The 144179-nt window shown below is 38.5% G+C and overlaps 1 protein-coding gene across 2 annotated transcripts; it reads left to right on the top strand.

The window, feature by feature from the left end:
• Window positions 1-25763: 25763 nt before the first annotated feature.
• Window positions 25764-139345, top strand: ANKRD28 (ankyrin repeat domain 28; the record flags this gene model as incomplete). Of its 2 annotated transcripts, none has more annotated exons than XM_081105930.1 (28): window positions 25764-25831; window positions 52586-52669; window positions 69095-69173; window positions 82884-82954; window positions 89333-89533; window positions 90834-90921; window positions 96047-96189; window positions 98793-99005; window positions 100484-100562; window positions 101642-101756; window positions 102684-102766; window positions 108487-108550; window positions 110172-110240; window positions 112370-112510; window positions 116279-116390; window positions 118763-118789; window positions 120110-120184; window positions 124133-124334; window positions 126385-126472; window positions 126712-126829; window positions 127283-127502; window positions 131560-131647; window positions 131734-131817; window positions 132437-132582; window positions 132870-132952; window positions 133379-133461; window positions 134371-134462; window positions 137207-139345. In XM_081105930.1, the coding sequence occupies 28 exons, from the start codon at window positions 25814-25816 to the stop codon at window positions 137491-137493; spliced, it is 3153 nt and encodes a 1050-aa protein (XP_080962056.1). In that variant the 3' UTR covers window positions 137494-139345. The 2 variants fall into 2 exon arrangements, with proteins under 2 accessions (XP_080962056.1, XP_080962055.1); XM_081105929.1 differs by lacking the exon at window positions 25764-25831 and adding an exon at window positions 51081-51197.
• Window positions 139346-144179: the final 4834 nt, after the last annotated feature.

Raw genomic sequence — 144179 nt, 5'->3', positions numbered from 1 at the left:
TATTTCTATTGGATATACTAGTATACTTAGAAATGGACTGCTTGGGTCATATAGTAATTCTGTATTTAGCCTTTTAAGGAACTGCCCATTCCTTTCCATAGCAGCCGCACCATTTTGCATTCCCACCAGCAATGTATGAGGATTCTAATTTCTCCGTATTCTCAGTAATACCTATTGTCATCATCTGTCTTTTTAAAACATTTTATTATAGTCATCCTAGTGTGTATGAAGTTACGGTTTTGATTTGCATTTCCCTGATGGCTAAGGATGTCGAATATCGATTATCTTTTTTCTCAGATCCTTTGTCCATTTTTTAATTGGGCTACTTGTCTTTTTATTATTGAGTTGTAGGAGTTCTTTATATATTTCAGGTACAAATCCCTTATCAGATAGGTGATTTACAAAGATTTCCTCCCATTCTATAGATTGTCTTTCTACTTTCTTGATGGTATTTTTTGAAGCACAAAGACTGGTAATTATCAGCGACTTCTAGGGTTGTAACTGTAGGGCCTAGGTGGGTAGGGCATGCAAGAAGGAGGAGCTGGTTTGAGGCTAAAATGAATTCAGTTCTGGCTATTTTAAGGTCCTAGTGGGACATTTAAGTGGAGAAATGTTATAGTAACCAGTTAAATGTGAGGCTGGACTCAGAGAAAAGTGTTTTTAGTGGTAATAGAAGTGAATGAGGTCACTCAAGGAATGAGAACAGCTCATAGTCAAGGAAGAGATAATGGAGAATATGAAATGAGTAGAGGAAAGGAAGCCTGGGAAGAAGCTATCAGAATTAGGAAGAGAGCCATGAGAGACTATCACAAGCCAAGGAGTGAAGAATTTCCCAAATTACACTTGTGTTTTCTTAGCTCAATTTTTTTCATCATCCTTTAGTTTTCTTTTTATCCAGTATATTGTTTTCAACTTTTCCATGGAAATATTCTTTTCTCTTTGCTCCAAGTTCTTTACTTCCTAAGTTCCTAACTTGGCATCAGAGTCACTTAGCTAACTTAAATACAAAATTTGGGAATCCTATTAGATTTGAATGAGGATCACTTGGGGTAATGATCCAGAATCTGTATTTTAAAACCTCTGGTAAAGACTGGCTTGCTCTTCACTAAACTTGTTCCCCTTTTTCTCAGATCCCAACTCATTTATACGTTTATTTACTAGCCTCTCTTGCATTTGGGGATGGTCATATGATTGAGGATGGTCATAGGAATGAAACAGAGAAGCGTGTTGAATGTTTCTTTAACCCCAACCAATACAAACTTTCCTTGAACAATGCTCTCTTTCCTTAACCTGCTGATTGGATTGTTTGCCAGAGCAACTTTGGAAATGATAGGTCCAAGAGAGCGTCTGTCAGCCTTGGGTCATCTCCAGTCTCCTCTTGCCCCCAGATGATCATAACATGGATTTTTGGTCTTTGTGTAAGCATGAAATAAGAAAAAAACTATTATGTTATTCCACAGTTTTGGTATTTATCTATTATAGCACCGTTTTTTGTTTGTTTGTTTTTTTTAAATATATTTTATTGATTTTTTACAGAGAGGAAGGGAGAGAGATAGAGAGTTAGAAACATCGATGAGAGAGAAACATCGATCAGCTGCCTCCCGCACATCTCCTACTGGGGATGTGCCCGCAACCCAGGTACATGCCCTTGACCGGAATCAAACCCGGGACCCCTCAGTCCGCAAGCCGACGCTCTATCCACTGAGCCAAACCGGTTTCGGCAGCACCGTTTCTTTAACCAAGATAATTACTTAGGTTGTTATTATTCAAATTCTGATTTGGGAATCATTGCCCTTGGTTTGTAGGTTAGTCTTCAGCTGTTGATTTTCTTTGTAATAATTTTCATGGAAATGATTATAGTTAACATCCTGCTTATCTTATTAAGTAACAAACATTTGTATGCTTACTACCTGCTGGTCCTTGATACTGGGATACATCCTATGTAATAAAAGCCCAATATACTAAGTGTCTGGTCGTCCAGTAGGCCGTTCAACCAATCAAAGCGTAATATGCTAGTGATATGCTGAAGCCACTCAACTGTTAGCTATGATGTGCACTGACCACCAGGGTAAAGACGCTCCAACCAGTAGGTGAGCTTGCTGCTGGCATACGGCCAATTGGGACCGAGCAAGATAGGCTGGACACACCCTGGAGTCCTCCTGCGGTCCCTTCACCACTGACCAACCTCTCAGGTCCCTCCCCAGTCCTGATCATGCACTGGTGGGGTCCCTCGGCCTGGCCTGTGCCCTCTTGCAATCTAGAACCCCTCGGGGGATGTCAGAGAGCTGGTTTCGGCCCGATCCTGCAGGCCAGGCCAAGGGACCCCACTGATGCACGAATTTATGCACTGTCTTGATATAAAACAGTCTCACACGGGTGGCATGGCTCAGTGATTGAGCATCGACCTATGAACCAGGAGGTCACAGTTCAGTTCCCAGTCAGGGCACATGCCCAGGTTGCCAGCTCCATCCCCAGTGGGGGGGTGTGCAGGAGGCAGCCGATCAATGATTCTCTCTCATCACTGATGTTTCTGTCTCTCTCTCCTCCCATCCTCTCTGAAATCAATACAAAAATATATTTAAAAACAACAACAGCAACAAAAAGTCTCTGCCTTCTAGTGTGAGATAAGGGCAATTATCTTACCTGTGCTTTGAGACCATCAAGGGAGAAAAGACAAATTGAACCCAATGGTAGAGTTGGGCCCTTATTTTAATGGGATTTTATTTATATTCTAACTGTAATATTGTTTTCTGTCCTCCTTAGTAGACAAAAGCTATAATCTGTATAAAATCCTTTTAGAGGAACAAACACTATATTTTTGGTAGATTTGTGTTACATGAGGGTATTTTAATTAAGCATATGTTTTTTTCTTAATCTCTACCATGAGGAAAAAATCAAGTACTTTATATAGGAGAACTGCAATTCTTAGTCTTTTAAAAATTTATTTATTTTTATTCATTTCAGAGAGGAAGGGAGAGGGAGAGAGAGATTGAAACATCAATAATGAGAGAGAATCATTGATTGGCTGCCTTCTGCACGACCCCCAGTGGGGATCGAGCCTGCAACCCAGGCATGTACCCCTGACTGGAATTGAACTCAGGACCCTTTAGTCTGCAGGTTAACGCTCTATCCACTGAGCTAAACCAGCCAGGGCGGCAATTCTTAGCCTTGATGCAAATTATATTATTAAACTTTTCCTGCAGTCAACTAAAGGGTGTTTTGTGTGTGTTTTTTAAAGGATATCTTATTGATTGCATTTTCTCCTCCCCCCCCCCCCCCTTTTTGAGGGAACTTTTAGATTAGCAATGGTGAAAGTAAGAAAGGACCTAACTCTACCTATACAGGGGTTGTCAAAAGTAGGTTTAGAGTTGGCTGTATGTAAAGCAGGTTATTCTTGTATTATATTTAGTAATATTTATTTGTATTGTAACTGTAAACCTACTTTTGCCCACCTCTGTATTATTCTTATTAGTATAATTAGGATAAAATCATATAATTCAAATAGGACTTTAAAAGAGTGTGTGTGTGTGTGTGTGTGTGTGTGTGTGTATAGATGGGCAAACAGAAAGCTTCCATACTGGATAGTTTTCTGAATGGTGGGAAATTTCCCCCACTCTTTGAAAGCTTACATCCTAGGCCAGGGGTGGGCAAACTTTTTGACTGGAGTGCCACAATGGGTTCTTAAACTGGACCGGAGGGCCGGAACAAAAGCATGGATGGAGTGTTTGTGTGAACTAATATAAATTCAAAGTAAACATCATTACATAAAAGGGTACGGTCTTTTTTTTTTTTTTAGTTTTATTCATTTCAAACGGGCCGGATTCGGCCGGCGGGCCGTAGTTTGCCCACAGCTGTCCTAGGCAGTGTGTATTTACAGAGTCAGACTGGGTCATGCCAAGAGGGAGAAGAGTGTCCCTGGGAGAACTATAAACAGCTAGGCAAGCAACAACCACATCCTGGAGAATTGAAGTTAGTTGATCTTGAAGGTTAACAACACCTGGCTTTTAAGGGATATAAAAGCAAACTTACAGCATCACACTGAATCTTTTTTAATGCAGTGTTTAATCCTTTCCTATTAAATGTTATTTTTTTAAAATTAAATCTTTTTTTTTTTTTTAAATATATTTTATTGATTTTTCACAGAGAGGAAGGGAGAGAGATAGAAAGCTAGAAACATCGATGAGAGAGAAACATCGATCAGCTGCCTCCTGCACATCTCCCACTGGGGATGTGCCCGCAACCCAGGTACATGCCCTTAACCGGAATCGAACCTGGGACCTTTCAGTCCGCAGGCCGACGCTCTATCCACTGAGCCAAACCGGTTTCGGCATAAAATTAAATCTTTATTGTTCAGATTATTACATTTGTTCCTCTTTTTTTCCCCCCCATAACTCCCCTCCACCCAGTTCTCACCCCACCCTCCGCCCTCACTCCCCACCCACTGTCCTCATCCATAGGTGCACGATTTTTGTTCAGTCTCTTCCCGCATCCCCCACACCCCTTTCCCACCCAAGAATAGTCAGTCCATTCCCTTTCTATGCCCCTGATTCCATTATAATCACCAGTTCATTCTGTTCATCAGATTATTTATTCACTTGATTTTTAGATTCACTTGTTGATAGATGTGTGTTTGTTGTTCATAATTTGTATCTTTACCTTTTTCTTCTTTTTCCTCTTCTTAAAGGTTACCTTTCAGCATTTCATATAATGCTGGTTTGGAGGTGATGAACTCCTTTAGCTTTTTCTTATCTGTGAAGCTCTTTATTTGCCCTTCAATTCTGAATGATAGCTTTGCTGGATAAAGTAATCTTGGTTGTAGGTTCTTGGTATTCATCACTTTGAATATTTCTTGCCACTCCCTTCTGGCCTGCAAAGTTTCTGTTGAGAAATCAGCTGACAGTCGTATGGGTACTCCCTTGTAGGTAACTGCCTTTCTCTTGCTGCTTTTAAGATTCTCTCTTTGTCTTTTGCTCTTGGCATTTTAATTATGATGTGTCTTGGTGTGGTCCTCTTTGGATTTCTTTTGTTTGGGGTTCTCTGCGCTTCCTGGAGTTGTAAGTCTATTTCTTTCACCAGGTGGGGGAAGTTTTCTGTCATTATTTCTTCAAATAGGTTTTCAATATCTTGCTCTCTTTCATCTTCTGGCATCCCTATAATTCGGATGTTGGTACGCTTGAAGCTGTCCCAGAGGCTCCTTACACTGTCTTCATATTTTTGGATTCTTTTTTCATTTTGCTTTTCCAGTTGGGTGTTTTTTGCTTCTTTGTATTTCAAATCGTTGACTTGATTCTTGCGATCCTCTAGTCTGCTGTTGGGAGTCTGTATAATATCCTCTATTTCAGTCAGTGTATGCTTAATTTCCAGTTGGTCCTTTATGATAACATTGAGGGTCTGACTAGATTTCTTGAGGATCTCACTACATTTATCGGCAGTCTCCCCAGTCTTTTCGAGGGCCTTACTAAATTTATCAGCAGCTTCTAGAAAGTTCTTGAAAAACCTTAAAAGTGTGGTTTTGAACTCTATATCCAGTAGTTTGCTTCCCTCCATTTCTGTAATTTGTGTCCTGTTTCTTTGTCTCTGCATTTTTTATGCTTCCCTGTGTTGATAAAGTGGTTTTCTGTGCTAAGTGTCCTCTAGGGCCCAGTGATTCAGCCTCCCCAGTTACCTAAGGAGGACACTTTTGGTGCACCCCCTTGTGGTCTTTGTGCACAGTCTTGTTGTAGTTAAGCCTTGATTGTTGTAGTTAACACAGGGAGGGAATGACCTCCAGGCCAATTGGCTGTGAGAATCAGCTGTGTCTTCTGCAGTGGGAGAACTTCTGTGCTGGAGACACCCCTCCCGGGCAAGACTTGCTTCAATGGGGCTTTGGTGCTCACTGGGTCTGCCCCCTGAGTGTGTCCTTTAAAGGTCCGAGGAGCTGCAAACTGGATGGTCCCACTCTGACCACTGGGGACACTCGCTCCTGGATCTCTAGGGAGGTGCTAATCTAGCCTTTGCCTGAGGCTACCCAACAAAAGCCTCCATGCAGGGCTTGGGCGGGGCGGGGCGGGTCCAATGGGATCCACAGGGCGGAGTGAGCAGTTATGGCTGCTCTTAGTCCTGCCCTCAGAGGCTCTGCTTCTCAGTGTCCGGGTAATCGCTGCAAGCACCTCTGAGAGAAAGCTGCCCTCAAGTTCCGACCGATGCCAGATAATCCCGCTTCTCCCGTATGAGTCTGGGTCCCCAAAGACTCGCCCGGAACTGGAGCTCAGAGCCTGAGACTCCCTCCCGATTGAAAAAGACAACCGCGCCCTCAGCCGCCAGCCCGCTCCGCATGCACCTCCGCACTTTAGTATTTTACTTCCACACTGAGCCTCCTGTGAGTCTCGGTATGCTTTTCTCTTTCCTACTAGTTGTAGAATTTCCACTCAGCTAGCCTTCCTTTGGTTCTGGATGATGTCTGTTCTGTCTTTTAGTTGTATTTTTTAAGTGGTTGTGCGAGGCAGCAAACTCCGGTGTTTACCTATGCCGCCATCTTGGTTTCTCCCTCCTAAATGTTATTTTTGAAAAGGTTGAATTTACATCTCCCATTTGCTATTTATTTTCTATTATACCTCATGTCTTTTTTGTTGTTCCTCTGTTACCTTTTGTATTTTCTTTTTGCAAATTTATTTTTTAAAATGATATTTTTCTTAGGGTTTGACCTTGGGATTACATATGCATTTGAATTTGTCACATTCTACTTCAGATTACTATTAATAATGCACCAGTATAGCTCCATTTCCTCCTCTTTCTTTTGTGCTTATTGTCATACTAGAGGCCCAGTGCATGAATTCGTGCATGGGTGGGGGGGGGTCCCTTGGCCTGGCCAGCAATTGGGGCCAATCAGGGAGGGGGGGAGTGCCTGGCTGGGGGGAAGGTTGGCCAGCCTGGGAGGAAGGACCATGGGAGGTTGGCCAGCTGAGGGGAGGGACTACGGGAGGTTGGCCAGTGGGGGGTAGGGGCAGCGAAAGGTTGGCTGGCCGGGGGGGAAGGACCACGGGAGGTTGGCCAGTGGGGGGGGAGGGGCAGCGAAAGGTTGGCTGGCCAACCAGGGGGAGGGGCCACGGGAGGTTGGGACTGTGGGAGGTTGTCTGGCCACAGGAGGTTAGCTGTGGGAGTGCACTGACCACCCAGGGGCAGCTCCTGTGTCAAGCATCTATCCCCTGATGGTCAGTGCACATCACAGCAACCAGTCGACCCGTCGTTTAGTCGTTTAGGCTTTTATATATATAGATATATTATGTTCATTTATGTAATAAGCCCAGCAATACAGTGTTTTAAGCAATATATGTCTCTTAAAGAGGAGAAGAAAGGAGAAAAATATAGTCTTTGATATTAGCCAACATATTTACAGTTTCTGATACTTTATTTCTTCTTGTGGCTTTTGGTTACGATCTGGTGTCATTTGCTTCCTCCTGTAGCTCTAGTCTCTCTCTTTTTTTGCTATTATCTACACTAATAAAAGAGAAACATGGTAATTGGCATACGACCGCTACCCTTTTCATTGGCTAATCAGCAAGATATGCAAATTAACTGTCAGCCAAGATGGCGGCCGGCAGCCAGGCAGCTTGAAACTAACATGAGGCTTGCTTGCCTCAGTGACGGAGGATCGTTGGAGGAAATCAACGTTCCCCGCCTGCGGCTGCAGACCTCTGAGCGGGCAGTTTAAGAAACATTGTAACAAATACCGCCGGACTTCAACCAGCAGATTCGTAACATTGTAAGCAAAGGCCAGAAACCTACTTTCAGCCGAGGCCTAAGAGCTGGAGCCAAGCCTCAAGGTAAAGCTGGCCCAGAATAAAAAATAAAAGAAAAAAAGGAGCAGTTGGGAACTTCAGTCACTCCCAGCCTGAAAACAGCCCTCAGCCCCTCACCCAGACTGGCCAGGCACCCCAGTGGGGACCCCCACCCTGATCCACGACACCCTTCAGGGCAAACCAGCCGGCCCCACCCATGCACCAGGCCTCTACCCTATATAGTAAAAGGGTAATATGCCTCCCGGCACCGGGATCAGCGTGACAGGGGGCATCGCCCAAACCCCCTGATCGCCCTGCGGCTCTGTGTGTGACAGGGGGCGGGGCTCCAACCCCCTGAGCAGCCCTGCTCTGTGCCTGATAGGGGGGAGCTCCCCAACCCTCCCCCCACGGGCCCTGCTCTGTGTGTGATGGGGTAGAGCCATAACCTCCCCATCGGCCCTGCCCTGAGTGTGAGAGTGGTGGCGCCCCAACCCCCTGATCGGCCCTGCTCTGTGGGTGATAGAGGGCGGTGCCCCAAACCCCTGATGGGCCCTGCTCTGTGTGTGACGGGGGCAGCGCCACAACCCCCTGATTGGCCCTGCTCTGTGGGTGACAGGGGGTGGCGCCACAACCTCCCCATCGAACCTGCCTTGAGTGTGACGGGACGGTGCCCCAACCCCCCAATTGGCCCTACCCTGAGCATGACTGAGGGTGGCATCACAACCTCCCAATCTTCCCTGCTCTGTGCATGACGGGGCGGCGCCCCAACTCCCCAATCGGCCCTGCTCTGAGCCCGACCAGGGGCTGCACCTAGGGATTGGGCCTGCCCTCTGCCACCCGGGAGCAGGCCTAAGCCAGCAGGTCGTTATCTCCCAAGGGGTCCCAGACTGTGAGAGGGCACAGCCCGGGCTGAGGGACCCCCCTCCCCTCCCCGAGTGCACAAATTTTTGTGCACTGGGCCTCTAGTCCTATATAATAAAGAGGTAATATGCAAATTGACCCTCACACCTTCGCACCATCACAAGATGGCCAACCCCATGCCACAAGATAGCCAGCAGGGGAGGGTAGTTGGGGGTGACCGGGCCTGCAGGGGAGGGCAGTTGGAGCGATATGGCTGGCAGGGGAGAGCAGTTGGGGGTGATTGGGCTGGCAGGGGAGGGTAGTTGGGAGCGATTGGGCTGGCAGGGGAGGGCAGTTGGGGTGATTGGGCCAGCAGGGGAGCAGTTAAATGTCAATCAGGCCAGCAGGGGAGCAGTTAGGGGGTGATTAGGCTGACCGGCAGTCGGATATCCCCCGAGGGATCCCAGATTGGAGAGGGTGCAGGCTGGGCTGAGGGACACTGCCCCTCTCCCCCCAATGCATGAATTTCGTGCATCGGGCCTCTAGTTGTTATATATAGCACCTTTATATGTTACATATGCCTAACAACTTTATAATTGTTTTAGGCAGTTACCTTTGAAATCAAGAGAAAAAAGTAAAAAATATGTGTATACTGTCTTTGATAATTTATTTTTTCTTTGCCTGTAATTACTTTTACCAATTTTCTTTATTTTTTAAGTAGATTCCAGTTATTATCTGATATCACTTTTTCATCCTAAAGAATTTCTTTTCATGTCTATCTCCTGAAGCGTACATGTTAGAGTTAGTGAGCCCCCTCCCATCTTCTCAATTGGGATTATATTCCTTATGATCTTATACAGAAGTGAGGATTGAGAAGGGAGAAGGATGCAGGAGATGAGGCTGGGGCAAAGTATGTAGGAGCCAATTCTTAGAGTATCTTGGGTTCTATGCTATGGGATTTGAACCTCATAGCTGTGGGGTGCGACCATTGGAACATTTTATGCAGAGTTCTGGTATCAGGTTTGAGCCTTGAGGAAAGGACTTTGAAAGACTGGATTCTGAAGGCTGTTTTAGAGTTGGCAGGTGAAGGTGAATTTGCCTTTTTTTTTTTTGAAATTCCTTCTTCTTTGTTCTTTTGGGCAATTAAAAGCGGTTTATATCCAAGTAGTAGCTACTCGATTGCAGGCATAAAATATTTACAGAATAGTAGATAGTTTGTAGAATGGGAACCATGGAGCTGTCTGAAGTTTGTGAAACAACAGTTTGAGAACCACTGTCATAGGATGAACAGACTGCTTACTGTTTGTGTATGTGGGATGCGATGTGTATTGAAACTTAGATAAACATCTTTTGGCAGCTGACCTTTTAAAAAACTTTTTAATTCTTAAAGGCTGGTTATACATATGCAGTACCTTTCAGTCATTTTGATATGACAGAGAAGTGTTTGGTCATTTTATTTGGTACTCACAACTTTTAAAAAATTATATATATATATGTATATGTATATGTATATGTATATGTATATGTATAGTTTTGTTTGCTTCTCAGGAAAAACTGAAGAGCATAAAACTTATTTATTCCAGGTTTTTGCTACCAGTTTTTTACATAAGTATAAAATGAAAGGAAAAAAGTTCCCTCCCCTCAGTCTTGCCAGATTCTGTTGTAAACAATCCTTGTGATTGTCAACTTGTCAATGGATGTTTTTTCCTGTGAGTAACTTCTGTAGAGGCTGACCTTGTTTCTTTACTATTCTCATTTGTTGCCTACAGTTGCCTTTAGGAGTGCAGGACTTTTTTTTTTCATTATTCATAAAAAAATCATTAAACTTACCATTTCCAAGAGTTTAACAGTGTTTCATTAAACTGATGGAAGTTAGAATTGAAACTGGGGGGGTGGGGGGGCATACCTATTTAGTCTTGAACTTAAAATTTTCTAGAGAGTAAGGGCTGCATTTTTGCCCAGCACCAAACAGGTAACAAGGAATTTAGGCATATAATTATGTCACATGTTTTCTAAGTACTAGAATAGAAAATAACATTTTTGACCCACCACACTCAATACTTTGATATCTTGGTAAACCAGCATTTTCCAAATGACTGATTATTTTATAAAATCACACATGGTGAAAGATACATTAGAAGTACTTGAATTTCAATGTGAAAAAGCATGAAAAGCTCATTGATTTAGTTTCACATTTCACATTGCAACCAACCTTTAAGAGAGACCACTTTGTCAAGTTTTGATGTAGTGTCAAAGAAGAATATCCATAATTATGTGAAAAGGCTTTTATAAATATGGTTCCATTTTCTGTAGTTAGGAGTTAAAGATTTTCTTCATATACTTGAAGCAGGAAAACTTATAGCATATTGAATACAGAAGTGGCTAAGTTACTCTAGCTATCTTCTGTTTAGCTAGACATTAAAGAGATTTGTACAAATGTAAAACACAGTGTCGGTCTTCTCACTAATTTTAAAAAATTATTTTCAAATATAGTAGACATAAAAATAAATAGCCGCCATAAACATAACTCTTTAGGATTTTCAATAATTTTAAAATGTGAAGGGATTTGAGACCAAAATTTTTTTGAACTAATAGCTTTCTGATATTGGTCCCTCAGATATTGTTGAACCTAAGTTTTTTGTCTCTTGCTGAGTTAGGCTACCATAGGCTAGAAGATTTAAATTCCTTGGGTTTTGATAGAAAGTGCTGTCTTTTATTTCAACCCAGGTATATTTTAAATATATAAGATATATAGTGGAATTTATGATTGTTAAATTTTGACTCCATATGGCTAAAACAGCATGAGTGGAGAATTACATCTGGAAGAATGTCAAACAAAATTGTAGGAAATGGTAAAAAAAAAAAAAAAAAAAAAAGTTAGTTTACAATAGGCAAATGATCAAAGAAAAGGCATTTTCTTATGAAAAAACATTGTGAGAGTCTTAGAGAAATAAAATGAGGCTTAGCAAACACCATAAATGTAAGAAATGTACATACCCATAAAACAAAAATATTATTATAGGAGCATGTTAATTATTGACACACACTATAGCTTTACCTAACCATGAAGAAATCATAGGTTTTCTGTTTCTATAAACACTGAAAATAAGGCTATGGATTTGAGTGAATTGTTGATTTGTTAGTATGGAAGTAATTTTAGGCAAAATCTAGAAGAACCTTATTGAAAGTGATTTAGAGGAAAAGAGATTTTCCAGAGATGTTTTCTTATCTATATAAAATTAATTTATTAAAAAATGTAATCAGGTTTACTTTGATTTAGAGTCCTGATCTTAGTTTACCCTTGGTAGCCCTAGCGGTAGGGCCTAGCGCTAGCCAGTTTGGCTTGGTAGATAGAATGTTTGCCATTGGACTGAAGGGTCCCAGGTTTGATTCCAGTCAAGGGCATGTACCTCGGTTGCAGGCTTGACCCCAGCCCTGGTTGGGTACGTGCTGGAGGCAACCAGTCAATGTGTGTCTTTCACATCAATGGTTCTCTCTCTTACTCTCCCCTTCCTTCCACTCTCTCTAAAAATCAATGGGAAAATATTCTTGGGTGAGGATTAGCAAAAAATATATGAGTGTTTTTTTTAAAAAGGTATACTTTTGATACATTTACACCAGATGGCTATTGTCTTGGCTGTTGTCACTTTTTTATTTACAGTCTAAGGGAAAAGAGGTCAGTGCCCTGACTAAATTACCAGGTATTGCAGGTTTTAAAAGTTCTTGTGGCATACCAGTTGGAAATAGCTGGTTTAGTGTATATGCACAAATATTTCAACAATATAGATCTTAAAGAAAATGACTCACAGGCATGTCAGGCTTACATAACTGTATGAAAATTCTCTAGTCCTATCTCTATCCCTCTCTCTTTATCTCCCCCTCCTTTCCCACTTTTATTTTGTTTGTTTGGTTTTGTTCAGAAATTTTAAATTGTAATGTAATCATACATACCAATCTTTTATGTTCTCTTTCTTGTGTAAGAAACCCATCAAGTTCCTAAAAATACTGTGTCTTCTCAAAATTTGCAGTATCTTTACACACTTAGTTTTTTTTTTTTACCTACCTGGAATTTTATTTTTGAATATGGTATGAAGTTCAATTTTTCCAGCTTGACTTTTTTTATTTTTTGATATTCTGTATACCTTTTTGACAATTTCAAATTGACATGAAACTGTTGAGCTTAACTGTTATTCCATTGAAATTGTGGATTTAATTTGGACAATTGACATTGTATTGTAAATCCACCTTTACCATTGTTGATAGACTCTTGAAACTGCAGCAAAATAACGTATAATGAAACCATTTTTTACCATAGACTAATTGATATAAACAGTTAAGTTCCTATGGCATCTCATCAGCATTATAACAAAGCAATGTTGAATGAAATGACATTGTTCGAGAATCTGCTGTACAATATTGAGTCTGGAAAAGCAGATGATTGTCATGCAGCAGCCACTTCAGACCTCATGCCTGTTGTCTTCCTGTATATTTACTTACAGTTGCTATCAGATAATAATAGTTCTTCTTTTCTTCATTAAATCTTGCATGAGTCCTTTGTTGGCTGGTACTACCCTTGAATCATTTGGGAAAAGGGGTTCTGGGAAATGTAGTTCCAGACTTCTGCCCTCTGATGCAGAAGAGACTATAGAGAATCAGGTATTGGTGAAGTAGGATTTACAATAGACAAGACAGGCATGTATAAATTTGTTCTTATTTTCCTCCCCGTATTAACACACAAGATAGCTTACTCGATTATTGTGTATTCCTCCCCTCATCCCCCCCAATGGATATATTTTGGAAATCTTTGAAAAAGATTGTACTACTAGTTAGTTGCCCTCCACATAGCTTATATTTCCACCTGTAGTGTATCTCTTTCTATTGTTTTGCATCCCTGCCAACTTTGCATCCTGTCCTCTTTATTACAAATGGTTTTTTGCCTTTTTTGTCCAACTCCTTGCTTAAAGACCGTCATCCTGGCAAAAGTGACATCTGACAACACACAGGCACACACACTCTCTCACACTCAGTTCATCCTACTACACTTGATTGGGTTAATTGAGCTTCTCTGGCTATATAATGTGTTTCATTAATTAGGTATTTATAAACATTTCCTTTATGCCTGTTTTTAAGCCTGGGCTTTCTTAGTTATCATTGTACTATATTCTTTTACCATAAACACATTGAGTGTGTGCTTGCCTCCTTTACTAAAACTATTAATCCTTTAGTATAATGCTATGCTATCACTTTATTGCACATAGTGGCAACTCAGTAACTATTGGAATGAATAACACATGCTTCTAAACAGAAGGTATATGCAGTTTTATAACCTTCTCATTTAGCAAAAAACATCGTGCTAGATGCTTTACCTGTTTTAACATGACCCCTCCTAATCACACCAGGCAGCTATATTATTACTTCATTAAAAATATGTTTCTCAAGGACACGTTATTAAAGACGGAGCTCCCATATCTAATATGGGTTCAGATAGCTTCATTTCATTCTGGTCATGCTTCACCTAGTTCCTACATAATCTTCCTAATTATAATTTTTAATGGTTGCATCACATTTCATAAAGTCGATTTATATTCTGCCCTTTAGATATTTAAGTAATCTGAATTTTATTTTTCAAAGTTGTAGATTACATTTCCAGTGTTACATTCAATGTTTTTTAAAGTGTACAATTCAGTGGCACTAAATACATTGACAGTGTTCTACACCTGTTAGCACTATCTAGTTCCACAGTGTTTTTATCACCTCCAAAAGAAACCCATTTTCATTAGGCAATTACTCACCCTCTCTCTGCCCTCAGTTTTTAGCAACCACTAAACTTCTTTCTGTCTATATGGATTTGTCTATTCTGGGTATTTCATATAAATCATCAAAAAAGACTAATTTGTTTAGCATGGTTGTATTTAAATGTAAGGAAATGTACATATTTACATTTAAAAAATATCTTTATCCAAATATTTGACACCTTGTGTAGTTGTGAGGAGTCATGTTAAGGTGGAGAAAAGATCTTGTCTGATTCTGGCTAGTTTCATGCTGCTTTATTCAAGTTGTTTTTAGCAGATTTTGAAGAATATACTATTAAGTTCCTTTAGCTTTTTATAGTAAGCTCACCATTCTAAGAACTCATCAGTTTAGATCAGGAATAGATTAGGTTTGGCAATATCTGAACATGTTTCTGGTTGTCACACTTGGAGGGGGGTATGCTACAGATATCTATGAGTAGAGGCCAGGGATGCTTCTAAACATCCTACAGTGAACAAGACAGGACTCCACAACAATATTTATTTTGCTTAAAATGTTAGTAGTGCTGACTTTGAGAAACTCTGATTTAGATTTACCACATCTCCTAGGTTCCTTAAATTGGCTGGTATATGTTTTCTGATAAAGTTTAGACCTAAGTTGGACCTAACCACTTTAACTCTTTAAATTTCTCTTGTTCAAATAGTGTTACATGTGAGTAGAATGACAAGACGATGTCAATCTAATATTGCATTCTCTCTTTTTTGAAAAAATATCACAATATAATTGATTTTCTGTACTTAAAAATGTTAATATAATTTAATTCTTAAACTTTATCACACAGAGAAGATATAAATGAACCCCTGTGAACTGATTATCCATTTACAACAATTATCAATATTTTTACCATTCCTAAATGTTTTTGGAGTGTTTTAAAGCATATTCGGTATGTTTCATCTTTTCACCTAATGTTTTCATTGGGGTTTGGCAGAAATGGTGATTGTTCTTAAATTATTTTCTCTGCAATACCATGTGACCAAATTAATGTTTCATTTATGAAGCAGTATATCTTGATTATTTGCTGTGTGCCTTTTAGGACAAGGAATACTTTTATTGTATTAACTCAGTTTGGCTAGTACAGTGCTTTGTACATAGTAACCATGCCCCAAAAATAATTCTACATCTTGGTTCTGAATTAGGATCACAATTTAAAAGTACAGATTTCTAGGCCCCATCTTCAGGAAATTGTAACTTAATTGGTCTGTCAACCTTTGAGTTGAAGGGAAAAAGGCTGGCAAAGTAAAGTGAATCTACAAACCCTTCAGTTATTTATTTATTTATTTATTTATTTTTCAGTGAGCCACTGTTCTAAGTAATTCTGACCTTTGGTATGCATCTGATTCATCTGTGTAGATTTTCAAATTTAATTTTAACAGGCAACCATGGTTCACAATTTAAAAGAAATATAAAGTGTATAATGTAAAAATTGTCCCTTCCACGTCTAGCCATCTCACCCCCAAGTCATCTGGTTTCCTTTAACTATAGCCGACCATTATTTTCTTATTCATCCCTAGAGATTTTTAATATACTAGACCACTGTTACGCATTTTATTTGCTCTCTCTACCTCCAGTATCTTGAGTTCATTTTACATTAGTATTTAAAGAGTACTGGCTGTTTAGTATTTTATTGTTATATACTCAGTTTCCTGTTGATATCTAAGTTGTACTTTTGCAAATACAAGTAACGCTGCAGTGAATTACCACCTACTATACTGCAGTTCTGTAGACTTCACAGGTCAAGGGCTTGGTCTTTCCCAAGCCTCCTCACTTTAGATATTACCTGCAGCTCCAGGGTTCCCAGGCCTCCCACAGTTCTCACTAACTGGCTATAAATTTTGGATTTCCCACTATCCCCTCAGGTTTGATAATTCACTAGAATGACTCCAGGAGCTCAGGAAAGTGATATACTTATGATTACAGTTTTATGAAAAGGACAGAGACTTGAACCACCAAAAGGGAGAGAGAGAGACAAGGTAAGGTCTGAGAGGGTTTCAGACTTGAAGTTTCCATGTCCTCTGGAAATTTCAGTGTCAAAATTATTTATTGGGGATTTGATTTATAGGTATTTTTTTATAGATGTATTGAATTATGGTCACAAGATTTAGCTCAATCTTTAGCCCCCCCCTCCCCGCCTAGTCAGGAGGTTAGGTGGTCAGGCTAACATCACATATCTCACAGCCCCAATCTGGAACAGTCTAGGTTCCTACAATGAGTAACCCCATTAGTAAAAACCCAGATATGGTTCTGGGAGCTCAACATGAATAACCAAGACTCCTGTCACTCAGGAAATTTCAAGGGTTTAGAAGCTCTCAGGTACCCCAGACAAAGACCAAATAAATTCTTTATCATATAACACCTACATATATCATGTGCAAATATATCAGGTTAAATTCCTTTTCCTCTCTCCCCCTTTTTCTTCCACCTTCACATGAAGTTATAATCAAAACCAGATAAAGCTATAATTGAGAAGTCTTTCTCCCACTTTGTGTCCCAGGATCAAATTTGTGCAACCCACTCCAGATTAGTACCCTTGTTTCCCTTGTATCCTTAGTGTTTCTATATGCAAATAAAAGCAAATACAAATGTCTTCTTTCTCTTTCTTATACAAAAGGTAGCATACAGTATACCAGAGGTCCTCAAACTTTTTAAACAGGGTGCCAGTTCACTGTCCCTCAGACATTCCACACATGTGCACTGCGGGCCTGGGACAAGCCTGCTGCTAAGCAGGACAGGCAGTGGCGGCAAAAACACCCGGCGGGCCAGATAAATGTTTTCAGCAGGCCGCATGTGGCCCGCGGGCCGTAGTTTGAGGACCCCTGGTATAGACCATTATATAACTTGTTTTTTACTACTTAAAAATATATCCTGGAAATGTATTTCCATATCAGTAGAATATGCATTCACAATTTTGCTAGACATTGACAAATTGCTCTCCCACAGAGATTGTATTAATATTTCATTCATTCTAGGACCTGCACAGTTTCAAACTTCTTGATTTTTGCAAGTTTAAGAGATGAACAATAGTATATCCATGTAATTTTAATTTGAATTTCTCATTAGGTTGAGCATCTCTTTATATATTTAAGAGAGACATTTGTGTTTCCTTTTTTATGAGTTATTTGTTTCTATATTTTTGCCTATTTTCCTAATGGATTGAGTTTTCCCTTTTCTTATGTTTGTCGTTTGTTTCACTTTGTGGTTTCATTTCTTTACTGTAGAAATTTAATATTTTTAAATGGTTAAATTTATGAAAATTTTTATGTCTTTTCAATTTTTGTCTTCCAAATTATGAAATTATGTTTTAAAAACTTTTGTGGCTTCTTCAAATATGTTTATAACTTTTCTCTTTGTATTAAGGCATTATTTATATATGTATTTATTTATTTATTTGGTTTTATTTTGTGTTTTTAAAAAAATACATTTTATTGATTTCAGAGAGGAAGGAAGAGGGAGAGAGAGACAAAAACATCAATGATAAGAGAGAATCATTGATCGGCTGCCTCCTGCATGCCCCACACTGGGGATTGAGCCCACAACCCAGGCATGTGCACTGACCGGGAATTGAACCGTGACCTCCTGATTCATAGGTCAACACTCAATTTGGCCTGTGATAATGACCACATATTGTTGGCTTTATAGCTTTCGTAGGTTTTCTTGAAGGGGTAGGAATTTTTGGAAAGGCTCCTTTCCTTTAACTCCCTTAAAGACATTTTTTCACCCCCATGGATGTCTTTAGTTACTGGAAGGACAACAGAGTGAGTGCAGAAGGACATTGGTTTATGGGGAAATGGCTGGGATGAAAGGGAAAAAAGTCTTTATGAGAAAAAGTATGGGTTGAGGTTGGAAGCTGCCAGGCAAGACCAGAATTCGTGCGGGGGGGGGAGGGGGGGGGTTGTCCCTCAGCCCAGCCTGCACCCTCTTCAGTCTGGGACCCCTTGAGGGATCTCCTCAGGGATTGGGCCTAAACGGGCAGTTGGACATCCCTTTCACAATCCAGGACTGCTGGCTCCCAACTGCTCGCCTGCCTGCCTATTTGATTGCCCCTAACCACTTCTGCCTGCCAGCCTGATCACTCCCTAACCACTCCCTGCCAGCCTGACCCACGCTTACTGTTCCCCTGCAGGCCTGGTCGTCCCCAACTGGCCGGCAAGGGAGGGCAGTTAGGGGCAACCAGGTCTGCAGGGGAGGGCAGTTGGGGGCGACTGGGCCTGCAGGGGAGGGCCATAGTGGGGGACCAGGCCTGCAAGGGAGGGCAGTTAGGGACGACTGGGCTGGCAGGGGAGGGCTCTCACAATGGAGGGACGACCAAACGGGGGTGGGGGGGGTGGGGGGGGGCTGGCGCTGCGAGGTCGTTAGCCTCTGGCCAGGGCTGGGCGGAGGCCTAACAATCTCGCCTCAATGTCCAGCAGGACCTGGGCCTTTCCCTCTGTGGACCAGAGGCCCTTTTTCTGATACCATGTTCCCAGGATCTCTCAAACCCGTTTGTGGAAGTCGGAAAACACTGTGTGTGGTCATCCCACCCTGGGGACTGGACTCCCAGGGCTTAAAGCTGGGAAGGGCCTTGGTGGAGTCCCCTCTGTTGTGGCATCCAAAGTCCCATTAGTGTTTCCTCGGGGTCTTCACCTTGACTCTGGCAGGACTTGGGCTGGTCCTCTGCATATCTAAGGTCCCATTCCCTGTACCAAAGCCCCCGAGTCTCTGAGAACCCGATATAGAAATCGCCTGTTGTAGATTCCCTCCTCCCCTGCACCCATCTCACCTCTCCACCACTCAGGAGGCTGAAGCCATGGAAGCGCATCCATCTACCTTGGAAGACCCCCTCTTGGATGCGGTGTGTGTGCCTGGCGTCCACCCTGCCCCTGGGCCTGAACCACGAACAGGCCTGGGCCTGGGCCATGGACAACTTCCCTGCACTGAGCCACCCCTCCTGTGACCCCCGCCTCTGGTTCCTGGAGTGGAGCTGTGGGGCCTGCGGGCGGTTGCGCCAGCCTGGCCCCTGGGACACGGAGGTTCCTGGCGCTGAGAGGGTCTAGGAATGGCCCAGACCCGCGCCACCAGGACCCGCAGTCACCTCAAGGGGAGGCCCAGGCTCCGGACCGCACAGCCCTGTGGCTCCTGAACCGGCCAGGAGGTGCCAGCCCCAGAGGGGATGGAGGGATGTGGGCTCCTGGTGCCACGCTGAGCCCAAGCCATCCGCACCAGCGCCGAGCACCCAGGCTGCACCCCTGGAAGCAGACAGAAGGCGGCCAACCTGCTCCAGGAGCTCGCACCCCTGGGGAGCCTGAGACTGCCCTGTAGGCAGCCCTGTTGCTTCTTTCTCTCCTGAGGGACGCACAGATTTTCCTGGGACAGATCCCTCCCCAAGTGCAGTCAATAACATGCTAAGGTACTGACTTGGCTTTTGCATCTACTTCTCATCTCTCTGTTCTCTTCTGGAACCTGTGGACCGTGATTAAACCACGGATCCCTTAAAAAAAGAAATAAGAAAAGAAATCACCTGTTGTCATCATCCTGCCCTGGATGGGATGATTCTGTTCTAGAGTCCAGGGTCCCACCCTCCTCCCTCATGTTCCTTACCTTGAGCCCTGGCAGTTCCTGGGATCCTCCCTCTGTTGACTCAAGGCCGGCCGGACTCCTCAGATCAAGGCCTTACTGTCCTGTGCCCTCTGCAGGACGTCAGTGTATCTCACATCCCGTACCAAGCCCAGCAATTCCAAAGCCTGATAGCAGGGGCTGAGATGGATTCCGTCGGGTCCTTTAGCCCTGCCTCTGATGCATACTTTGGAAGGGTGTGGGCCTCCTGTCCTCTATGAACCTGAGTCTACAATCCTCAGACCAAGGGTCTGATTACTCAGTTCCCTGAGGAAGTGGGGCGGGGGGAGGTACAGTTTTTAACATACAAACAGGAAGCCCAATTTCGGGAATTTAAATTCCTGCCTCATTCACCTTATACTGTTAAACCCCAAATCTAGATACTATACCTACTATGATCACCCCCAAGATTTTAAACAAAGCTAAGATAACCAGTTGAGCAACTCTATTCATTAAAGACAGCCTAAAGGTAATGATTTCAACGTTGAAAACAGAAAGCTGGGGAGAGCCACATGGACAGTGGAAAAAGGGGGGTGAGAGGGAAAATTTCTCTGGTAGTAGCCAAGAAGTGAATGGTTTTCAAGAGCAACCTGTACTAGGGAAGCAGGATGATTCACATCTCCACAGAGACAGTCACATTACCGTGAAAAGATTTTAGGTAAATCTTATGAAAACTAGGTAATGGTGAAGGATGAGAAAGAACAATGAACCACTGAAATGGTTGGCCTAGGGAAATGTTTAGAGGAAGCATCATCTCCCTACAATGTGTCCCATCAGAATTGAACATGGGGTCCATAAGTTTGAGAAAGCTTAGGAGTGCTAAAGAAATGCCCCCTTTATCTTACCAAAGCACCTCGGCCTCCTCACCCCTTCCCATGGAAGTGTCAGGATGGTGCTTTATGATGTCTAAGTTTCTCTCCCAGAGCTACTATTAGCTGGAGAAGAGGCTTCCTGATTAATTAAAGCCTAGGGCAGTGATGGCGAACCTTTTGAGCCCGGCATGTCAGCATTTTGAAAAACCCTAACTTAACTCTGGTGCCGTGTCACATATAGAAATTTTTTGAAATTTGCAACCATAGTAAAACAAAGTTTTATATTTTTTGATATTTATTTTATATATTTCAATGCCATTTAACAAAGAACTATCAACCAAAAAAATGAGTTCGCATGTCACCTCTGACACGCGTGTCATAGGTTCGCCATCACTACTGACCTAGGGGGTGTGGCCCCTCGTCCTAGAGCAGTGGTTCTCAACCTTCCTAATGCCGCGACCCTTCAATACAGTTCCTCATGTTGTGGTGACCCCCAACCATAAAATTATTTTTGTTGTTTCTTCATAACTAATTTTGCTACTGTTATGAATCGTAATGTAAATATCTGATATGCAGGATGTATTTTCATTGTTACAAATTGAACATAATTAAAGCATAGTGATTCATCACAAAAACAATATGTAATTATATATGTGTTTTCCGATAGTCTTAGGCGACCCCTGTGAAAGGGTCGTTCGACCCCCAGGTTGAGAACCGCTGTCCTAGAGAAAAGCATATGTTCAGGAGGCTTGGGGTAGGGCCCTGGGAAATTTTGACATGGTGAAGATAACCAGGAAACTACAAACTTCTAGCACAGTTATATAACAAACAACCAACCCCATTCACCAAAAGAAGGTAAAAGAGGACCCTAGCCGGTTTGGCTCAGTGAAGAGCATCGGCCTGTGAACTGAAGGGTCCCGGGTTTGATTCCGGTCAAGGGCATGTACCTTGGTTGCAGGCACATCCCCAGTAGGGGGTGTGCAGGAGGCAGCTGATTGATGTTTCTCTCTCATCGATGTTTCTAGCTCTCTATCCCTCTCCCTTCCTCTCTGCAAAAAATCAATAAAATATTTTTTTTTTTAAAAGAAAGAAGGTAAAAGAGGAAAAAGCCCTGTTAACCCAGGTCCAGTGTCCAGGATGAAAGGACCACACCCAAACTTCTCCTCCTCCTCTTTAGTGGCATATCCCCAAGACTCCCTGGTCTTGCCTGGCAGATTCCATCCTCAACCCATAGTTTTTCTGATGAAGACTTTTTTCCCTTTCATCCCAGCCATTTCCCCACAAACCAGTGTCCTTCTGCACTCACTCTGTTGTCCTTCCAGGTACTAAAGACATCCATGGGGGTGAAAAGATGTCTTTAAGGGAGTTAAAGGAAAGGAGCCTTTCCAAAAATTCCTACCCCTTCAAGAAAACGTAGAAAAGCTATAAAGCCAACAATATGTGGTCATTATCACAGGCCAAATGAAGAACTGAATAAAAATGATTCAGAAAAAGACCAAGACAATGTAGAAAAATTCCCCATCTCAAATGATAACTTGGGCAGCCAATAACTTCAGAGCAAAGCCAAAGACCTCAGAACTATCTATGAAGCCTCTGAAGTCTGGCCCCCAAGAAATGTTGACAGTGTGGAAGCCAAATTTTATACCTACAGGATACACCAATAGTGATGATTAAAAATAAAATTGATAAGTGGTTCATTTCCAGTGAAGCATAATTTGCAGACAATTTTTATTAAATTTATTGGGATAACATCTACATTATAAAACACCAGGGGCCATCACATCCTAAATGACCAGATGGATGACCAGTCACCAGGTGGAGGGGGGTTGCGGTGTGTGGGGGACGGGGGATGAGGTGGGTTCGATGAAGTTGTTAGCCTCTGGGTCAGGCCGGGCGGAGGCCTAACGACCTCGCCACTGCCTCTGTGGCTGCAGATCAGGCCCAGAGAGAGGCATGGCCTGATCAGCAGCCACTGTGGCTGCTGGCAAAGCCTGGAGACAGGGAGGGAGGGAGGGAGGGAGAGAAAGAGAGAGAGAGAGAGAGAGAGAGAAAGATGATGGGGCCTGATCACCTGCTGGGAAGGCCTGGAGAGAGAGAGAGAGGTGAGGGCTGATCAGCAGCTGCCACAGAGGCTGCGGATCAGGCCCAGAGAGAGGCCCGGAGGCAGAGGCAGGCTGAGGGGTTAGGGGCAATCAAGCAGGCAGGCAGAGGCAGTTAGGTGATCAGGCAGGCAAGCAGGTGAGCATTTAGGAGCCAGCGGTCCCAGATTGCGAGAAGGGTGTCCAACTGCCGGTTTAGGCCCGATACCTGTCATACATCCCCCAAGGGGTCCCCAATTGGAGAGGGTGCAGGCTGGGCTGAGAGAAACCCCCTCTATGCATGAATTTCGTGCACTGGGCCTCTAGTAATTAATAAGCAGAGCCATAGAACTGGATATACTGATGTAACTGGGATACATCCCCTTCCCACTGTGGAAAACTGGGTCTTTACACTATTCAAATGTGCTTAACTGTATGGTTAATCTGTCAATGTGTGCACAAATTTAGTTTCAATTTTAATTCACTCCTAATTCTAGCCCCTGCTTATTTTTTTTTTACACCTTGGACTATAAGACACTTTGGCAATGATTTCTATAAATAAGTTACTGAGACGTTTGACATACTTCGTTGTGTGATAATTCTGTGAAAAGATACTCTATGTACACTTTTCAGTTTGATGTAATTCAGTTATTTTAGTCACTTAATATTTTGGGGGGGTTAATAAACAGTAATAATAACCAATTGTTTTTTCTTTTGAAATAACTTGGTATTTCAAAAGAAGAGAAAGAAGACATTAAGGCAATCATACAAAAAATAAAAGTCTTGTCTTTTCTTCTCTAATCTTTTGTGTGGTTATTTTTTATTGTAAATTATATGTAGGGGGAAACTACATTTTTTGTATTATATATATTTATATAATATTTAGGTTTTTAAGCTGGTCTTTTACTACCCCATATTACAAGTATGATGCATACAGCTGGATAAGAGATGGGAAAAGGGATATATGAGAGATTTTGTGTGAGCTTCAGGAAGCTAGCAATTATTCCTCTTTACTGCTGTACTTAGCCCATAAGTAATTATTAGCAAATGATTATTGAATAAGTTATTCATGGGAGTGGGAAGCCAGGCCAGCTGGAGTTGGTTAGAGAAACAGTTTATTCTTGTCTTATTTATTTATTTATTTATTATTGTGTTATTATTATTATTAACCTACTTTTGCCCACCCCTCTGTGTGTGTGTGTGTGTGCAGCGGTACAAACAAAACTTTTGCAGTTACTTTTTTTCATAGACATCAAGATCACAGTTTTTGAGACAATTAAATTGTGAATGCTATAGTAACACAAGGTTATTATTTTCATTTAGTTAATTAGGACTTTGCTCGTGGTACTGTTTTGAATTTGACTATTAGCATAAGATTTAACTGTAACTATTAAAACCTATAAAGTTTCATTTTTCATTTGAAACTCTCATTTAAAATACACGACTCAGAAGACTAACTTTATATTGGTAATAATATAATAAATAGAAGTGCTTGGCAAATTTACTTTCTTTTGTATTTGCTGCCACCAAATGGCAAATTAATAAAATTACTAGTCTGGTACATTAACAGCGGTTCTCAACCTATGGGTCACGACCCCTTTGGCAGTCGAACGACCCTTTCACAGGGGTCGCTTAAGACTATCCTGCATATCAGATATTTACATTACGATTCATAACAGTAGCAACATTACAGTTATGAAGTAGCAACGAAAATAATTTTATGGTTGGGTCACCACTTGAGGAACTGTATTTAAAGGGCTAGAAGGTTGAGAACCTCTGCATTAATATATGGTAGTAATAAAAGTAATGGCCCATTAATATTTTTATGAGGTTAATTTGTTCATATAAAGTTTTGACAAGAGGAGAAGAACAAATTTAATATGTTTAGAATTGTAGCTACCCACCAGAGTGGACAGGATGGTTTCTATCTTCTAACATACCTGGAAAGGCATATTAGAACACAGCAATAATCACAATGACAAAGATAGTAAAAACTGGTGATTTTTTCAGACTAATAAGAAATGAGGTTGATGGCATGCTCTATACAGGGAATTTAATTCTGACATTTGTTCTTTCTAGGCCATTGCACCTGAGAATTATAGTTCCAAAATATTTTAGGCCTAATTTTATTTACTTGAAGGCAATCCATTTTACTAAAAATAACTGTTGGGATAAAGATTCTGGAAAAATTATTATATAAGAAAAAAATAGGAGCAACTCAAATGTTTAATCTTAGGAAATTGGTTAAATACAATAACATATTACTTTAAAATGTAATGTATATATAATCATTGAAAGTGTTTTGAGGGAAAGTCCACATTGTTAAGTAAGTGGAGGAAGATGGGGAGAACAAGTTACTAAACAGTAATTACTACTTTTTTTTTTTAAGTACAATATCTCTCTTTGGGAGATATTGTGATTTCTTTATATATTACTAAAATGAACATGTTTTAAATACTCAGACATTATATAGATTGAATATTTTATACTTTATAGATAGTTTCTTAGGTAAAGACACCCCCATGGAATTATTTGATTATTATAGTGAATATATTTGAATAGTTCTTTTTAAAAATATGAAAGTACTGTGTTGTTAGCAATTCTAAGACTCAAACCCCACTTTTGAGTCTCTTCTGAGAATACAGTAAGGATTGGTTCATATATAAAGAAAACTTTTTTGAAAACTCTGTCTTACTATACAGATTAATTTTTTTTTTCCTTGATAGGAGGGTAAGACCAAGTTCAGAATTAGTAAGATTTTTAATATTATCCAATAATTCAATGTTTAAAGGTTCTAGTTATTTTTATAATATAGCCCTTCGTTTCTAGTGTCAGCATATTCTTGCTTTTCATATCTGTTTTCTGCTACAGGCCTGAGAGTGGAATTGAAACAATACAACTACTGCTTCCACCAGAGGAAAATAGTATGGGGATTCCTATTATGGTAGGTTATTTTCCGGTGGTCTCTCTGCAGTAATATAGGCAGCTCTTGTGATTTATTAGTTTGTTGCTATTTATGCCTCCTCATAACTTAAACTTCGCTTTTATACATATATGTATGTGAAAATATTTAGTATAAGCTAAAATCCTTTGTTGTAGACATGTTGTTTGTAAGTGGTAGGCCATGTATTTCTGGAAAACTTAATGTAGCAACTTAATAAGATAGATTTTCATTGGAGGGTGCTTAAAATCTAATTTAAAATCTGTGTTGTAGCTTGGAAAGGAGAATATTAAATAGCTGAAAATAATGGTACTTCAAGTGGTTTTATTTTATCATGAAAAAAATAATAAATTACTAGATGTTTTCATTCATCTCTTATCCAGCTGTATGCATCATCTTGTTCATAGCTAATTCCCTTACATGGCATGTGTTTGTGGTACACACTTGTAAATATTATTAGCCATTCAATACTCACTGGGGAACCTCAGTTATATGAGTGACTCCTGTGTTTTAGTGCAAGTAGTTAGAAAAATCTCTTAAAATTTAGAGGCATTAGACTAAAGGCACTGGTGAAGATAATATAAGCTAGTTTGTTATCATTGGCATTGTTAGGCTTCTTTGAAATTCAAGTATATTGAAAGATTCTGTAGAAAGTAAGAAACTATAACCCAGGCTGCATCCTACTGTACTTTTTGTTAAATATTTTATTATCCAGATGGTAATGCCATTTGATATTAACTAGGCTTGATGCAAAGGTATTTCAAAACAAAAAATCACATTGGTTTTTTGTTGTTTGTTTTTAGTTAAATTAAACTTTTTTAAAGAAGAGGATGTGATAAGAAAGCTGTTGTGTTGAAAACTGAAAGATTTTATCCATCTGTATTTTGGGAGGAGGGGAGCTGATTATTGGGAAAACATTTACTAGGTTTTGTTCTTGAAACAGGTATAATTTCTGTCATTAAAGATTAATAGTCTCTTTAGAAATTCTGAATTATGTATGAATTAACAAACTGTGAATCTTTACCTGGCCTTTCAGGGTTGTCTTCTAAATTTAAGAAGAACAACAAAAACTCATATGATGCCTCTCATTTGTTGTTACCTTGAATGGCTTTTACCAACTAGAATTCCATTGGACATTCACCACCACACCTTTTTCCTCTTCTTTATAAACCGTTTTCCTAACCTCTGACTCAATTAAGGCTTTGAATGAATATTGAAATACTCCTATCCTAATTTAATTAAGCATTTGGGTAATGGGTGAGCAAGTCAGAAAAAGAAAAGTTGGACTTAAAATAGTAAGAATAACATTTGATTGGGAAAATGGTAATAAATAGCAGACACAGTCAACATCATATTTTGCCCATTAATTTTTTCTTTCCTGGAAATGTTTGTTGGAGACCAGAGTCATAAATTGAATTACTTTTGCTGTGATCACTGTATAAGTTGTAATTTTCATCTTTTACCACTGGATGGTGTATTTGTATTGGTTTCTGCAAATTTTCTAAATTTACATAAGGAATCATTTTAAAATCCATCACAAAGAATAGTGAAATTAACATAGTGGTATATAGATGGGCAAATTAAAACTAGTGACGCATAACTATCATTTGGATATAATATATAATAATTATTTTTAAAAAGATAAATCCTTGTATATGAAATGGTTAAGAGCTATATACCTGACTATGTTTCCTAATACAATCTTTAATCTACCACCCTGAAACAGTTTAGACTGCAGCGGTTCTCAACCTGTGGGTCGCGACCCCAATGGGGGTCGAATGACCCTTTCACAGGGGTCGCCTAAGACCATCGGAAAACACATATATAATTACATATTGTTTTTGTGATTAATCACTATGCTTTAATTATGTTCAATTTATAACAATGAAATTGGGGGTTACCACAACATGAGGAACCGTATTAACCCTTTTCAGTCCAACCTATAGGAGCAAGTCCAACGTCGAGCAATAAGAACATTAAAACGTTCAACATTCAATTCCGTCAATTAATTTGGACCAGACTGTTTGAATTCCAAAAATAACATTGGACTGCAAAGGGTTAAAGGGTCCCGGCATTAGGAAGGTTGAGAACCACTGGTTGAGAGGTTTTGATTATTTAGGTCAAGCATGTCAAACTCGCCATCCACAGGCCACATGCCTCGTTTATTTGGCTTGAGTTTGACATGTTTGATTTAGGTGGTGCTATAACTTAAATGACATCTAAATAAAACACAACTTCTTAATTGGTAGTGTTAGAAAAAATACAGATAGCTCGGGTTTTTAAAGTTGTCCTTGATGAACATTCTCTCTTTCTCCTAGCCAGTAGGAGAAACTCCTCTCATTGAAGCCTTTTATTTCACAGATATTATATTCAAATTCTTTTTTTGTTAGTTAACAAGTGACTTTAAAAAAATTATATATATATGTACACATATACATATATATATGTATATATATATATATATATCTATATATCTATTTTGTTACTGATTTCAAAGAGGAAGAGGGAAAGAAAGATAGAAATATCAAAGATGGGAGAGCATCATTGGTTGGCTACCTCCTGCATATCCCCTACTGGGGATTGAGCCTACAACCTGGAAATGTGCCCTGACCTGGAATCGAAACGTGACCTCTGGTTCATAGGTCAACACTCAACCACTGAGCCATGCCAGCTGGGCACCAAATGATTTTTTAAAAAATTAATTTATTTTTATTGTCTAAAGTTTTACATATGTCTCCTTTTTCCACGATTGACCCCCCCTCCCCCCTAGCTATTCCCACCGCCCCAGTGTCTATGTCTATTGGTTATGCTAATATGCATGCATACAAGTCCTTTGGTAGTTATCATGCTTGAATGAATTATTTTTTTAATAATGTGTGTGTGTGTGTGTGTGTGTGTTATTTATTTTAGAGAGGAAGGGAGAGAGAGATAGAAACATCGATGATGAGAGAGAGTCATTGACCAGCTGCCCTCCTGTACACCCCCCACTGGGGACCGAGCCCACAACCCAGGCATGTGCCCGTGACTGGAATTGAACTTAGGACCCTTCAGTGTACAGGCTGATGCTCTATCCACTGAGCCAAACCAGCTAGGGCAGTGCTTGAATGAATTAAATACTTAAGTCTGTAAATTTATTTGGGATCTTAACAAGGTTGTGGAGATCCCAATTCAAGGAAATAATAATTTGATGTAATAAATCATGCACTTATATTTTAAAGGGCAAATCAAGTATGGACCTGGAACATCAGTTTCTCCTAGCTTTTCTCTGAGGCCTTCTTTCTGCAATGTAGTGTCATTTCCTTTTCTGTTCTTTGAAGGATTATTTAGAGAAAAACAGAGTTATACAAACAAACATTTAAAATTGCACCTTTGTGCATTCTGCTCTTTACTAGCTATCTGATGGTTTTTGAGGTATGAATTTAGAGGCTGTTGTAACCTCGCAAGTTTAAATTCTCAACAGCCTTGTTCTGTTAAATACCCAATTATTCTAGGTTCTCTTGAGCTGTGAATTAAATGACAGGTTTGCCTCCTAACAGGGAGTCTTCATCTCTGAGTGTTCCAAGTTTTGGTCCTAACTCTTAGTAAGTATTGGAATGTGAACTTTTGTCATATAACCCCTCCAGGACTTATTTTTCTTACCTGTAAAGTAGTGATTAAGGTTAGTAAATTATGACTAAGGAGTGGTGTTGCTAAAAAAACAAACACAAATGTATAGACCTCTGAAGGATAGAACAAATTACTTATGATCCTGCCACTGATTTAAGTAATTTACTGTTGTTGCTGTTCAAGTACGTTTATGTATGAAATGAAGACAAGGCGGTGGTAGATGTCTTCAATAAAGTGTACTTTAATAAAATTTAGTTGACTAAATAAAAGCGAGCAAATAACATTTTATGTATGACTTATAAAAGTAATGGGTGGTATAGAGAATTGTTAATCAGGACTCTTGGTTACAAATGACAGATATCACAATTCAAAGTAGCTTAAATGCAAAAGGGAATTTATTGGTCAGGTGATAGGAATGGTCAGGCAGAGCTAGATCCAGAACTTGGTGATAGTGGATTCTCCATCACCCTCTTCCTCTTTTTAAACTTTTTCCTGTTTTTCCTCTTATGGGCAGGCAGTTTAGCTTACGTTGTTCTTACTTATAATCTCCAAAGAAAAGAGATTATCTTTTCCCGGTAGCCTAGGTAGGAAAGCAAGTCCTGAGGAAGGCTGTGAGTATGTGTTCTTACCTGAACTAGACGTGGGGCTAGGAGTAGGTAGGTGGTACTCTGGCCAGTCCTGGGCCTCTTGTATATGTCTGGATCAGATGTACTCCATAAAGAGATTATTGTGAAATAACCTATGGCTGCTACTAGGATGGATAGAAATAGAGAAAGGAGAGCCAAGAGTTGAGATGAGGTGGTTTTGTGATAACTCATGTGAAGACTGAAGTGAGTCTGAACTCGGTCACTATGAGGGAAGAGAGAGTTCAGGAAGAGTTTTGGTAAAATTCCTAGAACTTGGTGCCTAACTAGAAGTGGGAAATGAAGTAAGGTAAGGCTTTCAGATAATTATTTTTATGTTCTGAGTCCTGTATATTGGTGGTGCCATTACTAGTAGCCAGCCTAGGAATTTCAGAAAAAGAACACTTTGGGGAACTGGACTAGAGGTGATAAAGTGAATCCTGACATGCTGATTCTGAGATAATACGGAATATGCAGGTAAAATGGCCTATTGAGCATTTGGAAGTTGAGTCTGTAGGTTAGGACTGGAAATAAAGAGTTGGAAGTATCACATAGTTAATGGAAACTATGAAAATAGATGAGATTGTCTAGAAAGAGATTGTAGTACTGGCTTTCCTTTCAGTAAAAAATGAGCTGAAAGGAAAGCCAGTATTTACAGGTGACTGAAGAAAAGCCAAGTAAAAAGGGGCTAATATAGGTGGGGAAAAATAGGTGATATTTTTATGGAGGTAGCAAGAAGAGCGTTGGTATCCACTAGTGTAGAGTAGGTGAGAAAAATTAGGATTTTTCAGTAGGTAATCCTTGGTGATCTTAGAGCAGCTTCGGAATGGTGAGTATGGACGTCAGATTGCAGTAAGTGAAACAAGTAATAAATGGAGTGGTAGCTTGTTAGGGAGGAAGAGTAGTTTTCTGTAGGCCAGGAGGAAGGAACAGAGATAGCAGGAAGGGATAAATCAAAGTGATATAAGAAAAGAATCAGAATTGATAAATGTAAGGTCTGTAAGAAGATGGAAATATTTTTTAATAAACTTACTTTTTCCTCTGTGAATACAAGCTCTTCCTGTCAGACTGTGAAGTCATTAAGGTTTGTACCTGGCATGTTAAAACGTGCTTAGCCCAGGCTCACTTGATTGGAGCATTGTCCCATATACCAAAAGATTGTGGGTTTGGTTCCCAGTCAGGGCACATACGCAGGTTGCAGGTTTGAACCCCAGTGATGCTTCTCTATCACTGATGTTTCTCTCTCGCTTTTTCCCCCTTCCGCTCTCTGTAAAATCAATTTTAAAAACATACACATATCCTTGGATGAGAATTAAACAAATGAAGTGCTTAATAAATGATCACTGAATGAATGAAATATCAGAGGGGAAAAGGTGAAAATACAAACAAATATGTTTGGAAGTAAATCAAGGAAGTTGAAGCAATTCATCTTTATTGTCCTCTTTCTCTGTGAAGTAGAATGCCAAGAGATAATGCCTCCCAGCTTACTTACCTTAAAATATTTTTTATGGGACTAGATGTGAGAGCATTCTTAAAGTAGGAAATACTCCTATAAATGGAAGGAAATAATACTTTTCATTTCTGGCATCTTAATTTTGAAAGGGACGTCAAATCAGATGATATTCTGTTTTCGACAACTCGGAAATCCCATATGCTTCCTTAACAACTGCTAATTTAACTTCTCTTAGGTGTGTGTGATGTGTGGGAAGAGCCAGCTTTGGAGACAGATGGGCCTGGATTATAATCCAGTTTTCTCCATTTCTTAGCCATGTGATTTTTTTTCAATTTTTGACTTCTCCAGCCAGATTTTTATTTGTGAAATTTTGATTAAAAACTACTTTGCAGGCAAGTTGTTACAACTGACTACACAGGCATTTAAGTTGGCTGGGATGGATGTTCATCCCTGCCCCACATGAGCAGCCAACCTGTTCCATCTTCAGGTAAAATAATGCTAGATGAAAGTACTATCTTATATTGAACCAGATTTCATCTTTCTGCTTGTTATTTATTGTTCATTGATCTTTTTTAAAAAATTGATTTGAGAAAGAGAGAGAAACATAGATTTGTTGTTCTACTTATTTATGCATTCATTAGTTGCTGCTTGTATGTGCCCTGACTGGGGATGGAACCTGCAGCCTTGGCATATCAGGGCAACGCTCTAACTGAGTTACCCGGCCAGGGCCTTTTGATCCTAATTCTTAACTCCAGAACTATGCAATTTGGTATTGCTTCACAATGACAGCACTTCAAATATTTTAAAGCTGTCGTATTCCACCTGGCTTCTTTTCAGACAAAATACTTTCAGCTTCATTGACACTTAGGTCATGGTTTTTAGATCTACCCTCATCCTACCCTCTTTTAATGTGTTCTCATCTCAATTCTCTGGATGCAATCTGACCTATGTCTAGTCATTAGCCTTACTTTTCCTAGAAGAGAAAAGTGAGATTACTAGGAAACATTTTTGAGATAAAGTCTTTGTTTTAATTAAAGTGTAATTTCATTATTTATATTCTAAGGTATACTAATCTCTTTCGTTAGTGGCATTTATCAAATGATTGCCTTTAGTCTGTTTTAAGATAAATTACTGATGACTGATTTTTTTTTTCCCCTTTAAAAAAATAAATCTCAGGAGTCCTCAAAGTATTGTTCAGTACTTGTGTGTTGAGATTAATTCATAATGATGGGAAAATTAATCTATTGAAATAAAATGCCAAGGTTCAATTTTTCAGTGTAGTACAAACATGTCAAACTCAAAGTCTAACATAGGCCAAATAAATGAGGCATGCAGCCCATGGGCCATGAGTTTGACATGCTTGGTGTAGTACATATGTACTGTTGGTTGCCTGCTCACTGGCCATAACCTGCTTCCTTCCTTGCAGGCCCCAGTTTTGTTTGAATGCCCACCTCTATCCCACAGGACTTGGAGAAATCCCTGATAGTTTAAGTTAATTGTGGTAATCCTACTCTGCTTAGTAGTGATTTGTTTAGAAAGGGACATGTGCTAACTACAGTCACATGCCAGGGAAAGTCCCCATTCTACTGCACAATATGTGTCTGACATGATGCCTTGAAGTTTGTCAGGTATCATGTGACTATGAAGGGAATTGTCCTGAGGTTCATGCTGAATCTGATAGAGAAAAGCTGGAAGGAGCCTAGGTGTCCAAATGTGATATCATTGGATAACTGAATCAGCCATTTTAGAGCCACCTTATTTCACTTCCTGTCATTTATGATGATAAATCTACTGTTTAAATCAGTTGAGGGTAACATGCTATTTTAGTTTAGTTTAGGATAGCCCTAATAGTAAAGAACAAACATTTAATAGTCTATTATGCGGAAAAGTAGACACTTTGCAGAAGGCCCATCATCATGTAAAGATGAACCGTATAATTTTAAAAACACATTAGAATTATATTGGGGTCAAAAGTTTTATAGGTATTCTCCCAATACTGAATGTTCTGATTGTGAACAAAGCAGACAAAGAAGTTCTATAATATAAAATGAAATAGTAGGTTTAACTATGTAGTTAGTCAATAATGAGCTAGTTATTAATTCTGACAGCCACCCTTCTTTCCATTTAAGAAGTTAAAAATTGACTACAGCTAAAGGAGTAGACATTGTTTTATTTTGAAGTAACATTAAGTTATAAGCATAGCTTTTTCAAGTTTATCAAGAGCATTAAAATCTATTTTTTTTAAATATATTTTATTGATTTTTTACAGAGAGGAAAGGAGAGAGATAGTTAGAAACATCGATGAGAGAGAACCATCGATCAGCTGCCTCCTGCACATCTCCCACTGGAGATGCAACCCAGGTACATGCCCTTCACCGGAATCGAACCTGGGACCCTGCAGGCCGACGCTCTATTCACTGAGCCACACCGGTTTCGGCTAAAATCTATTTATGCAGACAAATTTCATACCCAAAATATGTTGGAAACACATTTTCTTTATTTCAACAATAGCAATTGACAAAATTTGATAATTTTAGATAGAATCTATACCAATGAAAGGGTAATATGCTAATTAGACTGCATGTCTTCCAGACATCCTCCGGACAAAGCTGTAGCAGCTGTGAGGGCCAAGGGCCGGCAGCACAGGAGAGGCAGGATGGCACCCGTGGGCCCAGGCCAGTCCTACTTTGGCCACATAGCCCCTCTGTCCTCAGAGGCGGGCGCTGGGAGAGGTGGGGTGGCCCACGGGTCCTGGAGCCTCCACAGAGGCTGGATGGGGTGCGACTGCAGTGCCTCAACCTCCCACAGCCGGCCTGGTCCCAGATCGTCCCCCACACACAAGTGGACGGGGGGCGGGGCCAGCACTAAGAAGCGAGGGCCAAGGGTCTGCAGCCCCAGCGACTGGCTTTGGGAGCGGCAGCAGCGGGGTGATGGGGGCAGCGCCTTCCCCTGATCCTCCCAGTGGCCTCCCACAGAGGGAGGCCAGACTGAGGGGATCCCCCACACACACAAACCGTGGACAAATTTTCATGCACCGGGCCTCTAGTTCTTTCATAAAGGGAGCAAAAATATGAAAAATGTTTAAACTATCTGAGTCATCACTTGGATTTTAAAATAGTTACGTTCAGTATTTTTGTCTCTACCCTTCTATGGTTTGAAATGAAAGATGTGTGACTCATTTTCTTTAGAATTTCCCAAACAATAACTACTTTGAAATGGATTTGGCGTATACAGTCACAATTTGTGTGTGAAATAACTAGTGTACACTTCAGCTACTGATCTTACTGCACTTGTGGGAATTCCTTGGGCATCTCCTCTAATTATTGCTTATAAAGATAAACATTGGGTGACCATAGCAACTTATTTTTAAGTTGAAAATTTTCTCCCTTTAGTCTTGATACTATATTTACTCCAGTGCCACCACACTAGAAATTAGAATGAATTGGAAATACCCTTCCTCAATCTTTTAAAAGGGAAGGCAGAAACTCATTCTGTTTAAAATAAAAATTTTACATTGTACTAATTTGTTAGTTTGAATTTTGCAATTAATAATGTAATTACGTTCAGAAGTGTGTTATCTTGGGCTTGGGTGTATAAGTCATATGGCCTAGAATCTCAGGGGTGGGCAAACTTTTTGACTCAAGGGCCACAATGGGTTCTTAAACTGGACCGGAGGGCCGGAACAAAAGCATGGATGCAGTGTTTGTGTGAACTAATATAAATTCAAAGTAAACATCATTACATAAAAGGGTACGGTCTTTTTTTTCAATAGTTTTATTCATTTCAAATGCGCTGGATCCGGCCCGCGGGCCGTAGTTTGCCCACGGCTGGCATAGATGCTGGTAGTTAACGTAAGTCCCAGTCAAAAATTATACTGATGAGAGACAGATCACATAGGATATTTGAAAGTAACACAACTTAAAAAAACCCTCCATTTCAGTCTGGCCTTCAGTCAAGTCTGAATGATGAGTACTTTTGCTTAATTTCTAACTACTTCTTGAGGCAATTAAAATTTTGAAGAAAGTAATCTAACTTTCAAAAATATTGCTTAAATACAATGCAATATACTTGACAACCAAGTAGTTCTCTCTCCACCTCCCCCCTTTTCTCCCCAGTTTTGGCATATTGGGTATATTTTAGAAAACTACCTGTATTGTTACATTTGGCTTATCATTTTTTGCTTGCATACTTTTGAAAGGAAAATTGTTTCAAGACTCAAATCTGGAAATTGTCATTTGAATATTGATTTAGTCCTTAAGTGCTCATATATAACTTGAATCTACACTCTTCCTAGAAAGCCATCTCCTGTGTTAACTGAACCATAGTTTTTATAAGTACATGCTTCTCCAGAAGTCTTCTCAACTGTTCCTTTACTCAGAGCCAAGTCTATCTTGGGAATGTCTCTCTCCCTCCCCCCCCCCCCCCACGCTCACTCACTCCCTATATGGGCTCGTGCTGTGGGTGTGTGTGTGTGTGTGTGTGTGTGTGTAGGAGGGAAGGGTGTGGAGTCAGCATTTTTCTCGTCCTCCATTTACTAGTCTACCTACCTATAAAAACCTTCCTTCTCTGGAGGCGCATATCATCTGTCTAGGTTAGCCTTCTATTCCTTGTTGCTATTGTCTGTCAAATTTCACTCCCCATTGCTACATCTGGATCAGAGTTATCTCAGCCATCTAGGTGATATCATTTCTTTGTAGATGACATTTTGAACATCATATTTTACAGTTTAACAACCTCCACAACATGAGCCTCTCCATTTGGTTCTAGCCACATAACTCTAATGACCACATCTTCCAACTTGTCTCATGTACTGAAACTGTCTTCACTTCTGAATTTTTGCTGTTTCATCCTAGGCCCCATAACCCATTACTTTCAATGCTAAACACTCCTTTTCCTTTTCAACTTTATCTGTTCTCTTCCACCAGCTAACTTATGTCAACACCTTGTTTTTCAGGACAAAGATCCTTTCTCTATGACTCAAGATAATTTTCCCATTTCTTTTCAAAATCCATGCCCACCCCCCCCCCACACACACTTTCTTTATCTGTGTGATCTTCCTTTATCCATTATTCTTTTTTCAGTTATCCCCCTGTCCTGTATCCCTCCCCCCCTTTTTTGGACAGTATTACATCTTCTGATCCATGAACAGAATATCTTTCCATGTATTTATATCATTTTTAATTTCTTTCATCTATGTTTTATAATTCTTAGTTTACAAGTCTTTTACCTCCTTAATTAAGTTTATTTTTAAGTATTTTATTGTTTATGATGCTATTGTAAATGAAATTTTATTTTCAGATAGTTCATTCTTCGAGTATAGAAACACAGCTAATTTTTGTTGCTTTTTTTTTTATCCTGCACCTTTGCTGAATTCATTAATTCATTCTAGTGTGTGTGTGTGTGTGTGTGTGTGTGTGTGTGTGTGTGTGAGAGAGAGAGAGAGAGAGAGAGAGAGAGAGAGAGAGAGAGAGATCGAGATCTTAAGGGTTTTTTGTGTAAGATCATGTCATCTGCAAAGAAAAATAATTTTATATCTTCCTTTCTGATTTAGATGCCTCTCCCTCCCCCCTCCTTCCTTCCCTCCCTCCCTCCTTCCTTCAAGTCCAGTACTGTGTTAAAAATAAATAGTGAGAATGAACATACTTGTCATGTTCATGATTTTAGAGGAAAGGCCTTCAGTCTTTCACCATTGATTTGTGGGCTTTTTATATATGACTTGTATTATGTTAAGGTCATTTCCTTATTTCCTTCTATTCGTAATAGTTACAAGTTTTTATCATGAAAGTGTTTTGAATTTTTCCAAATGTTTTTTCTGTATCTACTGAGATGAATGTGTGATTTTTTAAGTCCTTCATTCTATTAATGTCTTGTGTCACATTCCTTGATTTTTGTATGATGAATCATGATTATTCCATTTCAGTATTTAAGTCCCACTTGGTCATGGTGCATGATCCTTTTAATGTGCTACTGAATTTGGTTTGCTGGTATTGTGTTGAGGATTTTTGCATCTAAGTTCATCAGGAATATTGACTTGTAAATTTCTTGTAGTGTCTTTATCTGGTTTTGATAATGTTGGATATGCTGATTTCATAAATGAGTTTGGAAATGTTCCTTTCTCCTCAATTTTTTTTGGAAGAGTTTGAGAAGGATTGGCATTAATTCTTTAAATGTTTCGTAGAATTCACCAGTAAAGCCATCTGGTCCTGTGCTTTTCTTATTGGGAGGTTTTTAATTACTAATTTAATGTCCTTATAAATTACATGTCTGCTCAGATTTCTATTCATGATTCAGTCATGGTAAGTTTTATGTATCTGGAAATTTATCCATTCTAGGTTGAACAATTTGTTGGCATAGGTTTATGATCTCCTTTTCCCCTTTAGCATCAATTATAATGTCTCCTCTTTCATTTCTGATTTTATATGTGCATTCTCTTTTTATCACAGTTTAGCCAAAGATTTGTCAAATTATATTTTCATAAAAACAACTCTTTTAGTTTTGTTGATTTGTTTCCCTATTGTTTTTCTGCTCTCTGTTTCATTTATTTCTGCTCTAATCTATATATTTTTTTTCTTCTGCTAACTTTGAGCTTAGTTGTTTTTTTTCTAGTTCCTTGAGATGCTAGGTTATTTTAGATCTTTTTTAATGTAGGTGTTTATCATTATAAACTTCCTTCTTAATACAACAGCTTTTGGTATATGCTATAAATTTTGGTGTATTATTTTCTTTATTTGCCTCAAGGTATTTTCTAACTTCCCTTTTGATTTCTTCTTTGATCCATTGGTTGTTCAAGAGTGTGTTGTTTAATTTCTACATATTTACTAATATTCTAGTAATTTCTCTGCTATGGATTACTGTTTCATTCCATTGTGGCCAGAGAAGATATTTGCTATGATTTCAATCTTAAATTTGTTAAAATTTATCTTGGGACCTAAGATGCCATCTATCTTGCAGAATGTTCTACGTATTCTTGAGAAGAAAGTATATTCTGCTCCTGTTAGGTAGAATGTCTGTTAGGTCCATTTGATCTATAGTGTACAAGCTTACTGTTTCGTTGTTGATTTTCTGTCTGGCTGTTCTATTCATTATTGAAAGTGGGATATTGAAGTCAGCTGCTATCATTATATTACTATTTCTCCCTTCAGTTCTGTCACTGTTGGCTTTGTATGTTTATGTGCTCTGATGTTGGGTGCATTTATATAATTTTTATATTTTCCTGATAAATTGACCCTTTTGACATTTATATAATGTCTGTCTGTTTGGTTTTTTGTTTGTTTATTTATTTATTTATTGTCTCTTGTGACTGTTTTAAAGTCTGTTTTGTCTGATATAAGTTTAGCCATCCCTCCTCTCTTTTCATAACTGTTTTCATGGAATATCTTTTTACATTGCTTTACTTTCAGCTTGTGTATGTCCTTAAATCTAAAGTGACTTTCTTATAGACAGCATATGTTGAATCTTGTGTCTTTTAACCCATTCAGCCACTCTGACTTTTGACTGCTTAGTTTAATCCATTTATATTTCAAGTAATTGTTGATAGGGAAGAAATTACTATTGTCATTTTGTTTTGGTTTTGTTCCTGTATTGTACTGTGTGTGTGTGCTCCTTTTTTCATGTCTTGCTACCTTTCTTTCTCTTTCATTGACTTTTTTGTATTGGTAAGCTTTTATTCCTTTTCTTTTGTTCTATTAGCATTTTGTTTATGGTAATCACAGGGCTTATATAAAACATCTTATAAATATTCTATTTTAAGCTGATAAATTCGATCTCATACAAAAATTGTACACTTTCACTTCTAACCCCCTACACTTCATTATTGATGTCACAATTTACATTTTCTTATATTGTATATCCATTAACATATTTTTAGAGTTAAAAGTTATTTAGCCCTAGTTGGGTAGCTTATTTAGTTGGAAAGTAATCCTATGTACACCAAAAGGTTGCAGGTTCCACCCTAGTCTGGGTAGGTACAGGAGGCAGCCAATTGTGTCTCTCTTTCTCTCTCTCTCTCAAGAATCAATAAACATGTCTTTGGTGAGGATAAAAAAAAAATTATTTATGCACCGCCGTTACAGTATGACAGTACTTTTTATTTGTCTGTATTTTTATCTTTACCAGCAAGTTTTATACTTTCATATGTTTTTTTTTTAAAATATATTTTATTGATTTTTTACAGAGAGGAAGGGAGAGGGACAGAGAGTTAGAAACATCGATGAGAGAGAAACATCGATCAGCTGCCTCTTGCACATTCCCTGTTGGGGATGTGCCTGCAACCAAGGTACATGCCCTTGACCAGAATCAAACCTGGGACCCTTGAGTCTGCAGGCCGACGCTCTATCCACTGAGCCAAACCGGCTAGGGCATTTTCATATGTTTTCATGTTGATATTTACCATCCTTTCATTGCAATCTGAAGAAATAACTTTAGCATTTCTTGTTAAGCAGATCTAGTGATGAACTCAGCTCTGGTTGTCTGGGCAAGTTACTATCCTTCATTTTTGAAGGACAGTTTTGCAACGTATATATATTACTCTTGGTTGACAGCTTTTGTCTTTCAGCACTTTGAATATATCATCCCACTGGCTTCTGACCTGCAAAGTTTCCTCTGAGCTATCTCCTGCAGTTTTATGGGGGTTCCTTTCACATGAGAAGTCCCTTTTCTCTTTTCTGCTTCAAAATTCTCTCCATGTCTTTTTGACTTTGACAATTTGATTTTAATGTTGTCTTGGTGTGGATTTCTTTGAGTTTATGTTTTTAGGTGTCTGTTGGGCTTCATGGATCTGAATGTCCATTTCATTCCCTAAATTTGGGAAGTTTTGGGCTACTATTTCTTTGAATAAGCTTTCTGGACCTTCTCTTTATCTTATACTGCAACTCCACATGGGGTCCTGGAACCAATCCCCAGCAGATAATGAGAAAGGCCTGAAAGTTTTGAGGAGTCAGAGTTAACTCAGAGTTTTTTTAAAAAATATTTTATTGATATTTTACAGAGAGGAAGGGAGAGGGATAGAGAGCTAGAAACATCGATCAGCTGCCTCCTGCACACCCCCCACTGGGGATGTGCCTGCAACCAAGGTACATGCCCTTGACTGGAATCGAACCCAGGACCCTTGAGTCCGCAGGCCAACACTCCATCCACTGAGCCAAACCAGTCAGGGCAGATTTTTGACCGTTTTGAACAAACCCTAACCTCATGTTGTTCAAGCATCAACTGTATTTGATTACATAAACTATTGTTAAAATTAATGTTTACATTTTAAAAATGTGTTTTACCATTTTTAATGTATTTGCTAGAAAATTTTAAGTTACACATGTGGCTCACTTATTACTTCTAGTAGAGGCCCGATGCACAAAGTTCGTGCAAGGGCCTTGGCCCCGGCCCCCGCCTCCGCCTGCCACAGCCAGGGGCCTCTACTGCCTCTGCCTCAGCCCCTGCCTGCTGCAGCTTTGTCCAGAAGGAAGGACGTCTGGTCTAATTAGCATATTATGCTTTTATTATTATAAATTAGATGGCACTTACCTACACTTTGGGTAGCTAAACTATTCTTGTATTATAAATAGGTTTAGTGTTTCATTTTTCTCTGAAATATAATCATCCAGGGTAAGTTTTGATATTTTCTAGCTAGTAGACCTTCAGTTTCTTTGAGAAAGCACCCTTCTAATAAGTTGGAGGAGGAAAAGATAGCAACATTGAAGTTTATGGATAGCTTTATATAAGCCACAGGTTTTTTTTTAGAGGATGGACAATTAGAAGGTATCTTTATATGCCAACTAGAGGCTTGGTGCATGGATTTGTGCACCGGTGGGGTCCCTCAGCCTGGCCTGTGGGGATCAGGCCAAAACTGGCTCTCCAACACCCCCCGAGGGGTTTCGGATTTCGAGAAGGCACAGGCCAAGCCAAGGGACCCCACCAGTGCACGATCGAGGCTGGGGAGGGGCCACAGGAGGGCTCCAGGGCATGTTCAGCCCATCTCGCCCAGTTCCAATTGGCCAGATCCCACCAGCAAGCTAACCTACCAGTTGGAGCATCTGCCCTCTGGTGGTCAGTGCACGTCATAGCAACTGGTCAAACGTTCGGACACTTAGCATATTAGCCTTTTATTATATAGGATAACAGTAAACTCATGGTGCACTCTTACCAATGACTGAATAAGTGACAGGTATAGTCCAATTGATCCTTGAACAGCACGGGTTTGAACTGTGTGGGTTAACTTCTATGTGGGTTGTTTTTTCTTCAATAAATACCATGTGCCCTTAGTATCTATGGGTTTCACATTCATAGATCCATCCAACTGTAGTTTGAAAAAAGTAATTTTGCATTCCCAGCCGCGTAGTGAAAATACTGTTCACAGAGGTTCCCTTTTCTTCATATGCTTGCCAACACTTATCTTTTTTATACTAGCCATCCTGACAGGTAGGTAAAATCTCATTGTGGTTTGGCTTTGCATTTCCCTTAATGCTTACTGATGTTGAGTACCTTTTCATGTACACATTAGCCTTTTGTATGTCTTCTTTTGAAAAGTATCTTATTTAGGTCCTTGTCCATTTTTGAAATCAGGTTATAATTGACCCTTGAACAATGTGGGGCCCAGCAGTCTGAATTACATAGATAGATAACTTTTGATTCTACCAAGATTTGATTGTAGTCGTCCCTCAATTATCCATGGTGGATTGGATCCAGGGCACCCCTTCTCGCCCAGTTACCAAAATCCTCAGATGCTCCAGTCTCTTACATAAAATGGCATAGTACAATGTATACAGTTAGCCCTTTGCATCTGTGGATTTCCAATCTCAGATCAAAAGGCCTGTTTAAGCCCTAGTCGGTTTGGTTCAGTGGATAGAGCGTCAGCCTGTGAACTGAAGGGTCCTAGGTTTGATTCCGATCAAGGGCACATGCCTGGTATGAGGGCTCGATCCTCTGTGTGGGGCGTGCAGGAGGCAGCCGATCAATGATTCTCATCATTGATGTTTCTATTTCTCTCTCCCTCTCCCTTCCTCTCTGAAAATCAATAAAAATATATTTGCGGGGGGGGGGGGGCAGAGAGTCCTGTTTAAGACCTCTGGTTAATTGAATCTGAATATGAACCTCTACAAGCATATCATGCTTGCTAGGATATGGAAGGCCAATTGTATACTTACTGAAAAAACTGCATATATGTAGCCCTGTGCAGTTCAAGCCCATGTTGTTCAAGGGTCACTGTGTTTTATTTTGTGGGGTTTTTTTGGTGGGTTTTGTTGTTATTTTTGTTTTGCTGTTGAATTGTATGAATTCCTTATATATTTTAGTTATTAGTCCATGATCAGTTCTATGGACTGTAAATATCCCATTTCATGGTTGTCCTTTTATTTTTCTGATGGTTTCCTTTGCAGTGCAGACTTTTTAGTTTGATGTAGTCCTGCTTGTTTATATTTGCTTTTGTTGTCTGTGCTTTTGGTTTCACTCAAAAAATCACTAGGTTGTAATAAGGCCTTTGAAGGTGAAGGTCATATGTGACATTTTGTGATCTCTTGGCATGGTACTTATACTAGAGTGGAAATATTAATATTAAATATATGTTTAGTCAGTTGCTATTGTAATTTTGTTGAACATTTTAAAAATAAGGTATTCTTACAAAGATTTTTACGTTATTTCAATGTACTGGAGTTTGAGGAGGATTGAACCATATCTCACTATTCTTTGGGAACTTTTTACACCCACCTGGAATTAGGCAACTTTGAGATTGTTAACACTTTGTTTTCAAACATGAGGGTAGATGCTAAGATACAGACTTTGGATTAAGATTTGAAACCAATTGAAAAGTCTTGAAGAGACTTTCGACATGATATAATAAATCATATTCTTCAATTTATAATTTGGAAACTGAAGAAGGCCCAAATTGCCTAAACTCTAGTAGGCACTAGTTCAGTGATGGCAAACCTATGACATGTGTGTCAGAGGTGACACGCGAACTCATTTTTTTGGTTGATTTTTCTTTGTTAAATGGCATTTAAATATATAAAATAAATATCAAAAATATAAGTCTTTGTTTTACTATGGTTGCAGATATCAAAAAATGTCTATATGTGACACGGCACCAGAGTTAAGTTAGGGTTTTTCAAAATGCTGACACGCTGAGCTCAAAAGATTCGCCATCACTACACTAGTTGCTTAAGTCAAAAGCTGGGAGTTGTTTGTGAACACTCCTCCTTCATTCCTACATCCAGTCCAAAGCAAAGCACGATGACATTCTTGCTTAAAAATCATTAATGACTTATTGATCAATTAAAAATACAAATTTTATAGCTTGGCTTACAAGGCCTGGTGTAATCTGAGTTGACCTATTTCTCCAGCTACATTTGCCATTGTCCCTCATGATGGTTTGCTCTAGTCATGTGGACATTCCTCTAGTTCCTTCCCTTCCAATTATTTTTTTTCTACAGTTTATCACAGTTTGCAGTTATATAATATTTATTTGTGTGTAAGCTCCATTAGAACAAGGATTGACATTTTTATTTCCTCAGCCTAGCAGAAATCCTGGCACGTAGTAGATGATGAATAAATATAGATAAATGGATGAGTCATTGACTGACAAGATGTTACTGAGTTTCTATTTCCCGGATACAAATTGGATAATAGTACCCACCAGAGTTGATAGAGAATATTTGTGATAAATGTTTGTTTCCTTTTCCTTCTGCTGATTTTCCTTTGCTTACTCAGGATAATGTAGTGAATTGTTCTTTGAGCAGTTTTCTGACCAGTTATTGTTTCTGTTACAATTTGTTGCAGCTAGTGTTTGTAATTCATTTTAGTTGTTGAAAACTTAAGCAGCTATTCTGTACTAGAGTGTGGAGGGTGGAAGAACAGGACTGGAAAGATATATAGCCTCTGATTAATGACTAAAGGAAAAGTAAGGACTACCGCTTAGAGTTAGGTTCAGCTCCAGGTACAAGAGACAGAAAATTACAATGATAAAGTAAGACAGAACTATTTCTCTAAAGTTGGGAAATAGGTTGTCCAGGGCTTCATGGCAGTTCTGTCTCACAGTCCTCAGGAACTTAGATCCTCTCCAGCCTACTATTTGAGGAAGTAGACTAGATATGCCATTTGTCCTTTTAAGTTTTCTAGAAGCTGCACAACACCTCTACTTAAAATACTGGTCAGAATTTTGTCATATGGCTCTCAGCTGCAAGGAGGCTGAGAAGTGTAGTGTTCTTTGTGAGGCTCTGTACTTAAAAACTGGATGTTTTAGTAGCGTGGAAGATGGGAAGAATGGATGCTGAATATAGGTCTTTGCAAAGAACACATCAGATTAATAACATGTAATACTAATAATATGTTAACAGTATGCAATATATAATATTAATGATGGAAGGTTTAACCATTGTAACATAACAGTTGAGTCAAACCACGTGATCTTAGGTAATGTTGGTTGTCAGCCATTTTGGAAATATGATTGGGTAAATGTTTTTGAATGACGTAGGTTATAAATTCATTACATGAAGAAAATTAAATTGGACCTTTTAAAAGGATTTTGAATTCATCATTTTTTAAATACATAGCTGACCCTTGAACGACGTGGAGTTGGGATGCTGACCTTCCCTCTCTCCTGAACAGTTGAAAATCTACGTATAATTTTTGACTCTTATTAGTAGCTTAACTACTAATAGACTACTATTGACCAGAGGCCTTACTGGTAATATAAACAGTCAATTACATATTTTTATGGTTTATATACTGTATTCTTACACTAAATTAAGCTAGAGAAAACATTAAGAAAAGCATAAGGCAGAGATAATACATTTACAATATTTATTGGGCAGGAAAAAACCCACATGTAAAATGGACCTGTGCAATTCAAACCTGTGTTGTCAAGGGTCAACTGTGTGACATTTTTGCAGTGGCTGTACTAATCATATGGAAATCTGACCCGCATCATAGAAAGCAACAATTTCTTAATTTTTCCCCTCCTTCTACCGTATTTTCTTTTAAATCTGTTCATAAGTCTTTTTCTAAAGTACACAGATGAAGTATAGTTCAAGGTGATAGTTTAGGCCCTGGCCAGTGTATCTCAATTGATTGAGCGTCGTCCCATGCACTGTTTGCTTGTTTGATTCCCGATCAAGGTTCATGCCCAGGTTGTGGGCTCCATCCCCAGTAGGGGACAGACAGGAGGAAGCCGATTAATGTTTGTCTCTCTTCCTCTTCCTTCCTCTGTCTCTAAAAAAACCAATAAAAACTTCTTCTTTTTTTTTTTAAAGATGATTGCTTAGGATTCATGAATTATGAGAAATGTTTCTGAAACATGGTTTGAACTCACTTCCTTACTATCCTTCACCACAATACATGTAAACTAGCTTGGCCCATAGTAGTCACTTAATCCTAAAGTAAAGTATTTTATTCTATGATAATCAACATGGGTTCGCAGATTTGTAAGAGATAAATTGAGCTTTGGATGGACTGTCTATGCAAAAAGGAAAAAATCACATGTGTCAAAAAAATTAGGAACCTAAAATTATCTTTTAGGATGTTAAATTTTATCAGTAAAATGAAGGTTAAATGCATTTTACCATTCCTTGATTTGGTGAAAAGTAGGAGTAAGCTTTTGATAGGATACATTTTAGCATAAAGTACAGGAGGTTAATGAAGTAGTCAGGGTTGAAATCGTTGGTTTACTAAACACAGTATATATAATTTGGCCTAAAAAGTAAGGGCCTCAAGAAATAAACCACAGTCCCTTACCATTGTTCAGCTGAAAACAACAACAACAACAAAACACACAAACAGTAACACAATGTTGAACTTAAGTTTACACAGACTTTGTCAATATGTTACAAGTACTTTCTCCATCTATAATTTCTTAAATACTTATTTATTACCTGTCTCCTTTTTTGACCCTTTAGTCCCTGGATGACACTCCATCCACTGAGCCAAACCAGCTAGGGCTACAATATTTCTTCTAGATAAAAAGCTCTGGGAAATATAGGCTCTGGAAATTTAGGTAGTTTGCCCAAAGACACATAAATAATGGAATCAGAATTTGTTCTCAAGGTAGGCTGACTCCTGAGCCCTTAGTTTTAGCTGTCATTTTATATCATTCTATACTATATAATAAAAGCCCAGCGACTAAACAGCGGAACAACCAGTTGACTGTCGCTATGATGCATGCTGACCACCAGGGGGCAGACGCTCAATGCAGGGGCTGCCCCCTGGTAATCAGTGTGCTCCCACAGTGGGAGTGCCACTTGGCTGACTGGGATGAAGGGTGCACAGCAGCTCAGAGGGCGGGTCCACAGCTGCTCGGCTGACCAGGATGAGCCCCGTACCAGTGCATGAATCCTGTGCACCAGGCCTCTAGTTGTTTTATATCCTGTTAATTTCTACACTTAAGTTGGCTTGCCTACACCTTACTGCCTCCTGTATTTTCTGATTAAAGTGTCTGTGTGGCCCTAGCTGGTTTGGTTCAGTGGATAAAGCGTCAGCCTGCAGACTGAAGGGTCCCAGGTTCGATTCTGGTCAAGGGCATATGCCTGGTTGTGGGCTTGATCCCCAGTAGGGGATGTGCAGGAGGCAGCCAGTCAATAATTCTCTCTCATCGTTGATGTTTCTATCACTCTCTCCCTCTCCCTTCCTCTCTGAATCAATAAAAATGTATTTTTTAAAAAGTCATTAACTTGTTTTAAAAAAATAGTGTGTGTGTGTGTGTGTGTGTGTGAATCCCCCCATTGTGTTTTATAATTTCGCCATTCTCAGTCTTGTGATATAGTAGAATTTGTTTCAGTGAAATTATTTACAGTCGAAAGAAAGTGGAAGGAAACAGTATGTTTATAACACAGTCCCTGCCTTCAAGGACCTTGTTTTCTGCTTAGGAAAGACCTAAGTATGGAAATTAACTTAGAACAAGAAACAAGATAGCCGAAACCGGTTTGGCTCAGTGGATAGAGCGTCGGCCTGCGGACTGAGAGGTCCCAGGTTCGATTCCGGTCAAGGGCATGTACCTGGGTCGCAGGCATATCCCCGGTGGGAGATGTGCAGGAGGCAGCTGATTGATGTTTCTAACTCTCTATCTCTCTCTCTTCCTCTCTGTGAAAAATCAATAAAATATATTAAAAAAAAAAAAAAAAGAAACAAGATAGACCTGCTTAAGTCTCATTAGGTGAATTTATTTATACATTGGATACTTTAGAATAAGTTAAAATTTCCCATAAAAAATATTTGTGGGTTTTTTTGGGGGGGTGTGGGGAAGAAAAAAAACCAGAAGATAGAATATTAGGGTATTGTTACTATAGTGGTTTTATTTTCAGATACTTCACAAATATCAAGATGATATTTTTTATTTGGTTATCTGGAGGTAGTTAACATCATTTTTTGTATGTCAAAATATTTGCATGTCTTTAATTTGACCTTAAACCATTGTATATATTTTAAAATACAATTATGTAAATTGTTAGCATATTTTAGTATCTTGGTATAGCTCTATCTGGGTTTTAGGTTTTTTTCAGAAGTTGATATTTAATGGTTTTTGTTCTTAAATTCTTGCATACTTATCTGTAGCATGCTAGGGTGTTTTTTTGTTTGCTTGTTTGTTTGTTTTCTCCACATTTTGGTAAATAAACTGGCTTAAATTAATGTGGTAAGACTAGCCCTGAAATACCCATTTAAAAATAACTTGTTTGGGAATATTATCACAACAAATAGTATATTCCTTTGTTATCCAAACCTTTCACAACCGTTATAGGTTGCAAAGATCTTGAGAGAGAGAGAGAGAATGTGTGTATGTGTGTACACATACACTCAGTGGAAGCAGACTAGGTTGGAAAGAGCATGTGTTTGAAATTAGGCACAACTTTACTAATTTGTATGACTTTGGATAAAACATTTAATTTCTGAATCTGTTTTTTCCTGTATAATATGAGAATGTAGCAAGGTTAATGTGCTGACAAAGTACGGCACCCTAGCACATTATAAATGTTCAGAATAACTATTATGTTTATTAATAAAAATGCTAGTTGCCGAAACCGGTTTGGCTCAGTGGATAGAGCATCGGCCTGCAGACCGAAAGGTCTCAGGTTCGATTCCGGTCAAGGGCATGTACCTGGGTTGCGGGCATATCCCCAGTGGGAGATGTGCAGGAGGCAGCTGATTGATGTTTCTCTCTCATCGATGTTTCTAACTCTCTATCTCTCTCCCTTCCTCTCTGTAAAAAATCAATAAAATATATTTTTTAAAAAAAATGCTAGTTGATAGAAGAAAAAAGAAAGATTGAAAGGGAAGTATGGTATTGCGTTTATAATTTTTCTGTTGAGAAATAACCCCATTGGTTGAGTAAACAGAAATGGGGGAAGAAAGCCAACTATAAATTGATAGTTTTTGAGACTTATTTGTAGCTTTGGGAATATTAATTTTATAGGGGCGGGAGATTTTTTGCTTTTTTTGTGTTACCCTTTGCCTTTAACATAGATAATTCTGAACCAGGGACTTTAAACAATAGTTTTATGTTTTTAACAGATTTTAAGACTTTATTCCATTTCCAGATGGGAAGATAGAATTATTCCATTTCTTTGGTGAAAATTCATCTGATCCATAGAATTTTAGAATTAGGATTTCTAACTTAAGAAATTTTTTTTTCTTTAAAAATATGACTTGATTAAATTCCACAATATAAAAATTGTTAGTAAATGTTAAATTTCTTTTGTTTCAACTTCTTTGCATTTTTGAAAATAACATACATCTGGTAGATTTTAAATGGTCTTGGTAAAAAATAAGAATAAAACCTTAGGTTCATGGTTTTTATATGTTCATAAAATATTTCTCCTTCATTTCTAATTCTCTTATTTAGGTTCACTGAAGACACTCTTAATGCAGCTGTCATTATGGGGTTAAACATTTGCTTTATTGTAACACACGAAAACAGTTAAGCTGTCTGAAATTGTTTACTTGCTAAAACCAGTGTTAGTCAGCAGAGGCAGTACACCAGATTTCCTTGTGGCTTTTAGTGGAAAATGTTAAAAGTGCACTCATTTTTCAGTTACAGAATTTTTCAGTTTGATCTGGATTAGTCACAGAACTGGCATGAACCTTCTAATTGTGAAGGCAGTCCAAGTGCACTGTTTTTTCTACTGCTAGAGGAAGTTACATCTCGAGCAGTAGCTCAGATCTCTGGTAAGTGTAACATGTGAGCATTACTAGGCATTTCATTCTGCGGTGCTGCAGTCTTTGCTGTTCAGACTGTTGCTCAGTTGGAATGCTTCTGTGGGGCCAATCCTGAAGTTCTATAGATATTGTTTAAGGACCTACTCGTTTGGAGGTGTCAGTGGCGTTTTGCAAGATCATCTGAGTACCGGGGAAGCATCTGAAATCTACTGGAAAGGGTCACTGTAACGGTTTTCACTGTGGAAGGAAACTGTATTGGCACCGAGGCAGATGATTGAATAAAGTAGTTGGCTCAAAGAAGATGCACAGTCTGCTGTTTTTTCCTCTGAATGAAGACTATTTAGTGGAAGCTGTATTCATGTGGAGATCAAAGGAAACACTGGAATGATAAACTACTGGGGTTTTTTTTTCTCTCTCTCTCTTTTTTAAATGAAAAGCCTGAAGCAGTAATTTGAGCTCAAATGTCTTCTGATTCCTTCTCGGCCTGCCTGTTCTATTAGGATTCCCGCTAGCACCATTTCTGCCTGGTGCCTGTGCCCTTTTGCTGGAGCAGCCACAGACAACTGCCTGATGAAGAAAGAATGAACGCTCTGCCTTGCTTACGCTATCGATGGGAATAAAGCTATCTGTGTTTCCTCTATTATATGGAATATCTGGATTAATCAAGCTGTATTCTAGTACCAAGAGTCCTATTGTCTCTTGTGATCTGACTCATCGCATGTAAATGTACTGCAGCTTTGCTATTAATGCAGTGTTGTGTTTTTTTCTTTCCCAAACACAGAAAAAATTGTCAACCTCTGAGCTGCATTTAAAAAAATTGTGCTGAGCTCTAGATATTTTTTCTTTTCTTTTTCTGGATAGTGTCTGCATTAAGCCAGTGAAGCTGAAGAAATGAAGACAAATTAGAAGTGGAAACAGAATAATGAGAGTTTAATTTTAATTTTCAATTATAAGCAAGCCAGCTACTGGTAACTATATGACCTTGCAGGCAAGAGTGGGTATAGCTGTAATTATCTCTGTCACAGCAGTTGTTTCTCATTTCATTCTGCATTGCGTGGTGGTGTCACCCAAAACAATGATCTTTTTATGCAAGTAAATATCTATGAGACAGAGCTATATGACTATTTTGGTAGAGGAAAAATATTTTTAAATGAGCTTGTACTCATTTTTAGTTAATTGACATGTTGATGTGAAATTTCTTTTAAGTATTGCAATCACCCAACAGAAAATAACTGAATCTTGTTGGTTTTAGGAAGTTATAAGTTATGTAGTCATAATTTTAAACTTCAGCTTTTCCGGTAGTACTTACTAACTTTTAAAAAACCAGCTGCGCTGTTCAGAGAATGATTCTAAGTGTCATACAGAAGAGGAGGAAAAACTACTTGTGCTCTTCCAACTGTGACTTTTATCACATAGCTGGGAATCTAGTGTTTTAAAAGAGCGAATGAGTCGAGTGTGTATTGTTGTTTTGGAGGAGGTAGAAGATGAATCTCCTGCATTCATTTCTAAATTGCCACAGGAAAATAAATCCCTACATGTTCCATCTTCTGGAAATGTATTGGTAAGATATGAGTTTATATGTTTACTATATTCTACTGAACTAGTAGAATAAATTTTATTTTTTAAGAATAAAGTTAGTTTCTACTAGTTTCATTAAAAACCCAAATAAAAGCAATGTAAATGTAGAAGTATGCAATATTGTATATAAAATGCACACATCTCTGGTTTTTACTTTTTCAGATGTTTAGATAACATTTTAGATTTTATTTGCTATCTCTTAATCTCTTTAAAAGACTTTAAAAAATAATTGAGAATAGTAGTTGTGGCAACCACGTTTCTGTTTTCATTTTGTGGTTTTAAAACTGATGTAATAAGAATGAAGAGCTTTATATTTTAGGAAAGGTTGAGTACAGCCAGCAACACCGAGGCGTGGTCTTTTCTGTAATGAATTTTATGTATTTACATGCAAGACTTTTTATAGGAAAAGACTCAGACTTTATTCTTAACCTTATTTTTAATGTTGTTGTCAATTGGCTTCTTACTGGTATAATATGATATCTTATCAGAGTGGCCATGTCGTTGATTGAGAAATTGTTATATTTAGACATGCACGTGTTTCCCTCTTTATCAGGTATACAATTATTTTTGGTCTCCGAATAGTAGTGATTTTCATCAATTGGCAGCTTTTCTTTCTTTAGATTTATATCTTTATGCATGTAATTGCTGACCCATGCAAGTACTTTGATGCCACAAACAGAACTTTTCAAAGAGGCCTTCTTTGCTGAGCCTCAAACTTGTCAAACTATTTGTTTGACAAGTTGAGTCCAAAAAGTAGAGGTTGAGATTTCACCCTTGTATTTGGCAGTAACTTTCTTTTTCTCACATATATAAATAAAAGGCTTGCATTTGTTGTCATATCACCTAGTTTTGGTAATTTTGAATTGATTTTTTAAAATTAGGTCTTCCCACCCACCCCCACAAGGAGGAATCATGTATTTTCATGTGATTTGATTTCATGAAACTTTCGGTTAATATAAAAAAAACAAGTGATTATTGTTGCTATAGGGAAGAAAATTTTTAGATTGCAAAGTTATATAGAGCCCTGGCCGGTAGCTCAGTTGATGGGAGCTTTGTCCCATGCACCAAAAGGTTTTGGGTTCGAGCCCCAGTCGGGGTTCGAATGGGAAGCAACCAATCTCTGTTTGTCTTTCACATTGATGTTTCTCCCTGTCTGCCTGTCTCTGTCTCCTTCCCTCCCTCCCTCCCTCCCTCCCTGTTCCTTTCCTTCTCTCCCCTCCCCCCTCCCCGCTTCCTCTCTCTAAAAAAAAAAATCAATAAAAACATATCCTCGGGTGCCTATTAAAAAATAATTTTAAAAGTTATGTGGAAATATCTTTAGAATCATCCATGTGCTGTGATTAATGTTGTTATTACTCTCTTATATTTTAGCCATCACTGGTGCAAGCTATATTTAATGGAGATCCTGATGAAGTTCGAGCACTAATATTTAAGAAAGAAGATGTTAACTTTCAGGTAAAACAATTTATTCACTGATACATGCCTTTTAGCCTACTTTTAAAACCTTTTTCCTGAAGTTATGATTTTTGTTAAAAAGACATAACAATTCTGTAACAGTTGTTTTAAATGAAATTAAGAAGCATCTTGGGGCAGAAAAGGAAGGGACTGGGCATATATTCAGAGTAATGACTAAAATACAAGAGAATTAGGAGCCTGTGAAGAGCCTTTGTTCCCCTGGCTTTTTACTTTGAAATTTTTCACAGAAAAGTTGAAAAAATACTCTGACTATATTTTGCCACGTTTGCTTTATCCAATTTACACAGATTATATATATATTTTTACATGTACATATATTTTTTTCTTCTACTGAATCCCATTTGAAAGTAAGTTGTAGACATCTTGACACTTCACTGTTCATTTCTTATATGTATTTCAAATGAGGGTTCTTTTTTGTGAACTCGAAATAAAGACATTTTTATTAAGTTTATAATACATCTAACTAGATCAGATTTTTCTGTAAATAATTCTGGTAAACCATACACAAAGACTCATCTGTTTGAGTCTCTCAGTAAAATAAAGAAAGATACATTGTTTGAAAAGTCTCCAAATTTAAAGATATAGTGGATTTTACATTCAGGACTGGCATAAGGGAGAGTTTTAGAAAAAAACAGGTATGTGAATAAATTTCCTCTCTGTGTATGTTTTCTAATAGCCAGTAGTTTCTTTAATTTACTAAACAGAGGCTCAGAATAGATAATTTATATATATAAAAGCCTAAGCAACTGTTATGACTGGACGACCAGCCAGTAGCTATGAAGTGCACTGACCACCAGGGGGCAGACACTCAATGCAGGAGCTGCCCCCTGGTGATCAGTGCATTCCCACAGGCAGCTAACCTCTCCTGATTGCTCCCCCTGGCCAGCCAACCTCCCATGGCCTCCCACCCCACCCCGCACTCCCCCCAGCTGGCTGGTCCCAATCGGTCCAGATTGGGACTAGGGGCAAGATGGCCCTGATCGGCCCTGATCAGCCCTGATCGCTGGCCAGGCTGAAGGATCCCACCTGTGCACGAATTTGTGCACCAGGCCTCTAGTTTACTGTAATATCAAATTCATTAGTCCTCTGAATTACAGAGGGTGGGGGGAAGATCATGATTCATAGAGTCACTATAGCAACACTAAAACTGATGACCTGGAAAGGATTGGTAATTCTAAGAAAACCCTGAAAGCTCATCTTGAACTCTCATCTTTCTTTCATTCTTTCATGCAACATTACTGTGACCACTTAATGTTAAGTAGATGTAAAAAGTTTTTATCTGATATTTTAAAGGTGGATTATTTGAATAGATTTGAATATTTAGCTAAACTGGTTTATCTAACATTGGGTATTGATCAAAATGCTATCATTATATTTTCTAAAAGATTATTCCTAATCCATAAAAGAAAATTATGTTTTTCTCTCAAAGTTTTTATTTTTTTACTTAAAAATTTTTTAATTTTTTGAAAAATTGTTGACCGTATTACAGATGTCTCCCATTTCCCACCTCCACCCAGCCCTCATCCACACCTTCTCTCTGGCCATCACTACACTGTTGTCTGTGTCTGTGGGATATATATATATATATATATATATATATATATATATATATGTATATATGTATATATATGTGTGTATATATATGTATATATATGTGTGTGTATATATATATGTGTATATATATACACACACACACACACATATATATATATTTTTTGCGAATCCTTTCACCTTCTTTCATCCAACATTTTCCCCTTAAACCTTCTTAACTGAAGCTTTTTAAGTTTATATTTATTGGAAACATGCACCTAATTCAGGATTTTTTTAATTTTAATTTTTTAGTTTAAATGAAGTGCCTAGTCACTTTACCTTATGGAGATATCCTGGAGAGTCTGCTTTTCTTAAGATAGAAAATAATGACCTATGAAAAGGAGGAAATCTTTCTGTTCTGTTTAACTCTAGGTTTTTGGTTTTTTTGTGGTGGTTTGTTGTTTTAAGTACTAGCAAATCATACCTTGGTGAGAAAGTTTGGACTATAATTCTGCTTACCATGATGGTTAATTCGTCGATCATTACAAGTCTCATTATAGTCAAAACTGCTTTTCTACTATATTAATTATCCTAAATTTTAAATTTTTTATTCAGAATCATTTTTGAGCATCAGTTGATTCTGATGTGAGGTCCTTGGAAGCTATTACATATTTACTAGAAGCCCGATGCACGAACTTCGTATAAGGGCCTTGGTGCCAGCCACCACCATGGCCGGGGGCCTCTGACACCTCTGCTTTGCCCCCCCCCCCGCCCCCCCCCCCCACTGTGGCTTTGTCCGGAAGGAAGGACATCCAGAAGGATGTCCAGTCTAATTAGCATATTATGCTTTTATTGTTATAGATAGCTAGTGTGTTACTCCTGTGTCCCCTAAGGATTTTTAGCCTCTACTTATAGATTCCTGTCTTTACTTATTTTCAGCCATCATTTCTTAACATCTCCTAGCTTGTTCCCTTGCTCTGAAACTTGGGTCAGAACTGGAAGCTAAGTTAGTTCTGTACTTCAAATCAGTAGGCCGTTCTTGAGGATGACTCCTCTATTGCTTTCAGTGATTCATGGGTTTTTGACGAACTTTTTTATGGTTGCTTTTAGGCCTTTTCTCTTGTGACTCAGTAATTGAGAGTATTGTCATAATTGTAAGATTTGTTAAATTTTTGGCCATTCTTCTAATTCAAGATAATACTTTTTTTTCTCTTTCTGCCCTCTGTGATAAGGAATCACATCGGGTTTTAAGAGATATGTGTGTAATAAAACTTATACTGTTTTGTCATATAATATCCACTGACTCTTAATGGGTAATAAATATTTTTAAGGTTTATATCAGTGTGACAATGGTGTTTTTCTAAAATAAGTTTAAATATGTATTTGAGAATAATGTCTGACTTTTTGAAACTTACGTTTTTCAAAAAATTTTTAGGATGGATTAAGAGTTTCAGATTGTTTTTATTCTGTTAAATAAACATTGTTATTACTTTAGATTAGTTTCTTCAGTCATATCCTGAAGTTATTAAATATGGTGAGCCACTAAATACCATTTTTCTTAATAACATACCTAACTGATTTTTAATTAAAGTCTAATTTAAAATATTATGTCTTTATAATATTTGGTCTGAGAAGGAAGTTTTTATAGAAGCTAGGTAAGGTGATTTTACTAGGAATATTGGAGTTTTATATTTGTGGTTTTAGGCCACAAATAATTGACTACCTGGCTACATACAGGTTTTTTGATCAATAATGATGTGATCCAGAGCAAGGTGATTTGGGGGTTGGTTAAAATAGTAATGTCAGAGCTCTGGGTGAGATTGTCTATGAGACTCTCAACTCTCTCATGTTAAAGAGATGAATGTTGCATCCTGTACTCATGACAACAGTAATGAGACCAAAGAAAGTGGAAAGGGGACTCTCCCCTATACATTTTCTTTCTTTAATCAAGCCAAAACATCTTTTTCAGAATCCCCACAACACTTCCCCCAAGGTTCCATTAGTTACAAGCCCACTCTGAACCATTCCACCAGCAAAGGTAGACGGGGATTAGCTTTTTGCTTAGATCAGTCATTGTTCGTTGCCTGGTTCATCTGCTGAGGTGAGAACAGGGGCTTATCATCACTGATTATATTCCATATCTGGAGAAAAACAGCACTTTCATAGGAAGGAATAAAGGGAAATAGTTGTTTGGGTAGGGAACCTAATAGAAGACTTTTAATGACTTTCAATTTGGAAAGCTACTTGGATGTGGAAGAAGCACTGTAAACCAAAATGGTGAAACAGTCAAAAAAATTTAAAGGCAGAATGGTATATATAGTGTAAAGAACAATTGAAATAAAACTTTAAAGACTTGTATCTTCCTAGTCTTATTAGCTGTATTACTTGAGTAGATCCATTTAACTTCTTTAAGACTCACTTTTCCTTTGTTGTAAAATGTGTGTGATTACATTAATGGCCTTCTGGATGTTAATAATAATAATAAAATGCATTTCCCTAGGATCTATTAGAAATTAATGCCATGTTGTGGAGCCCAAATAATTTAAGCTGAGATATTAATAACACATTTCAGATTAAAAGTCTGGCTTTATGAGAAAATTATTTTCTACAAGTAGAAATTTTTTTCTCTATCCAGAGTGATATAAATTGGTGTTAATTGTAGAATTTTATTTCAGTGACAGTTACATGCCTAAACCTTTTTATGTTACTTGATTTAATTCACAAGAGAATCTTGTAAAGTTGGTAGGTTAACATTTTCATTCCACCAATAGGTGATAAAACTGAAACTCAGAAAAGTTAAATGTCTTTAGGATCAGTAAGGATAGCAGAACAGGAATTTGAACCCATGTCAGACTTGACAGTAACTGGGGAAATAAAAAAGTAATTTGGAGAGAGGAATATTTTTCCTTTTGCCAGATAGTGTCATAAAGCAATAATGGTTCAAAAATGAATTTTTTCCTAAAAGTTATGTTCATGTTCTATGGAATTCTACCTTGTAATACAAATGTGATTCTAATTTTCATAATGCCAGACTTTAGCATTGCAAATGAGTGAATTCACAAACTTCCCTTAGTGCGTTATTTTTGAGCTGGGTAGAAATGACATTCAAAGTAGTATCAAACTGGGGTTAATTATAATCCAGCCCACACGATTTTTTGTGTTTAAAACAGAGAAGGGCTTAGATTATAAGTGACCCTTTTTAAACTCAAAGACAGTTGATTTAAGAGCTGGTCAGTAGATCCTGCCTGTATTATCTGACAATATTTTTGAAAATGCTACCTTTAAATGTACAATGTCATTCAAAATATTTTGGGATTGGTTTTGCCAAAGTAGTCTTCTAAATTATTAACATCTAAACTTTCAAAAATAACTTACTGGGATTATTGAAGTGATGTTGATTTTACTTTTTCATATGAAGTGCTTGGCAAATATAAACATACATGTATACATGTATGTATATGTACATCACACAGGCATATGTTTTATCACACAGATACTATGTTTTATTGTAGCAATATTGTTGGTAGTTAACACAAAGTAGTAAACCATGAATTTACACAGGTTGCCTGAATTTCACCCACCTCCATCCTTCCCATTGTAGTCTTTTCTGGAAATTAGCTAGAAGTGCTCTAATTGTTAAGAAATCTTTCTGTGACCCTATGTCACTTCTGCTGACTGTGAGTACACCAAGCTGTCAGTGTTCCTAAATTCTTAAAACCTCTTCACTCACAGTAACCTGAGCTTATGTGCACTGTGTCCTGAAACTGTATGTGGATACAGTCTTCTGAGCTACCCACAGAAATTGGTATTGGAGGCCACAACCCTCCAACCCCATCTCAAGTGTACCCACCCTGCTTTTGGCTGGCTTCCATGTAACATGGAATAGAAAGGGCGCATAAAGAAGAGAGAACCACCTCAGCTTCTTCCCAGGAGAGAATTTCCCTATAGTTGCTCCATGTCTAGAAACAGCACCTCTCTTCTATTCTTGCCAGTGCTTCTAGATTTCAGCCTCAGATTTAAAAAATTTTCTTCACCCATATTCAGGTGTCCCCTACGATCTATAAATGAGTATATGTTCTGTCATTTGACTAAATGGCTATTGTGGTGATCCTGAAATAAAGAAGGTGTTATGTTATAAAACCAACTAGTTTTTTTTTTTAAATTATATTTATTGGGGCAACATTGGTTAATAGCATAAAAATTCAGGTGTACAACTTTATAACACACCATCTGTATAGTCTATTTTGTGCTCCTACCTGAAGTCTAGTCTCCTTTGGTCACCTCGTATTTTACCCACTTTTCTCTTGTCCTCCCCCACCCCACCCCCCTTTCCCTTGTAGTAACCACCATTCTGTTTGTACCTGAATTTAAAAACCAGCTTTTTTTAAAAAATATATATTTTTATTGATTTCAGAGAGGAAGGGGGAGAGAGAGAGAGAGAGAGAGAGAGAGAGAGAGAGAGAGAGAAGAGAGAGAGAGAGAGAGACATCAATGTAAGACACATCAATCAGTTGCCTCCTGCTTGTGCCCTAACCAGGGCCGGGGGTCGAGCCTACAACCAAGGTACATACGCTTGACCACCGGGATCGAACCTAGGACCCTTCAGTCCACTGACCAACACACTATCCACTAAGCCAAGCGGGCTAGGGAGAAATTGGCTGTTTTTGCACCTAGAAACTGATGGTGACTTATTTTTGCATTCCACTCATATAGTTTCTTATTTAGCACATATGTGTTATGCATCTTTTTTCATCCCCAATATATTTTGGGAACCCATCCAGATTAGTACATAGAGAGCTTCCTCATTCTTCTTTATAGCCATACTAGAGGCCCGGTGCACAAAATTTGTGCACGGGGCGGGGGGTGTTCCTCAGCCCAGCCTGCACCCTCTCCAATCTGGGATCCCTCTCACAACCCAGGACTGCTGGCTCCCAACCGCTTGCTTGCCTGCCTGATTGCCCCTAACTGCTTCTGCCTGCCAGTCTCATCACCCCCTAACCACTCCCCTGCAGCCTGATCAATGCCTAACTGCTCCCCTGCCAGCCCGATTGCCTCTAACTGCTCTCCCTTGCTGGCCTGATCACCCATAACTGCCCTCCCTTCCCAGCCTGGTCCCCCCACATCTGCCCTCCCCTGCAGGCCTGGTGGCCCCTGACTGTCCTCCCATGCAGGCCTGGTCACCCCAAACTGCCCTCCCCTGCTGGCCTAGTCACCCCTAACTGCCCTCCCTTCCCAGCATGGTCCCCCTCAACTGCCCTCCCCTGCAGGCCTGGTCCCCCCCCAACTGCCCTCCCCTGCAGGCCTGGTTGCCCCCAACTGCCCTGACCTGCTGGCCTGATCACTCACAACTGCCCTCCTCTGCTGGCCATCTTATGTCCACATGGGGGTGGCCATCTTGTGTGTTGGGGTGATGGTCAATTTGCATATTACCTCTTTATTAGATAAGGTAGTTTTAGATTATGTGTTAATAACATAATTTATGCCCTAACCGTTTTGTCTCAGTGGATAGAGAGCCGGCCTGCGGACTGAAGGGTCCCAGGTTCGATTCCAGTCAAGGGCATGTACCTTGGTTGTGGGCACATCCCCAGTAGGGGGTGTGCAGGAGGCAGCTGATCGATGTTTCTCTCTCATTGATGTTTCTAACTCTCTATCCCTCTCCCTTCCTCTCTGTAAAAATATCAATAAAACATATTTAAAAAGAAAAGAAATTAAGTATCTTTATTGTATATTCAGAAATAATCCTGATGGCTTTATTATAATTATATATAAGTTTAGAATGATAATCATATATTATAGCAAAGATGTCATAAATTAATGCCTTAAATATCAGACTAAGCTGAAGTTATAAATAATCTGATAGGTCTCAGCACCTTAGCAATTTTTGTTTTTTGTTTTATTGAGTATGGTTGACATATAATAAATTACATATATTTAAAATGTACAGTTTCATTTGTCCCTAACCTCTGATCTGTTTTGTGTCACTGTAAATTAATTTGTATTTTCTGGAGCTTTATAAAAGTGAAGTTATACAGTATGTCCCTTTTTTGTCTAGCTTTTTAAAAATATATATTTTTATTGATTTCAGAGAGGAAGGAAGAGGGAGAGAGAGAGATAGAAACATCATTGATGAGAGAATGATTGTTTAGCTGTTTCTTGCACTGGGAATTGGGCCCACAACCTGGGCATGTGCCCCAACTGGGTTCAAACCATGATCTCCTCGTTATAGGTTGATGCTCAACCACTGAGCCACGCCGGCCGGGCTGTCTAGCTTTTTTCACACCATAAATATTTCGAGATTCATTCATGTTGTGGCATATATTGATAGTTCATTACTTTCTGTTGTACAGAGTGCACATAACCTCAGTGGCATTCCATTGTATCGATATACATAACTTGTTTTTTCCCCTGGCCTACCAATTGATATTTCAGTTGTTTCCCTTTTCATCTATTACAATAAAGCTTCTGTGAGCATTTGTATACAGTCTTTTTATGAGCATATGCTTTCCTTTTTCTTGAGTAATTATCTAGTGGTGATATGGTCTGACCATTTGGTAGGTGTATGTTTAACTCTTTAAGACACTACAACTATTTCCAAACTGGTTATGCCATTCATTATACATTCCCACCACGAGAATATGAGAATTCCAGTTTTTCCACATCCTCACAAATACTTGGTATGATCAGTGTTTTCTCATCGTAAATGCTATAATAGAGTGTATTTCATTATGGTTTTTATTTGCATTTCTGGGATAACTAAGTGTTTTTGCTAGATTCCTTTTCTTTTTTTATATTTTTATTGATTTCAGATAGGAAGGAAGAGGGGGAGAGAGATAGAAATATCAACGATGAGAGAGAATCATTGATCGGCTGCCTCCTGCACAGCCCCCCACTGGGGATTGAGCCCGCAACGCAAGCATGTGCCCTTGACCAGTCGAACCTGGGACCCTTCAGTCCGCAGGCTGATGCTCTATCCACTGAGCCAAACTGGCTAGGGTAGATTCCTTTTTTTATATATATAAGTCATTTTATTTATTTTATTTTTATATATTTTATTGATTTTTTACAGAGAGGAAGGGAGAAGGGATAGAGAGTTAGAAACATCGATGAGAGAGAAACATCGATCAGCTACCTCTTGCACACCTCCTACTGGGGATGTGCCCGCAATCAAGGTACATGCCCTTGGCCGGAATCGAACCTGGGACCTTTCAGTCCTCAGGCTGACACTCTGTCCACTGAACCAAACCGGTTAGGGCTAGATTCCTTTTCTTATTGTATTGTCTTCTTACTCTTGAGTTTTGAGAGTTCTTTATATGTTTTGGATGCAAGTCCTTAGTCTTTGGCTATAATTTATTTTCCTAAGGGTTGTTTTGGAAAAGCACAAGTTTTAAATTTTGATGCTTTTCAATTTTTCACATTCTTTTACGGATCTTGGTTTGGCGTTGTATCTAAAAAAATATCTCAGTGTCACATAGATTTTCTTATATCTTCTAGAAGTTTTGTAGTTTTAAATATTACATTTAGATCTATAATCTATTTTGAATTAGCATTTGTATATGGTGCAAGGCATATGGTAAAGTTTGCTTTGTTATATATGGATATATCCAATTATTAAAATACTTATTTAGCCCTGGCTGGTTTGGATCAGTGGTTAGATCATCAGCCTGTGATTCAAAGGTCATGACCATGAGCAAGGGCATGTACCTGGCATGCCACAACCAATCGATGTCTGTCTGTCTGTCTGTCTGTCTGTCTGTCTCTCTCTTTCTCTCCCTCCCTCACTCCCTCCCTCTCTCCCTTCCACTCTCTAAAAAAAAATGCTTCTGTAAGGCTTAACAACAACAAAAAGTATTTATTTAAAAGCTGTACTACTTTTCTTCATTGAATTGCCTTTGCATCTTTATCAAAAGTCAGTTTTCCATATAGCTGAGGATCTATTTATGGACTCTGTTATGTTCCATTGATGTATTTGTCTAGCTTAATGCCAATACCATGCTGTTATGATACTGTGCATCTTGAAATCGCTAACTTTTTTTTTCCAAAATTGTTTTGACTGTTCTCAATTCTTGGTGTTTCCATATGAATTTTGGAATTCATAATGATTATGAGATTCGTTCATGTCAATTTCTAGGGGGAAAAAGAAATTGGGTTGTGTTGATCTGTAGATCAAGTTGGCAAAATTTAATATCTTAACAGTATTTGAGTCTTTAGACCCAGGAACAAATTATATCTCTCCATTTATTTGGTAATTTTTAATTTCTCAGCAAATTTTGTAATTTCACTCTGCATGGCCTTTTACATCTTTGTAAGATTTATCCATTTTGTTCCTACTGTAAATGTTATGTTATTTCATTTTAATATATGCTAATTCTCTACTGCTGAGGTAAGATTTTTCATAGTACTCTACCCAGTGCTCTAGGAATGAAGAGTTTTTCCAGCCTACCTGGTGGGGAACAGGATCCTCTTCCCTCTAACCCATTTGTTCTCATTGGGGGTGATATCTCCAAGTTAGCAAAACTTTTTTGGGGGTAGTGGGAGAGAATGAATGAATGTGTAAGAAAGATCTTATATGTTACAATGATTTGTGGCTCTCCAAAGGGTCAAAGTTGTATAAGTTAGATACACAGCAGTTATTAAAATTTCATGGGGGCAATTGGGGGGAAAATATTTTAAAAGGCTCCTGGGTCAGGTTGGTAAGGAAAAAGTGGTTGGAAACAACTACTTGAATTATTTTTGGATAGTTCTTTTCACCAGTCTCAGGTAGTAGTCTGATATACATGTGCTGCTTAGTACTTAGCTGAGTATACAAAGGGATATTCTGCAGTTCTCTGGGATTCTCTGCTTGTACCACCCCCTACCCTCTGTTACTCTACTGAGAATTCTTCCTCTTGTGTTCTCCCAGAACTCGGGGAAATATGTCTGTTAAAAATGTACGCAGCTCTGTAAAAGCCATTGAGAAGCATTTTATTGATTGAAACAGCTGACATTCCAATGAATATTTTCAGACTTACACTTCAAATGCTTTGTGAAATGACAATTTTCTGTTACAGTCCAGCAGTATTTTTGAAGTAGAAATTCTTTGTATTAGTTTTCTAAACAGCTGTGTTTGATAATTAAAATTGCCCAATTATAGATGGCATCACCTCTACTTCCTTTTGTTTTATAGGACCTGGTATTGATATGTAATTTTGGTGTTTTATTTTTATTTAAAAGCAAGTAAGCCTTGGCTTAGGAGTATTTAATTACTGCTAAATTTCTAGAAGAAAGTAAATTTAGTATTTAAAATAGGGTGCTCTGTGGATTTTTCTTTTTAATATTACTACTGATGAAGCAATGTCTAGATTACAACATGAATAATACCTAGATTCTATAAATAAAATTTTCCCCAAGGTAAAAACTATGCCTTCCATTTTTTAGATAGTTGGGAAAGTGATCTTGGAGATCCAGAAGTTAAAGTATATCTGTTACAGACGAGGGGAAACTAAGGCCCTTAGAGCTTATTTAATTTGGTCACTTCCATTTAGCAGAGAGAGCATAAGAACCCAGTGTTCTTAATGTCTAGTTTAGTTTTCTGCCTGTGTTGTCTATGTTGGTTCATTCCCTTGACAGATATGTGCCAGTTACTATGCTGGGTTCTGGAGAGGTCAGGCATACGTACTTTTTACCTGTGCTCTTCCATGCTCCTTCCTGACTCAGAATATCTTATTGTACTGTACTTACCTCTTCACTTAAAGGAAGCAGTTTACAGCTTCTGGTTGGCATATCTGAATTGCCAGCATTACTATTGTGCTTTGGGGCCATTATTAAGTAAGATAAGAGTTACTTAAACACAGGCATTGTCATACCAAGGCAGTTGATCTGATAATGGAGATAGCTACCAAGCGGCTAACAGCCTGGGAGGGGAACTTTGGTGGACAAAGGGATGATTCACTTCCCAGGCTGGGCAGTGCAAGATTCCATCATGCTACTCAGAACAGCATGCAAATTAAAACATATGAACTGTTTATTTCTATAATTTTCTATGTAATATTTTTGTACCAAGGTTGACCGTGGGTAACTAAAACTGCAGAAAGCAGAACCATGGATAAAGGGGGACTGCTATACAGGTGACAACCTGGACTTGCTATTGGTGTCTGAAGAGGGGGTGGCAGTCTTGTAGGACTGAAGCCTTAATCTATAGGATCTGTTGCTATCTCCTGGAGATAGTGTCAACATTGAGTTGAGTCATGGGGCCCTCAGTTCTTGTTGGAGCATTGCTTGCATGTACAGAAGGGAAACCCCACACATTGGAATTGGATGCAGAACGCTGACACAGTATTTCATTATATGGTTGTACAATTACAAGACCTCTCATCTGATAATATTCAGAACTGGTAGTTGATAAGCTTATCAAAGTCTGACAGAGGGAATCATAAATAGTGATCTTTAAGCATTTTCTGTAACAAGTGTATTTGCCAGCCATTTTTTAAAAATTGGGCCAAGGACTTTTCACTGACAGGCGTTTAATGTTGTCTTCCTTGCATTATCTGTAACTCTCACTTTGTGTTTAAGTGATGTGAGAATTTAGATATGTAAGAATCAAACTTGGGCCAAATATCTCTTCATGGTTTTACTATTTCCTTAGTGTTTCAGTTGTCTCAGCCACACCTAGTTCAACAGCACTTTTTTGGCAACTTCTTTTATTGATCCTTTTTATAGTATTCAATGTAGAGGTCATGGAAACAATTTGCTTTTTTAATTCCTATTTCATCAATTTAAATAATTGCATAGTTATGATTACAGGTGCAGTTGGCACAAACAGTTGTGGTAACAAACACATATTACTCTTGATAAACACACAGTGGTAGGAACCAAAGTGCATGGACTTATTAGTAGTAATCTAATAGTCAAAATACATGGGGTGCCAAAGTATCCATTAGTTTTACTCAGGAAACGGAAAATATTGATTGATCACATGAGTCAGTTAAATGAAGGTTGGTTAATAGCTTGTGTTTCATATTCTAGATAACCATTCCCCTACTGGTGGCCATTTAAATTGTTTCCATCATATTGCTTCCTATGATAATCAGTAAATATACCTAAGCTATTATTTGCACACAGCTAGGAATATCTTTATCTAAAAGAGTTCCATGAAATGGAATTATTATATGTAAGAGGATAATTTCTTAATTTTAATAAATTTTATTGAAAGGAATCTTAAATATTTTGTTGCCCAGGTTTTAATATTTAACTGGGTTAAATTGAAAGATGACAGGTTAAATTTTAGTGGAACAATTTATTCCCTTTTTTTCTTAAATTCCTTTTTAGAGCGGGAAAACTTATCCATGAGTCATAAAATACATGAATAATATTCAAGGCATTGAGTCATAGGATTCCAGACATCCCTCACACATAAATGACTCACTGTGTGTGCTATGTTCATGGTTTACCCTGTGTAGTAAACATGTTTCTCAATTTGAGTAGGTCTGATGATATTTTAAACACTCTGGGGAAGTTTGCTGTTTAATGATTAACACTGAAAAGCCTTAAGCCAAGGATCCTTTTATTAAAATGACTAAATTAGGACTCAGCTTTCAATAAAGTCTGATATTTTAGTGGTTCAGTTTTAGCTTTTTCAATGATTAATTATTCAGTAATTTCTGTGCAAAGAATTCTGTTTGCTTGGTTACATATTGGAATAAAACACATGGTCATGTGTAAATTCACTGTGATTAGAGAGATAAGAACTCTTAGCTTACTAAACAGCATTAATAGCCACTAGACCAGTCTCCCTGTACTGGAGCACCTGTTATTATTATAAGGACAAACAATATCACAAATATATTAAAATTATATGAAGAAGTGTATGGAGAGCCAGTGATAACTGTTACAGCTTTATAATACCTAAGCCTTTTTTTGATTGCCTATGAACATTTTAACCTCTTTTGACTAGCAGTATTTTTCCTAATCTATTCTCAGTAGTTTATCCTTTCTTAGAGTAATTAGGGTATTGCCAAACTGTTAAGTTATGTAAAATAATTTTTTTCATTGTTTTAAATCTTGAAAGTTACAATCTACACTAATAAAAGACAAAGATGCTAATTGACCGCACCTTCGTTATGCCCCAAACCACGCCCACCTGCCAATCAGCAACTATATGCAGATTAACCCAACCAAGATGGCGGCCGGCAGCCACGGATCTGAAGCAAGCAGGAGGCTTGGTTGCCCCAATGATGGGGGAAGCCAAGCTTACCGCCTGGCTGAGCCATCTGTGGCCTCCGCAAAAGGCAACAAAGTTTCAATTATAGAAGACAAATAAATTCCAGATACCTGCTTCCAGCCAGCCTCCACTGGGAGCTTGGGTGGCTGGGGGCCGTGGCCAGCCTGCAAACAGCTATCAGCCCCTCTCCCAGGATGACCAGGCACCCCAGCAGGACCCCCCACCCTGAAGGAGCTGTGGCCAGCCTGCAAATGGCCATCAGCCCCTCACCCAGGCTGGCCAGGCACTCCTATATAATAAAAGGGTAATATGCAAATTGACCCTAACAGCAGAACGACTGGGAATGACTGGTCACTATGACACACACTGACCACCAGGGGGCAGCTGCTCAATGCAGGAGCTGCCCCCTGGTGGTCAGTGCGCTCCCACAGGGGGAGCTCTGCTCAGCCACAAGCCAGGCTGATGGCTGCCAGCACAGCGGTGGTGGTGAGAGCCTCTCCCGCCTCCTCAGCAGCACTAAGGATGTCCAACTGCAGCTTAGGCCTGCTCCCCGCTGGCAAGTGGACATCCCCTGAGGGCTCCCGGGCTGCCAGAGGGATGTCTGACTGCCATCTTAGGCCCAATCCCCCCAGGGAGCAGGCCTAAGCTAGCAGGTGGTCATCCGCCAAGTGGTCCCAGACTGCGAGAGGGCACAGGCCGGGCTGAGGGACCCCCCCAAGTGCACAAATTTTTGTACACCGGACCTCTAGTATTCTGATATAGTAGGAGACCCCAAAATACAACACCTATTCAAAGAAGAAGTTTAACTTCCAGGCTGTTAAAAGAAATTGTGGTCCAGGTTTGTGGAGCAACTCTGCTCTATAAGGTCATTCGGGATCGTATTGCTTGAGACACTTCTTGGATATTGGCCTACCTCTGCATAGTCAAAGCTGGCTTAGTTTCACATCTGCCTTCCAGCCTATGGGAAGTGGGAAAGTATTAGTCCATCTCTAAGATGGCTCTCTTTTTAGTTGAAGATGACCTGAAAGTTGTGCCTTTCACTTCCACTATTAACCCTTTTCGGTCCAACCTCGAGGCTGACTCGACAGACCAGGCGCTAGGAGCAGGTCCAACGTCGAGCAATAAGAACATTAAAAAGTTCAACATTCAATCCCGTCAATTAATTTGGACCAGACTGTTTGAATTCCAAAAATAATATTGGACTGCAAAGGGTTAATACCATTGTTCCACACTAAGTAACAGCACTTCAAGGTAGCCTAGGTGTGTATTCTCTGCTAAAACTTTATTCCTCTGGACAAAGGGGTAAAGGGGCTACTGAAAACAACTAACAATTCGTCACAAAAGCCTGTAATCAAAAAAAAAGGTGTAAATTTCTAAATAATTATGTCTAAATGAATAGTTTTCTCAGATGCAAAGTCAAGAACACTGTTGTAACTTTATTTTTTTTTAAAATATATTTTATTGATTTTTTACAGAGAGGAAGGGAGAGAGAGTTAGAAACATCGATGAGAGAGAAACATCGATCAGCTGCCTCCTGCACATCTCCCACTGGGGATATGTCCGCAACCAAGGTACATGCCCTTGACCAGAATCGAAACCGGGACCCTTCAGTCCGCAGGCTGACGCTCTATCCACTGAGCCAAACCGGTTTCGGCATTGTTGTAACTTTAAATGGGTTGAAAATATGAATTAAAAATCCTGAAATGTGACTTTAAGATGTTGCTTCTCAAACTGGAGAACATTGTTGTTTGAGGGGAGAAGTACACAAGCCATACATTTAGATGAGTTGGAAATAATGAATTAAAAATCCTGAAATGTGACTTTAAGATGTTGCTTCTTAAACTAGAGAACATTATTGTTTGAGGGGAGAAGTACACAAGCCTGAAGGAAGATTTGGAAAACTGTATTTTTGGTATTTAGAAAGGTAGGAATATATACTTAGAGCCAAAAATGGAATTGGCAGGAACTTTAAGGAAAACCTTAAGATTGTTTTAAGGGATAATTTCAGATCCTCAGAGGTAATTTCCCTTTATGCCACTATGGCCACTCCTATGGAAACATTTTCATAAGGAAAAATTTTGGTTTCTTAAGATTTTTTTATTTAGTTAAGTCAGTACTTCTCTAAACTGTAAAATTATGAAAATATATTGATGGGGGTTGGGGAGTGCAGTATGAAGTAAAGAAAATTTGTGTATGTCAGAAACTTAGGTATCTTTATTCAAAGAAAGTCTAAAAAGCTAGTTCTTTTTTAAAAAATATGTGTTTGTTTATTTCAGAGAGAGGAAGGAAGAGGGAGATAGAAACATCAATGATAAAGGAGAATCATTGATAGGTTACCTCCTTCATGCCCCCTTTTGGGGATCAAGCCCACAACCTGGGCATGTGCCCTGACCTGAAATGGAACTGTGACCTCCTGGTTCATAGGACGTTGCTCAACCACTGAACCACACCACCTGGGCTTGTCATCTTGGATTTTTTTCTTTAATTCTTGGCTGTACTTTATACCATTCTTTTAAAGCCACTTTTTTTTCCCCCCTAACAAGGAAATACTCTGGTACTTGCAGATTAGACTAGAGTTGTGGAAAGAGTAAGCTAGTAAAGTGGTTTTTCTTCATTTAAGGAATATTAAAATGAACTTTATATGAAAACTTATGTGCCACCTTTCCTTCTTATCACAGGACAGTGAAAAAAGAACTCCACTGCATGCTGCTGCCTATCTTGGAGATGCAGAGATCATTGAACTGCTTATTTTATCTGGTACGGTAAGCTCTACATAATAAGAGTACATCATGCATATTTTTGTCTTAATATTTATAAAACCTAATTGACTATTTCTTTATATTTGTTTAATAAGCTGAAACTTATTTGTTCATTGTACAAACATTGATCTCATTTGATGTGCCCGGTACTGTTCCAGAGGTTAGCGTACATTAGAGAACAAAACAAAGATCACTGCCTTTGTGGAAAGTATATTCTAATAAAGAAAAATGGGCTGTAAATACAAGTAAATTTTACAGTATGTTAGAAGGTGATAAGTGCTATAGCAGAATGAAAAAGTAGATGAGAATAATGGGGTGAATAAGCCTTATATAAGGTATGGTGTTATATAGAGTATCCATAGTGGGCCTCATTGACCACATAGGTACTTGGAGATGATTACATTCCCCAAGGGGCAAGTGATGGTCACTTAGTCCAAGTATAGCAGTAGAGGTGGTAAGAAATTATATGATTGTAGATATATTTTGAAAGTGATATACCAGCAAGATTTCTGTCTTTAAATAGCTATTATCTAATTCTGTTTCAGTACCAGTAAAACACATTTTAGGGAATTGTGCATCATTTTTTAACTAGAGGCTCAGTGCACGAATATGTGCACCAGTGGGATCCCCCGGCCTGGCCTGTGGGATCATGCCAAAACCAGCTCTCTGACATCCCCCACGGAGTCCCAGATTGCAAGAGTGCACTGGCCAAGCCAAGGGACCCCACCAGTGCACAATCAGGGCCAGGGAGGGACACAGGAGGTTGGTCAGCCGGGAAGGGACCACAGGAGGGCTCCAGGCCATGTCCAGCCTGACTCACTCAGTCTTGATCAGCCAGACCCCAGCAGCAAGCTAACCTCCTGATGGGAGCATCTGCCCCTGGTGGACGGTCAGGGCACATCATAGTGATTGGTCGACTGTCTGCCCCCTGGTGGTCAGTGCACATCATAGCAAGTGGTTGAACGGCTTTAGCATATCATTAGCATATTACGCTTTGATTGGTTGAACAGACAACTGGACACTTACCATATTAGGCTTATATTATATAGGATTTCTTCTAAACTGTTTAAGACAGAGGTCCTCAAACATTTTAAACAGGGGGCCAGTTCACTGTCCCTCAGACATTCCACACATGCACACTGCGGGCCCGGAACGAGTCGGCTGCTAAACAGGACAGGCAACAGCAGCAAAAACACCCGGCGGGCCGGATAAACGTTTTCAGTGAGCCACATGTGGCCCGCGGGCTGTAGTTTGAGGACGCCTGGTTTAAGATTTTACAATATGACAGTGGTTCTTAACCGTGGCTGCACATTAGAATCACCTGGGAATCTTTTTAAAATCCTGATTTCTGGGCCTCATCCTCCGGAAATTCTGTTTCTTTGTTATGGGGTGGGGCCATAACATTAGTAACAAAGAAACAGAATTTCCGGAGGATGAAGCCCAGAAATTAGGATTTTAAAAAGATTCCCAGGTGATTCTAATGTGCAGCCAAGGTTAAGAACCACTGCAATATGAACTAATGATACAACTGTCTCTCATAAAATAGCTCCTGTTGTGGTCAGGTTGCCTGTAGTCCTAAAAGACACAAACAGAGCTTAGAGATATTTTTGTTGTATCCAGATTATTATATATGACTAGAGGGCCATTGCAGGAAGATTCCTGCAAGAATAGGGCTTCCTGCAGCTGGAGCGAAGCAGAGAAAGGAGCAAAACCTGCCGAGGCGGGCTTCGCTCCCACCTCCGCCACCCCGCTTGCTTCTCCGCAGCTTCGCTCCCTTATGCAGCACTTGGCTTATTTCTACGTTGTCTTCAGTCTTCACTCCGAGCCTGCATATGCAAATTAACTGCCATCTTTGTTGGGTTGATTTGCATACTCATCTGATTGGCTGGTGGGCGTAGCAGAGTGGCACCAATTTGTATGTTTCTCTTTTATTAGTGTAGATACTTATTGAGAAAGGATAAATGTGTTTAAATTGTGCCTATGTTACCAGATTGCACAGATATGTGCATGATGAATACAGTTGGAGAAATAGTAGTATCATTCCTTTGATATTTGGGAGAAGGAGCATGAGAGAAATTTTGAATGGCAATCCTATTAAATTATAGCCTAAACAGAAGTTTGCTTTTATAAATTCATAAAATTTTTAAAATACAATTTTTAATAACACATTTATAATCATATGGGATTAAGTATAATTAAATGTGGACCTAGGTAATTATATGTTATGAATAACTTTATCACTGATGCACTTCCTTGAACATAGCTGTTCTTCTATGACTGCTAACTCACCAGTTTACAGCTAAAATTTACTAGCCATAAGCAATGAGGGGGTTCAAGAGAAAAATTGGATTTTCTCATAATTGAAGCATCTTCTGCTTTAATATGAATTAATGAGATGGCAGGTTAATATATGGAATTTTCTTTACAATCATTGTTCAAGAAACAGTTTTATGTTAAGAAACAGCTAGGCTAGAAAAAGTAAAGTTCTATTTAGTTTACTGTCTACAACTTGGGTAAGAACTCTAGTGATGCATTTTTTCTTTTTATCACAGAATTCTGTTCATTTACTTTCATTTTAACATAAGAATTTTATGACCCAACATAGAGGGCTTTTATATGTAGGAGAAACTTTCCTAATGCTCAGTTACTTAATTTCTTCCTTTTAAAATAATGTTTGCACCAAGGATATTTAGTTGCTTATAAAAGATTGACTTCCTGTTATTTATGAGGAAGATAGTCAGATGAGCCTTATGAGCAGAATAATATCATATATCAGCTTTGAAATAAGTATTTGAAATAAAGCTTAAAGTCTTTTGAATAACACAAATAAGACTATATATGAAATTAACTATTGCACATGTATAAAAAGCTATTTCAACCTTTCTTTGAAAAAATACTTTTAATACTGTATTTTACCAGTTTCATGAGGTAATAGCTCATGTAGCTATTTTTATTTTTATTTTTTCTTTATAATTTTTATTTCTTAAAGTATTACGAAGAGTATTACATATGTCTCCTCCCCCCCCCCCCCCCCCCCCGTTGACATTCCCCCGGCCCCTAATCTCCCGGTGTCTTGTGTCCATTGGTTTATCTTATATGCATGCATATAAGTCCTTCAGTTGATCTCTTAATCCCCTCCTCAAACCCTCCCCAGGCTTCCCACTGTAGTTTGACAGTCTGTTCAGTGTTGCTCTGCCTCTGTTGTTCAGTGATGATCTACCCGTTCATCAGTCTATACTGGTCTCCATTATCTGTCCCAACCTCACTGGGGCTGTCTCAGCCTCACTGGGGCCGTCCCTACCTCACCTGGGCCGTTTCAACCTCACCGGGGCCATGCCGACCTCACCGGGGCCGTGTCAACCTCACTGGGGCCGTCCCGACCTCACCGGGGCCGTTTCAACCTCACCGGCATGTAGCTATTTTTAAAAGGAAAAATCAAAGCTCTAAATTAAGTAATTAGATAAAGAATATAATTAAGTACATGGAGATAAAAATAGAAAACATATTAAGCTGGCAGTGTAGAAAAATTTGGGGGAGATTGCTCTTGCCTTTAATTACTAATAACATGTTACATTTGGTTAGCCTTAACTTGTGTAATCTTAAGAAAATTAAGATTGTGAAATAATCTCCACATAGTTCTATTCTAGCATTATTCAAACATAATGATATGCTTCAATAAGAGCACACAATAAAGTAAGTTACTATAATTTCCTATTATGAAGACTACTTTGGTATCCCTGACAGGGTTATTTGTTCCTAAAATATTTCTTTAAAATGAAAAATAGAGTAAAAAAAGATTAAAATCATTGTATAAAGCCATGCTCTACCATGTTCCCATGGTTTAGGTTTTGATTATTTTCTGTTGAGAAATTAGGAAATCACCTCTAATTTGTTTTACTCTTGTGTTTTCATTGTCAGGAATGATGACTTTACATTCTTATGATCATAACTAGAAGTCTGGTGCATGAATTCATGCACAAGTGGGGTCCCTCGGCCTGGCTGATGATTGGAGCCAATTGAGGGGTCTGGCCTGCCAGGGGGAGGGACCACAGCAGGTTGGCTGGGTGGGGAGAGGGACAGCGGGAGGTTAGCCAGCTGGGGGGAGGAATCACAGGAGGTTGGCCCCAATAGCAAGCTAACCAATGGCCAATTCTGCGAGGAATTGGGCTCCCTCATCCCTCCTGTCTGGGTCCGGGGTGCAGGTGAACCAGATTCGGGGCTGTCAGGGCCCCAGCAGCAAGGTCTGGGTCAGTGCAAGTCATAGCTACTAGCCAGTCGTTCTGGACATTTGGTTATAACGTAGCTTAGATCAGGCCATGACTGCATTCTCTACAAAGGGATTAGTTATGGGCCTCCTTTAAATAAGACTCATGTAAGATACACACACTAGAAGCCCATTGCTAGAAATTCGTGCAGGGGGCGGGGGGCGGGGGAGTGCCCCTCAGCCCGGCCTGCACCCTCTCCAATCTGGAACATCCCTTTCACAATCCGGGACTGCTGGCTCCTAACCGCTTGCCTGCCTGCCTGCCTGATTGCCCCTAACCGCTTCTGCCTGCCAGCCTGATCGCCCCCTAACCACTACCCGGCCGGCCTGTTTGACACCTAACTGCTCCCCTGCTGGCCCAATCACCCCCAACTGCCCTCCCCTGCCGGTTCAGTTGCCCCCAACTGCCCTGCCCTGCAGGCCTGGTCGCCCCCAACTGCCCTCTCCTGCCAGCCTAGTTGCCCCCAACTGCCCTCCCCTGCCAGCCATCTTGTGATGATGTGAGGGTGGCCATCTAGTGATGACATCGCACAACACCACCTAGGCTTTTATTATATACGATAGATTCCTACTGTTTACCCCCTGCCCCAGCCCTCCACACACCCTCTGTCTTTATCCATAGTTTGTCTATTCCCAAGATTTTTATTTTGACATCTCTTGGTTGAATAGACATTACCATCAAGTAATTTTTGTCTTCGTATTTTCAGTAACTCATGAATGCCATATTTCCTGGTGTCTTACTTATTTGGGACTATTGCCTTTTTTAACCGAAAGGAAGTTTGGGTAGTAATAAAATTCTCAATTCACACTTTTTCCTCTCAGCTTTGCAGATGTTACTGCAGTGTCTTCTAGATTTGATTGAAAGTCATGGATCAAGCTCTTCTCTGCTTATCGTTTTCATCCCCCTACACCACCCGCCAACACCATGGTCACTTCTCTTCTGCCTGGATGCTTGTAGGAATCAGTTCTTTATTACTGAAATTCAGTACTAACTTCATTAGGCTAAATCTAATGATTATTTTTCCTGGAACATAATATGAAACTGCACTTTTAGTTCTGAAATTCAGATTTTTATTTTGTTTATACCTTCCAGTAAATCTTTGAATAGTCCATTCCTGTATGCTTTTTTATCAGTAACTTTTTCTACATTTGTTTTTCTACTAAGTTGGATCTCTTTCATCTGTCTCTGTCAGCTTTTCTCTGATTGTAATTTTGTCTTTTCAATTTAGTTTTAGGTTATTTCCTTATACTTGTTCTTCCTTCATTCAACAAATACTTTAAGAGCACGTTCTTATATTAGGCACTATTCTAGGTACTATGGGTAGAGCAGTGATAAAATAGGTGAAGTCCCAGCCTTCATGTAGTTACTAGGTATATTGGTTAATAATACGGATTTTGCAATCAAAGAAAACACGATAATTTCAAGAGAAACATCAAAAGTGCTTTATTCAAAGTAATGTCCACCGCTAGCTACACATTTCCCCCATCTTTCAGGTAATTTGTAGATACCGTCCCAGTAGAACTTTTCTTGTTTTGAGGCAAACCATTCAGAGGTCCAATTTTCCACTTCTTTGTATGTTTTGAAGTGCTGCTCAGAAAGTACATGTGCCATCGATGGGAACAAGTGGTAATTTGAAGGAACAAGGTCTGGTGAATACAGCGGGTGGGTTAATACTTCCCAGGCAGTATCTTTTAGTGTGTCTTTAACTGGTTTTGAAGTGTGGCATGGTGTGTTAACATGAAGCAAAATTATTTTGCTGTGTCTTCTGGCACATTCTGGTCATTTCACTATCAAATCGTGGTTCAGATTGATTATTTGTTGTCAGTAGCGATCAGTATTAACAGTTTCACCTGGTTTTAGAAGCCCATAATACACCACACCTTCCTGATCCCACCAAACGCAGAGCATTGTCTTCTTTCCAAAGCAATTTTGCCTTGTAGTCGATGTTGATGGTTGACCTGGATCAACCCATGATTTTGTGCATTTGGGATTCTCAAAATAAATCCACTTTTCATCGCCAGTCACAATTCGATACAAAAAAGACTTTCTTTCGTGCAGTTGAAACAACATTTTACTGATGACTTTTCAGTTTTCCATTTATCTTTCGTTCAGTTGATGTGGCACCCATTTTCCTTCCTTTAAAATCTTTCCCATTGCTTGTAAACAATCAGAAATTGTTTGCTGAGCAACGTTTAATATTTCTGCAAGTTGTTTTTGAGTTTGACACACATCTTCATCCCATAATGCTTGTAATTGTTGCTCTTCAAACTTTTTTGGTTGACCTGGACGTTCTTTGTCTTTCACATCGAAATCATCACTTTTAAAGCGTTTAAACCAGCATTCACAAGTATCTTGAGATGGAGCATGTTTACCATAAGCTTCCCAAAGTATTCAGCAGCTCTTTTTTTGGCACGAGATTTGACATTTTTAAGTGTAAAAATATCTATGATGTTAACACCTTCAGAAAATTTGACATGAAGTTTTGAAGCTTGTTGTCAGTACAACAAAATAGCATACATATCAAACCCATATATATCAATATATGTGTAACTCCATCTATTGAAAAAAAAATCCTCGTTATTAACCGGTACACCTGGTATGTTTGGGGGAAACTAACAAATTAATTTACTTATAGTTTGTTTTATGGTAATAATTGCTATGACAAAATTAGAATTGTATGTTGGGTGGAGTCAGTTGCAATTTTATATTGTGTTATCAGGAAAGGGTTAGTGATAACACATTTGAGAAGATAACTGAAGAAAATAAGGAAGCAAGCCTTGCATACCATGCAGATATTTAGAGGAAATTGAGAGAACGTCAAGAACAAATGCCATGAGGTGGCAGCATGATTGGGGACAGGTGAAAGGAGATGTAGGAGATGAAGCAAAGAGATGGCAAGGTCCCAGATCATGTGTGATTTTGTACACTGTGGTAAAGACTTTGGCCCTTAAATTGATTTTAAAAAACAATGGAGAGTTTTGATTGGCATGACATGGTTTTTATTTTTTTAATATTATTTTTTTGTTGTTAATCCTTACCCGAGAGTATTTTTCCATTGAATTTTAGAGAGAATAGAAGGAAAGGGGAGAGACAGAGAGAGAAACACCTATGAGAGAGAGAGAGAGAGAGAGAGAGAGAGAGAGAGAGACAGACAGACAGACAGACATGGATTGGTTGCCTCGTGCATGTGCCCCAGCAGGGGCTGGGAATCGAGCTTGCAGCAGAGGTACATGCCCTTGACTGGAAATGAATCCAGGACCCTTCAGTCCGAGGGCCGAAGCTCTATCCACTGAGCCAAACTGGATAGGGCATGGAGTGACATGATTTTTAAAGATTCACTCTGACTGGGCCTTCAGAATTCTTGGCTATGTTTTAAGTTGTGTTCTCTTTTTTGTTGTTTGTAGACTTTTATCTGTAATTACTTTGTTTTTCTTTTTTATTCCCCTGACCTCAGCAAGTTCTCATCTCTTTGCATTGTCTTACCTCTTTCTTGGAACTTTACTTAGAGGTTTCTCTTTAGAGCTTAATACTCGGAAGTTGTGTATAGATAGTAGTTTGCAAGTTCATTCTCTCCTTTCCTGGGATAATTTCTTTCAAATATTCCTATTACCTGTATTTTGTTCAGTTTACTCTGCTCCCTTATATCTTCGTTCTAGTCCTGTGATGGATACTTTCTGATTCTTCATATGTTTGAGGAATATGCTCTCCAGAACAGCTATTTGCTGAAAAATAGAGTAGGGAAGGGCAAAAAGTGAGCATCAGTTAGGTTTGTTTTCTTCAAATAGCTCTCAGACCAAATGTGCTTTCTCTTAATCCTAGCAGTGGACTCTCTTTAGTTAATGATGTACTTAGGGTAATTGGGGTGACTTGGCAGCTCCTTAGATCACAGGTTCTTAGGGAGTGATCTCCTGGAGATTGGCTTTACCCTCCATCTTCAGCTGAGTCAGAAATAATAATAATAATAAAGATGGTCCCTCCTCTCGCACTGCCCCACCTTGTTCTTCTGTGTTATAAAGTTAGAGTTCTGTAGGGAGCTTCTCTTATGGAGAACCCACAGTGCTCATTTGAAAGATTGTTAGGGATTCTAGGACACAGACAGCAGACAAAAGGGGACAGATGGACATACACACAAACACACTCTTTTAGAAGACTCGGTAGTCTTTCCAGGATGCGAAGAAGCTTCACTTGACTGTATCCTTCATCATTTTGGTACAAATATCACTGTATTTGGTGGGAATTCTTCATAGTTTGGTTGGTGGTGATCACTGTTATCTTGCTGTATGGAAGATGATATTTCTTCACATCCTCTTTTATATTTTGTTGAGTTATTTAGAAGAGTAATACTCTCTTTAACCTAAAGTTCAGAACTAAATTCATTGGAAATCAAATATTTATACATGATGCATCTCTGAGATTTGTTGATAGGGGTTTCATTTTTGAAATATTACAGGTAATCAAACTGGTGAATCCTTCCATAGAACTCACAGTAACACTAGAGTCTAGTATTATTAATTTTACAATTATTATTGAACTAGAGGCCCAGAGCACAAACATTTGTGCACTCGGGAGGGTCCCTCAGCCCGGCCCGTGCCCTCTCGCAGTCTGGAACCCCTCGGGGAATGACTGCCTGCTGGCTTAGGCCCGCTCCCTGGGGGGATTGGGCCTAAGCTGGCAGTCAGACATCCCTCTGGCAGCCCAGGAGCCCTCGGGGGATGTCCACTTGCCAGCAGGGAGCAGGCCTAGCTGCAGTCAGACATCCTTAGCCAGGGGTCCTCAAACTACGGCCTGCGGGCCACATGCGGCCTGCCAAAAACATTTATCCAGCCTGCCGGGTGTTTTTGCCGCCACTGCCTGTCCTGCTTAGCAGCCGACTCGTCCTGGGCCCGCAGTGCGCATGTGTGGAATGTCTGAGGGACAGTGAACTGGCCCCCTGTTTAAAAAGTTTGAGGACCTCTGTTCTTAGCGCTGCTGAGGAGGCGGGAGAGGCTCCCACCACCACCACTGTACTGGCAGCCGTCAGCCTGGCTTGTGGCTGAGCAGACCTACCCCTGTGGGAGCACACTGACCACCAGGGGGCAGCTCCTGCATTGAGCAGCTTCCCCCTGGTGGTCAGTGTGTGTCATAGTGACCAGTCATTCCCAGTCCTTCTGCTGTTAGTGTCAATTTGCATATTACCCTTTTATTATATAGGATAGGATGGGGTGAAATAAGAGGAAACAATGATTGCTTTCTATATCTTAAATACTATACTAAATTTAGTTTTTTCATTTATCTCATTTTGTCCTCTTAACTCTAAGGAAACTAAATCATTTAGAGATCTATGGCTGAAAGTTGTGCTACTGATTATATTTACAGCCAGCATTCAGTTCCAGGCCATCCAACTACAGAGTCTGTATTCTTAACTCTGTTATAATCTGAATGGCTTTTCCTCTCCTCTGCATTTTTCCCTACACACATATTACCCGCCACCCCCCAGCATTTAGTAAAATTTGTGTAGGCAATGACTTTAGTGAAGAACTTCTGTTTTAAGGACTACATTTTTTGGCTATCTAAGTATAGAAAATTTTATGGGAGCTATTTATTTACTGTTTGTACAGGCATACCTAGGAGATATTATGGGTTCAGTTCCAGACCACAATAAAGCAAGTATCTCAGTAAAGAGAGTCATAATATTTTTGTTGGTAGAAGCTCTTGCCTTCAATTTGTAAAAAACACAACATCTATGAAGTACAATAAAGCAATAAAATAAGGCATGTCTGTATTTAAAACCAGAGATTTAGCAGTACCTCAAACTTTTCTTATATTAGATGATTAAATAACTGTGTTGTATAAGGCCTTAGTCACAAGTTCATTTGAATGGATTTTTATAGAAAATAGAGTTCTTAATAAGGAAATACAAATATTACGTTTTTGTCACTAGGAATCAGACCTAAAGTGTGTGACCCTTGAAAACCTACAATGCTGGTACATTAATTTGCTAGGACTGCCACAACAAAATACCACAAATCGAGTGCCTTAAACAACAGAAATTTATTTTCTCACAGTTTGGAGGCTAGAAGTCCAAGATCCAGGTTTTGGCAGGGTTGGTTCCTTCTGAAGGTTGTGAGGGAAGGAACTGTTCTAGGCCCTTCTCCTTTGTGGCTAATAGATGGCCACCTTCTCCTTGTGTCCATCTGTACATGCCCGTTCAATTTTCTTCTGTTTATAAGGATACCAGTCATATTGCATTAGGACCCATCTAATGACTTCATTTTAATTTAATTACTTCTGTAAAGACCCCATTTCCAAATACGGTTACATTCTGAGGTGCTGGGTTAGGACTTCAGTATATAAATTGGGGGACTGTGGATACAGTTCAATACACAGTATCTGGTGTCCATAGTTCACTCTTAAATGATACAATGCAGCTGCTGTTGTTTTATTCCCCAACATTACAGGTGGAAAATGGATTTGTAATTATCTATTTCACTCCCAACCTGAAAACAGAATCTGAAGCTTTGCCACTGCTTTTGGTAGGCGGCCAAAGGAAAACATTATTTCCAGTTTGGGAAGAGTAGTGAAAGTACCTGGCTCCTGCCCCAGTTCACTGGTTATGGACTGTCTGCTCTGTGGCTTAGGAGCAGAGAAGAGAACTATTCTCTGCAAATGGAAAATTATTAGTGGTACTATTTATAATTATTACAAACACATGTGAAAAATTGAAATAACTTTAATAGTATCAACTATCAAGTATTTAGCCTAGATCAGAGGATGACAGGCTTTATGTAAAGGACCTTACAGACACTCTGGCTACTACTCAATTCCTTTAATTTGAAAGCTACATATTTAACACTTAAATGAATAGGTGTGACTCTGTAGCAGTAAAACCTTATTTACACAACAGGTGGCAGGCAGCCTATGGGCTGTAATTTGAAGATCCTTGGCATGGATTATAAAGATACTACTTCATCTATTTAATGTTAAAGTAGAGCAGGGTGTTTAATAATATGAGATAATTTATTCTGAGTATTTCAGAATAGGATAGACTGTTATAACGCAGCGGTTCTCAACCTGTGGGTCGCGACCCCTGAAAATACATCCTGCATATCAGATATTTACATTACGATTCATAACAGTAGCAAAACTACAGTTATGAAGTAGCAACAAAAATAATTTTATGGTTGGGGTCACCACAACATGAGGAACTGTATTAAAGGGTCGCGGCATTAGGAAGGTTGAGAACCACTATAACTGGAAATGGATCTTACAGATCGTTTAGCACAAATCAGAGTTGGCAGTTGGTGACTGATTGTATTAGGGATCCAGCAGGTGGGTCAGTTATCTTGCAGAATGAGACCTAGAGTCAAATGGGATACTCTGATTTAGCACCTGACTCTTAGAGCTCACTTTGCAGAAACAGAAGCTCCCTGTGTTGTTTGAACCTGAGGCCCGTCCTCCCTCACCCCAGTTTTCCTGCCCCATACACACACACACACAGATGCACATACACATGTAGGAGGCAGGGATTATGATCAACAAATGAAATCCTGGGCTATGGGTAACAGCCCCAGGTCACACAGCCTATTGGTTACAGAACCATTATTAGATCACAGGTCCCACTCCTGGGCTCCTTCCACTAACCCCTGTCTCCCCACACGTCTAGACCTCTCTTCGACTGCTTTGCTGTCTAGAGCTCAGAATAGACTAATGTAAATAATCAGATTTTTTATTTTTTAAAATTATTTTCTGGTCTATGTCTAAATGAGCTAGACATTTATCTAATTCTGAAAATCTTACCTTAAATAACATTTTTATTAAAAAAAATCTATTCTTTCAGGGTATATTTTTATATGTATGAATTACTAAATGAAAAGATTGGGTAAGAGGAAGCTAATTGTCTAGATTTTCCTATATATCCTAACTATGGTATCAAATGGATACAGCCTATTTCAGTGACCCTGCTGTTGATTTTTGCTTATTTATTTTCTTTTGCTTTTAACATATCAGAAATCTCATCATATCTCTACTCTGGAAAGGTGAATCTAAATTCAGACATTTGACAATGGCATAGATTTAGGCTGCAAATCTTAAGGGCATGCTCTGTTGATGTACATGGATTTATGGGAGAAGGTGAGTCTAGAATAGAAAGTTATTTGATTTTATACCATTGGGACTAACCATTTTGGATTTAATGTGATGTACTCCTAGCATTTAAGAGGTATTATTCTGTAAATGTTGGCTTGCAATAGTCATCAATGCCGTATTCCTTAAATTGCTATCTTTATTGTCTTCTCAGCAATGCTTTCTTCTACCATAGGGTCTCCCACTAACCTACCTTCAATAATTGAGATAGGGCTATTTTATTTTCTTTTTTCCTGTTTTAATGACTAGGATCACACACTAGTTAAAGACCCATAGCTAGTAGTTTCTAGAGCTATACTTGGAGTCACTGCACTTGAATATTCCTTGGAACCTCACACTCAAAACAGAATGTAAACATTAGGAGGTCTGAATTCTAGTCTTGATTCTGCTCTGGTTTACTCTGACAATGAGGTGTTCACTCTGTCTGCAGTTCATCTAGAAAATAAGGAGGTTGGACTAGATATGTAAAGCTAGTTGAGATTTTGGGTATAAACCTAGGATTGCTGATAGTGCAGGCCCTTCACCAGTTCCTTTATACGTCTAAGAGCCAGGGCTGTTTCTATTTGGTTGGGGCTTGGGTACCAAATCAGTGGATTTTATAGAGACATTAGATTTCCCCCCACCCTAAAATTATGCATTTTTATCTTGCTAAATGTATTTTCATTCTATTAGGGATAATTTTTGTCTATTGACTTAATGATTTTTAAACAGCTTTCCATAGTTGATTTTTTAAAAAAATTATTACTTCTTTAAGCCTTTAGGTATTAAAGATATGTGGGTTGGTTCATCTCTCTCTTTCTCAATTTTTTTCTTAAGTTGATAGCAATTATATCCATTTTATGCAGTAACTTTATAGTACTAAGGAGTTTTTAATTGTCACTGGAAAACTATTTTGATATTATATTGTTCTATAACATGTTATATTCATTAGTAAAGAAATATAATGAAGACTTCTTAATGGCCTACATTTTATGTCTGAGTGTTTTTATTTATTTAATTAATTTATTTGAGTTCCTAACACACATTCTAAAGTGGGGACTGATTTTTACTTTGGATATGCTCTGTATAAAGGTGGCTTTTTTAGCCTATCCATGATCTTTTATTTTTAATAAAAAGAGCAAATTCCTTATTGGATAATAATATCAATTAAAAAGCATAGTTTTGTTTTGTAATTTAAGGGTAATTTATTAGCAGAAAGTATTAAAGTGAAGTACTCATTTTTCAATTGTTATTTATTCAATTTGGACTATATATAACTATTTGAGATTTACTTAAAATATTTTATGCAAAATATTTCAATTTATTTTTTCTTCTTGTTGCAGGAGCTAGAGTTAATGCCAAAGACAGCAAATGGTTGACACCTTTACACAGAGCAGTTGCATCTTGTAGTGAGGTATGAAATTTCTCTTAGTAAATATATTGTATATAAAAACATTAAGTAGGCTTGCCTGTGAGCTCATATTTAAATTCAATATTTTCAAAGGAAGGAAAAGCAACCAAAATTGGAGAGTCTGAAGTAGAGAGGAGTAGAAAACGTACTTCCTACAAGAGAGAAATTATTTTTCTATCTGTCTGGGTCCTTGGTGTGCTGTATGTAGCTGATGAACTATGGAACTTGGGTTTGGAGAATCTGGCTTCAGATATCACTTTCCACTTTCTAGCTTTGTGATCTTGGGGAGCAAATCTGAGGATTATTGTGAAAACTGAGATATAAGAGCTAAAATATTTTAAACTCTGAAATGTCATGGTAATGCTGTTAAGTTTGTGGTCAGCCCTCTTGTCAGGAAATTTCTTTAAATGCAGTCAAGGAAGAAGTAAATATCATCATTGTAATCTATTAATAAAATAGTTATACCTACCAATTTCTTGAGAATATGAGTTAAAATTAGTGGAGTTCTCCCAGATTAAATCATCAGAAAGAACACTGTATATTTCCAGAGATTGTAAAACAACCCAAAAATTCTTAAAGATTTTCTTTAATTATTTTAGTTAATATTAGAGGAAGATTGCAGATTCTACCCATAGACTTGACTGACTGCTGACTTTTTAAAAAATTATGTACTTAGCCTGAATTTAAGGGGAAGCTGTAGATTAGAAAGCAAGGACCCTAATAAGTTTCTTACGTCTGCTTTTCAGCCTAAAAATTACTGGACTATGTAGTATTATTACTTTTTTGTAGGATTATGGGAAACACCTATAAAATGTGACCATTCCATAAAAATAAAATTTTGGTAAATCCTGATGGTCATTTTTTTTTTAAAAACGAAAATCTCATAATTAGAAAACTGCTAGGAAACCTAGTCAAGATTATCAATTTCATGAATGTTCTTTTAATTATTCACATTTCATCCTGAGAGCATAAGAGAGCTTATACTTATTTCATTTAATAGAAAACATAACCACAGAGGGGATGTAAAAGGAAAAATTGTAGGTAGCTTTCAGTTTATGTTTTTGAGATACCATGAGAGAAGTAAGCCCTACAGAGGATGAGTGGAGTAACTATTTTCTTCATCTTCCCAAGGACATACATAGCTAACACCACTGTGGGTGCATGGTAGAGAGGTTAGTTTATTTCATACTGTGGATGCCTAAAGGCTTAATTCCCTCACTGAGCCTGGGTTGACTGCTTCAGATTAAATATCCCAAGCTCCTCCTCAGCTCTCCTACAGTGAGTTTCTGTCCACCTGGTCGTATTGGCTGGCTGCCTCAGCTTGTGTGTGCCACTGATTTGTAACTGTCATTCTTCAATTATAGCATACACTTCAGCTTTCTTTTGGTGCAGAATATTCTGAATGAATTGATTTCTGAGTGTGAGGGTGTGTGTGTGTGTGTGTGTTTTAATTTACTTTTGCTAGAGGCCCGGTGCACAAAGTCGTGCATGGGTGGGGTCCCTTGGCCTGGCTAGTGGTCGGTGCCATCTTGCCCAGTCGGATTGGGGCTGGCCAGGGGGAGGGACCATGGGAGATTGGCTAGCCATGGGAGATTGGCCGTAGGAGTAAACTGACCACAAGGGGGCAGCTTCTGCGTTGAGCATCTGCCCCCTGGTGGTCAGTGTGTGTCATAGTGACCGGTCATTTGGTCACTTAGGAATGAAAATTTTATTTATATATATATATTTATTTCAGAGAGAGGGAGAGAAACAATCAATGATGAGAAAGAATCATTGATTGACTGCCCCCTGCACACCCCACACTGGGGATCAAGCCCACAGCTCGGGTATGTGCCCTGACTGGGAATCCAAACGTGACCTCCTGGTTCATAGGTTGACGCTCAACCACTGAGACACACCAGCTGGGCCATTATTATTTTTATAAAAATTATGCATGTTTGTTATATACTTATCAAGCAATATAGAAAACTTTAAAAATAAAGCAACAAATCATCCAAATTCTTATCATACAAAAATAACCTGTGTTGAAATTTGGTGAACATTCTATGCCTATATTAACAGCTTAATTTTTCATTGAGTAACAACTTATTAACTACTAAATTAGTTGCCCAAAGAAAGACAGAACACATTTGTCTTAATCTAAATTGCCTGGCTCTACTGATAGATTTCCCAAAAGTATTAACAAATCACTATCTTATATTAAGTTGACAGAGCAAAATTTGACACAATGCCCAGTACAGTAGTTTTCTAGGAGTGCCCCCCACCAACCCTGGGAGTCCACATCACATTACTGGATCCTGTGGAGGCTGTACATTTATTTATTTATTTATTGCCTAACTCCAGGAATTACATATTAATTATCTCAAGATAACTGAGTTTAAATTGCATTATCATGTGAGATAAGAGCAGTCCATCCAAACATCGTGTTTATTTGCAGATTTGTTAGCCCTTTTTCCTGTACCTGATTTCAAATCAGTGGTAAAATTGCTTAAAAGGGAGAGTGGAGCCAAGGACAGCAATGCTGTAGGGACTGTTCTCAATTGACCCCAAGCTGTGAATAAATACTCTTTGGATATAATATGTTAACCTGTTGTCATCGTCCCATATTTAATCATCTTATTTAAATTGATGTCATAGGATATGTACTTAGCTGGTTTGTTAGTTTTTTAAGTCAAGGCACACTTTGACAGCATTAGTGAAACCATGTAAATACCCTTGATTATGCCTACATTACTTTCTAAATGCTTATAATGGGTTGACAATATGATCCTGAATTTTACTGGGATATAACATCAGACACATTGGTTTGTAATTTCCAGAAATTTACCTGTTTTGTTTTATATCTCCAGTCATAACAAAATGTCTTTATTTTCTCTGAGTTTTCAAAGATCACTGCTACTGTGATCTGACAGGCATTATTCTGAGTAGTAAATGGTACTATAATAGTCAGCATGGGGTGCCATAACAAAATTAAGACTAGGTGTCTTAAACAATAGAAATTTATTTTCTCAGTCTGGAGATTAGAAGACCCAGGTCAAGGTCCAGCAGGGTCAGTTTCCGGTGAGGGCTGTCTTCCTGGCTTGCAGGTTGCCACCTTTTCACTCTGTCTTCACATGGTGGAGAAAGGTGGCGGGGAGGGCAGGAAATCTTTCTCTCTCTGCCACCAGTCCTATCAGATTAGGGTCTCTCCCTTATGATCTCATTTAATTTTAATTATCTCCTAAAGACCCTGTCTTCAAATACAGTCACATAGGGAGTTAGGGTTTCAATATATGAATTGGGGGGTAACCATTTCAGTACAAAGCAGTGGACCCAGGGTTAAAAATTTAATCTCTCTTGATTCTAGAGTCTTTCTTAGTCACTGTATTTACAGCCTTCCTTAGGCACCATCTTACCTACCCTAATCTACCATAAACTGGATTTATTCTTGCTTTTCAGTGAAACAAGACAATGGTTTTGATTTTTCTACTCTTGGTAATGAAACATAAATATTCCCCTAACTTTTCAGAAGCTTTAATATATGCATCACGAATTCCAGAGTAGGAATGAATAAAGCAGGCCTGGCATACAGTATGCTATATTTGCCCAATTTATCCAATTATAAATTCTTTATCTTGTTTTTAATTATTTGCTCACATGTCTTTAACATACCTACTGACATTTCCCGTATAGACAATGTTAGTTTTTGTTGTTGTTGTTGTTTTTGTTTTTTTTAAATATATTTTATTGATTTTTTACAGAGAGGAAGGGAGAGAGATAGAGTTAGAACCATCGATGAGAGAGAAACATCGATCAGCTGCCTCCTGCACATCTCCCACTGGGGATGTGCCCGCAACCTAGGTACATGCCCTTGACCGGAATCGAACCTGGGACCTTTCAGTCCACAGGCCGACGCTCTATCCACCGAGACAAACCGGTTTCGGCGACAATGTTAGTTTTATTCCCCAAGTTACAATATACCCTTTTTAAGATGAGGATGGAGAATCCTGACACTGCCTAGTTCTCCATAATTTTGAGAATATATAGAGAATATGTATTCTTCTATGTATCCTTTCCCCCTATTTCTTTTTTAAATTGAAATATAATCTACAGTAAATTCAAGTGTGTAGTCTTAAATTTTGGCAGATATACACACCCATGTAATCTTTTCCCCAATCACAACAAAAAAGGTTTCCATCACTCCAGCAAGTTCCCCATGTCCCTTTTCAGTCAGCCCTCTTGTCCCCAGGGGCAGCCCATATTCCGATTTCTCTCACCATAGAGTAACTTGGCCTATCCTAGAACTTTATAAAAATGGAATCATACAGTATGTGCTCTTGTGTCTTGACTTTGTTCATAACATTTTTTAGATTCGTGTATATTATTGTGTATATTAATGGTTCATTCCTTTTATTGCTGAATAGTATTTCATTATAGTATGAATGTACAACAGTTTGTACAATTTTTGTCCAGTCTCTTCCCGCATCTCCCACACCCCTTTCCCCCCCAAGAATAGTCAGTCCATTCCCTTTCTATGTCCCTGATTCTATTATAATCAACAGTACATTCTGTTCATCAGATTATTTATTCACTTGATTCTTAGATTCACTTGTCAATAGATGCATATTTGTTGTTCATAATTTGTATCTTTACTTTGTTCTTCTTCTTCCTCTTCTTAAAGGATAACTTTCAGCATTTCATATAATACTGGTTTGGTGGTGATGAACTCCTTTAGCTTTTCCTTATCTGTGAAGCTCTTTATCTGGCCTTCAATTCTGAATGATAGCTTTGCCGGATAAAGTAATCTTGGTTGTAGGTTCTTGGCATTCATCACTTTGAATATTTCTTGCCACTCCCTTCTGGCCTGCAAAGTTTCTGTTGAGAAATCAGCTGACAGTCGTATGGGTACTCCCTTGTAGGTAACTGACTTTCTTTCTCTTGCTGCTTTTAAGATTCTCTCTTTGTCTTTTGCTCTTGGCATTTTAATTATGATGTGTCTTGGTGTGGTCCTCTTTGGATTCCTTTTGTTTGGGGTTCTCTGCGCTTCCTGGACCTGTAAGTCTATTTCTTTCACCAGGTGGGGGAAGTTTTCTGTCATTATTTCTTCAAATAGGTTTTCAATATCTTGCTCTCTCCCATCTTCTGGCACTCCTGTAATTTGGATGTTGGTACACTTGAAGCTGTCCCAGAGGCTCCTTACACTGTCTTCATATTTTCGGATTCTTTTTTCATTTTGCTTTTCCGGTTGGGTGTTTTTTGCTTCTTCGCATTTCAAATCTTTGCCTTGATTCTTGCACTCCTCTGGTCTGCTGTTGGGAGTCTGTATAATATTCGTTATTTCAGTCCGTGTATGTTTAATTTCTAGTTGGTTCTTTATCATAACATCAAGGGTCTCATTAGATTTCTTGTAGATCTCAATAAGTTTATCGGCGGCTTCTAGACAGTTCTTGAGAGACCTTAAAAGTGTGGTTCTGAACTCAATATCCTCCATTGACAATTTTGTCCTGTTTCTTTGTCTCCGCATTTTTTATGCTTTCTTGGTGCACCCCCTAGTGGTCTTTGTGCGCAGTCTTGTTGTAGTTAAGCCTTGATTGTTGTAGTTAATACTAGGGGGATTTGACCTCCAGGCCAACTGGCTGTGAGAGTCAGCTGTGTCTGCAGTGGGAAAACTCCTGTCCTCTGGGGAGGTGCTAATCTAGCCTTTGCCTGAGGCTATCTGGCAAATGGCTCTGTGCAGGGCTTGGGCGGGGCAGGTCCCAGGGGATCTACAGGGCGGGCAGAGCGAGCAGTTACGGCTGCTCTCAGTCCCGTTCCCAGAGGCTCTGCCCCTCAGAGTCCCAGCAACCGCTGCAAACCTCGGAGAGAAAGCTGCCCTCGAGTTCCGACCGAAGCCAGACAGTCCCGCTTCTCCCGTTTGAATCTGGGTCCCTAGAGACTCGCCCAGAACTGGAGCTCAGAATCTGATACTCCCTCCCCATTGTAAACGACAACCGCACCCTCAGCCACCAGCCCGCTCCACGCGCACCTCCGCACCTTTGTATTTTCCGCACTGTGCCTCCTCTGAGTCTTGGTATGCTGTTCTCTTTCCTTCTAGTTGAAGAATTTCCCCTCAGCCAGCTTTCCTGTGGTTCTGGGTGATGTCCGTTCCGTCTTTTAGTTGTATTTTTGAAGTGGTTGTGCGAGGCAGCATTCTCCGGTGTTTACCTATGCCTCCATCTTGGTTTCGAGAATGTTTTATCTTGATGCATCCTGTATGACTCTGAATACTGCCTTTAGTTAAAAATATATTTGGGGGTGGTAAATTTCTACTTGTTTACTCAGGAAATTTTATTTCTTTCATATATAAAATTGCTAAAACTGTTAACTCATTTGTTTTATAACTTTTATCTTCATGTGTTTTAGGAAGCAGTTCAGGTACTTTTGAAGCACTCTGCAGATGTTAATGCTCGAGACAAAAATTGGCAAACCCCTTTACACATAGCTGCTGCTAATAAAGCCGTAAAGTGTGCTGAAGCTTTGGTACCTCTTCTGAGTAATGTGAACGTGTCTGATCGAGCAGGGAGAACTGCATTACATCATGCAGCTTTCAGTGGACATGGTGAGGTAGGTGGTATTCAAGTAGACAATGGTGCTCTTCCCCTAAGTCCTCCCACTCCCTCACCCCAATTATTAGTGTACTTGCCTTTTTAGCCATTCCTTAGTTCATGATATAAGCAAGCAAAAATATTTATCTTGGTAATTTAGTCTAATTTTACTATGAAAGCCTTTAAACTTCTTTCATAATTCATGATATAACTTTCTCAAATTTAGAAATTTATTTATCAGATGCAGCCCATACACTTACTTGATTTTCATAGTCAACCTGGGGAGATAGGAGAACACTGCCAACTATAGCACAATGTGAAAACTGTGTTCTGTTGTTGGAAAAATAGTCTCGGAAGACAGAAGTTTATTATGCTCCCAGAAATAGAATAGCAAAGGAAGGTGGGGTTTAGAAGACATTTTCTTACTGTTTATTATCAATATTTAGCCAAGAATTCTTTGTGGACAGACCATCAAAAGAAAACAATTTAAGAAAATAAGTAATTATCTTATACAGCAAGCATTATCTAATGTTAGGTGTTTCCATAGCAAAGAGTAGAGTTTATGTGTACAGAGAAGACTTAGAAAAGAGCAAAACACAGAATTAGAAGAACCTTTGAGGCTAGCTTGTCTAGTCCTTCATTTTTATTGCAGATACAGAAACTAAAAGGTAAAGTGGCATTCACAAGATTCTCTGGCTGAGAGCTAATGGCTGCAGTGTTAATTTTCACTATTCTTCTCTGCCTTTGCAACAAAGAATTCTTGCCTCCACTGCAGTTAAGATCACAAGATGCATCCCTTTTAGGAATCTGGAATGCCCTTTGCACTGGGGAAACTATTGAAAATATGGTTAGACATAACAGAAATATTATTGTTGGTATATTATGAGGTAAGTAGACTATGCAGGGACCTACAGGACTAATCATGGTATGGACACCACACTTGTGTTTGAATTAAGTTTAAGGCACTTCTGGAATAAGAATGTGCTTTTTATTTTAATAACACTTTGGGCTATAAAATAAGGGATAAAACCCGTTTTTGAATATTTCATCTTTACAAACTTGTACTTAGTTGTTCATAAAATACCAGGACACAAATTGGCATCTTTAAAAGATACTGAAACAACCACAGTGAACCCTTTTTCATATTTTATCCTGTCATTTATTGAATTATGCTAAAGGGTCTTCAACATTTAGTATAGCACCTTTATATAAGTGCAGAAATTCAGTGCTAGAGAGATTGAGATGAGTATTCATCGCAAAGGATATTCATGTACAGTTGTACTTCTGAATTTTGATAACTGTGTTTATTGTAATTCCAGATGGTCAAACTACTCCTGTCTAGAGGTGCCAATATTAATGCTTTTGACAAAAAAGATAGACGAGCTATCCATTGGGCGGCTTATATGGGTATGTACTTTTAAAATTTATTCTTTTACATTATGTCTTCAGGAAAAGTTGTGCATTTTATTTTAGTTCTTCCACTTGATGCCCAAGTGGAACCAGCCTGGTAGTATGGAGGTTTGTCAGAACAGGAGGGCATGGGTTCAGTTCTCCTGAAAGCTATTCAAAATTAATTCTTTTTACTTTTAAAGGGAGCAACATAATAAACACAAGCCTGGGATAATTTAAATTAGTGTTTATAAAAGTCCATACTTCTGCCCATTCTTGTTTTTATGGGAATTTAGGTAGAAGTTATGAAGATGCATTAGGAAGCCTATTAGGCACCAGTAGTAATTTCACAGAGAGAAACAGTATAGGCTTTTCTGTTGTAACATGATATATGTGGTTTTGAAAAAAATCTTAGGATCTGCAAACTTGCACTCTAGAACTAATAGAGCTCATAGGAAAATAGTTCTGGAGCAGACCACCCAAAACTTACGCAACTTTGTGCCAAAATACTAACAGAAACATTAATTGGCTCTTGAAATAACTTGGCCAGCCAGTGAGGAAGCAGATCACCATACCTAAGGGTATTTTGAAATGCTCAGAAAGAGCAGAGTAGAAATGCTGTCTTGTAGGTGAAAATGGATCTCTAAGCATGGAGGAAGTACAGCCTGCCACAAACCTTGCGAGTCCTGCAAGGCTGGGGTTGTGCCTCTGGGAGGAAGCCATGGATACAGGCTTTCGCTTTTCAAGCTTCTTGAAATAGAACTGAAAGTACTCCTTCCTTTGCAGCCGTGGAGCTCAGAGCTTTTTCTCTTCCCACCAAAGGGTGTCTGTCTTTCTGCTTCCACTATTCTGGCTCCTCTGGCTTAGGAAGAATCATATATGGACTGACATATCTTCTGTATAATACTGGTATTCCTGATTTACCACTCACATACCTGACTTCTAGCTAGCCACCTTTCTTACAGGCATAGCTTATCCTCATTACTCCCTGCTCTAGATTTTATCTTTTTCTATATTTCACTTAAAAGTAAAAGAGTAAAGGAAGATTCAAAGGAAGATTATTAATTTCAAAACTATTAAAATTTTGAAATGTGAAAATACAAGAAAACAACCTTAACCAGTTATCAGTAACCCTAAGGTCTAGGAAAATCCTTTGCTTATAGTAGAAATAACCACAAGCAGTAGAATCCATCTTGAATAGCAAGTCTAACCGTTAGTGTGGGTGCAAAGGAAAATAAAAAATGAAGGCTAATGTCATCGTCATCTGGTCCCTATTTTGAAAGCCAAAAGCTGAAAATCTTGGTCTTTTGGTGTTTGTCTCATACCAAAGTTTTGTGCCTCTAGTTATGTAATGGGCAATTCTTCTGTTCACTGACGGTATACATCAAGCATGTCAAACTCAAAAGCTAACATGGGCAAAATAAACAAGGCATGTGGCTCGCGGGCTGCAAGTTTGACATGCTTGATGTACATCCAGAAGCAAGTCTCCTATGGCATCCTAACTTCCCCTCCTCACAGCCCACAGATTTTAAATCTTAGAAACTTTCTGAATATTCTGGTGTAGCTTATTCTTAAAAACAGCTTAGAAATAGCTAGTCTGTGTGATTTAAATTATACGCCTCATGTGAAAGGTTTACACATTAAGCAAAGTGCATTAGGCCTTTTACCTCCAAAGAATTAAACTTGACTAAGCAGCTGTTTCCATGCAATTGGAGGCCAGGGGATTTTATAGGTTATCTCTAAAATGGAGCTCCCAGAATAGCTGGGTGTGTGTATCTCCCTGGCCCTGAGATAACTTTGTTTTTCTTGATCCCCTAAGTGCCACTTTTCACGCCAATTGTGAATTGAAAAAGGTATTCTGTGTTTCTTGGACCTCACTGTCCATATAATTTTTTAGCACAAACATTCAGAAATTCATAATTCTTCTTTCCCTTTCTCTTCTTTCAGCATGGAAAGAGGAGTATTGACACATAGTTTCTAAAACTACTCAGCTGTTTTAGGCACTCAGGATTAAAGAGAGCTAAACATGAAAGTAGGGAGCTCTCGACCAGTCTAATAGCAAGCTTAAGTCCAGGTCATTGTCACCTCTAGGTTATATTCAGAGAATCTATCAATATCAGGGTAAGAGACATTAAGATTACATGTATTAATCTTATATAATTTATTCCCCACAGGCTTCCTTGTTTGCCCTGGCCTTCTTACCCCCTGGTTGATGCTTCCCTTATTTTTCTGTTAGGGTCTATTCTTACCCTTATGCTATTATTGAATTCTCTGTCAAGTGTTCCCCAGTCCCACCTCTGTCCCCAGAATGAATTGATCATTTCCCATCCCTACCCCATTTTTGCTTCTACCGCGAACCTTCATTTAAAATCCCTTTTAAGCATTCATCTTTTCTATTGCTTTCAGTACTTTTAGCAATATCCAACCAAGCTCTACCTCAGGTCACCTTACCGTGATGACAGACATAAAAGGTACTGAATAAGTATTAATTACCTTGATTAGCAACTCATTATTTCTTCTTGAAGCAATGCATAATTTGAATGGATTTAAAGTGACATTTTTTTCTCCATCCTTTCCTTTCCATAAAAACTTATAAATTCTAAGCATAGCTCATTTTACTTTTCTTATACATTCATGAACAACAGAAGAAAAAAGTAGGAAATTTTCAAAATTCCTGAAGTATAGTGATTATATTTATCAAATTCACATTGCAGAGATATAATTTTTTTAAAAGGATATTGTTGACTACAGAATTATGTATACTATGGATGTCATTTTTTAAAATACACGTTGATGAATTAACTGAAGTCTAATCCCATTGGTAGCATCATTCTGTACATTGACAAGAAAGACACATACTTGAAGACAGAGGGTTCACCCAGCTAGAACAATATCATTTATTTCACTCTAGAACTTTCTTTCCTTTTTTCTTTTGAATAAGTAACCTCCAAACTGGCTGTAGCTGGTTTTGCTCAGTGGCTAGAGCATCGGCCTGTGGACTGAAGGGTCCCAGGTTCGATTCTGATCAATGGCATGGTGCCAGATTGCAGGCTCAATCCCCAGCAGGGGGCGTGCAGGAGGCAGCCAGTCAATGTTTCTCTCTCATCATTGGTGTTTCTATCTTTCTCTCTCTCTCTCCCCCTCTTCCTTCCTCTCTGAAATCAATAAAAATATATTTAAATATATATATATATGTTTATGTTTGCATATCCTGGATGTTGTAAGTTCTGATTTTCTCTGCGTTATAATAAATTCAAGTAGCTGACTTTCTAGGGCCATGGATCAGAAAGTAATGTGTAATGAGGGATCATTTGTACCAGTTAATACTCTTAGATGATAGTCACATGTAATTTGGCACCTAATTGTTCTTTTTTCCCTAAAAATATCACTTAATAAATTTTTTTCATATTGAGATGGGGAAAAAATAGGTGAAAAGATTCACTTTAATTGATCATTTATATATAAACTACTAAATCTACTTGACCCTGTGTGTCTTGTTATATGCTTGCCTAATTTTTTAAGAGAGGGGGCCTATGTTTGAAGGTTTCATTTTTACAGTTATTAACATCCCCTGTGAATGGCTATAAAAACCGAGATCATGAGCAATTTATTTAATGTAACATAATTATTGGGTGCCTATTTTGTATATAACACTGTTCTCAGCCCCATGGAATATAGCAAGACGTAAAACAGAGCATTCCGTATTTTCCTTTGAAGATAGATATTTGGGAAGCTAATGCATAAAAGCAATTTACGAATTAAATACTTATTCAAATTTAAGAAACCTCATAAGATATTATATGCTTATTAGATAGTATTTACAGATACATGGTGTTTTGGGCTGAAAGGGCTTCTGGGGAAGAGAGGTGGTTGGTCAGGGAAAATGGGAACTGACATGGGCCTTCAAGGATTAGTAGTAGCAATGTTTGAAAAGAGACATCCAAGCAGAACATTCCACACAATGAAGGAATCCCATGAACAGAGGCACAGAGGTGCAAAGGAAAATGGAAGGAGAAGGCACTGTATAATCTAATCTCATTAAATTCGAGAAAATATAAAAGAAGAATAGTGGTTCTCTCATCTTCCAGATCCATGTTCCCCTTCCTGGCCTCCATGTGTGCTTGGGTGGTGCTGAGACTAGTTCTGACTAATAAAATGAAAGCAACATCACCTCTGAGGCTCTGCAGACTATTGCCCTTCGGGTACAGTGACTGACCAACCACCTTCAAAATGGGGTCAGCTGCATCAACCTGGGTGCTTAAATGCCTGAGAAGAGCCCTCTTGCCAAGCTATTACAGTCTTAATGAGAAATAAAATGCTAATTTTTTAAGCCACTGAGATTGGGAGTTGATCATTAAACGCAGTATGTATATATAATCTAGCCTATCCTGATTGATACATGGCTGAGTAACAAATTAAGTTGGTTAAGGACATCTTGTGGAAATACTAGAGGAAAAGAGATTTTTAACTGCATGTTCTAAATACCTAACATTCTTAAGAAAAAACCTCAAATCACTTCCAAATTTCTAAGTAGAAGATTTCACCAAGGAAGAGAAACATAAATTAATGTCTTACACTAAACATAAAAAGTTAACCTCAGAATTTGAAAAGGCATTAAAACCTTGAAAACAACAAGGTCTAGGCAAAAGAAGAACTAAAGATTGCAAGGTTATCATTTCATTAAATAATCAATTAAAGGTTTTATACAGTTATTACCTCTGTCAACATTTATTTAAAAGTATCCTGGCTCTAGTTGGTTTGGCTCAGTGGATAGAGCGTCAGCCTGCGGACTGAAGGGCCCCGGGTTCGATTCTGGTCAAGGGCACATGCCCGGGTTGCAGGCTTGATCCCCAGTAGGGGGCGTGCAGGAGGCAGCCAATTGATGATTCTCTTTGATATTTCTATCTCTCCCTCTAAAACCATTAAAATTATATTTAAAAAATAAGTTTGTTTTAAGAAAAAAGTATCCTGAATTCTTTATATTTTGCTTCCATCCTGTCTGGTTATAATGTGATTTGTTGGTAATTTGTCATGCATTATCTAGTTAATTTGCATTTTTGCCTTCCTTTAAAGATGTTCAGGATTATATCCATATTTTCCATATGCTGATATATTTATTTTTTCTTCATAAACACATTTTCAGGTCACATTGAAGTAGTAAAATTACTTGTGGCACATGGAGCTGAAGTGACGTGCAAGGATAAGAAGTCTTACACACCTCTTCATGCTGCAGCCTCTAGTGGAATGATCAGCGTAGTCAAGTACCTTTTAGATCTTGGAGTTGATGTAGGTTTATAGACTGAGCACTATAAGGGAGTGGAGAATTTTATATGTTTGTGATTTTACTATTGGTAGAAGTTACTTCAGATTTAAAGATGATTTTATACAATAATTTTTATGTCTTTTAACCAGTATACTTTAGTCCTTTACATAATATATAGTGCACTGATATCTGATGAAGACATGTAATTAGTCAAAGTAGATGAAGAGGTAAAATACATTTCAAAGGTGAATGTTTGAGTGACAAAAGTTTTTACTTCTCCATCGTATTCCAGGCTCTGTAGTTCCATTTCAGCTATGAAAACCAGCAGCTCAGACATACATGAATTATTTTTTCTAAGTGGCTAGGTTATGGTTAGTCTTATTTGCCCACTTAGTCTAATATTCCCTTTAAATGACTGTAGCAATTCACATTACAGGATATTGGGAAGAGATAGGCAGGAAAACTAGAGTTTCTTGCCCATCAACCATAAATGTTTGGTTAGAAAGGGTTGCTGCTTTATCTGAATATATTTGATCCTGGAATTATAGCTTAGAATACCTGTAGCTTTCACAGGCCATCCTTTTAAGCAGGAGTACTTTTTATCCAAGAGTATATTTACTCTAATTTTAAGTACAGTTCTGACAACCTCCTCTGATTCTTAAAACATAGATTTTAGGAGCAGCAAATTAGGAGAGAAGGAAGTCTCTGCTAGACGAATGCAGTTTAGATCAGACAAACAAGAACGAGGTAGGTAGTAGGCTCTGGTTGGGCAAAGAATACATAGTGACTATAGAGCTCAGTAGACTTAATTTAAGGACTGTGGGAAGCACTTTGCCTAAAGCAAGCAAGTAATTACTGAAGTGTGGGGATCTTGAAAAGTCTCAGAAATCTAAACACATTTTTAGGCATCTCAACTCAACAGTTCCTATAGCTCTATTTTCAACAGTAACATAATGCTTTAAAAGGCTCCTGATCTAGATAAAATGAGACAGCCTTGTTTCTGATCTCTGTTCCAAGTTCCTTTCTGATGCAATTTTTAAAGCTTATTTTATTGAGAGTAAAATTACATTTGTACACACTTTAAAATAGTCAGACTTAGAGCCGTTTAGTGACGTGTGGCCTCCAATTGCATGATTTATTAGTTTCCTACGGCTGCCTTCACAAATTACCATAAAGTAAGTGACTTAAAACAGATTTAATCTCTAAGTTCTGGAGACTCTGAGGGAGAATCTATTCCATGTCTATTATCTTTTGTTGATTAAATCTAGGTACTTTGACTAAAGTCACATGCTACATTTTTACTTCCCCCAGTTTCTGTTACCAGGTATCTGAGAAAAGAAAATGGTATGTAAAGTTGTGATAAATGGGGGCCAACTATACAACGTTTGAGGGCACAGTTTCCATACAAGACTACCTTTACTTCTGACCAACTACAAGTTTGGGCATTTCCCAAAACTACCTTCATGTTTCCTAATTCACTAGAATCACTCAAAAAGCTCACCAAAAGCTATTATATTCACAGTTATGGTTTATTATACAGCAGAGATGCAAATGAAGATATCTGAAGGAAGAGACACATAGGACAGAGTTCAGGAGTATTCTTAATGCAAAGCTTCCATTGGCCTCTCCCATGGAGTTAGGACTCCTCACTCTCAAAGCATTAGTGTATGACAATATGCGCATGGTATTGCCAACAAGAAAGATTCACCTGAGCTTCCTTTTTAGTGTTTTTATTGGATTTCCATTACATGGGGATGATTGATTTTATCAGTTGCCCACATTGTTGATTTCATTCTCTAAATCCAATGATACCAGAGGGCCCTAAGACTCATCAGCTATAGCCAATCCTACTTTAAGATCCAGTGTAGCCTGCTCCCTCCCTAAGCAAGGACACTCCTATTACATATGCTGTGTATTACCTCCCAGAAGACAAGGTCAAAGACCAGACATTTCTTTGGCAAAGGTCAGATTCTTTACTACACAAAAGTTATGTAGACTTTTGCCCATTTTATTTATTAGAAAAGAGAATAACTTGAGAGTTGCGTGAATTATTTCTCAGTATTGAGCATATTTTGAGCACATTTATTTTGGTAAAATGTCAATATGTAAGACTAGAAAATGTCTAGAGCCCAAGTTGTAAAAATATATTAAATAGAAAAAAATGCCATTCGTTTAAAAAATTTTCTGATGTACCTACTACATTACTAATTTTTGTCACTATAAGTGAAAAGACTAATAAGCATGTGCACATTATTCAATAATATCTCAGAATTTTCCGTTTGTGTTCATTTTTTCATGATTCTTAGAGTTAATTCTCTAAATGTCCTTTACCTGGAAGTCTTTTATATCTTACTAAAATATCTTTCTTGGAATCATTCAGTTTTGTCATGCAGTAGACATTGTACATGTGAATTACATTCCCTGTACAAAATGCCGTTTGATACAAAAATGCTGTTTTTAATGTTCATTATTTTAAAAGAAGTTGAGAATTATAAGCCTATCTGTATATTTATCCCTGTTTCTCACTTTAATAATTTGCTTGCAAGCAAAATGTTGTTAAAATAACTCACAACAAGGATAATTAGAAACACTACTTTAACATTGACATTTTGTTTTCTCCCAATAGATGAATGAACCAAATGCCTATGGAAATACACCTCTCCATGTAGCCTGCTATAATGGACAAGATGTTGTAGTGAATGAACTTATAGATAGTGGTGCTAATGTAAATCAGAAGAATGAGAAAGGATTTACTCCTTTGCACTTTGCTGCTGCCTCAACACATGGAGCGCTGTGCTTAGAGCTCCTGGTGGGCAATGGGGCTGACGTCAATATGAAGGTAGGAATACAATTGGAATCCACACTAGTATTTAGGAGTTCACTATTTCAAACAATATCAGTAACAAATATCATTCCTCAACAAAAAGTAACAAATTACTGATACAAGAACATAGATGAATCTTTAAAATATGTTGAGTGAAGCCTTACAAAAGAATATATATATATACACACTATTTCCATTTCTGTCAAATCTAGAACAGTTGAAATTCCATTTTACATGGTCTTCCAGATTCTATAGTTTAAAAAACAGCCCGGCTGATGTGACTCTGGTTGAATGTCGAACACCAGGAGGTCACGGTTCAATTCCTGGTCAGGGCACATGCCTGGGTTGTGGGCTCTAGTAGGGGGCATGCAGGAGGCAGCTGATCAGTGGTTCTCTGTCATCACTGATGTTTCCATCTCCTTCTCCCTTCCTCTCTGAAATCTCAGTGGTATGTGTATGGGTGTTCACTGTAATACTCTTTCAACTTTTCTATTTTGAAATTTTTCACAATGTTGCCAATTGGATGGCTTGTTTGCTTGAAAATATGAATATAAAATTAAAGAATCAAATACCTAAATAGGTATTTATGAAATAAATCTAATACTCCATTATTATAATGAATGACATGATGGTTTTTTTTTCTTCTTTTAATCTTTATTGTTGAAGGTATTATATAGATCCTTTTGACATGAGAGTTTCTTAAGGAGATCTGCATTATACAGTTTTAGTGTAACTTGGCACTTACCACATTTCAGTTTTGAATATATACACAGAAGGTATGTTGAATATTGTGAAGGATTAGAATTATAAAACAATTCCTTTCCTTTTTTGGTGGTCATGTATATGTTTTGATTTGTTAAATAATTTGGGGGAAGAAAAGACTTTACCTGACTCAAGCATTGTTTTCATGTTTAGAACTCCTTTTAATTTCAGAACTTTCACATTAAATACACACATGCACATCTAGTTTGATTTATTATTTTAAGTAATTTGAGAAAATAGCTAACAAAAATAATATATCAGTTTTTAAGTGAATTATGGACTGAGGTTAATTACAACATTCACTTTTCCTTGGTTGAGGAGGGATTCAATATTTCTTAAAATGAAGGAATTAGAGCAATGTGAAATTTTTGAAATGTGGGAAGCACATCCTAGCTGTGTCCCACTCCCGATTATATGGCTTGGTTAATATCCTGTGCTTCAGTTTCCCCACCTATGAGATAGGAATGATAGTAAGATTACACTGTACCTACCATGCAGAGCTTTTTATAAACTGTAGGCATTGATTTTTTTTTAATTTGTGCTTTATAATACACATGCTAAGAAGTTCATAATTTTCAACAACTGTTTTACCTCCATAGCTTCAGCTAAACTTAACACTTGAGTAATAGTTATACAAAATAAAAATACAAGAGAACATTAAAAATGAAACTAAGGATTACATATTATGGATAGGACAACTATTTTAAATTTTTTTTGTTTGATTATTTCAGAGCAAAGATGGGAAAACCCCACTGCACATGACTGCCCTCCACGGTAGATTCTCCAGATCACAAACCATTATCCAGAGTGGTAAAAAGTATTTCTGTTTGTTTTTTTTTTCTTAAATGTAGTAAAAACATCCACAAAATGAATGGTATTGAGGACTTGTCATAGTAGTCTATTTTTTAAATATTTGATGTCAGATCTCATGAAAACCAAATAAAGAAAATAAAATGCCATGTATATGTTTTTTACATAATTTCTTAAATTTATTTTTAGTTGTTTCCCCTGGATTATAAATCTAATTTCTCTAGCAGTAATGTTGGCTTTTTAAAAATATTGGTAAAGAGAAAATTCTGCCTCTCCACTGCATTGTATATTATATATAAACAAAACTCTGTTGCAAATATCTTTTTTCCCCTCTTTAATATTTTGAACTATTTTTAGAATTTTCATTTACTTTTTGAACTTGTATTCTTTTGCATTTGAATTAATACTAGGCAAGCTAAACTTTTAAGTAAAAACAACTTTTAGGCGCAGTGCTTTAAAGCAATGTTTTTCAAGACATGTTTCTCAAGATAACAGCTGTTAGTGGTTTTGCAGAGGAAAAATAGGAACAGGCTCATGATCAAATACTTTGTGAAGCATTGCATGCAGTATTCTTGATGATGTGAGAGTGTGCACATTAACGTTCTGAAAAGTCTTGTTCTAAAGAAATGTGTTTAATTTTGCTTTAAAACAATGGTCTCCAAACTTATTGGATCCCAGGACCCTTAAGTATAAAATCTGTAACTCCAGTGCCTAGACCAGGGGTGGGCAAACTTTTTGACTGGAGGGCCACAATGGGTTCTTAAACTGGACCGGAGGGCCGGAACAAAAGCATGGATGGAGTGTTTGTGTGAACTAATATAAATTCAAAGTAAACATCATTACATAAAAGGGTGTGGTCTTTTTTATTTTTATTTTTTTTAGTTTTATTCATTTCAAATGGGCCGGATCCGGCCTGCGGGCCGTAGTTTGCCCACAGCTAGCCTAGACCAATGTACTATGAATGAAATCTAGTTAAATCCATCAGTGTGCTTGAATAGAACTTTATCTTGCTTTTCATGTAATAGATTTGTCTTGATCTATATATAATCTAGTGTCTGATAGCATGTCCTTTATTGCAGGAGCTGTAATTGACTGTGAGGATAAAAATGGAAACACCCCTTTGCACATAGCAGCAAGATATGGCCATGAGCTGCTAATCAACACTCTTATTACAAGTGGTGCTGACACTGCAAAGTAAGTACTTAACCAAGGCGTCGATAGCTGTGACAGAGAAACACAGAAGGAAATGAACTGCATTTTCCTAGATATTTCAATTAGAAATGTGGGTTTTAGCCTCCAGCAATTATGTATTGTACTAATTGCTAGAGGGTTTTTTTTCTCCGTTTTGTATTTACAATTTGGAAGAATAGAATGTTTGATAATACAATTTAATTTGGTAAGCCAGCATAGAGTACTTTTAAATATTTTTTAACTCCAGTTCTTTCTAGATTATGCAGTTTTGATTAGAGCTTTTAATTTGTGTGGTCTATTAATTTTTAATACTGGAGGTCTGGTGCATGAAATTTGTGCACAGGGTCGGGGGGGATCCCTCAGCCCCCCGGCCAGCACCCTATTCAACCCGGGATCCCTCTCGTTGGCTCCTAGACGCTTGCCTGCCTGCCTGATGGCCCCTAACTGCCTCTGCCAGACTGATCGCCCCTAACTGTCTCTGCCTCGGCCCCCGCCACCGTGGCTTTGTCTGGAAGGATGTCCCGAAGATGTCCAGTCTAATTATCATATTATGCTTTTATTAGTATAGATATTTTTGGTTGCAGTAATTTTGAGAGGAGGATGTTCCTGGCATATAGTGTAGTGTAGGTAGCACACAGGGGCACTGCTGAACATCCTACATGCACAGGATGGCCCCCATACACAAACAAACACACATACATACATACACACACAACAAAGTGTATAATGACAGTAGTGCTGCGTTTAAAAAAAACCTTACTCTTTGAGGAAAATTGCTGGATAATAAGTTATGCCCACCTTTAACCTATTGCCAAATTGCTCTCCAAGGTGTTAAGATTTTGACCCACCTGGCTTTTCACTTTAAGTAATTTATTTAAGTGATTGTCTTTTTCTTGCATTGTAATGAAAATACTGTCCGGTTTATTTCAGGCGTGGCATACATGGAATGTTCCCCCTCCATTTGGCAGCCTTGAGTGGTTTTTCAGATTGCTGCAGGAAACTCCTTTCTTCTGGTGAGTGGGACTTTTGCAAACTGATTAATTTGTCTCCTACCCCCATTTTAATACAATTTCTTTGTTCTTCGATAATTACATACAGATATCTCCAAATGTGAATCATGTATTAACCCCTCTTAGAAAATGTTGGGTCCTTTAATTTTTTTTTTTAAATATATATTTTATTGATTTTTTACAGAGAGGAAGAGAGAGGGATAAAGAGTTAGAAACATCAATGGGAGAGAAACATCTATCAGCTGCCTCCTGCACACCTCCTACTGGGGATGTGCCCACAACCAAGGTACATGCCCTTGGCCGGAATCAAACCTGGGACCATTCAGTCCGCAGGCCGACGCTCTATCCACTGAGCCAAACCAGTTAGGGCGGGTACTTTAATTTTAAGGTTCAATTTTCTCTTCATCTCTGGAAAAGGTTTTTTATTTTTCCAGTGATTTTCTTCTCTCTGTTAGGAATGGGATGTGGAGTATTTCTAGAGCAGCTTCTGTTGATTGAAGGGTAACCATCTTCTGGGATTGTCCCGTTATGTCTAAAAGCAAAATATCTTTATTTGCATGCTTCCTTTTTAAGACCTAATTTCCATCATACAGTATCCTCTAGGTTTGTGAAGTTATTTGTGTCATCTAATTACTATTTTAAAATGCCACAATCATAGTCAGTTTGAAACAAAACAGAATAGCTTTTTATAAATATTACTACAAAACTGTGGTCCTTATTAAATTCATAGAATTACTAAATATATAAAATTTAATTGATTATATTTCTCAGAGGTTAAGAAAGTTGAACAGATTTTATATATTAATACTCATGATTGCTGAAAGGATTATGGGAAAGTTTCCATGAAAATTAGCATATTTGGAGACAGACACATCTGAGTTTTTCTTAAATGATAATTCTTAAGTGAGTTAATTCTGTTTTGAGTTTTTAAATGTGTGTGTGTGTGTGCGTGTGTGTGTGTGAGCATCAACACAGGAACCAAGAGGTCACAGGTTTGATTTCCATTCAGGGCACATGCCTGGGTTGTGGACTCGATCCCCAATAAGGGGTGTGCAGGAGGTAGCTGATCAATGATGTTCCTCTCTCATCACTGTTTCTATCTTTATGTCCCTCTAAATATCAATAAAATATATATATTTTTTTAAATATATTTTATGGATTTTTCACAGAGAGGAAAGGAGAGGGATAGAGAGTTAGAAACATCGATCAGCTGCCTCCTGCACACCCCCCACTGGGGATGTGCCCGCAACCAAGGTACATGCCCTTGACCGGAATCGAACCTGGGACCCTTCAGTCTGCAGTCCGACGCTCTATCCACTGAGCCAAACCGGTTAGGGCTATATTTTTAAAAATAAAAATAAATTGTGTGAGTGTCCCCACAAGTATTCACATACCCATTTTTTCTGTGAAAGAGAATTCTAAAACCTCTTCTCAGTGTTAGTAAAAATTTATAGGTAGCAAAGCACCTGTAACTTTTTTTAAAAAATGAAACATATTAAGATATTATTCACATATGGTACACTTTATTCACTTAAAGTTTGCAGTCTTTTTTTGTATATTCTCTGAGGTGTATAACCCTTACTACAGTCAGTTTTAGGATATTTTTATTTTCCTCCTAAAAGAAAGCCCCATTAGCACTCAATCCCCATTTTCTCCCTAAGCAACTACTAATCTACTTTCTGTCTATAAATTTGCCTATTCTGGGCAGTTCATAGAAATAGAATCACCCAAGATGTGCTCTTTTGTGACGGATTTCTTTCACTTAGCAAATTGATCTCAAGGGTCATCCATGTTGTAGCATTATCAATACTTTATTTTCTTTTATTGCTGAATAATATTCCATTGTATTCTCTGGTTTTTATTTGTATTTGTTTTGGTGTGTTTTTTTCAATTACAATCAACATACAATATAGTATATTAGTTTCAGGTGTCTATAGTTGTTTTTTTTTTTCTTAATTAAATCTTTATTGTTCAGATTATTACATTTGTTCCTCCTTTTTCCCCCCATAACTCCCCTCCTCCCAGTTCCCGCCCCACAATCGGCCCTCACTCCCCACCCACTGTCCTCATCCCTAGGTGCACGATTTTTGTCCAGTCTCTTCCCGCATCTCCCACACCCCTTTCCCCCCCAAGAATAGTCAGTCCATTCCCTTTCTATGTCCCTGATTCTATTATGATCACCAGATTATTTATTCACTTGATTCTTAGATTCACTTGTTGATAGATGCATGTTTGTTGTTCATAATTTGTATCTTTACCTTGTTCTTCTTCCTCTTCTTAAAGGATGGATACCTTTCAGCATTTCATATAATACTGGTTTGGTGGTGATGAACTCCTTTAGCTTTTCCTTATCTGTGAAGCTCTTTATCTGACCTTCAGTTCTGAATGATAGCTTTGCTGGATAAAGTAATCTTGGTTGTAGGTTCTTGGTATTCGTCACTTTAAATATTTCATGCCACTCCCTTCTGGCCTGCAAAGTTTCTGTTGAGAAATCAGCTGACAGTCGTATGGGTGCTCCCTTGTAGGTAACTGAGTTTCTTTCTCTTGCTGCTCTTAAGAGTCTCTCTTTGTCTTTTGCTCTTGGCATTTTAATTATGATGTGTCTTGGTGTGGTCCTCTTTGGATTCCTTTTGTTTGGGGTTCTCCGTGCTTCCTGGAGTTGTAAGTCTATTTCTTTCACCAGGAAGGGGAAGTTTTCTGTCATTATTTCTTCAAATAGGTTTTCAATATCTTGCTCTCTCTCGTCTTCTGGCACCCCTATAATTCGGATGTTGGTACGCTTGAAGCTGTCCCAGAGGCTCCTTACACTATCTTCGTATTTTCGGATTCTTTTTTCATTTTGCTTTTCCGGTTGGGTGTTTTTAGCTTCTTCGCATTTCAAATCTTTGCCTTGATTCTTGCACTCCTCTGGTCTGCTGTTGGGAGTCTGTATAATATTCGTTATTTCAGTCCGTGTATGTTTAATTTCTAGTTTGTTCTTTATCATAACATCAAGGGTCTCATTAGATTTGTTGAGGATCTCATTAAGTTTATCAGCAGCTTCTAGACAGTTCTTGAGAGACCTTAAAAGTGTGGTTCTGTTCTCAAAACTGCCTGGTACTGGCACAAGAATAGGCATATAGATCAATGGAATAGAATAGAGAGCCCAGAAATCGGCCCGAACCAATATGCTCAATTAATATTTGACAAAGGAGGCAAGAACATACAATGGAGCCAAGATAGTCTCTTCAATAAATGGTGTTGGGAAAATTGGACAGATATATGCAAGAAAATGAAACTAGACCACCAACTTACACCATACACAAAAATAAACTCAAAATGGATAAAGGACTTAAATGTACGACAGGAAACCATAAAAATTCTAGAAGAATCCAAAGGCAACAAAATCTCAGACATATGCCGAAGCAATTTCTTCACTGACACAGCTCCTAGGGCACTTGAAACTAAAGAGAAAATAAACAAATGGGACTTCATCAAAATAAAAAGCTTCTGCACAGCAAAAGAAACCATCAACAAAACAACAAGAAAACCCACTGTGTGGGAAAACATATTTGCCAATGTCATATCTGATAAGGGCCTAATCTCCAAAATTTATAGGGAACTCATACAACTCAACAAAAGGAAGATAAACAATCCAATCAAAAAGTGGGCAAAGGACCTAAATAGACACCTTTCAAAAGAGGACATTCAGAAAGCCAAGAGACATATGAAAACATGCTCAAAGTCACTAATCATCCGAGAGATGCAAATCAAAACAACAATGAGGTATCATCTCACACCTGTCAGACTGGCTATCATCAACAAATCAACAAACGACAAGTGCTGGAGAGGATGTGGAGAAAAAGGATCACTTGTGCACTGCTGGTGGGAATGCAGACTGGTGCAGCCACTATGGAAGACAGTATGGAGTTTCCTTAAAAAACTGAAAATGGAACTCCCATTTGACCCTGTGATCCCACTTCTAGGAATATATCCCAAGAAACCAGAAACACCAATCAGAAAGGATATATGCACCCCTATGTTCATAGCAGCACAATTCACCATAGCTAAGATCTGGAAACAGCCTAAGTGCCCATCAGTAGATGAATGGATTAGAAAACTGTGGTACATCTACACGATGGAATACTATGCTGCTGTAAAAAGGAAGGAACTCTTACCATTTGCAACGTCATGGATGGAACTGGAGAGCATTATGCTAAGTGAAATAAGCCAGTCAATGAAGGAAAAATACCACATGATCTCACTCATTCATGGATAATAGAGACCATTATAAACTTTTGAACAATAATAGATACAGAGGCAGAGCAGCCTCAAACAGATTGTCAAACTGCAGCAGGAAGGCCGGGGAGGGTTGGGGGGCAGGAGGTAGGGGGGTAAGAGATCAACTAAAGGACTTGTATGCATGCATATAAGCATAACCAATGGACATGAGACACTGGGGGATAGGGGAGGCTAGGGGACTGTCTAGGGCGGGGGGATAAAATGGACACATATGTAATACCCGTTGTAATACTTTAAGCAATAAAAAAAAAAAATAAAAATAAAATAAATAAATAAAATAAAATATGCAACTCGTCCTTATGGGAGTACACATCATCTTGAAAGGATTTTTCCTCTTTCAATAAACATTCATTTTTTTCTTTTCACCTAATTTCAGAATAAAATAAAACTTTGTGAGACTTGCTAAAAAAAAAAAAAAAAAAAAAGTGTGGTTCTGAACTCAATATCCTCCATTGACAGTTTTGTCCTGTTTCTTTGTCTCCGCATTTTTTATGCTTTCTTGGTGCACCCCCTAGTGGTCTTTGTGTGCAGTCCTCCTGTAGTTAAGCCTTGATTGTTGTAGTTAATACTAGGGGGATTTGACCTCCAGGCCCGCTGGCTGTGAGAATCAGCTGTGTCTGCAGTGGGAAAACTTCTGTCCTCTGGGGAGGTGCTAATCTAGCCTTTGCCTGAGGCTATCTGGCAAATGGCTCTGTGCAGGGCTTGGGCGGGGCGGGTGGGTCACTCGGGCTCGGGATCAACAGGGCGGGCTTGAGAGAGCAGTTATGGCGGCTCTCAGTTCCGTCCCTAGGGGCTCTGCCTCACAGAGTCCCAGCAACCTCTGCAAACCTCGGAGAGAAAGCTGCCTTCGAGTTCCGACCGAAGCCAGACAGTCCCACTTCTCCCGTTTGAGTCTGGGTCCCTAGAGACTCGCCGGATCTGGAGCTCAGAATCTGAGACTCCCTCCCGATTGAAAGCACCAACCGCGCCCTCCGCCGCCAGCCGGCTCCGCGTGCACTCCGTACCTGAGTATTTCACTTCCGCACTGCGCCTCCTCTGAGTCTGGGTATGATATTCTCTTTCCTCCTAGTTGTAGAATTTCCACTCAGCCAGCCTTCCTGTGGTTCTGGATGATGTCCGTTCCGTCTTTTAGGTGTGTTTTGATTTGGTTGTTCGAGGCAGCAATCTCCGGCGTTAACCTATGCCACCATCTTGGTTCTCCCCAGGTGTCTATAGTTTTTAAATAAGTACTCAAGCACTTATCCTAAAACCCTGTTTTTTAGTAGTAATTTTTTTGTAATATTGTACATCTTTAATCTATTTTCCATAATTTTGTAACTATAATTCATAGTTTTGTTTGAGATTGGGGGTGTGTGGCTCTTGACATTTCTTGACAAAATACTGTAATATAAGTAATGTATCTATAACATTATATAACATGTAAAATGTCTTTTTTCTTGTAGGATTTGACATAGATACCCCAGATGATAATGGTAGGACCTGTCTCCATGCAGCTGCAGCTGGAGGGTATGTTAATAAAACAGTTACTGTTTTAAGAAAAAGGTCATCGGTCATGGCAGTTTTTCTCTTTGATTCTCTTTATTAGTTCTGGACTACCACAAAATAGAAAACATAACAAGAATGGTTTGGGAGAAGAAAGTCCTGAGTAGTAGAAATTGCTTTTCTTAAATCTTTATCCACCTAAGTCATAAATTGTGAGTATGAGAGAGAGAACAGACTTACAAAAGGAAGTTAATTGCTTTTTATAAGAATGATTTCTGGGTAAATGAAAAATATATTTCTTCCAATAAGAGCATCAAAACATTGGGAGTATTTTAAGTAATACTACTATTCTTTGAGAAGGTGTTAAGGAATTTTTAATTATAATTTCGGGGCGGGGGAAATGTTAATAGCTTGTTTATGTTTTGGTTCTACTCAGGAAGAATATATATGAAATGGAAAATTTGAAATTGAAAGATTTTGGACTAAGTTTTGAGTATTAATTATTACTACTAGGGGAAATTAGACAGTTGGTTTGAATGAACAACAAACTTCAACTAAAACTCTTGTCCCGCCTGACCGGTATGGCTCAATGGTTGAGTGTCAATCTGTGAACCAGGAGGTCACAATTCGGTTTCCAGTCAGGACACATTCCCTGGGTTGTGGGCTCAATTCCCAGGACAGGGGCATGCAGGAGGCAGCCATTGATGTTTCTACCTCTTTCTTCTTTCCTCTCTCTGAAATCAGTAACATTTTAGGGGGAACAAAAACTCTTGGTCCCTGAAGCATGATGCTAATCTAAAGCTTTTGATAATCTAAACCCTAAAATTGTGATAAGCCGTTTAATTCTTGATGACTTTTTCAGGACGACATTTGCAAGAGTTTTATTTCCAGTAATAATTCCTTAGCAATTACTGATGATTTCGAAGTGTGTTGAACCAAGACTACCACTAGGCCAGTCTCAGTTGTAGAGATGGATTGTTAACATGTGACTGGGTCCTCTTGTTCTTCCAATGTCACCAAAGAGCCTTCCAGTTAAAACCTAGCATCCATGTTACTTGCCTATGGAGAGAGGGACAACAGACAACATGAATGTCTGATTGTTTGGCAGTTGCAATTTTCATAGAAATAGTAAGTTGATGTTCAGGTTTATAAAAATTAAATTTTAGAAATACCCATTCATGTAACATATTCTCCTATAATTTTAACTAAGGATGCATCTAAGTAAGCAAGGAATAGCTAATTTTGGACATTATCTATGTTTTCAGGTTTGATTTTTTTTAACCTATTTTAATTCAATTTAGAATTAAAAACCACTTAAATTTAAACTGTTCAATTCTAAGCATGTTGCTTGAAGTTTATTTAAAGGCTCTTAAAAACTCTTTAGACACTTAAAAATGTGAACTTCCTTTTAAATAGTGACAATAGGATTCATTCGTTATTTCCTATCAATGAGCAATACGTATGTATATAACTTTTTAAATTTCAGATAAGATGAATTTTAATGTTTTTATTCTTCATAAAATATAAATCGTGCTATATTATTCACTTTACTCTCATTTGAAAACATGTTTTTTATGCATATTTAAACCTACCAATTTCATTATTAAATTACTAACAATTAAGTATTCCATTTTTTCCTGGATAGAAATTTGGAGTGCCTAAACCTTCTGCTGAATACTGGTGCAGACTTCAACAAAAAGGACAAATTTGGGAGGTAAGGTGTGATACAGTTTTTCTGTAGAGCCTAATCAATGTTATTTACTCAGTGACTTGCTTGACCTTCTAACTGGCTTCTGAGAATTAACTGAACATGTTAGCATTGTGATCATGATTCATTGCGAGGTTTAAGTAAGTTGATAACTTGTAAATATTCATTCCTACCCAGGATCTTCTTCCACCCAAGCCCCTGCCACAGCCCCATGCTGCCTTCTGGCACTTATAACTTGACGTTATACGCGCTTCTGGACCGCTTGGTGTCATTTCTCCCCCATAATTACCGCCATGGAATGTGAAGCCCTGTGGCCTCTTCCGGAAACAGGCTAGAGCTCAGTATTCTCCTCCCCCAGGCATTCCTTTTTTTCAGAGCGTGCCATGCCCATGTTGGTTACAGAGCACCAGAGAGAGGGAGGAAATGGCAACTACATATGTAATTTTCCTTTCTCCTCTCCTGTAACTCCCCACATACACAAATACCCATACCAGCATATCCACGAACACTCCCTGAGCAGGACCTACAGGAAAGCACCTGTGAAATGACTGAGTCCCTTTGCAGTCACTCAACCAGTCCTCATTCTCAGGGTTCAAACCCAGGCCTCATTGTTGCTAGCATTTGTGGTGGCAGTACTTAAAACCACTGTTATCTACTCTATAATAACCTTCCTATTGACTGAGGTGGTAGAAGAAAGATAAAGGTGTCTTTCCACCTCCCTGCCAGAGTGTTAGAACCATATAAGTAAGAATCAAAGGCAGTTTGAATTGGTTTGAAAAATAGAGGTGGCAATAGGAGCAAAATTGTGTGTGTGAAGAATTTGAGAATTGTATCAAAGTGTATATGACAAAAAAGGTTAGGTGTGTAAGAAGGAAATGTGGTTAAGCCAGTGCAGAAATAAATAGAATTAACTATGATAGGGAATTAGAAATGCATGTAAGAAAAGAAAAAACTATCTGATCTTATAATTACTTTGAGGGACAGACGGTTCTCATAAGTCTGCTAATGGAAGGAACTAATCACCTGCAAAATCAAAAATCATTTTGGCTTTGGAATGCAAAATTTTTATAGTGAATTTGGTTTTATAATTGCACTTTAGTCCATCCTATATTAGTTAATTCATAACACTTGAAGCATTCTATATTACAAATAGAGCTTCAGAAGCAGGTTCTGAGAATAGAAGTTTGAAAGTAATTCAGGGTTAATTGCATTTTTTAAAGTACTATTACTATGCTATATCATTATTCAGTAAATAATGTTTTACTGTTTTTTCCCTTGGTAAATCTTTTTAAAAATATATAGCATGAAGATTGGACTAAATTTTATCTTCACTTTTCTGTTTTCTCCTCCTCCCTTTTCTTCTTTTTTAATGAAAAGTCATGGAATCATAGCTTTGCAAATCAAAGACATGGACTCCTAAATGTAGTACCATTCTGTTTCATTTCAGTAACTGGAAAGAAATAGGCTATGAATATTCAGTCTTTAGAAATTAGGACAGTGCTCTAACTCTTCTGAATAGTGAACAGTCTTCAAAACTATGTATTTTTGCTTCTAAAATCTGATATTACTTTGTAGCTCTACCATATAGTGGCTATAACTGAGCACTCTTTTTAATGCTCCTATATTTTCTCTTTTATTCTTCTACTGAGACATGAACAGAAGCTGCTACCTCTAACTATGAAGCATTGTTTTCATCAATTTATATGTTTTATTGAATTATATAATAAGAATGGGAATACACAGTTTAGTAGCAAATAGAACTGACTCTCAAATAATAACTTTAATAGTTATTTTTTAGTATAGGGGAAGTTTTGTTAAAATAAAGGTTGCCAAATTTCTGAACAGAATACTGAGGGTGTCTGTAATTCACTCAAAAGACTGGAATTGTAACTTCCAGAGACCATGAAATCATTTAACTGTGTTTTTAATTTCATATTCTTAGAGGTTTTCTGCTGCCTAACTTTTCTCCTCCTCAGCTTTCTGTCCAGCCCTCCAAAAGACTTAGTTTATGGCAGAAATCAATCTCCGGCTCTCTTGTATTGTAACTGAGTGGAGTAAGAAGCGTCCACTGTGTTCTTGTTTACTCCTCTATGCCCCTGACTTTTATTTTTCTTATATTAACTTGGGCGCAAAAGATCTCCACTGCACTATGCTGCTGCCAACTGCAATTACCAGTGCCTGTTTGCTCTTGTGGGATCAGGAGCCAGTGTGAACGACCTTGATGAAAGAGGATGCACACCCCTGCACTATGCAGCTACATCAGACACAGATGGCAAGTAAGTATCATGTGGTGAGAATGAAGGATCGTTGCTCCCGTAGAATCACGTCTGCCATAATGCATGGCTATTTTTATTGCAAATTTATATTTCCTTTTTGAACTTGTTGGTGTTGATTATCTTTCCTTAAGTCTCTAGAGTGGGAAATAAATTGGTTTCATAATTATTCCTTAATTATAGTTATTTTTACCTATTTCAATATAATAATAACCTTCCTATTGACTGAGATGATAGAAGAAAGATAAAGGTCTCTTTCCTTCCCCCTGCCAAAAACACATCTTAATATCACCTCCATGTTTTTTTTTTATCTGACTTTTCAAAGGCTACTAGTAGCCTTGAGTATATCATAGGGGAAGGGGAAGAGAAGAGATACATGGGCAATGCTACCAGAAGATTGGGCTGTGAGACTGGAATATCACTATCCTTCAGATCTTAAAGTGTTAGAAGTTCTTAGGTGGTAGGGGAAGAATAGGAGAAATAGTTTCTAATACACTCTGATTTAAATTATGTGCTTAATTGGGATGAGAATACTTAATTTGTCTAATATATTAAATGAAGGTAAATTATAACAGTAATTATAGTTTATTACTTAGCTATTTAGTCATAAATAATTCCTCCTGATTTTGCATACGTAATTTATTTTAGGGGAAGGATTGAGATTGCGGAAGTCTTCATTTTTTAATTTTTTGAGTTTTATAAAATGAGCATATCTTAACTTATAATCAGGAAAAGTAAATTAAAAGATACTCTCTCCCTTCCACCTTATTTGCAAATTAAAAGTGAGTTCCAGATTTTCAAGGTCAAGTAATTTTGTGGTTCAGTATTTTAGAAACACCCAGGTTAAAGTATCACTAACTCATTCACCCTTGTGCTAAAGCATTTAGTAGAATGGCAAGAACACTAGATGAAGAGAAGACCTGAGGTTAGTCCTTGCTTCCCCACATTCTAGCCAAAAATATTTGGAACAAGTCATTATTTTGGGTGTCAGAACTTTTTCCCTTTGTTACAAAGAATGTTTGTCTCACAAAGTAGTTATGAAATTACTTAGGATCTAAAAGCCATGCTAGTAGGAGGAATTCTATCACTATAAATCAACTCTTAGTCTTTGCTTTGTTACAGACCAATCATCCGAGTAGTGTTACTGTAAAAAATTACAGAAATAATGTGTTTTGATAGAAACTACTGCATGTATAACAGTTTAATTGTTTCAAACCATTTAATTCTGAAAACTTGGAACTAGTCACTGAAAATAGTGCTTTAAGACATGCGCCCCTCCCCCCCCACTTTAGAAAGTCAACATGAACTTACCTGCTTGTTTTGCTTTCCTTAAATAAATCTTTTTTTTTAGTACTCATGTATCAGCAAGTTATCTTAAAATAGTTCTTTCCTCTGATAGACTGTCTTGTATTCAGGTCTCAGTAAGGAGAACTATTCCCGTTTTATCACTCATATCTAGAGAACTTGAGTAAAGATAAGGTATGCCCTAGGTGAAGTGTTTGTGCCTATGAGGCAATGAGACTGCTCTCCAGTCCTGCCCATCTTTTCTCTATCTTTGCAGTGAGTGTTGACTTTGGAGCTGGGCACCTAGGAAGACTGTGCAGTTTGCACACTGCCTGGAACACTTCCTAAAGTGCCCTTACAGCCAGTTTATGAACACCAGGAATCACCAGGCCTGTCAATTAAGAAGTCAGATTGGGGTTTTTAATCATAGTGATACCCAGTTCACAGTGTTTGTCAATAATTTTAGCTGTACATAAATACTAAAATTTCACCTAAAAGAATGAACATTTACTTAAGGATAATTATGATAGCTATAGATTCTGTAAATAATTTCTAAGATTTAAAGGATTTTAAGCAATTCAACATTAAACAAATAAGGATTGGCAATGAAAAGAATGCTCTGGGCCCTAGCCGGTTTGGCTCAGCGGATAGAGCGTCGGCCTGCGGACTCAAGGGTCCCAGGTTCGATTCCGGTCAAGGGCATGTACCTTGGTTGCGGGCACATCCCCAGTGGGGAGTGTGCAGGAGGCAGCTGATCGATGTTTCTCTCTCATCGATGTTTCTAACTCTCTATCCCTCTCCCTTTCTCTCTGTAAAAAATCAATAAAATATATTAAACAAAAAAAAGAATTCTCTGGGGGTGTGTGTGTGTATTTGTGTGTAAATTGGTTTCATAATTACTCCTTAATAGTAGTTATATATATATATAAATTATATATATATATACACACACACACATATGATACATATATATGATAGTTACTGAAAATCAATTACATTGCTTAAGGATTCTGTCTTATTTGTTTTCATATAACCTCAGTGTGCTTTTGTAAACTTAAGAAGTATTTGCTTACACATTTTTCCTATATTTAGTCATATTGCAATATTAGACAAATTATCACTGAATAATTATGGACTTGTAATGTGAGCATGAATAGAATTTAGGTTATTTTGTTGGATTCCCACCCCCATTTATCAAATGAATAGACAGAGGCCATCCTATATAATAAAGCAGTAATATGCAAATTGACTGTCATGCCCTCGCACAAGATGACTCCCCCCATGTGGACCAAGATCGCCACCACAAGATGGCTGGCAGGGGAGGACAGTTGTGGGCAATCAGGCCAGCAGGGGAGGGCAGTTAGGGGCAACCAGCCAGCAGGGGAGGGCAGTTGGGGGCGATCAGGCTGGCAGGGAAGGGCAGTTGGGGGCAACCAGGCCTGCAGAGGAGGGCAGTTGGAGGAAATCAGGCTGGCAGGGAGGGCAGTTAGGCGTCACTCAGGCTGGTAGGGGAGTGGTTAGGGGCAATCAGCCAGGCAGGCGAGCGATTGGGAGCCAGCAGTCCCGGATTGTGAGAGGGATGTCTAACTGCTGGTTTAGGCCCAACGCCACAGGGATCAGGCCTAAACTGGTAGTCAGACATCCCCTGAGGGGTCCCAGATTGGAGAGGGTGCAGGCTGAGCTAAGGGACACCACCACATATTACACACACATACACACCCTCCCTAACATGAATTTCATGCACCGGGCCTCTAGTTTCATTATAAAGATGAAGTGATTTACCCAAGATCATTGGTATCAAATCAGCTCTAGAGACAAATCTTTTAATTTCTAATTTAGTACTCTTTTTTTTTTTTTGCTAAGGTAACAATAAAATTACTAAAATTATAACAGTGTGGATCATATAGTGCCTTTTAAAATTATTTTTCTCATATTTTAATAGCACAGAAATGAAGTATTTCTCCCATGCAAAGGTTTTTCTTGTCACTTGCATACCGGTTTTACACTCTTTACACCCTCTCAGTCTTCTGATTCAAGATCATTGAATTCTGACTTCCATTTTGTGAGATGTCCTTGCATCCTTTATTGAGTGTCCTAATGAGATATTGTGCTCACTCTGTGTTCCAGATAGGTGAGCAGTAATATTTGCCAACATAGGATGCTCACCACCACTTAAGACTTCAATCACATCAGATGTTGTGTGAGGGGAGCAGGTAGTCCCATAGGTTGTGACTGTAAAAGACAGCCCTTAGGTGCACTGTGCTTGCTGACAGACTTGGGAGGTATTTGCTTTGAATGAAGAAGATTCTCTTATGAACAGTTAGTTTGTATTTTTATGAAACTTACAGTCAATGTCATTTAAGTGACTAGGTGTATTTATGATTTTACATTGCTCAGATGTAAGAAAAATGTCTTTATTTTTGTCTGTTTTTATCATTAGTTAAAATGCAGGATTCAGAATTTTGAATATGTTGTTTCTGCAAATAGGTGCCTAGAATACTTGCTGAGAAATGATGCAAATCCAGGGATCCGGGATAAGCAAGGATACAATGCAGTTCATTATTCAGCTGCTTATGGTCACCGTCTATGTCTTCAGCTGGTAAGATTCCTAAATTCTTGTGGAACAACTAATATGAGTTTATATTCTAATAATTTAATGAAGATGATGATAAATGGATCAGTAAACAAATTCTGTTGCTTTTAAACATTTTTAGAATCCATATACCTGTCAAATTCATATTTGTCTCAGTCAGCTATCTGTCATTCTCTTTTCCCTTTCAAAAAGAAAGGACAAAATTAGGTCTCTGGACAGGGCTACTTATGTCTTTCCCTTACATTACCTCATATCTATGTAGCATTTACTTCCTCTGCTCCTTTATTTATTTTTTAAAAAAATATTTTTATTGATTTCAGAGAGAAAAGGAGAGGGAGAGAGAGATAGAAACATCAATGATGAGAGAGAATCATCCATCAGCTGCCTCCTGCACACCCCCGCTAGGGAGCGAGCCTGCAACCCAGGCATGTGCCCTTGACCAGAATCGAACTCACAACTGTTCAGTCCACAGGCCAACACGCTATCCACTGAGCCATGCCCGTTAGGGCTCCTCTGCCCCCTTTAAATAAATGTTTTCCAAATGTTTCTAAAGAAATATAACCATGTCTTAAATGAGAAATAAATGTCCCCATTGGAGGAAGTTCCCCCATATTTAGGGAATTCTGAAAGGCCATTCTTTTAACAGATGTAGATGAGGGAGGCTACTTCTGCCAAGTAACTTTGTGTTTCAACTATGGTATCCACCGTTCACCCCACTTGGTTGAACAAGTTAAAAGATTCTCAGGTGTGTAACAGATGCTTCAAGTTAAAGGTTCTTTATTTAAACTTACCTTATAAATTGTATTAAACATTGTTTCCCTTCAAGTGAAAGTAAAATTCAAGAAGAGTGAGTATAAAAGATAGAAAAAAGGAGATTGACATATTTGATATAGCATTTAGAACCAAAGATTACTATGGTATCTTGAGTCTAAAACAGGGGTGGGCAAACTTTTTGACTGGAGGGCCACAATGGGTTCTTAAACTGGACCGGAGGGCCGGAACAAAAGCATGGATGGAGTGTTTGTGTGAACTAATATAAATTCAAAGTAAACATCATTACATAAAAGGGTACGGTCTTTTTTTTTTTAGTTTTATTCATTTCAAACGGGCCAGATCCGGCCCATGGGCCGTAGTTTGCCCACGGCTGGTCTAAAATCTTAAATCCATGTGTCTAGGTTTGTGGTCTATTAGTTTATACATTTGCTTATTTAAAAGACTTAATTTTAGAGGAAAGGGAAGCACAAGCTCAGAATGGAATTTTAAAAAGTCCTATGTAAATATAGACCTACTAGAGGCCCGGTGCACAAAAATTTGTGCACTTGGGGGTGTCCCTCAGCCCAGCCTGTGCCCTCTCGCAGTCTGGGACACCTTGGGGGATGTCCACCTGCTGGCTTAGGCCTGCTCCCCGGGGGGCGGGGCGGGGAGGATCAGGCCTAAGCTGGCAGTCAGACATCCCTCTGGCAGCCCAGGAGCCCTCGGGGGATGTCCACTTGCCAGCGGGGACCAGGCCTAAGCTGCAGTCGGACATCCTTAGCTCTGCTGAGGAGGCAGGAGAGGCTTGTGGCTGAGCAGAGGTCCCCCTGTGGGAGCGCACTGACCACCAGGGGGCAGCTCCTGCACTGAGCATCTGCCCTCTAGTGGTCAGTGTGTGTCATAGTGACCAGTCTTTCTTCTGTTAGGGTCAATTTGCATATTACCCTTTTATTATAAAGGATAGAGGCCTGGTGCATGGGTGGGGGCCGGCTGGTTTGCCCTGAAGGGTGTCCCAGATCAGGGTGGGGGTCCCGCTGGGGTGCCTGGCCAGCCTGGGTGAGGGGCTGAGGACTGTTTTCAGGCTGGCCACACCCCTTTCAGGGTGGGAGTCCTGCTGGGGTGCCTGGCCAGTCTGGGTGAGGGGCTGATGGCTGTTTGCAGGCTGTCCAAGCCCCCCAGCGGGGACCCTCACCCCATGAGGGTGTGGCCATCCTGGGTGAGGGGCAGATGGCTGTTTGCAGGCTGGCCACGGCCCCCAGCCACCCAAGCTCGCAGTGGATGCTGGCTGGAAGCAAGTATCTGGGATTTGTTTATCTTCTATAATTGAAATTTTGTTGCCTTTAGCGGAGGCCACAGCCGGCCAGGGCAGACGGGAAGCTTGGCTTCCTCCATCACCAGGGCAACCAAGCCTCCTGCTTGCTCCAGCTCTGTGGCTGCTGGCTGCCATCTTGTTTGGGTTAATTTGCATATAGTCACTCTGATTGGCTGGTGGGCATGGCTTGGGGTGTAATGAAGGTACGGTCAATTTAAATGTTTCTCTTTTATTAGATTAGATAGTTAATATTTATCACTTTCATATGTAAGAATACTTCCTAAACTATTTTTTATTTAAAATTTTATTTCAGATTGCAAGTGAAACTCCTTTAGATGTTGTAAGTATTATTTCATTTACCCCCTACTATTCAGACTATTATAATTATTTATTTGCTCTCACCAGAACTATAGCCCATTTTACACATTCCTGGGAACAAAGATAGTGACAGAAATCATGTATGTGGTAGGAGGGAGGAAGGGTAGGGGGAGGTTCTTACTTGGTGCTAATTAAATAGCATTTTCCTTAAGCTCTTAGTTTGTAGTCTCCCTCAAAACTCTTAGCCTGTTTCAGGATGATCTGTTCTATAAGCTTGCTGACTTTAGTTTTTATTACATAACTAGAGGCCCAGTGCATGAATTTGTGCACGGGGTGGGGGGCACGGGAGGGACCGCAGGAGATTGGCTGGCCAGCCGGGAGAGGGACTGTGGGAGGTTGGTCGCTGGCTCTCAGCCCCCTTGGGAAATGGGCCGCATCCACCACCACCCACCCCTGGTTCCCCGTCCCAGCCCAGGCCTGAGGGCCCTGGCAGAGTCGGGAGAGGAGGCAAAGGTCACTGGACCAGGCGCAGAAGGAACGGACACCAGACACCAATGCCGCCGTCACGCCCCACCATCACGCAGTTCCCCGCCCCACCCCCCCCCCTTTCTTCCCTCGCTGCCATGCTGCCACCACGAGGATGGAAGAGAGAAACCCTTGTGTCGAGGGCTGACTTTCAGTAGATCGCAGTCAGGGAATTGCTCTGCTACGTATGAAACCCTGACTTAGAAGCAGATCTCTATAAATGGTTTAGCACCAGGAGCCTATGAGGGCCAGCCGGCCCCTAGGAGGGGCTGCAGGAGGTTGGCTGTGGGAGTGCACTCACCACCAGGGGCAGCTCTTGCATTTAGTGTCTGCCCCCTGGTGGTCAGTGCATGTCATAGCAACTGGTCGACCAGTCATTCCAGTTGTTTGGCCCTAAAGGTCGCTTAGGCTTTTATATAAATAGACTAGAAGCCCAGCACACGAAATTCATGCATGGGTAGGGTCCCTAGGCCTGGTTGGTGATCAGAGCCAATCGGGGCCTTCTGGCTGCCGGCTGGGCCTTCCTTCATTCCACACCGCCCCCTGGTAGTCAGCGCATGTCATAGCAAGCGATCAGTCTCCCAGTAGAATTCCTGTGGGGACAATTTGCACATTAGGCTTTTATATATATATATATATATATAGAGAGAGAGAGAGAGAGAGAGAGGGGGGGGGGGGTCTGAGATTTTTAAATTTATATTTATGTATAAGTTATACTCTGAAATGGATTTTAACTTGGGGGGAAGGGAGCAGGGATAGCTGCTATAGTATATCTAAAAGTGTCATTTCTGACATTTAAAATGCTTTTCTTTCTCAGTTAATGGAAACCTCCGGAACAGACATGCTGAGTGATTCAGACAATAGAGCAACAATAAGCCCTTTACACTTGGCTGTGAGTAGTATTGCCTGCACAGCCAACTTGATGGCTGGTTTACTGAAAATGCCTCATGTCTGTGCTGACTCAAACTAGTGCCCAGAACTTTTGATCCATGTAATGATGGTCATGGAATTAAAACTTTAAGAACTTCCTTATTTAGAGAACTCTTGAATCTACTTTTATGTTTTATTTTGTTTTGTTTTGAATGTTCTTTGGGTTTCCCCCAAGGCCTAATCTAAGGGAGAGAACATACCTGTGATGTGAATTTAAAACCACACTGTCGTAGTAGAATGGCTCCTAACTTGCTGAACACGTGGTATAAGAGCTATAATTTCTGTGGTGTTTCTGTAACTTTTGCTTACATTGTGAACTTAGGATGCTGACTGGGTATGTGTTCACTGGTCCTTCGATTGCTCGTGCTATAGGATTTAGCCATGTGCTGTCTCTTTTAGTTTGGGATGCCTCTGAAGTTTTCCTCACTAAGAGGAGAAAGGAGAGAGTGTGACAGTTCTTTAAGTCAAATATGGGAATGAATTACCTTAGGAAATTTCAAGCAGAGCCCAATCTAGTTCTTTCAGTGCTGAAGGAAGAATTTAGTTTTGAAACAAACGTGTTACAGTTGAGGGAAGAGTGGGAACTTTGAGAATCAGGAGACTTGGGTCTGTCACCAGGTATATTTGTGAGACCTCTGATTTTAAGTATAGTAAAATGGTTACAGTGGTACTACTTAAGCTAATATGGATCACTCCAGGTTCAGTGATCCATTTAATTTGTTCTTCTCACATAGACTGTTATATTCATCCTGATCTCCTTGCATATGTCTTAGCACTGACATGTGCACGTTGACTTTTCTGCAGTGTCTTTCTCCCCACTTCCTTGCCATGTTCTAAATAAGCTAAGAAGGCATGCTGAAGCTGTCTGCTTCCTTGCCCTTTGGGTCTTTGGAAATATTATCTGCTCTTCAGACTTACATAGTAAATAAGTCATCCAGAGGACAAAGCCAGTGTGGAGAAAATAGCTGTTTTACAGTTGGTGGCAAGAAATGAAGTCTGAGCAGATGACTAGGCAATTCCTCTTGCATCATCGTCATCATTCTTAAAATGATAGCACTGTCATTTCTTGAGCACATATTAGGTGCCAGACTAAGCACTTTGCCACGTCTTGAATAGTTATCTCAAAAACTATAGTTTTTTGTTGTTGTTGTTTTGCTAGTTTTTTATTTTATGGCTAGTGTGAATGGTGCTGCTATGAGCATGTGTGCTAAGTAGTGTTTTAAGCTGGAATGAGAACAATTTTGTAATTTAGTAATTAGACTTAATGAAATGTGGTTATGCCACCACTTCTGCATTTGTATCTACAGTGGGGCCTTGACTTACGAGTTTAATTAGTTCCGAGACCGAGCTCATTAAGGAGCTCGTTAACTCAAATTACTCTGTCAACTCAAAGCAAAAAATCAGCTGAGAGACAGCTGGTATCTCAAAAAACTCGTTAGTCGGGACACTCGTAAGTCAAGGCCCCACTGTATTTCTGGGAGGCTTCAGAAATTACTTGAAGTGGCTTTTTTTTCCTTCCAAACTCTTCTAATCTAGGACAGCTTGACAGTTAAAACACAGTGGCTTGAGGCTTAGTGAAATTGGTCTTGGTTCCTATCTTCACACATACTAGTAAACATACAAGTTTCCAGCCTATACAAGGACATCATGAAGGAAAAAACCCCTGTGGCAAATCGTCATGGCTCCTAGTCATCCTTATTTTCTCTCTTCTTTTCTTATTGTCTTCTGCATAAACCGTGTTTCTCAGAGTCCATTCATTTAGTAGCATAATTTCACTGATCTGGTGAGGAACAAGGTTGGATGTGGTGCTAAGACAGTAAAAGTTCAGTGATTTCCAGTCACTTGAACCTTTGAGAGAGTCAGAAACATCAAAGAGATCAGTAAGGCCTAGAGCAGGGGTGGGCAACCCCTGGCATGCGTGCCAAACATGGCACGCCAGTAACTTTTGCTGGCACGCGAAACCCTCTCTTATAATCTTCCATTTACAATTTTTTTCTTAATACCGACTTTTTTATTTTTCAGATAAGTTCAGTGTAGGTGCATCTTAGATAAATACATAATTTTACATAACATGTTATCTTAAAGACCATACACATGGATTGATGAGAGAGGGGAAGAGCAATTTGTATGCCTCTGCCTTCCTAGATCCAACCAGTGTTTTGGTTTCATCCACATACGCTTGTGAATCTTTGTTCTCAGGATGAATTTTGTTAAGTCTCGTAATAGGAGTAGACTGACAGATGAAAGTAGTAGCTCGTGCATATCTCTGAAGGTCACGAAATATAAACCTGATATAAAATCTCTGTCATCAGTGATGCAGCAGCAAAAGTCCCACTGATAATATCAAACGGAGTCATAAAGTTTTCTATTGGACTATCAGTGTACATGTATACATTAAAAAATTAATGTATTTTTCATCATCATATACTGTGTTTTTGTCGCTCGAATGAATTTTATTATTTCTTCAAGGTTCTTCACATACGTACACCTTAAGAGATATCAAGTAGGCGTAACATGTTCTGAAAAAATTAGGGTTGGCACGCAGAAGAATGTTGAGTCAGAGATTTTGCTGGTTTTGGCATGCACTCACAAAAAGGTTGCCCACCCCTGGCCTAGAGCACCTTTACTCTTTCTGGTACTTCCTGACATTTTCCACAATAAATGGCTTTATAGCCCTTTGATGCAGTGTGGGGCCCTCTCTTAGCTGTGTATCTTTTTTCAGATTAGGAGCAAGTGAGATTTAGCTCAAGTATGGTAGAATTTTATGTTTTTCCATTCCCAGTGAAAAATTCAAAAGTGATAATTTACCCACCTGCTAATCTGTAGGTGTGAATGGCATCAAAAAATAACTTCTGAAAGTCCCTTAACTACAAAGTGGCCGTGTCAGTGAACTAGAGAGAACATTCCTTTGGTGCTAGAACTGTGTCTTGTTACTGCTTTATGTCCTGCTCAGCATCTAGTCCAATGAGAATAATAAATGTTCATTTGACATGTTGGTTTTTTAAATGAATTATCTGGAAAGCGCTTTTATCAGACTGTATAAAAAAGCAGAGCTTCAGTCTGACAAATTTTTAAATCCTGTTACTCTATTGTACTGCTAGACAATGCCTCGCACATGGCAGTCATTCAAGCAGGGTTCAGTCTAAGTATTTTTGTGCTCAAAGAAACGCTTATTTTTGAGATAGGGCATATTATTCCGTAGAGGGAGGAGTCATATTAATTTGAGAAATCAGAAAACTCAAGTACTAGCTTAACTTAGTTGCAGGCTGTCTCTGTAATTTAAGTATAGTGAAGTTTTATCAGGGAGTTAAAAGAAGACTGAACTGTGACTGAAAAATCAGACATTGGAATCTGAATAGACTTAGAATGAAAGTTTTAATTGAATCCATGTCACATATCCATTCAGTGTCTGCCATTAACCAGACATTGTAGACTCATGAAAACATCACATGTCATTTGAATTTTTTTTTATATATTTTATTGATTTTTTACAGAGAAGAAGGGAGAGAGATAGAGAGTTAGAAACATCGATGAGAGAGAAACACTGATCAGCTGCCTCCTGCACATCTCCTATTGGGGATACGCCCACAACCAAGGTACATGCCCCTTGACCGGAATCGAACCTGGGACCTTTCAGTCCGTAGGCCGACGCTCTGTCCACTGAGCCAAACCGGTTTCGGCTGAATTTTTATTATTTGCAGAATACTCATTTCTTAACACTATAGCCTATTTGGTTGTTTAAAAAGTTATAGTTAACTTTCTGAATTCTAAATACTGAAACTTTGGATTAGCTCAAATATAGTAATAATGTGAAGACAAGTTTGCTTGCTTCTTTGTTTTCTAAAGTTTCTGGAAAGTCGGTCTAAATATGTATGTATATATGTATGTATGTATTTATTTTTATTCCTAGGCCTATCATGGTCACCATCAAGCACTGGAAGTGTTGGTACAGTCTTTGTTAGATCTTGATGTGCGGAATAGTAGTGGAAGAACACCCTTAGATCTTGCAGCATTTAAGGGCCATGTTGAATGTGTGGATGTACTCATTAATCAGGGAGCCTCAATCCTAGTAAAAGATTACATTTTGAAGAGGACACCTCTACATGCAGCAGGTCTGTCAATATTATGCATGGTTTTACTTACCACTTTCCATCTAATATTCTTTTCGTTTTCAATTTGACTTTTCTGCTTTGTCTTTCTGTCCCTTTCTCCCACTAGTACTGCCTATTTTTACCATATTCTAAATGGTAAAATCATTGTCTACCTTAGCAATTGGATTTATGTAAGCCTAACCTCTGAAGTACTTTATCAGCAAAACAATGCAATACAGTTTTTACTTTTTAATGGAAGTTATTTTAGATTGATATGTGCTTTTGTTTAACAATTGATAAACATTTTGACTTAGTCTACCAGGGCACTGCATTAAATATCTATGTAGACAGTTGTTAAGCACTTACTTTATGCAAAACTACTCCGTGATGCGATTTTGTAATGTGGTTGTGTGGAAGTGCAAAAGCATGTAACTGTGTCATTGTGATGACTTGTTATGTCTGTGTATCACTAGCACATGCAGATTCACAACTCTACAGGGATTACTACAAGGCAGTATTCATTTTATTTTATTTTTTAAATTCTTCATTAATTTTTAGAGGCAGGGGGAAGAAACATTGATGTGAGAGCAGAACATCGATTCTGCCTCCTTCACACTTTCTACTGGGGATAAAGCCTACAACCTGGGCATGTGCCCTAACTGGGAATCGAACCAGCAACATTTTGGTGCATGGCACAATGCCCAACCAAATGAGCCACACCAGCCAGAGCAAGGCATTTTAAATAACCAAGACTGGTACACTTAAAGAAATCCTAGCCAAGTATTTTTCTCATCCCCGATAGGCCATCTCCATATGATTAAAGTCATTTCACTTAGTTTTTATAGAGTGATCCTTAAGGACGTATTTGAATATTGAAATTTTGCTTCTGGTCTTTTGAGAAACTTGCATTTTAGAAGACCATAGATAAAACTACCTGTTGCTCCAGAGCAGCCTTTCAGAAGCTATCAGATATTCAAGCAGGGCTCAAAGGCAGAAGTTTTAATAATGGATTAAAACTCAATAAATGTATGAATATAAATAGCTAAGAGGTCAAAATGCTATCATTTTCTATAATTCCGAAAAAGAGGGAGACTATATATTTATATCATTCTGCAACTTGAAAAATTATCAGTACATCTCATTTGCAGTTAATTTAAATCTTTCATGGAGTGTTTGCACTCTTAATAGGTAAAGATTGAACCAAGACATTAGCCTGTCCCTCACAGTGTCCTGTACTATGAGTCCCAGCCACTGAAAGAGCTACAGCTATAGGTTACTGTTAATGCCTTTTTTCAGTAAATGGAAGCCTTTGCTCTGTAGATGCCTTTCACATTTGGAGATCTGCTTGTAAGGGAGCACCTTACTCATGAGTCGTGAAAGGACATTGAGTGTTTTTTGTTTTTTCCTGGAGGTGAATTGTAATTCTTTTTAGTGCCAAACTAAAAGGTAGCTCAAGTGACAGTGTTTTGTCTCATAAAATGTCAGGGCTGGTGTCAGCAGTGGTGTCAGAACTCTGAAAGATTCTCTCTTACCCTCTTGCCTTTGCTCTCATGTCGGAGAATGGCAGCTGCTGCTTTACAAGATAACATCTAAAATCAGGAAGGAAGGAGGGCTTTTCATTATCCAGAATAAAAATGTTTCCCAGAAGCCCTCTAGATTTCTTAGCATCTCATTGGTTAGAGCTGGACCGGTACTCACCTTGAAACCAATCACTGGCAAAGGAAAAGAAGTTATTGTGATTGACTTGGTCTAATGATTTCACCCCTTGGCTGGAGGCAGTCCACCCTCCCTGACCACATTGCCACCATAAAAGCACTAAATAAATTGATCATTCTATTAGGGCAGATAATGAGGTATGGTTAAGGCTGTGATTTTTATATGAAGAATTTATATCCTGTTTAATCAACAAAAGCAATAGAGACCTTCTTTGTATCTACAGATATTTTTCTTTCTTGCCTATTACATTCAATAAACTATCCCAAAATTATATCTAGGAAGTGTGCTCTAAGATGGACATTTTCTATTTTATTATTACATATAATTACTGAAATGTTTAATTATCACTTTACAGCAACAAATGGTCATTCAGAATGCTTACGACTACTAATAGGAAATGCAGAACCACAGAATGCTGTAGACATTCAAGATGGAAATGGACAGTAAGTTTTAATAATGTTCAAATTATTTTTAGGATGTTTGTTAATCTTTATGCTTTTGCCCCTATTTTAGTAAGCCTGTCATACTATGTAACTGAGTAACATCAAATATAGTTTTTTAAATTAACCATGCTTTAAAGTTGCATCACGAAAAGGCGCGTTTAGAAAACAGGCGTGTGCGCTGTTTTTCATGGAGTGGAGTCCTAACTGGTAACACTGAACCTGTTCCTATTATTGCTCAGGACTCCTCTGATGCTGTCTGTCCTCAATGGGCACACAGACTGTGTTTACTCACTGCTAAACAAAGGAGCAAACGTAGATGCCAAAGATAAGTGGGGAAGGACAGCATTGCATAGAGGGGTAAGCAAAAATAATCCCATTTCATTTCGAATTGTTTTTATAATCTCATTTTGCCTAAACTGAACTAGGCTGTTTATTTTTCGTCATTAAATTTTTACCAAATAATCTTTACTCTTTTCCTTCAGTATTGTTTTTGAATGCTAATTTATCACAACTATTTTCTTAAACATTTCTATCTTTTTCACCTTGAGACGTCATTATTTTTATTGAATTATAAGTTCCTCTTCCTGTTTTTCATACTATTTAAATCATGATAAAGTTACTGCTTTAACTGACTCTTTAAGTCACTTCCAGTAAAAATACTGAGTTATTCAAAAATGATAAATGCATTGTGAAAGGATATGAGGAATATGGACTTTAAAAATATGAAATGTAAAAATTTTAATTAGCTATAATTGGCATGTAATACCCAACATAATATATTCAACTATATGCAAACAATCTTTCTTTCAGGCAGTTACAGGCCATGAAGAATGTGTAGATGCATTGCTTCAACATGGTGCTAAGTGCTTATTTCGGGATAGTAGAGGGCGGACACCTATCCACTTGTCAGCTGCCTGTGGACACATTGGTGTTCTGGGAGCCCTTTTGCACTCAGCAGCATCTGTGGATGCAAATCCAGCCATAGCCGACAATCATGGATATACAGCACTTCACTGGGCTTGCTATAACGGTTAAGTATACAGATACAAACTTACATTAAATGCCTGTTATGTGCCAAACAGGGACAGCTAACTGTAGCATTTGAGATTCCTGAAAATGACATATTAATAAGGAAGGTTTAAAGTTTAAGATAAGTAGGAAGCCTAGGAACAATCTACTATGTAGTCATAATGTACTCTAGCTCCTCATTGTGTTAAAGCCAAGACAGTAATGGTCAAAGATGTTTTGACATAAGCTATCGCCAAGTTTGAAATTTTTCTGAGACCTTTGCTTCAGGTATTAGCATTTTAAGATACTTTTATAATATTATTTCCAATGTCTTTTATGTAGTATGCTTGTATTTTAATTATGTTCTTTTACTTTGTAAATGTACTTATTTTAGGGAAAAACTGACTAAGGTAGGAGAAAAATGAAAATGCATCACATTCTAAACTGAAATTGTGTATTTTTGTGAGCATATTCTTAACATCCTTACATCAACAATACATGTATGTTCAAAATTTTAAGGGAATAAAATTCTTGCAGATCATAGAAGTAGAACCTTTCATGGTTAACTTAACTTTGATGCATGGTTAGAACAGACTTACCTTTAACTTTCAAGGGGCTAACAGTCTCAGTCCTTTTACAGGCAGGCTAATTAAAGGTTCTCAGAGAAGGATAAAGCAGTTTTTTAAGTTATAGATGTTTAAAATGGAGTTTAGCTTGTGAGTTTTCACTAATTAAAATAATGTAAGTAATGAAGCATATTGAGACGTTAATCTTTTCCTTGTGTAGGGGCATATATTTGACCATCTTAGAAAACACTCAGGTACATTGTGTGCAGTAGGAACATAAATTGTGTCAGAGTTTGGGCTTAGGCAGATGGGGGGGTGAATTTCAGTGTACCGGTAGCATTCAGATTAAAGTTAGCTGTGAGAGTGTATCTACAAAACTATTTCACAGTTCTAACAACTTTTTCTCAAAAGGTAGAGAAAATATAAATTTCCTCTTTATGTAATGTTAACATGATGAAAGAAGAGAAATCTGAATTTTGCAAAATTCTAGTTTGTTTTCATAAGCATCTTCTAGATACAATATTTTGGTTTTCATATTAACAATTCTTGTGTGAGAATTCTATTCTTTTGCTATGAGAAGGTTTTGGTCTCTTCCTGAGGATTGTTCTGTGATGACCATTGATCATCCTTCAATTCTGAGTACTGATGGCACCATAAAAAAACTTAAATAATTAAATGTATTGCTAGTTGAAAAGTTTTGTCAGTTTCATTTTCTACTACCTCCGATCCTTAGCCAGCACAGCCTGGAATCCCATAAAGCCTTTGGGTTTCAACCTCTCTTTTTCCCTTTTCAACCTACTAAAGTTGGTATTTCATGAGTATAGTATAGTAACCAAAGATTAGTCTTAAGTCAAAGAAGTTACTATATTTTGCCATTGAAATTTGATTTGTTTTTATAATGTATCTTGAAGATATTTTACAAGTATAAGGAAAACCAAAACCATAATACGGTAGTAAAACATCCGCAGATGTGAAATTTATTTATTTAAGAAGTCTGAGATAAAACTAGTCTGAAGCAGACGTTTATTGCTTTTTTTTATGTATCAGTGAGAATTAACATTGGAAGAACCACAAAATAAGGTATTTTTCCTCAGATAAAGAACATTTAGTTATAAATAAATTGCTGTAACTGTTTTTTGGGGAGTTGCTATCCATTATAATATGCAGGTCTTTATGCAAAACACTGTTTCCTTAAAGTGAGTTTCTACTCTATCACTACTGAATTTAGACTCTCTGAGCCATCGGTTCTCAACCTGTGGGTCGCGACCCCTGAAAATACATCCTGCATATTAGATATTTACATTACAATTCATAACAGTGGCAAAATTACAGTTATGAAGTAGCAACGAAAATAATTTGATGGTTGGGGGTCACCACAACATGAGGAACTGTATTAAAGGGTCACGGCATTAGGAAGGTTGAGAACCACTGCAAGCACTTGTGTACCAGTATAAGAGAAAATTTTGCATGAACTACTTGCCTGGTTGCCATTTAAAGATCGTAACAGATGTGTCTAATTTCCAGACTGTAGCAAGATTGTAATGATTCTGAATCGAGCTGGAAGACATTAGTGTTAGCTATATGCAATAAGGGACTATAAGACAGCCTAAAATTAATACCATATTTATAGCCAAATGCCTGTTTTGTAATTTGGCATTCTGAGAATAGAGTGTATGAAATGGTTTTACTTTGACTGGTAATTATTGTACAGCTGAAAGAAAATTGGAAGCACTCCCCACTCCAACAGAACAGAAAACATTTTTTCCTTCAAAATTGAAATGGAATGGCAGCAAAGTTTTATAAAAGAACTGGTTATACATACTACACTTTAAAGTTCAGATTTTCAATTTATGTAGTCATTTTAATCACAGAACTTAAGAGAATTTACATTATCTCATTTTCTCTTAAAAATGTATCAATTTTTATGAAACTGAACATCCTCAGAATATCCCTCAGAAATATGAAGAGATCAATTTTATCATTCCTTCGTAAACTAAGGCACAAGTGATGAGTTTTTCAACTTGATATGACCCAGTACTAATGTATTTTAAAATAATAAATATATTGCATATTAATAACATTTTTATGAAAAAAATAACTATTTACCAAAACAAACAACAAAAATTTAGTGAGAAGAGTGGAAAGCTTTTTTAGTGGCTAGTTTAAGAAAAGACTAATTTGGAATCAACCCAGACTTCCCCAGACCAACCTTGAGAACTGGTATACGAGGAAAATAAGACTCTTAAATCAATACTGGACAACTTTCCATGGTTAATGTTTTGTAATGAGTTAACATTTGGAGAGAGAGAATTAGAGTTTCTCAATCTCAGCATTGTTCACATTTTGGGCCAAGTAATTCTTTGTTGTGAGAGACTGTCACATGCAGTGTAAGATATTCAGCCTCCCTGGCTTCTACCACCCTAAATGCCAGTAGCATCCCTTACCCCATCTCCAGGTGTGATAGCCAAATAGATCTCCAGACATGGAGGGGCAAATGGCTCCAGGTGAGGACCATTGGATTAGAGAAAAGAACCAACACAGTTAAAAGTTTCCAAGATCTTTTCGTGGTAAAAATGATTATAGGATAAAGAAAGTTGAGCTGTTTGAGAATGTTAGAGTAATTTAAGAAGAAAAATTTAGTATTACTATGTTAGCCAGATATTAACCAAGGAAATAAAAAGGCGATGGAAGAATATAATTTAGTCCTAAATCAGATACCAGATGACTAATAAAATAAAAGAAGCAACATTTCATTTGCAGCAATTAGTACAGCAATTATGGTAATTTTACTAAAACCCTGGCTTTGAAAATTAGGTTAAGGTTTGGGTTTTTCCTTGTTTCCAAAGTTGCTATTAAGTAAGAAACAAGTTGCAGAACTAAACATCCCATTTATGTAAAAATTAAAAAGGAAGTATGTGTTAGTGTGCATGCAGTTGTATATGCCTAGAGAGTTTCTGGAACTGTTAAGGTAACAGTGGCTACAGTCTATCCCAGTGATGGCGAACCTATGACACACGTGTCAGAGGTGACACGCGAACTAATTTTTTTGGTTGATTTTCTTTGTTAAATGGAATTGAGATATATAAAATAAATATCAAAAATATAAGTCTTTGTTTTACTATGGTTGCAAATATCAAAAAATTTCTATATGTGACACGGCACCAGAGTTAAGTTAGGGTTTTTCAAAATGCTGACACGCCGGGCTAAAAAGGTTCACCATCACTGGTCTAGAGACTGAACTGGAAGAAATCTCCCCCCACAGACAAAATAAATACTTGCTGTGTCAGTAATAAACTCCAATAAAATTATTACAAAAAGCTACTGTACTTAGGTCTTGAGGTTGTACTTTGAATTCCAAAGCTCCTAAAAATGTGATGTTTAACAGATTCAGTGGACTGTTTATTTTTAATCCATGTAAATTTTTTTCTTATTTGTGTGAGGATGTGTGGGTGTATGTGAGCACATTAGTATTTTAGGGAGATTTTAATATCTGATTCTCGCTTATTTATTTAGGTCACGAGACATGTGTAGAACTTCTTTTAGAACAGGACGTTTTCCAGAAGATAGAAGGAAATGCTTTCAGTCCATTGCATTGTGCTGTGTAAGTAAAAACAGAATGAATCAAACGTGGTTTGGCTAAGAAATACACCGTAGCTGTGAGAGTGATCACCTCCTTACCTTACACAGGATAAATGACAACGAAGGTGCTGCTGAAATGCTCATTGATACATTGGGTGCCAGCATTGTGAATGCCACAGATTCAAAAGGAAGGTAGGGATTCAGCTGTGTAGGAAATTGTTTTACTTTCCATAGGAGAAAAAAAAATTTAGTTACAACATTAGCTAAATTATTAAGTTGATTTTTATATTTGCAACTATGAAGTGCTATAAAATCTTAATTATGTTCTCATTGTAAAAGACATTTTTATTATGATTTTTAGCCAGTCTTCTTCTTTTTTTAAAACTTGTAATATGTAAAAATTTCCCCTTTTTTTAAAGAGGTATGTTTGTTACCCAACGAATATTGTTAATAAAGTTGACATCTTTCTATATAGAAATAAAGGCTGGAAGAGAGTCCAACAGTTGTAATAGATGGCAGTATTTGAATCAGGGTTGATTTATTTCAATATATCTTTTAATGATATAACATTATTGTAGCAATTTTATAATGTATTCTTATTTATATTAGTTTGATTAAGGGTATTTTATGTTATCAGAAATATAAATTTTTGTGGCAGAAGTTAGTCCTATTAGTATCTAGGCAATGCTTTTACAGCATAATCTGTAAACCCTTGAAAATTACTTGTCATAAATTAAGGAATTGTTTTTTGTTTTTTTTTAGTATATGGCATGTAGATTTAGTCAAGTCTCTCCACTTCTCTGCATTGCAGAACTCCTCTCCATGCAGCCGCCTTTACAGACCATGTGGAATGTTTACAGCTGTTGCTCAGCCATAATGCTCAAGTCAATTCTGTGGACTCCTCTGGGAAAACACCTCTCATGATGGCTGCAGAAAACGGACAAACAAACACAGTTGGTAAAGAAACTGGTTAAGGCTTTTATTATTCTAAATATTTATATTGTTTATATTGTTAAATTTAACATTTATTTGGAATAAATGTTAGTTGCTGCTGTTAGGGTCTTTGACTTACACAACATCAAGACAATATAGTATGTATGTTTTATATTACAATATTTTTCTTGTACTTACGTTTTTGCTAGCGGTATGTTTTTGCTTTGTATCTTCATTTCTCTACAGTGAGTTAGTAGTGATCTAAGGTATATGTTCATAAACATAAGAATTGATGCAGTTTTTCCTCCTAGAGATGCTGGTTAGCAGTGCTAGTGCAGATCTGACTTTACAAGACAACAGTAAAAATACCGCCCTCCATTTGGCTTGCAGCAAGGTATGTACACATTTTAAGGGTATGTTTTCATTGTTAATATCAACAGTAGCATTTAAAATTTTTCCATTTCACCAAAATTAACAGAGTCAGGGACCAAACCTCTCAAATGATCATTTGCAACAGATTTCTTGAAAAAAAGTACTGACATGTTAGGCACCATGGTGTATGAAAGTCTCCAGTAAGCCAAACAAGTTTTAGAGCACAAGCCTAAACATAATTATTGTCTTTCTTTAACCTTTCTAATCTTAAATATTCTTGTCCTCTCCCCCAACCTCATTCCATCAACACTTTTGGACAAATATTTAAGGTGTTAACCAAGAAAACTCATGGCATATGTATTATATGGACCAGGGTTGGGTGTATTGAGTGAATTAATTTATATTTAATGGTACCCAAATTTTTAAGAGTTATTTTCCATAATTTTAGGGTCATGAAACTAGTGCCTTGTTAATACTGGAAAAGATAACAGATAGAAACCTCATCAATGCAACCAATGCAGCCTTGCAAACGTAAGTATTTTGCGTCTCGTATAAACCTTATTACCTATCATTGTAAATGGGGTATTTTTCTAACATGGGGCCATTGGAATCAGTCACAATCAGCTTATAATTGACAAAACTCATTTCTATAATCATAACAATTAAAAGGTATATTACTGAGAAAGCTTTTGAACTTGAAACTTTATTATTGAAAGTAATGTTTTTTCTTAATTCAATTTTATGGAGGAAATGGAAACCCCCCTAGAATAATACATTATTCAACACCAGCACTAAATGAGGTAAAAAGTTTTATATGTGTGTATAAGCTAAAGAGATTTCAGAAAGAATCAAGTTCTTAATGTGAGCAGTCAGCCTCTAGGTGACTGCTTAGATCTTAACTGGACATCTCCCATTGTCCTCTCCCAATTTCCATTGGCTATTCTACTCTGAGGCTGGGTATAGAGAAAAATCTATGATACTCATTCCCATTCACATAGCAATTAGATCCTTTGAGGGTCCAAAAATTAGTCATGGAATCTGTAAACTATTTTCAAGGCGTATTGGAATTTGTGCTATTGCAATTTATGGTTTTTATTGTATAGTCTATTATACCTGTTTGCCAACCTCATTTCTTAAAGCAACAACTTAAAATGCAATTTAGTTAGTAAAATCTTTTTAAACATTAGTCTTAGAAGGAAACTAACAAAAGGGTTTAGTGAAGACAAGATACTTGCTGACATGACTCAGTGCTGAACTTACGCGTATTTTCAAGGTGCACGGCACATGGGCTCTGCTGTCCCTCACACCCATCTTCATTGCTGCTGGGACTGGTGCCTCAAGTTTATAATGTGTGTGTTGTTTGTGTGCAAGTGTGCGTAGGCATGCACATATATACATGTACAATTTCTCTCCCCTCCCCCACCCCACCTCCACCCCCAGACCTCTGCATGTTGCTGCCCGAAATGGGCTAACAATGGTGGTTCAGGAACTTTTGGGCAAAGGAGCAAGTGTGCTTGCAGTAGATGAAAATGGTAAGTAGATTCTGCATTTTCTTTACTTAACCTATATCTTACTAGGAGCTCTTATCTTTTTTTTATTATTATTTATTGATTTTTCACAGAGAGGATGGGAGAGGGATAGAGAGTTAGAAACATCGATGAGAGAGAAACATCGATCAGCTGCCTCCTGCACACCCCCTACTGGGGATGTGCCCGCAACCAAGGTACATGCCCTTAGCTGGAATCGAACCTGGGACCTTTCAGTCCGCAGGCCAATGCTCTATCCACTGAGCCAAACCGGTTAGGGCAGGAGCTCTTATCTTTTGATAATCCATATTTGAAGTAAACTTGGATATTTTTTATTGGTCAAAGAGGAGAGCTGAAATTAATATTGAATGGTAGTTACTTTGTTGCAGAGGAAATAAGGGCAAGACAAACAAGAAAAGTTCATCTAACAGATTAGCTGAATTTCACATATCCATCTATTAAACCAGAATTAGTGTTTATTAACTTTGGTTTGGTATTACCATCTTTTTTATCTTAGTATTGAAAAAATTTGTTAACATATATTTATCAAGGCTATTACTTCATTGCCAGGTTCTTGATCTTTCATTAACCCCACTACTCCTGCCAGCTACTGCCATATATCTCTGTCCCTCTTTGCAGCAGAATTACTCAAGTAGGCTATCCTCTGTTTCCAATGCTTCTCTTCTTTCATTCTTTCTTAAGTCTCCTCCAGTCAAGATCACCAATGATCCCCACGAGAATCAGTTGTTAGTTCTCATTTAACTTGATGTATCAAGTTTTAACTGGGGATGTGAAAGCTGCAGTCTCGCATAGCAAGTGTCTAATATTTTTCCCAAATAATCTTCATGTTTTCTTTTATGCTGCTCACTGCTAATTGGAAAGTTGGTGCAGATCACTTTAGGACAGGATAAGAGGGAGAGTCATAGTGAGTATCTGTGATTTGATTACAGTTCCCTTATTTAGGTGAACACTCCATTCACACATACTACTTCCTTAAATTCATAACAGGTTAAGGGTTTGTAACTCACTATTTGGGTGGTTAAATTAATTAACCAAATTCACTGGAACTGAAAATTGTTTGTTTTTTATCCTATTTTTTTTTTCATTGAGGTACACTTGACATGCAACATGATATCAATTTCAGGCATATTCTTTCTCTGATAAACTTCCTTCATTTGTCTTTCAGGCCTCCAGACTTTCTTGGTTTTCCTTTCTTGGTTTTCTTGGTATTATTAGATAATAACATATCTAATTATTATTCTTAATTTGTTTTGCAGCCTTTCTCCCTCTCTGCACAACTCTTTAATTTTGGTAGGCTCTAGGACTCAGTGCTTGGTTCTTTTTGCTTTCCCTACCTATATTCACTCCTTCGGTGATCTCATTTAGTCCCTTCGTCCTAAATACTACCTGTGCTGAGAAGTCCTAAATTTATATCTCCAGCCCAGACTTCTCATGATCTCCATATTCACAGATCCCGTGGCCTAATTGACAGTACCACATGGAGGTCTAATAAACAACTAAAACATGACATGTCCATAACTGAACTGCAGATCCTTTCTCTCCTCCCCCTGCTGTCCTGATCTCAGTTGATGACAATTCCCATCCTTATAGTTGCTCGGAGCAATAACCTGGAGTATTCCTTACCTCCTCTCTCTCTCACCCAGTGTACAATCCATCAACAAAGTATGTCCATGCTCACTTTATACTTCTCTACGCCTACCACCCTGGCCTGGATCCTTTTAAAAAATGTTAGAAGATATTCCTCCAAATCTCAGTTTCCTTATATTCCTTATAATGATCTACAAGGCCTTACATGATTGGTTTGCTACTCTGTTCCTCTCTAATCTTATCTCCAGCTCTTCCTTCTCTCTATTCTGCCATGCCAGCCCCTTCTCCCCACGGATGTATAGGGGTCATGATCTTTGTTCTGGCTGTTTCCTCTGCCTGGAACACTCTTCCCTAAGCAGTCTTTGGCTGAATCCTTCACCTGTTTCAGATCTTAGCTCAAATGTCATCTTCTCAATGAAGCCTATCATGACTACCCTATTTGTGCTACACCTGCTGCATACCCCACCACAGCTTTCTCAGTCCTCAGTCTTATTTCCGCAGAGCTTAGCTTCTAACAGCAATTTTCAACTGGCGTGCCCCAAGAATATTTAAAACATGCAATACTTGACTATTTAGTCAGGGGCACTGACCTCTTTTCCCTTAGATTGTCAAATAAAAAAATGACGACAGCCAACACAACAATAGCCATCCAGTGTGAATGAATCAAAATTATAACTATAGTTTCTTGTCAGATCAGCAAAAATATATATTTTTGATGTGCCATAGAATTTTAGTAATTCATTTGTGTGTGCCTTGAGATGAAAAAGGTTGAAAATCACTGTTCTAATGTATCGTTTACTTTTGTAAATGATAGTTTACTTTTTTATGTCAATTGTGTATCTGTCCCAATATCTTCTATGAATTCAGATGGCTGGGATACATTGTGATATCTTGGGGAAATCACCCATCCCTGGGCCTCAGTTTCCTCTTCTGTAATGTAGCCTATAAAGTCTTCTGCCCTAGATTTCTATGACTTTTTTCTACATATTGGTAATTTTTGAATCATTTTAATGAAACCAATTCAGTATAAGGCAAGTAATTGAAAACATATCTAAAGATGAAGGCCTTTAGGCTTATTTCCTTATATTAGCTAAGTGAGTCTTGGGATGTTTAACTTCTTTAAATCTTATCTTTAATTCTAGGCTATACCCCAGCTTTGGCCTGTGCTCCCAATAAGGATGTGGCTGATTGCCTAGCTCTCATTTTGGCCACCATGATGCCTGTCTCATCAAGTAGCCCTTTATCATCCCTGTCATTCAATGCCATTAATCGTTACACCAACACCTCAAAAGCAGTCAGCTTTGAAGCCTTGCCCATCATGAGGAATGAACCTAGCTCCTATTGCAGTTTCAACAACATTAGTGGGGAGCCGGAGTACTTATACGCCGACGTGGACGAGCTCAATGACTCCGATTCAGAGACCTACTGAGAGGCTGAGCCAGTGTCTAAGGCAAGAGTTCTGACACTAACACTTCAAACTGTGCTTTTCAGGAAAAGGGCACTTTCTTATTCACATACAAACTCAACCTAAGAGGAAAGATCGCAGAGTGAGTGAATATAAGAAATGTGACGACATTAGGAAGAAGACTTTTAAAGGCAAGTTTTGCAAAAGGAGCCTAGAGTCTTGAAATAGACTTGACCAGAGGAAAATACTTTGGTGTCAGATTGCTTTGTGGAATTGTTTAATTTGGTTTTGCAGTGCCAGGAATAATTTGGGACACTGTGCACCCTAATCTGCTTACACAAGCAACACTATAATAAAAGAAGAGATAAGGACACTAGATTTAAATGTTATCAATAGAACTACAATTAAATTTAAGGGCAATAAAAGTTTGGTACAGTAGGCATTATGTGCACAGCAATTGCCAAAGGACCAAATAACTTAAAGGCTTTCTAATAGAATGCCATTTGGTGGAAACTGGAATAGGTGAAATGAAACATTATCTAAACCAAACTTTGATATTCTGAAAATGAAGCTGAGATTTGGTTTTAAATGTTGATTTTATTTTATTTTCTTTTTTTAGAGAAAACATCTGAAAGCCTTTGAACCCTGTATAAACCATGAGAGAAAGCAGATGTATTTTTACATTTTTTCTTTTACATAAAATTTTTAAAATTCCAAGTTTTATAATATTAGAATTGAAAACCAGCTGACTGGGTGCAGTCAGGGTGAAAATACTTGTGATGCAGACATGAGATAGATTGGGGTCAAGTTACTGTTGCCCAGTTTTGAATGGTTTAGGTTTTAAATTGAACTATTTTTGTTTGAAAATGTAAAGAATTTCCTAGAAGAAAATTTCAGAAAATCCAAAATTAGGTTATTTTCACCCTATTGCAGCTAAGTGGTCCTGGGGGAGTTTTTGATCTCACTACTTTGGATGGTACACCTTCATCACTTGCTACTTTTGTGCCTCCATGTGGTTCGGGGAGTGTTTGTTGTCATTGTTTAGTGGAGAATCAAATCACTTGTTATTGATACATTAACATCATTAGGTCTCTTAGAAGTCATTTGCATATTGGGCAAGATTTAAAATACTAAAATCCTTAGGTCCTATTCAGATTTGTGGGATAGAAGCAATTGCCTGCCAAATTGGAAAACTGCCTTTCAAATAACAGAGAGAGGGGGGGGAGGAAGAGAGGGCTGACATTTAGGCTTTTAAACAACAATTTACATGGTTCTGCGTTTACTGTAACTGTTGCTTTCCCAGTGAGAATGATTTCACACATGTAGGGGGTCTTACAGGTCTGGGTAAAGTTCCATACATTTTCACAAGATGATACCCAATTTCATTTATCTTTTTTGTATTGTAAAACTGGAAACTTTATGACACTGTAAATTATCAGCTGGTTTTTCTGAATATAAAGTGTGAAAACACAGAACAGTATTTTGATCTATTTGATAATTTTGTGGGGTTTTTGAAGAATTAATGAGCATGTACATAGAAATAGTGACTGCTTGAATACTGTACTTACTTGCACTCTTTCAGTACATCGAGATTCCTGTATATTTTAGAGTATAATAAAACACAGATGTGAGTTGTATTTAATGAATAATGTATTTGTATCTGTGCATATGACCTAAAAATCTATAAAATTTCTAGGGCATTGACTACTAGATTTTAAGCATTTTTTCTAAAATATTTACAGAAATTATAAATGTAATCTTCCATCTTTTCTTTATAATATAAAAAAGTCATAAAGGACCCTTCCTAATTATTAGTGGTAGGAAGGTGAATATGCATTTTAAAGACAGCAGACTACATTTTCTATTGTACCTTTTGAAAAAAGAAAAAAAAACTCAAGAGGATTCTAAAAGTATACATATGTGTGCTTTCTCTTTCCTTTTAGGAATTCTCTTCTGAATTCCCTGAGGGAATTTTCTAGAATCTCAGAATTGAAAGAGACCTGAGGTTCATCCAGTCTAACCTCTTAACAAATGCAGGAGTCCCTTCTCCAAGGGTGATCTTTCCACCTTGAACACTTCCAGTGACTCTACCTCACCTCGCAGTCCATTCAGTTGTTGAGCAGCTCTAACTGTTAGCAAGGTCTTCCTTAGATGGAGCTGAAGCCTCCCTCCCGGTCACTTCTGTAACCTGGGCCGGGTCTGTCCTCCAAGAGAACACAGAACGTTGAAATGCTGATCCTCGTGCCCTCTGCCATGTCTTCTCTCTTTCAGGCTGTTTGACTCACCTGCGCTGATTTCCAGAAGGACTCGTTAGACACGCTGTTAGATTTTCCATATCTGGTGAAATCCAAGGTGTAACTATAAAGTAACAATCTGTTTTTAATTTATCCTCACACCTATCAGAACTTAGATCTTGCATCACTTTGTGTAAATGATGCTATTACTGAAAATATTGGTGAGGTGGTTCTTTGCATTGTTTGTCCACTAGGAAAACTATTTCATTGCTTTGTGATCCCATTTTGTGATAGTCTGTACCCCAGCTTGATCAACTGCTTCCTTTGGTCTGCACCTGATGAGGGGAAGCCCAAAGTGCTGTCCCAAGTAATATCCAAACAGCGTAAGTTATGTTGGAGTTAGTGCTTGGACAGTTTGAATGAATGAACACAGCACCACAGTAAGTTCCTTTATAGTTACACCTTGTATGTCGACAGCATTCAGGCCCTGCTCTGTAGTTGTTTATCCTTGCACAGAGCAGAAAAGCCCGTTTGCTTTTAACTTCTGCATGAAAGACAACATCCGAAATACCTGATGTGTATTTTCATAATACCAGCTTCTGCTCTGCAACTACTTTGGGGGAAATGGTGGTAACAGCAGATGGCCTCCTTTCACGAGACACTCGACTCAGTGCCATTTAGTTCAGGAGATCTCTACGTGTAGCTGTCAATTAGGGGTTTAATTTGGCTTATATTGGAACCTTTTAAATGAAATAAAGTTTTCTAATGCAATAAATCAAGTGTCTTTTTTTTTACATGCAAACTTCTTTTATCTTTTAATGTCTAATTAGTGTTCTGTTATAAGTTTTTATCTTTAGAAAACTTGACTTTTCAATGCTCTTTTGGAATTTAGATGAACCTATCTTAAGTGGGTTTTTCATATATATTCATTCAACATATATTTATTGATTGCTTGCTTGTCATATACTTGAGGGTGAGAATGGGCAGAAAGTGACCTAGAAATGGTGGTCTTGTCCTCTAGGAGCTTATAATTTCGTCATGGGAAGGCATATGCCTGAAAGTAGAAAGTATAGAAATATAATTGAAGTAAAAAGGAATCGCTAAGGCAGTACAGAGAACAGTCGCCTTTGGGAAGGAAGGTCAGAACAGGTTTTATGGAAGAGGTGGCATTTAGGCTGGATGGTTAGGAACAAACACGATTTGAGCAGATGGAAAGGGGCAAATGAAATCCTAGGTGAAAATGGTTGGTAGATGGGGATAGATTGAAGCAGATATCAGCACTTAGCACTTCTGAGCATGAAAAGATCATAAAAACCTACAAAAGAGCTAATTATAAATATGTACAGAAATAAAAGTGAGAACAAGTACTATAAATAGGCTATCGGAGGAGCAGGCAAAGAGGACTTTAATAACCTGGCTCAGTATTATCTTATGCTGGTAATAACAAAATGCCTATTCAGTGTGTATCATGTACTAGATAGACAAGGTCGTAAGCACTTGAAATACATCTCTTAATCCACACAATGGTCCTGTGAGGTAGGTACTATTAATAGCACCATTGAACAGATGCAGAAATGAGGCAGAGAGGTGACGGAACTTTTACCCAAGGTCTGTTGGCCAGTAAGTAATTCATGAAGCCTAGATTCAAGTCCAGGCAGTCATTTCCCCAGTCAGTGCTTCAACTACCTACTGACCTCTAACACGCTTTCTGGTCCCCGGTGAAATTGCTGATTTTGCAGTTGGACCCCATCATGACTACTAAGTTATATAAGTTCCTTTCAGTTTTCTTCTCCTAGGTCACTAATTTTAGAAGAAGCACAAATGTGACCACAGCAGACGTCTATTGAACACCTGCTACGTAACGAACTGTGCTGGCTGTGCGTAGACAGCGGTAAAGGAAGAAGTAAAAAAATTTGCCTCGTGTTGAAGCCTAAGAGGAGGACAGCAACACAGTCATCCTGATACTCTTGGAGGTTGGCTGACAAGCTTGGCGGGGTGATACTGCTTCAAACTGGAGCTCTGGCTGGGTTTGACTACTTGCTGTGAAGTAGGCTTGGGTCTTCTACAACTAAAGTTGTCCAGAAGTTCTCAGAGGTGACGACAAGCACAAGAAGGCAAGGCTGACCACGCACATCCAGTTATGCCTCTGCATGTATCTCCTGTGCTAATACCCTGTTGGCCAAAGCAAGTCACATGGTCAAGCCCAGCCTGGGAGGGATGGGGACCCTTGATCTGCCCATTGGGAAAGGATAGTTTGAGTCCCGTTTTCACAGTTCATTTAGCTCTGAAATGATAAGCCAACTAGCTTGCCATTGGTTTCCATTTATCCATGGGCATGGTTGGTAGTCTTTGCTTTCTGCCTGCTCCTTCCCGTCTTGTGGTACCCCTTCTGGTGTAGTGGTTCATTTGGTAAAACTGGGCAGCAAAAAATGTGTTTTGAATTGGAAAGATCTTCCTTGGCAGTGTGGAACTGATTGGTTAGGTATTGGATTTGCTCTTTTCTGAAGGGGAAGAGCCAACCTTTTGCCTACCTAAAACTCCACAAGAATATGGCACCGTCCCTTCCCATCTTACTGTGACCATTCCTTCCAAATCAGCCTAAAATAAAGCTTGGCTGGTGACTACTTTTAATACAAAAAAAAATGTTGGTGTCTAAAGTTCTCCACTATCTAGATTATTTACCATCTTACCCTCACCAGCACTTATATAAGTCTCCATTCCCCTGCTTCATTCTTTTTGTGTTATTTCTCATTTCTTTGTGGATTTTTCACTCTTCTGGCCTTTCTTATGATTATCTGTCATCTCTCTTAATTAGAATTGAAATACAGGCCTTTTTAGACCTTCAGCAAACATTTCTTGGGTACAAACTCTGCAGCAAGCACTTTTTAAATACTGGAGCTACACCTGGGATATAGTGATGAACCTTAAAAAGTCCCTGTCTTCGGGAAGCTTGTTTTAGTCAGGCTTAAGATCATATTATGACTGCTCTGCAGAAAAAGATTTGTGAGAATAGCTGGAGAGCTACTTGAGAATTTGATATAGAGGGGATGGAGTGGGGGAGAGGGGTGTGGAGACTAAAAGAATACCTTGCCCATTATGCGCTAGTGCAGCAGTTCTCAACCTCTGGGTCGCGACCTCTTTGGGGGTCGAATGACCCTTTCACAGGGGTCACCTAAGACCATCGAAAAACATATAATTACATATTGTTTTTGTGATTAATCACTATGCTTTAGTTCAATTTGTAACAATGAAAATACATCCTGCATATCAGATATTTACATTACGATTCATAACAGTAGCAAAATTACAGTTATGAAGTAGCAACAAAAATAATTTTATGGTTGGGAGTCACCACATCATGAGGAACTGTATTAAAGGGTCGCGGCATTAGGAAGGTTGAGAACCACTGCGCTAGTGGATTGCACAAAGTTGTTGATATGAGACACGATAAGATTTTGCTGAAAAAGGTGGGAGAATGTGAAAGTAACATACTACGAAAAACAAGAAAGGATAGAAATGTTAAGCTAATCCACAAAAGCAAATCTGAGGGTTCTGCTGAGGTTAAGCCAAAAGCATGTCATCAGTAAACCTGAGGATCACTTGTCATTTGAAGAGAGGGGATCTGGGTTGATGAAAAGTGTTCCTTAGACGTCTGCTGGCTCAGCCATCCCCAGTCCATGGCATGTAACTTGCTTTGCCTTCAGATAAAATTGAAGATGGCACAATGCATGTGGTTGGACAGGTTAGCACTATGCTCTAAAACTTGTTCTTTATGCTAATGTAATAGTTGGACACCTCCCAAAATTGACACAGGCTGACTCAAAAATTCTTGTGGACCTGCAAAGGACCCAGAATAGCCCGAGCAATTTTAATACAGAACAAAGAGGACTCATGCTTCACAATTTCAAAACTTACTACAAAGCTACAGCAATCAGGATAGTGTGGTACTTTCTTAAAGATAGACATATAGATCAATGGGATTGAGAGTCTAGAAATAACCCATACATCTTTGGTCAATAGATTTCAAAGAGAGTACCGAGACAATACAATGGGGAAAGAATATCCTTTCAACAATTGATGCTGGGACAGCTAGATGTCCACAAGCAAAAGGAATGAATTTGGACCCCTATCTTACAAATATACAAAAATTAACTTTAAATGGATCATACACCTAAATGTAAGAGAGAAAACTGTTAGAAGAAAACAGTGTAAATCTATGACCTTGGGTTAGGTATGGTTTCTTAGGCGTGGTGCCTACAGAACAAACAACCAAAGAAAAACAGATAAATTAGACTTCATCAAAATTAAAAACTTGCCAAAACCGGTTTGGCTCAGTGGATGGAGCGTCGGCCTGCGGACTGAAGGGTCCCGGGTTCGATTCCGGTCAAGGGCATGTACCTGGGTTGCGGGCACATCCCCAGTAGGAGATGTGGTTGCGGGCATATCCCCAGTGGGAGATGTGCAGGAGGCAGCTGA

Source organism: Myotis nattereri (genome assembly GCF_964212035.1).
Source record: "Myotis nattereri genome assembly, chromosome: 14".
In the NCBI taxonomy this organism is placed as follows: Eukaryota; Metazoa; Chordata; class Mammalia; order Chiroptera; family Vespertilionidae; genus Myotis; species Myotis nattereri.
Note: the sequence above shows the minus strand (reverse complement) of the source record. Positions and strands in the feature narration are given on the sequence as shown.